The following is a 143,985-nucleotide window of genomic DNA, read 5'->3' on the forward strand; positions in this document are numbered from 1 at the left end:
TTCTAGTTGTACCATATACATCGTTTTATCAATGTCACCATTGAGAAACGTTGTCTTTACATTCATCTGATGTAGCTCTAAGTTAAAATGAGCTACTAGTGTCATTATGGTTCTAAAAGAGTCTTTCGATGATACCGGAGAGAAAGTCTCTTTATAGTCTATGCCTTCTTTTTTAGTGAAGCCTTTAGCGACTAGACGAGCTTTATATCTCTCGACATTACCCTTAGAATCCCTTTTGGTTTTAAATATCCATTTACAACCAATTGGTTTCACACCTTTAGGTAATTCTACGAGATCCCAAACGTCATTGTCTTTCAAAAACTTCATCTCTTCTTTCATGGCATCGATCCACTTTTCAGAGTTCAGACTTTGCATGGCTTGAAGAAAATTGATTGGGTCATTTTCTGTCAAACTAATGCCATCCTCATGGATCTCCTTAATGGTACTTCTTGAGGTTGTTGAGCTTGCTGTATGGGTTGGGGTTGAGGAGGATTCTCATCATTTTTTTGTACTGTAGTAGTATCTAGAGCAACAACAGTATTCTCATTATTCTTTTGTACTGTAACTGGATCTACAGTAGAATTCTCATTTTGCTCTTGTACTATAACTATATCTTGAACAACAATAGCCACAAGGACCTGATCATTGTCAGTTACAGAATCCGCATCAAAAGCAATATTCCTAATATTTTCTTCCCCCCAGACTCAACATCCTCAAGAAATCTTGCATTTTCCATTTCAAAAATAGACTTGATGCAGGATTGTAAAACTTGTACCCCCATGAACGCTCAGCGTAACCAACCAAGTAGCAACTAATTGTCCTTGAGTCCAATTTTCTTTCATGCGGCCTATAAGGTCGCGCCTTAGCTGGACATCCCCAAATATACAAATGCTTTATACTGGGCCTTTTCTCAGTCCAAATTTTATATGGGATTTTGTTAACTGCTTTGCTTGGCACCCTATTAAGGATGTACACTGCGGTCTTTAAGGCTTCTCCCCAGAGTGATTCAGGCAAGGAAGAATGACTAATCATACTTCTCACCATGTCCTTAAGAATTCGGTTCCTTTGCTCTGCAACACCATTCATGCTAGATTTGCTTGGCATGGTGTATTACGAAACAATAGCACACTTCTCTAGAAAAAAGAGAAAAAGGCACGGGACGTTGCTCACCTGAACCATCATATCTTTCGTAATATTCACCACCACGATCAGATTTGACAGCTTTAATTTTCTTTCCAAGTTGAAGTTCAATTTCAGCTTTGAAAGACTTGAAAACATCCAAGTCTTGGCTGGGACTTTTTATGAATTAAATATAGATACCCGTAACGAGAGTAATCATCTATAAACGTAATAAAGTACCGTTGTCCATTCCAAGAGACAGTAGGAAATAGGCCACATATATCGGTATGTATCAGTTCTAAGACATCTTTAGCTCTCTCGACACCTAATTTCCTTTCGTTTGTCCTTTTCTCCTTTATGCATTCAATGCAGACTTCAAAGTTCGCCAATTTTAGAGGTCCAATAATTCCATCCGACACGAGCCTCTGAATTCTTTATTTAGAGATGTGGCCTAGGCGTTTGTGCTATAATGATACCGAATTCTCATTTAGTTTTCGTTTTGTACCCGTTTGCAGTATTTCATTATTATAGGAATTTAAGTCAAGCCTATATAGATTATCCACCAAATGACCAGAGCAAATATTATTCGAATTATAAAAGAGACTGACTTTATTGTCTTCGAACGAACAAAAATAACCTGATTTGTCCAAACGAAAAACAGAAACCAAATTCCGTCTAAATGACGGTATATAAAATGTCTCTAATAAATCCAAGTAAAATTCACTCGTGGAATATAAACTAAAGGTTTCTATAGCTTCGACTGCAACTATATTGCCGTCTGCCACATAAATGTATCTTTCAGTATCACTTGGTGGTCGGCTCCACAGGCAACCCTGCATAGTAACACTTACATGAGTAGTAGCAGCAGAATCTACCCACCAAGTATCAACAGGTGCATAACTTAAACTAGCCTCAGAACAAACGAAAGTAAGAATTATACCCTTCTTTACACGCCAAGTGGCATATTTGGTACAATCCTTCTTCATGTGTCCCACCTTCTTACAGAAAAAACAGGTTGAAACTTGATCCTGTTTCTTAGCCTTTTTCTGCTGAGAAGGCACATCCGCAGTAGTATCACGTTTTCTTTTATACTGAGAAGATGAAGCCATCTGAGCACTTTCAGTCTTATCTTGCTGTAGTCTCTCTTCTTCTTGCACACAGTGAGATATAAGCTCATTTAAGGACCAAGTGTCCTTCAGAGTGTTATAACTCACTTTGAATTGCCCAAAGTGTGCAGGAAGGGAAATCAAAATGAAATGCACGAGTAAATCTCCAGACAACTCTAACTTTAGTGCTTTCAATTTTGAAGCAAGATGAGACATTTCCATAATATACTTTCTTATGTTCCCTTTACCTTTATACCTCATGGAGACAAGTTTGCTCAAAAGGCTACTTGCCTCCGTCTTTTCATTCTTAGTAAAGAATTTTTCAACATCTATCAGAAACTGTTTGGCATATTTATCCTCAGTAATTGAGCTCCGAAACGCCTTAAGAATTGAGCGTTTCATGATCATAATGCTCATTCGATTGGATCTCTCCCACTTCTCTATTTTAACCTCATTGAGATTTTCTAGAGTGAAAGTGGGTTTCTCCTCTCGAAAAGCTATATCCAGATCTATACAACCGAGGACAATCTCCACGGTATCTTTTCAAACTTTAAAGTTTGGACCATTCAGCATAGGAATACTGTTAATTTGTGCAGAAACATTGGTAGTTGAAGCTATAGTTTCTGGATTAGAACAAAAGAACATGCAGTAAGCATTAGTTAAATAATGGAAAAAAATCCATATTGAGATATCTAGAACAACATTAATTTTCAATATTTGGATGGAAAAATTAACTGTAAGTGATACTCTCATTGCAGTAATCAAATATTGTTAAAATTCTTGTCACGCATTAAGCCTTTTTTTGGACCGACTTAATGCACACATGGAAACTTAAACTTCGCAACCTATTTATTACTGCATATATTTCATATTAATTGGCCAAATAATAACCTTTCTTTGGACCGATTATTGACCGCATAATTAATAGAAAATAAACAAAAATGTGCAATGCTTATTATTTGGCTAAACAATAAACTTTTTTTGGACCGATTATTGTCCGCATAAATAATAAGCATTACTTTATTCTTAATTGGTTATCCAAATATGTATATGCCATCAATTTATGTATGTAATTCGGTTAAATATAGACCTTTCTTTGGGCTGACCAATATTCACATAAATTACATATTACCATATTTCTAATGTTTTAAATAAATCAATTTTCACAAAAAAGACTACTTTAACAGTATAATGTTCAATCAATTTATTCCAAAATCAAATTTTTATAAAATTAATGAATATAATAATCCTTATATCTCAAGAAGATAATCAATCAATTTTATAATGGCGGACACAATTAAAATGAGACAATTCTAATTCATACTATATATATATATCAATTGTGATGCTTGACGTGACAAGATCAAAATTCATATGTATTTACTTGAGAAACTCGTAATATATATAAAATTCACAGTATTGCGTCAATTTATGCAACAGTACAAGTATATGATGCACACACATAAAACACGTTCCTTTATATGCAATATCATAAAATAAGGAACACAAAAATACATTCATCCATATATTGATTTAGTAAAATAAAATTGAAATATTTTTGACGACTAAATCATGGATGACTCTGATACTACTTGTTAATACTATTTATTGGAATAAATTATTTTAATAATTCAGATCATTCATATTGAGTCATTAAAAATATATTATAATGCGAAAACATATTTTTATTAGTAGAAATTAGACGAAAGGATTGTTTCAGTCTTGTGGATCTTTCGATCTTTTTCAACTAAAGCCTTCTATATTTCTAGGCGGCTGAATTACAACTATTCTGATGGAGAAAGAGTTGCTGAGGCGGCTTTGGTATGTTGGGGACTGAAATTCTGAAAGCACTATTTATATTTGAGCATGACACCCATTAAATCCTAAAACCCAAATAAAATAGTATCTAAAGTTCAAAAGATAATATATCTAAAATTTAAAAGATAATTATCTAAAGAACAAAAAATAACATCTGGTTTTATTCTTATTTAATTTCAAATTAAAAGTAATATGACTTATTCAATTTAACATTTATTATGAGATCACCATTATATAAATAATTTAATTTGAAATAGCATAATTTGTGATTATAATTATATATATATTGTTTACAAACAAATTAAAAAATTAAAATAATTTTCTAACAGTTTTAGGTTTAATTTATCATTTTTTGTCTCATAAGTTGGATTAGAGAAGTTAGGTACCAACATGAAAATTAATTAAAATAAACCATTTTAAATAGGAAAACGCATGAAGAATTGCAGCAGCTCACTCGAACAGCAGCGTTCTAGAAAAAGGGCTGGTATTTTACCGCAGGTAACACCCGGTTTCCTTGTAGGGCCACAAGCAGATTAATTTTTTTAAGTAATGATAGGAGTTATAGCACGTGTGTAATTTTCCTTTCACGCTTTTTGTCACTTTCTGTTATTGCTGTTAGATAGTTAGTTAGTTGAGAAACTCTTAGAAGGTGCTGGAAGCTTCCCCTGCAGCTTTTCTGTTCTCACCTCTCTATATAAGCAACCATTCTCATCACTGTACACAAGCTTTGCTTTTCAATCTGAGTTCAATCAATGAAATTCCCTTTCTTCTCTTTATTCTCTCTGTCAATACCTTCTCCCCTTTAACTCTTCTTTCATCCAAATTACCCTCTATAGTCTGGTACCTTTCATGGTATCAGAGTATATGGTGCCATAGCTTCCGCAAAGACTAAGTCTCAAGAACAAGAAAACCCTAGCTTCTTACGATGGCTCAGGGATTCATTGCAACACCGATCTCAATGAAGCTGGATGAGGACAACTTTTTGCAGTGGAAAGATCAAGCACTCTCAACAATTGAAGGGAATGATATGTTGAATCATGTCACAGGAAGAGGAATTCCTTGACAGTATGTAGTTGAAGACGGTGAAACTGATGCAGTGTTGAATCCACAGTATCAACAGTGAAAAAAGCAAGATGCGTTGCTAAAGTCTTGGCTCTTAGCCTCAATGAGCAAGCCGTTCACTACGCGAATGGTTGGATGTACCTACACTCATCAAGTGTGGAAGAGGTTGGAGGATCACTTCGCCTCTCAGATCAAGGCAAAGGTGATGCAGCTGAAATACAAGCTCAGTACTCTTCAGATCGGAGCATCCGTGACAAAGTATGTACTTTCAATTAAAGGAACTATTGATGCATTGGTTTCTGTAAGAGAGGTAATCAATGAGAGCGATCATGTAAATGCGATCTTGCATGGTCTTACTGAAGATTATTCCTCAGTGTACACCTCTGTGTTAGCAAGAGCTCAAAGCATAACAGTGGCTGAATTGGAAGCCTTGTTGCTCGCACATGAGAGTATGCTCTCCAGGTTTAGAAAGCCTGAAGCATTTGTACAAGCTAATCTTGCTCAATTCGCTAGAGAAAGTTTTAGAGGTGGCTTTCGAGGAAGAGGAGGAAGAATGTCTCGAGGAGGCAGAAGTGCTTTCAATGGAGGAAGGTTTACTCAAGACTCCTCACTGCAAGAACAACCAAATGAAGGACAATTCCATAGAGGCCAGTTCAATCGAGGAGGTAGATTGCAGAATCCAAGAGGCTATATGAATGAGAGACCTCAATGTCAGGTTTGTAACAAAGTAGGTCATACAGCAAGAACTTGCTGGTATAGGTACAGTGAAGACACCTATGAAGGAGAGTATGAAAATGGAAATGGAGGATACAACAATGAAGGATATAGCAGTGGACACAACCAGGCATATAGCAACAGAGACTATAGCCATAGAAATCAAAACAGGTTAGGATACAGCAGTGGAAATAGAAGCAATCAGGCCTCTTAGCATATTTCTCAGCCTCATGCCAACTGTTGTAATGTAATGGCAACACCTGCCACAATTCAGGACCTGAACTGGTATCCTGATTCTGGAGCTACTCATCATATGACTCACAATGAGCAGAACATGTTAGAAAACGAAGAGTACTGTGGCAATAAGCAAGTCATTGTTGGCAATGGAACAGGTTTGCACATTTCTTTTGTTGGTAACTCGTGTATTAAATCTGATTTGAGCTCTAGAAAGTTATATCTTACAAAACTGTTGTGTGTGCCTGAAATTACCAAAAACCTTATGAGTGTATATCAGTTTTGCTGTGACAACCAAGTTTTTTTTGAATTTCATGATGATAGGTGCTGCATAAAAACCAAAGACACTCAAGAGATAGTGCTTCAGGGCATTGTTCACAAAGGCCTCTATAAGTTCACAACTCTTCAAAGCTTTCCAGAAGCTTTCACTGCATCCGTAGGAAATAAAGATAACTTGCTGGTTTGGCATGCTAGATTAAGACATCCCAACCGTAGTGTTATGTCAAGGGTGTTAAAATCTTGTCATATTTCACTTCCTGTAACCAAAATTGCTTGTTCAGCCTGCTGTATTGGCAAATCTCATCATTTACCTTTTTTCCTTTCACAAACTGTATACAATTATCCATTAGAATTTGTACACTCTGATATTTGGGGGCCAGCTCCTATTGCTGACAATAATGGACATTGGTATTTTGTAAACTTCATTGATGCCTTTTCAAAATTTACATGGCTTTACCTAATTAAATCTAGAGCTCAATTAAAATCAGTATTTAATCACTTCCAACAAACTGCTGAGTTACAATTGAACACTAAACTAAAGATGCTGCAAAGTGACAATGCTGCTGAGTATGTGAGCTTATCAAAGCTGTTGCAGGAAAAAGGAATTATTTTCAGGTTTTCCTGCCCTCATGTTCACCAGCAGAATGGAGCTGCTGAAAGGAAACATCGTCATGTGGTTGAAATGGGACTTACCTTACTTGCCAATGCGTCTATGCCTACCAAATTCTGGGGAGAAGCTTTTACTACTGCTGCAAAGTTGATAAACATGCTGCCAACACCAGTCCTAAATGGAATGTCTCCCATTGAGAAATTGTTTAACAAAAAGCCCTCATATGAACAACTTCGAGTCTTCGGCTGTTTGTGTTTTCCTCATCAGAGAGCTTACAACAAGCATAAGCTGGACTTCAGATCCTCCCCCTGCACCTTTATTGGGTATGGAACCTCTCACAAAGGCTATAAATGTCTCAGCCAAGATGGAAGAGTCATCATCACCCCTCATGTGGTGTTCTTTGAAGACCAATTCCCCTATAGACAAGCAACAAATCCTGCTCACAATGGACATGTCTCAGATAGACAAGATACCTCACCTAGTGTGCCAACCATTCCAAGACTCCTTCCAAGCTCAACTGAAATCATACACAATCGTCCTCAGCAATCAAGCCTTAGGGAGCAAGCTTCAAGCCTACAGCCCTCTAACAGCAATACCAACGACCAGCAATCAGCAACACTCCAGCAACCAGCAGTCACACCCTCAATCAGTGCTACTCTTATAACCTAAATGCCAACAGCAGCCTCTTCAATTTCAGTTTCAATTCCCATTAATGACATTGAAACTGTGCTACCAACCTCTGAAGAATCAGCACCTCTTTATCAAACTGCAGCAGTCAACTCTCACCCAATGATCACCAGGAGTAAAGCTGGTATAGTCAAGCCAAAGATCTTCCTTGCAAGTGTTGAACCAAGATCAGTAACACAAGCTCTCAAATCTTCAGAGTGGAAGGCAGCTATGGATGTTGAGTATGATGCTCTAATAAAAAACAAAACATGGGAGTTGGTGAGTCTTCCACCTAACAAAAGCAATTGGCAGCAGGTGGGTTTTCAGATTAAAGTATAATGCAGATGAAACTTTACAGAAACATAAGGCAAGGTTAGTTGCTCAAGGGTATGCTCAGAAGCCTGGTTCAGATTTTACAGAAACTTATAGTCCTGTAGTGAAGCCTGTGTCCATTAGGCTCATATTATCCATTGCTGTATCAAAGTCCTGGGCAATTAGGAAGCTAGATGTCAACAATGCTTTTCTTCATGGTGACTTGACAGAGGAAGTTTACATGAAATAGCCCCCAGGTTATGAACAAGGAGATCCATTGTTGGTGTGCAAACTCACCAAAGCGCTCTATGGACTAAAGCAAGCCCCAAGAGAGTGGTACCATAAGATGGCTGGTGGTTTAAGAGAGATTGGCTTTGTTGCCACCAAATCTGACATCTCAGTCTTCATTAAGGAATTCAGTGGACTAAAGACCTATGTGCTTGTGTACGTTGATGATATCATAGTCACTGGAGAATCCCCAGAAATTGTGAGGGATGTCATAGCAAAGTTGAATGCCAAGTTTGCCTTGAAAGACATGGGAGATCTCCATTACTTTCTTGGAATCCAAGTGAATAAAACGTGTGATGGGGGGCTAGTGCTTACTCAACAAAAGTACATTGGTGAGGTCCTAAAGAAGGCTGGCATGGTGGGCTGTGCACCGTGTCACACTCCTTTGCCTTCCACAACAAAGATCACAGCCCTTGGAGGATCAAGCTTTTGTGATCCACAGCTGTACAGGTCAATCATTGGCAGCCTGCAATACCTGACCATAACAAGGCCTGAGATATGTTACAGTGTTAACAAGTTGTCACAGTTTGTGCAAGCTCCCCTAGAGTCTCATTGGAGGCTGGTCAAACGCGTGCTAAGGTATCTCAATGGAACAGCCAGCTATGGCTTGCATCTGAAACAGGAGAGTTCCATGGGAATAACTGCATACAGTGACTCAGACTGGGCTGGAGATCCAGATGATAGGAAATCCACCAGTGGCTATTGTATATTTCTTGGAGCCAACCTAATCTCTTGGGCGTCAAAGAAGCAAACAGTAGTGGCCAGGTCAAGCACTGAAGCTGAATATAGAAGTATGGCAGAGGCAGTAGCAGAGCTGTCCTGGATAAAGACTATGATGAGTGAGCTGTAGCATCCTTCACCTGAGGCGCCAATGCTGTATTGTGACAATTTGAGTGCTGTTTTACTTGCTGCCAATCCCATCCTTCACTCGAAGTCCAAGCATTTTGAAATAGATCTGCACTTCGTTCGAAACTATGTCAACACAAAGACAATTCGAGTTAGCCACATCCCAGGCTCAGTTCAAATAGCAGATATCCTTACAAAAGCAGTCCCTTTTGAGAGTTTCCTTCATTTTCGAGGCAGGCTGAGTGTTTGTGATCAGCAACAAATCACCAGTCAGAATGACAACAACCAGAGATGATGAAGAAAGGAGCTGAAGTGTTAACTGATATTCAGTATTCAACAAAAGCAGATAACTAGAGATGATGATAGGAGTTATAGCACGTGTGTAATTTTTCTTTCACGCTTTTTGTCACTTTCTGTTATTGCTGTTAGATAGTTAGTTAGTTGAGAAACTCTTAAAAGGTGCTGGAAGCTTCTCCTACAACTTCTCTGTTCTCACCTCTCTATATAAGCAACCATTCTCATCACTATACACAAGCTTTGCTTTTCAATCTGAGTTCAATCAATGAATTTCCTTTCTTCTCTCTGTTCTCTCTGTCAATACCTTCTCCCCTTTAACTCTTCTTTCATCCAAATTACCCTCTATGGTCAGGTACCTTTTAAGTAACAATTTTAAATTTGAATTTCTTAAAATAAAAAAAAATTATCATTGGGAAACCTCGAACATGACATTTTTATTTGGTTTTTAATATATTTTTTGCAGTGAAATTTATTAGTCTCGAACATGTTTTTATCGTAAAAAAAAGATATTACCAGTTCATAATCTTTATAAATTAAGAATACATATATAATATGTGTTTTCGAATTCGGTATAAAAGATTTTTGTCTCTCATTTACAGAAGTTAAAATCTTTTGTATTTGTAATAAGTTTAGTGGATGACTTAGTTTATGAAAAAAATGCTTTTATGTTTTTTGTTCTTGTTTTGTAAGAAAAAATGTATGTTCTTTTATCATGAGCAAGAAGTGATCATTTTCTTTTGGTTTATATGTTTTTTCGTTTTATTTCGCTTTCTTTATATATGTCTTGTAGTTCTTCCAACTTAGTCAATGAAAAAAGGGTTACGAAACACTGTTTACATGGCATAAGAAATTAGGGTGGGTTTGATTTGCGTTTTTATTTTTTATTTTTATTTTTAATATTTTTTGTTTTTTAAATTTTATGAAAAAGTGAAAATAATAAAAATAATAAAATTTTATTTTTTTTAGTTTTTATTTTTATTTTTTTCATAAAATTTAAAATACAAAAAATACTAAAAATGAATAAAAAAAAATATAAATCAATGGCACCCTAAAGTTTCTTCAAAACCTTCTTAACTTGAAACTTGAAAGCTTCATTCGATGTATATTGCGTGTCGGTTGTATAATTGACAATGCAAAAGTCAGCCATTTTTTTATATAAATTATAATGCCTTCAGATAAAATTAGTCGGCCCCCAAAAATATTGAACACTTCTCATTATTGTTCCTACTTTAATTAATACTTATTCAAATTATACATATAATTAGAACTATCATATGTTTTATTTTAGGCTTAATTATTTTAAAAGTATTTATAATTTTACGAAAACTTTAGTTTGGTTTTTATGTAGTTTAAAAAATTATAATTAACTCCTTATATTAGATAAAAACTTTCAATTAGGTTTTTTTTTAAATATTTTTGTTAAAATATTATTTTTTATATTTGATATAGGATGAATTATAATTTTTTTAAAAGCAATTTTTTTAAAATCATTATATTTTTTACTTTTTTTTCGTGAAAAATAACAATTAGCTTAGTAAGTATTTAATTGTAACTTTTATCTAGTATAGAGAACTAATTATAAATTTTTAAACTGTAATAACTTAACTAAATAAAAATTTGGTACAACTATAAAAATTAACAGTTAACCTTTATTTTATAGTAACATGTTCTTTTGGCATTCATTTAAATTTGAAAACATAATTTTGGATGAAACCAAAATAATAGTGGATAACAACTTACTTGTTTAATAAACTTTTCATGATATTTAAAAATACATTCTAATTAAAAAACTAAAAAAATTACTTTAGTTTTGCAAGAAATATGTATTATTAGTATAAAAATTTAACTCAAATCCAATTGTATTGTATATATATACTGTTACATACCTAAAAGTAATTGATTAATATTAATTCATTATATATCATAAAAATCTTACAAATATTACTGATAATGTAAAACTAATTAATTGTTTGTGCATAGTAATTAGGGTTTAGTTAAATCCTACGAACACATGTAAAAGTTATTAGTTGAAAAATTTTTAAAAAAATATTTAAAATTTAATTTTCAATGTATTTATTGATAATTATTGAAATAAAAAAATTACAAATTTTTAATAGTCCTAACATGTACCTTAAATACATATACTATTAAAATCCTAATAATTAATTAAACGAATTAACCTGTCATTAGACTTTGCAATTTACACGTACCTAAAAGTAAAAACAGCAAATAAATGAATTAATAGCAATAATTAAGGGCACGTGAAGGTTATAGCTTTGGTCATAAACCAACAACTAAAGATTTTTCATTAATATCATATCCTATGACGAAGAGAACTTTTGGGTTTTGGCTTTATGATGAGTGGCTTTAATTTGTCCTTCGAACCAATTTTTAGTTATTCTTTAATTATGAATATTAAATGAATGAATGAATTAGTTCTGCGCATTATTGATCAATATTAAATTATTAATCAATCTATATATTTAATAAAAAACAATTGTTTAATTTTGATATAATAATATATAATATAAGATTTTTTATACATATATTTAATCAGATTTATATTTTTAAATAATTTTTTAAATAATAAATTTAAAAATTAATTATTTCTGTTAATATACTAATATTTAATTAATTATTTGTATAAAACTATGATGCACGGACACTGACATAGACACGGGACACGACACGAGACACGTCGACACGCACATTTTAAAATCTTATAAGACACGGGACATGCATACATATAAAATATAAAGTATTTTTTTAGATAAATCGTAATGATATTTTAATATTTTATTGATATTAAAATATAAATTAATTTTTTAATAATTTTTAATGTCTTATTTTAATTATATCAAGTATTTAAAATATCTTTTTATTTTAATAAATAATAATATATACTATATCTAAATTTATTTCAAGAATATATGTTAAGAATAAGAGTGGACACGCTAACACGTGATGGTATTTAGGTGTGTTCAAGTGTGTCTGGAGAAGAAATTTTTATTTTTTATTAAGACACGATTGGACACAGCAGACACGCGTGTTGGACGAGTGTCGGTGAGTATCGTGTCCGAAATATGTCCGACACGCGGACACGACAATTCAGTGAAATGTCCATACTTCATAGGTATAAAACAATTTTATAGTGACAGTAGTACATGAAAATTAAATTTTAAAAATAATCCTGAATAAAATAGTAGAATAGTCAACGAATTCAAACTTATTAGGTGTGGCTGAGTTTGAATGTTTGCTAGGATATCACGTTGATATATTTTTCAATGAAGCCTTATGTATATTATTATTATTGGTAGTAGAGTAATAAAATATTGATTATTGTTAATTTAATTATATAAACATATGTGTGACTTAATTAAGTAGTTTGATACAATGATATCAGGTTTCTCTTGTTTAGATCCATTGAAATCCGAAACACATCATTGATCATTAGTACTTAATTTTAGTATCAATTATATTAGCAGCGAAGACAAATAAAGTAGATATTTTAGGTTTGATTATTAGTGTTTGATTATCACGTTTGATTATTAAATAAGTTACTAATTTATTTAATTTGTGTCATGAAACTATATATTCATTCTAAAAATTGAAGTTAACAGAAGAATGTAATATTAATAATTATATTTCTTACATTCTTTTCTTTTGAGTTATTTATTTATTTATTTTATGCTATTTTTTATTTTTAGAGTTCATCAAAGATTAAATTCTTAATGATTTTTCGAACACATAATTCTGATACCATGTCATAAAATAACTTAATTATTTCAAAAACTTACAAAAATCAAGTAAACTCAAAAGAGATTCTTGTTTGAAAGAAAATATTAGAAATATAACTATTAATATTACTTTTTTTTATTAACTTAAATTTTTGAAATGAATAATTTTATGACAATTTAACTATGAATATAATTAATTTGCTTTTTTTTTTCAATTGATTTAATTTAATATTTATATATATCGCACTCTCTCCCGAGTTTTAAGTGAGACTAACTTTTAATTTTTACCACCTAAACCAAGAAAATCAAACCTACTAATTACATACATACTATATTGTGAACTTTTATTAGGTTTGAATTACAAAAAGGTACAAGTTGATTAATATAATAAGGTCAAGGTAATAAATGAGCTTGTGTATATTTGTTGTTGTTTATTAATAGTTGTTATTATAAAATTATTTATTTAAATTGGATAGAGATATATGAATAATATATCACACATACATCTAATCTTTTTTAAATTCACATAAATTTTTAGATATTTTTTATTTATCTTATATTTAAAATTTTTTAACAATCAAGAAGAATAGAATTTTAAATCTTTTTATTATTGAAATGTTAATACTTTATCATAAAATTCAACTAAGAAATTAATTTTTTTCACTCAATGTCAACCAATTTTTTAAATTATTTTTTATTCCAAATTATAAATCTCAAATTTTAAATTTTAAGTTTTAAATTCTAAATTCTAAATTTAAAAAAAATAAAATTAAAAAGTTTTATAATAAAAAATAACTAATTTTTTTATCAAAAATAAAAAAAAATTGTTACTTAAATAAAAGTTGGGTCCATGCTGAACTTCAATACGAGGATGAAATAAAAAAAAAAAATACTAAACATTCATAAAAGAGAAAAAGATAAATTTAATGGTAAGAAAGAAAAGTCATGTTTTTCATTTATATTAATTAATATTAACCAATTAAAAATTAATTATCTATATTTCTTCCATTACTTGTTATATAAAAAAAAAACCTTATGGCATCAAATAAGAGACACAAATTGTTATGTGGTTATTATTACTTATTACTATTACAAGACTAACCTAGAGAGAGAGAGAGAGAGAGAGAGAGAGAGAGAGAGAGAGAGAGAGAGAGAGAGAGAGAGAGAGAGAGAGAGAGAGAGAGAGAGATATTCAAAGCCGGCATGGATGACCAGACCACCGACCGGCCCAAAAATACCAAAAGAATATTTAGAAATTATAATATAAAGTCAACATTTCCAATTTGGCCAACACTCTTTCTTCAACCTTCTATTCTTCTTCTATATATACACATTCATAAATCTCTAATCTCTAATAATATTATTCATAATCACTTTCTCAATTCTTCCAATTAGCTTCTTTTAATTTCCTTCTCATCATCAAATGGGAAATGTAGTGATTTCTTCACCATGCTTTCAACCTAATATTAGTACTACTAGTTGTTGCAACACAAAACCGTCACAACAAGTCAAGCTTATATTTTGGGAAGGAACATCAAGATCCATAAACAATGATAACAAGAACAAGAACAAGAAGAAACATATGGTGGCTGGTGAGATCATGTTTGAATTTCCAGATAAAGTTGTTTGCCATGCAGATTCATTCTTCATTGGACACCCAATTCCAATTTTATCCTTTGATGATCAACTTCTACCTGGCCAAACCTACTTTGTTCTCCCCATTGATCTCTTCTCTTCTCAAACTCTCTCAGCTTCTACCCTTGCAGCCCTAAATTCTTCATCGTCGTCGCCGTCGTCGTCATGCCCTAAAATCAATAATAATAGGTCTCCCATAAAATTTGGGGCATGCCCTTTTGAGTATATTAAGGGTGATAATGGAAGGGCTTTGATTAAGGTGATGCCGGAATTTATAACAAGTCTCATCATCAATAATCAACAACAAAAAGAAGAAGAAGAGAATCATAATAATAATAACGGATCTTTTCTTTGTAGTACTCCTGAATTGCAAAAGCACTATGAACAGCTTGTGATGAGGTCTAAGGAGCAGGTTTGGTCTCCTAAGCTTGAAACAATTTCTGAGTACAAGATTAGGTTTTCACCATGCAGATTCATTGGTTTAGAATGGAAGGAAAAAGAAGACAAACACCAAGAAATTTTCAGTAGATAGTTGTTAATTAATTAATTACCTTTTTTTTTCCTTTAAATTTTGATGTATACCATATACTAACAATTTGTACAATATATAATATATATTGGATAGTTCTGTGGCTCTATTTACTTTTCTATTCTTTTAATTTTTTAAACATACTTTTGTGGAAATTATGATGATGTGATGAAAATTAATTAGTTGTCTGTTGACTACTTCTTGGTGTACAAGAAGAAACTTCAAAATTGTAGTTATTTTAATTTCCAATTTTGGATCATGTTTAATTAAGTATTAGCCTCAATTAAATAGTCTAACTATAGTAGTATATATTAGATTTATTTATTAATAGTCATAGTAGTTATATATGCAAGTGTATGTAAAAGTGTAAAAAACTACATTATCTCTCTCTCTCTTTTTCTTTTATCTGATTATTTTTCTCTCCAACTTGTGATCATATACAATTATATTCTTCAATTCTTTAAAAATTTCCAGTTATCTTCAATTATTATTGTAGTTAATTCCATTTGTATTCTATACATTATTATATCAATCAATGCAAACTGAAGAATTTTTGCTGCTGCAAATATCTTCTGTTTAAAATGAAGAAGTTAAAAAATTTTAGACTCTCTATCTATTAGCTTGGTTAATTGAAGAAGAGATTTAGAGTAACAGTTGAATTGACTCTGTGTGATCTTAATTTTACAAGTTCAAATTAAATAGTAAAAATAATCACTAATGTAATTATCAAATTAAGCTGTATAAATTACATTCTTTAAATGTAGTTTTTTTTTTTTTTTGAATTCTACATTAACATAAAATGTTTGTGCATCATGCTATTTCTTTTAGCTTAGTTAATTGATTACTAGATAGCTAATATCATGTCAATTTTTCTCTCTTCTTTGATTGATGATTATATTAATTATTGGTACTAAATAACTAATTTATTATCATATGTATTTAAAAATAATTTTATCTAGGTTTCTTAATTATTATTATTATATAAGAAATTGATACCATTAATCGCCTTATAGATTTACTACTAACAGATAATAAAAGGGAATTAGAAGCTCCTCAGGCATGTTACTCATTCCATGCACTTTATATCTCTCAGATCTAATCTGACTTGACTGTTGGAGTGTCTTTGCAGGTACCAATTCAGCTCCCACCACTCCAATCAGACGATCCGACAACCGCCTCGACTCGTAAGTTCCCGATCCATTTCACTACCAATACCAGAAGCTTCTAGTACAATCCACATTTACAGTTTCATACTCTAACACATCAATAATACACAGTATATGATGCATGGTTGAATGATATGACTAGCTCTTGTTAGGGAATTATTGAATAAAATCAGTTTCCCTATCTGTTACTTTTGTTAGTAGAATCTATTTTCTGTTTTCTTGTTATGGTAGTTAGAATCTGTTAGCCCTTTTCCTTAGTTAGTTGCTGTATGTAACTTTAATTTCTCTTGTATTTCAAGTTATATATATTCTATATTCTATGTTATCTTCTCTTTATTAGGGGTGTACATGGGCCGGGCCACATCGAGTTTGGCTTAATCCAGACTCGACTCGAAATATAGACCGAGTCTAATTTTTGGACCCTAACCCGATCCTAGACCCGATGAAACCTACGCACCTTCGGGTCGGGTAAAAATCGGGTGAAAACCGGGTCTTTAGCATGTAAAAATCACGTAATCTCCAACCTTTATTTCACAATTCACATAGTAAAATTCACTTAAAAAAATATAACAAAAACCAACCATTCTCTAAAATTATAGCGTAACCATAATCAATACTAATATTGTCTAATACCAAATATTTAAACCAATACAAATAACACAATATTATGCATTTGTCTAAAGTCTTATGCATTTTAAAGATAAAACATTAACTTATAATCTTATAAATGACTAATAACACAAAATATTAAGGTTTACAATATTTAAATTCTATATAAGAATAGCCATCATCCATTACTAATAACACAAAATATTAATTGTGTATGATGATCGGGCCACCGGGCCGAGTTCGGGTGACCCGAGCTATGGCCCGGACCCGACTCGAAATAATGACTGGGTCCATCTTTGAGACCCTTACCCGACCATAGACCCGATGAAATCACACTAAATTAGCCCCTGAAGTGTTTGGGGCCGAGCCGGGTCTTCGGTCCGGACCGAGCCATGTACACCCCTACTCTTTATAAACAAGAAACTCTATCTCTACTCTCTAGCTAGTTCTTAGTTCACACAACTGCATGCCATAACTGTAATATATAGTTTCATTCCTTTGCATAATGTTGAGTTTAATGGAAAATATATGCTTCAAGTTATTATTCTTTTGCATGCTATCACTTCTGCAATTTGAAACATTTATGTTATGTGGTAATAAAAAATCAGCTACACCAACCAATGAGTTACTGAATAAAAATACATATTTAGTATTTTATATAATTTGTTATTATATTAATATAAAAAATTTGATTAATTGTCTATATATTATAATTTATTATGATAAAATTAATTATTTTGGTGACTGATTATTTAAATAAAAATAAATATAAATCAATATATTATGGTGATTGATATTTAATGTGTGTATATAATATTTTTTATTAGATCTAAATTTTTTCTACATACTGTTATTGTCAAATTTGATTTATGTATGCCATATATGAAAAGAGTAGTGCTTAACTTAATATGTCAAATTTGTCAAAATATTGCATCTGACCTAATATTTTCAAGATAAATATTCATATATATGAAAAGAGTGCTTAACTTAATTAATTACCAACAATTATTGGTGTATACAATGTGCTGCTTGAAAGGCTTATTAATGGCTGCATCATTTTTTTTTTTATCAATTATCTTACATATGTAAAATTATGTATTTCATATCTTATAAAAAAAATTATTAACCATAAACAAGATTAGTTATTCATCTATTGAATGATTGATTGTTTTATTATGGCAGATTTAATTATTTTAGCGACTAATTATTTAATTAAAAAATATATAAATCAATATATATAAATATATTAAAATATATAATAACTAATTTAGTAATTAATTTTTAATATGCATAAAGCATTTTTTGCTGCCTAATATGAGTTATGTATACTGATTAAGCTACTTAGCTTCTTTTCTACCATACAAGTTTATTTTTCTTGACCCTTCTATAATTATTAATACAAATTTATTCGGTCAGATAATTCATAGTTTTCCTCTATTAATTTTATTTATTTAAATTAAATAAATAATCAACTAATTAGTGGTTGAAAATTTTATTTTCTGTAATGTTTGTTCTTTTTTATTATTTATTAGAGTTAATGAGCCATAATTTTATTCATTCATAAGTCATAACTAAATTCCAGATGAATGCAAATCTTAGAAGAGTCATACAATAAGTTAAAGAACATTAATGAGTCAGAAAAAAGTTTTTCTTTTTTTTGGTCTTAGTGAGTCAGAAAAAGCTGAATACATTATTGAATGAAATTGAGTCTAAGATCCCATCACTTTGGGCTATATTAGATTACACTGTTGAAAGTATTTTTGCATGGCCCATTTGGGTATCTGTTAAAAGCAGTTACCCAATTAGCACTTTGTTCAGTCCCTAAAATAGTTAAAATTATTTATAAGGCCATGAAGAATAATTCTTTCTTTTTATTTTATACCCTAAGTTACTTGTCCCAAAATATTGAACCTTTCACATCACGCATGCTTTTGATGATATGATCATATGAAAATGATTGATTAATTTGTAGGTACTGTTACTAAGGCAAATGGATCAGTTTGATATTGGACTTTATATTTGTGTATTCTTAAGGGGGCCCAATAACCATAAAAATTGTATTATTGTTTTTTTTTTTTTTTTGAAGAATTAATTACTTTTAATTGTTTCAAGAAATTTTATATTTTTTTTTCTTATTAGATGGGATTTGAAGTTGGAATTAAGAAAATGACAAGAATTAGTAACAAAAAATACTTTTTATTAAAGTGGAATTAACTTAATTTGAATAGAATTCAATAATTTCAACAATCTTATCTAATATACATTGTTTCTTATAGTTTTTTAAAAATTTATTGACAAATTAATATTAGTAACATAATTTGTATTAAAAGGAGGATGTAATATTTATAAAAAAATGAATGGAAAAAAAAACAACTTTGTGTTTGGATTGGGGACACAAAATAGTATAATAATAAAGGGTTGTGTGGACTTTAGCATTGATAGTGAGGGAACACAACACAGCACAAGGATATAGTAGCTGCTAGGGTTTGTGTAGGGGACTGTACCTTACTGAATCTGCTGAGTCACTGATCCAACCAAGCAAGCAAACCCAACCTATGCTTTTTTTTTTTTTTGTTAGAGGGACCACTCTATATAACATTAGAATCTCTAAATGCTACTTAGCTAGCTACTATATATTATAGTATAGTGTTTAGGGTTTATTTTGTTTGCTCGTTGTATCCCTCGACTCGACAGACTAATGATTAATCTGTCGTGAATCTGAGCTATATTTAAGTGTTTGTCACTGGCCAATGGGTTACTGTATACATAACGCAAAATTCAAATCTTCAATACTTATTTAAGTGGACGAATGAAATAATCACTCGGCTAACTAAGTTGGTTGTATTTAGGGGTATTTTTTTTTTAGGGGTATTTAATTAATGCATTGCATGTAATCATGTATTACCCCCCCTACTACTCTTCTCACGCCATTTACATGACTCTATTCATTCTAAGATGGGCCCAATTTGGGCCCAACCACATGCCTTGCCCCTAACAAACAAAACTTCATCTTCAAATTCTCTCCATGTAACATGGAAATTTGTTTAATCTTGGACATACCAACAAATTATTATTCACCCTATCTTAAAATCAATTTTGTTTTTCCCCCTTGATAGATAGTTAATTTAATTAATGGGCATGGACATTATTGGACAACAACAAGAAGTAGGCCACCACAAAAATAAAAATCATAGAGAATAATAATGGTAAAACAAAGCAACATCATGTTGAATTGCATTTCACACCCCATAATTTTTGTTTGTTTTATCTAATTATGGGCATTGGCATATACTATTATGTTATATTATTATGTGCCAAGTTACTTAATATGAGTGGTCTAAGTCAAGTTAGGGTTTTGTCACCTTGTGAACTAAGCTAGTCTCCTTAGCCTCAAACAAACATGCATGCATGTGCCATATCTTGCTGAAAAAATTTCAAGTGTAGTACTGGTGTTTTAGTTATTTTTAACCGTTGATCTTAATTATAAAAAATATATATAATATATATAATTAAGATCAACGGTTAAAAATTACTGATATACCGGTATGACGGTACACTTGAAAATCTTCCAATCTTACTAGGTAGTGCTATAAAATGACACTATTTTGCAAGTTTAGGCTACATGATAAAGTTCATGCTATATTGGTTTCTTATATGTATACAAATAATTAATTAAAAATGCCCTAAGAGTGTTTTTTTTTTTAAGAAAATGATTTTTTATATAAACAAAAATTATATTCTTATTAAAGTTTTTTTTTTCACTCTCCGTTGACTTCATAGTCAACTCCTCAATTAATCTCACTTGTTGGTGATTAATTAAGTCTCTTCTTTTTTTATTAAAGGTTACATGTGATTTTTACTCTTCTTTAATTTTAAAAATTAATTATGGGAAACCTAGGATGAGACCTTAATTCGGAAGTGAATTAACTTGTTACAAAGTGGTAAAATATAAAAGATTATTTAGTATAATATACTAGTACAAGCTAATAGTAATATAGTCTAGTATAGTATAAGGAATTAAATATACAGAATACAGTAGTGTATATATTTATTGATGCATGGAATGAGGAAAGGTGAGGATTTTAAGGGGAATGTAATAACAATGGAGATGGTAGAATGAGAGGCAGATCCCAAAAGTTAAAACAGTATTAAATATAAATAGACATAGCTAGGTAGACAGATCTGGAAGGGTCCGTGACCAAAACTCAGAAAATTGCATGCATTCCATACATTATTATTAATTATTATTAATAATTTAATATTATCATGTAACCAGAACTTCAGAAGAGCCCCAAGACACGTGTACACACCCTGAAGTTTATACCCTACCCCCTCCTACTATTGTTATGGAAAAATTATTAGCAAATGTTTAAAAAATATTAATATTTTAGTAATTTTAATTATATATTTTATAAAAAAAATTAATGATTAAGATTATTGAAATATTAATATCTTAAAATATTTGATAATTTTTTATGTTATTTCAACTATTCACATAAATACAATTAAACAATAGTAATAATAATAATAACTTATGAATAATTACATACAATCAAATCAAATATATTGTAAATATTTTATCAACAATAGTTTAAAATTTGCAAAACCTTCTGTTTTAGTTGAATGATGCTGATAAAAATTTTGGAGGTAGGTTTATGTTTTTGAAATTACAAATATCTCATTTTAGTTTTGATAAACTAAAAAATTTGGAATGTACTTAATCAGAAATATTATTTTTAATTTTTTATAAAATTCTAAACAAATACAAAAATAAAAATAAAAACTAAATATATTTTATATTTTCATTTTTTAATTTTAATTTTTTAATTTTATATAATTATATCTATAAAAAATATTTAAAATATTTATTTTATTTTATTAAATATTTAAAAAATAAAAATTCACATAAAATTATTTTTATATAAAATTAATAATATTAAAAATTATTAAATAATTTAATAAATTTAATTAAATTATTATTTATTAATTTTTAATTATCAATATTACATGAAAATAATTATAGGTGAGTTTTGAAAGGCTAACCTTACTAAATTAGTTTGAGGAATAAATTACTATTTGTACTTACAAAAGATACTGACACTAACAAATATACTTATATAAGAATAAAACAATAATTATAATTACGGAAGATAATTTTTGTGTGCTAAAAATATCCGACTGTTAATTACGTAATTAGTTTATTAAAATACTTTTAACATACATAAACTATTTTCTATAATTATAATTATCGTTTTATTTTTATATAGGTACATTTGTATCTTTTATGGATAAAAATAGTAATTTATTATTAGTTTGGAAAATAAAAGTTTGAAGAAGATGAGTTGAGAAGTGGAAGTAATAGAAGGAAAGAAAACAAAGACACGCGCCGCCCGGTTGTCTGAAAAGTGGGACCCAGCGAAGAGAAAAAGGACAAAATAAGAAGGAACCGCGTGATTCAGAGAATGGGGAACAGAATAAAACCCCAATCCAAACATTAGTAACAGTAATAGTAACATTTTAGTGTTTAACAATAAAGAGAAAGAGAAAAAGAAAAAGAAAAAGAAAAAATAGAAAAGAAGAAGGTAGTACCTTGATAACATAACATAAGAGTGAAGAAGAGCATTCATTTATTTGATTTGATTTGATTGATTGATTGATTTGATGTTCATGTTGTTGTTGCTGTTGGGTCCCTCTTTGAAGGGCTCGAGGCATAATTATTAACCACCTTGTCATGTGCGCCTTCCCTCTTCTCTAATCTATTTGTGACACTTTCCAAACTGTTGCAACATCCAAATTAAATTATCTTTAAAATTAAGCACTTATTGCTATGCTACTTTCACACCCTACTGCTACTACTACTATCTTGTAGAGTTTAGGTGGCTTCCACTATCACTTTTTTTCCCAACACTTTCTACTAATTTACTGCCATTATTACCATGATCTCATGTAATTCTCCTTATAGCATTTGTTGAGAATGCACTCCCAAAAATGGAGGGATTTGGTAAATTTCATTTTATTTTAATTATATGTGTTTTCATATTTTATTTTCTTAAAGTGATATATATTATTGAAAAATTTTAAAGTATTCTAGAAATATTATGATATATTTAGTTTGTATTTTTATTTTTTATTTTTTATATTTTTATTTTAAATTTTATAAAAAAGAACAAATAGTAAAAATAATAACATTTTATTTTTTATTTTTTATAAAATTTTAAAAATAAAAAAATAAAAAAAATAAAAAATACAAATATAAATCAAATAATTTTTAATATTTTGATATTTAATTATATAAAAGATATTTTAAGGTGGAAACTCAAGTGAAGTCGATTTCACGTGAAGTTAATACCTGAGAGCCGTTAGATGATTTGACTGATTTGACTAAATTTTCATCCAACGACTCTCACGTATTAACTTCACGTGAAATTGACTTCACCTGAGTTTTTACCGTAAAATAATTAGAATTTTCATTTTCTTTGGAATAGTTGAAACATTTTCTATATTATTTGGACACCTCTAATTTTTTGTTAGGGTATGGGGAATTCAATACTCTTTTGTAGTTGAGTTGATTAGGGGGTCAGGCTTGTCTCCACTTTCTCACTCCGTTTACTTTTTTACCCTTTTCTTTTTGCTCTTTGCCCCCTCGGTAAAGCCACCCTCTTATGCTTTCTTTTGTCTTTTTTCTCTTCTCTTATTTCAACTTTCATCCTTACACTCATGTTTCTCAATTATTACTATATGTTTAAACTATTTAATAATTACTAATGTGAAACTAGCCAAAAGAAGTTTAGTCCTAAAATTATTATTATTATGAATTCAAATAATTATAAAAAAATTAAAGAAAAATAAAATTCATACTAAAAACTACTATTTTTAAATAATAGTGTCACAAAAAACAGGAATTTACATTAAATGTAAAATTATTCATATAATTCTATTTAAAAAATTAAGTATTTGAGAAATTTGTTTATGCAATTGGGTAAAGCTAAATTTTCTTTATCAAATCACAAAATATAATCAAGAACTTACATGGTAGAATCTCAACTTAATTAGGGTGAAGTTTAATCTAAAATAAAAATGTAAGTGCAATTAACTCCATATAAAGTTGATAGTTGAAAATCGTTAGATAATATCTTAGACAAATCTGTTAAATTAATTGAGAAATGTTATTTGTACACAAAAAATCAGCTACTAAAATCAGCCACCAATGTATTTGTGTATAAATACATGTGTGATTTAATTTATTTTTAATGTGTATTTATATTTCAGCATGTATTTTATACTAGTAGTTGATTTTGGTGGCTGATTTTGGTGTACACATAACATAATCATAAATAATTTAACGATTCTCAACTATCAACTTCACATGAAATTAACTGCACCTGAATTTCTATCTTAGTCTAAATAAATCTCAACCTATCATTAGAAACTAGCTAAGCTAGCTAGAGTGGATGGGCAAGACTCCTTTTTTCACATGAGTAGGCAAAAAGCATGATTTAAAATTTGATATTAAATAATCACACTGAATCATATGTGAAAGATAGATATATTAGATTGATTGTGATTTCATATTTATTGTAACAAATGAAGCAACCTCAAAATAAACCTAACCTAGCTAGGCACACGCAAACGATTGTGATGCATCATGCATGGTATTCCATTCCTATATATATTGCACCCTAACATGGAGGCACGCACTTGAAGGAAATGCCCTCTATCTTTGCCAATAATAAAAAATAATAGGTTGGTCCTTAAACATTTTTTTATTGAGTAGAAACTTTATAGTTTAGTTTTTTTAAGAAAATTAAATGGGTTGCATATTTTTTTAAAGGTTTAATTACTCTGTTGGTTACTATAGTTTCGCAAAATTTTTAATTAGGTCCGTAAACTTTTTTTTTCTTTTAATTAGGTTCCTGCACCAACTTTTTTTTTTCAATTAGGTCCCTCTGAGTAGTAATCGACTTAATTTTATAAGGACTCAACTAAAAAAAAATTGGTACAGGGACCTAAATAAAAAGAACAAAAAGTGTAGAGACCCAATTAAAAAAAAAATTAGTGCAAGGACTCAATTAAAAAGAAAAAAAGTATAAGGACCTAATTGAAAATTTCGTAAAACTATAAGGACCAACAGAGTAATTAAACATTTTTTAAAATTTATTATTTTATTATTTTTTAAATAATAATTTATTTTCAAACGAGTATTTTTTTTTTTTTAACTCAAAGTGCATTAGCATTTTGTGTAATAATAATAATGTGCAAATAATTAAATATAAGCATGAACTATTGGTATTTTTGTATTCCTATTTAGTTTACAGAAAGAATAGATTCTTAATCTAAGCTTTTGTTAAAAATGCACGTTTTGAGAAATCAAATGCGTCCAAACACTGCTAAAATAAAATGTACAAAGCATCTTACTATAAAAATAATAGTCGAATAAAACATCGTGTCAACTCTCATTGAAACACAATCATATAACAAATAATAATAATAATAATAATAATAATAATAATAATAATAATAATAATAATAATAATAGATAAATAAATAAACCAAGATAGTATCATGTATGTCATACTCATCTACTCGTTAGAACTTAGAAAGGATTGATTTTTTTCCTTTCTACTTTCTAGTGTGAATTGTTTTTTCTTTTTCTTTGATGGTTTCTGATTTAATTGAGTTACAGTTAAAAGGTATAAGTGAAAAGAATTCAGCTTCAATTGGGCCTCTTTACTCCTGCTGTTACATTTACAAACTGAATTTATGGGCCAAGGCCCATCTGGCACCTCTCTTCAATTTTCCTCATTAATGTTTTTATATAATTAGGAAGAGTAATTCACTCTTTTAATTATCTTTTTAATATTTAAGTGAGTAATATATATATATATATAATATCAAAAAGATTAAAAAATATATTTTTATTTGAAAATTAAAAAGATAAATTCTCATTCATCACTCCCAATCCCTCTTTTTTCTTATAAAATTATAAAAAAAATACAGGATCACAGAAGCTCATGAAATAGATTAATTTTATAAGAGTTAAAATTCTTGATTTAGTTTGTACATGCATACTCAATGTACTTAAAAATCTAATGTGTATGTATATATATATATATATATATTAATTTTTCAATAATTATGTTAACCACTTTTATAATGATGTGTTAAAATTACTAAAATAAATTAAAAAAATATAAAAATTATATGCATTTAATATCATCAGAAATTTTAAAAAAAAAATCTATGTATTTTTACTTAAAAAAAAACTAATCATAAAATAATCATAAATTTAAGGGTAAAAAACCCAAATAAACCAAGCTGAAAAGTTTATTACCCAAATCAGCCAAAACAAAAATTATTTCAGCAATCCACCAATGGTCATTTATATATAATTCGAATCAATATGATTCGAACTACAAATAAATGTAATTCGAAACAACTTGTTTCGAATTACGTTTGAATGAATATGCATGTAATTCGAATCAAGTAGATTCGAATTAGAGAAGGGTAAATCGAATTGACTCGATTCGAATTAGTAGGCTCATGTGACTCTATGGAGTTCGAATCATATTGATTCGAATTATTCAATGTTGGTGACACTAGGTAGTTCGAATTAAGTTGATTCGAATTACTAGTGAGTTGCCTATATAATGCTACGTTAGTTGGATATATATCAATTTTTTTTTTTCACATTCTTACTTGGATAGTTGGATATATATCTTATAGTTGATACAAAAGATATTTACTGTATAATTTTATTTTTCTAAATATATATATATATTTTGATGATTACACAATTTTAGAAATATTTAAAAAGTATTATTAAAATTAAAATTATATTTTTTATTATTTGACAATAAAATTAAAAATTAAAAATTAGGGATTAAAATTAAAAATTAAAATATTTATGAGCTATCAAGTCGAATTCCATACAATACTCTTCTGCCCATTCTTGATAGCTCATGAATATTTTTTAATAAATTTATTTAAATTATACCACAAAAAAATATTTTATTCTATGCAAAATAAATTATTTTTATTTTTTTGTAGTATAATTTAAATAAATTATTTTTATTTTTTTGTGGTATAATTTAAATAAATTTATTAAAAAATATTCATGAGCTATCAAGAATGGGCAGAAGAGTATTGTATGGAATTCGAATTGATAGCTCATAAATATTTTAATTTTATTGTCAAATAATAAAAAATATAATTTTAATTTTAATAATACTTTTTAAATATTTCTAAAATTGTGTAATCATCAAAATATATATATATATATATAATATTTTTAGAAAAATAAAATTATACAGTAAATATCTTTTGTATCAACTATAAGATATATATCCAACTATCCAAGTAAGAATGTGAAAAAAAAAATTGATATATATCAACTAACGTAGCATTATATAGACAACTCACTAGTAATTCGAATCAACTTAATTCGAACTATCTAGTGTCACCAACATTGAATAATTCGAATCAATATGATTCGAATTCCATAGAGTCACATGAGCCTACTAATTCGAATCGAGTCAATTCGATTTACCCTTCTCTAATTCGAATCTACTTGATTCGAATTACATGCATATTCATTCAAACGTAATTCGAAACAAGTTGTTTCGAATTACATGTATTTGTAATTTGATTCGAATTATATATAAATGGCCATTGGTGGATTGCTGAAATAATTTTTGTTTTGGCTGATTTGGGTAATAAACTTTTCAGCTTGGTTTATTTGGGTTTTTTACCCTAAATTTAAAATAGGAAGGGTAATAATTCATTTCCCAATCACATATACACCTTTCCCCTGAATTGTTGTCATATACTATCTTCCTTTCTAATCTAAGAAATCTTCACTATCTTAAGACATCTAATCAAAATTAGATTACATTATTTCACGCGTACCCATCACATCAATTTTTATTCTGTATACATCATTATGAGGACTTATTTTAATGAGGACTTTTTATCAATCGATGTGGATTTTCAATTATTTTAAAAAAAAAAATTTCCAAAACAATCAAAGAGAGAGTGGTAGTAGTGTTTGTTTTCAAGTTGGATTTGATATGAAATAATGAATTGATACTAGTACATTCTCAAGTCCATACCATCCAAACACAAGTTGCATTAAAAAAAATAAATTAAAAAAATAAAAGTTTCTTGTTTTCTTTACTTTGAGATTTGCTATATCCATGATATACTCACTTTTCTACAACTTCACATGCATCACTACATCAAAGTCATACGTTCTTATTAAGAATCTCCTTGAGCTTATAACCATATATATATCTAAATTATATGGCCCGTTTATTATTAGTAGCAAATGACAATGAGATTTATTAGAAGATAAAATCAAACATTTCACACAATTCTAATCTATGATATTATTTATTACTTCATTCTATGTTTAAAGTTTGCACCATTAAATTGTATAAATTTTGTGTCCGAAATATTTAATCCTAAATGTGAGAAGAATGTATTAATTCCTATGAAATCTTTCTTGATTATTGTTTAATGCTAACCTTTTCTTTTTTTCTTTCTTTTCAAATATTTTTTTCGTCAAAGATCTGAGTTCTATTTACAAATTTATTATTAATTAATAAATTGTTATATGTATAAGATAGGATTCGAATCATGATACTTGTTTAAATGAATGAGTTAATTATTCGACTAACCCATTAATATTTTTTTAGATGCTAATTACGCATGAAACAAATTGTTAAGTATGATAACCAATTTTTAAATGACACATGGAATATCTTATTACTTAAATTATCATCAATTACAAACAAAAAATATTAAGTATACATTAAAAATTATTTAACTACTAAATCAATTATAATATATTTGTATATTATATATATTTATATATAAATATATTATTTAAATTATTTTTAATATATATTTTATATTTTAATGTGTATTCTATATAAATAATCGATTTGATGGTTGATTTTTTATAAGCACGTAGTTAGTATGATTGATTAACATAATACAACACATGTGATATATCATGTGGCAATCTACCACTGATTTTAATTTGCAAAAATCTTCTAAATTAAAAATTGTAAAAAAAAAAAAAAAAGGAAGAAAGAGGTTGGTGAAGGTTACTTTTATTAGGAGGAAGGGGAAAAAAAATAAAAGGGTATTGATGTGCAAGTTTGGTCGAAAAATTGGTATGTAGAAAGTGGCCACTCATGAGTGAAGAAACTAAAACTCTCTGATTTGCATGTTTGTGTGTTCACTGTGCATGATCCTTTGAATTCATTCTGTGTGTGTCTGTCACCCTTTGTTCCCTCGAATCACTTGCACTTCCTTCTGCCACTGCCATATTTTAGTTTTCTAACAACACACACTGACCCTTTTGTTCCTTTCCCCTTTTCTCTTTATAATTATTACATTATCTACATTATTGTTTCCTCTTTCATAGGGCACAAAAAATAAAGCAGAGTACAAATTCAAAATTTATGGGTTTCCTTTCTTTGAAAAAAAATTAATGGTTTCTATTGGGTCGAGAGATTTATTGATAAATAGTTAACAAAATTGAGAAAGAAATTTCTTCCCTTTTTATGCTCTATTTTTTTGTTTAAGTACAATTTTGATCTCTATAATTTTAGTCGAAAATTAAAATTGTTCTTAAAATTTTTCCGGTTCGAAATCGGTTCCAATATTTAACTTTATTTTAAAATAATTATTTTTTAATTGTTGGACAAAATTATCCTTATTTTTTTTCAAAAATACATCTTCTCCTAAAAAATAAGAGTTTTTTCATTCTCATCTGTTTCCTCAAGACAACATACATCATCAACCGAGCAGCTCGTCACCACTTCTGGGATTTGTTGCAGTTCTCGTTGTAACTCATTACCCCTATTTTGACGTTATCGAACTCTTTGATCGCACCTCCGTTCCTACTACTCTGCCACCAAGTCTTGCCTCTGTTTCTGTCGAGCTGCTGCTGTTTGTTAAAACAAATCTCCACAACCACAAAGTTTGCCTAAATAGTTATGGATGTCCATCTCTTCCGAACATAAGCTTGGACTTGTGCTTTTGGAAAACAAAGAAAGCAAGTGTGAAGGTGATGGCAGGGTGTGAGAGGAGTGTTACGCTGCTTTTGTCCGATCTCCCGGCGCAACTATGCTTCTTGTCATTATTGTTGTACTGCTTTGCCGTGGTCGTCGAGCTACTTCTCCCCCTCATTGAGGTGTTGGTCGCCGTGCTATGCTAGTTCTTGCCATTGTCATTAAAATTCTGGTAGGTGAACTAAGTCCTCTATTTTTATTGTGTTTTTGCTATGTTGCATTGATTTGTTAATTTGCTTGATTAATTTGTTAATTTTTTTATTTAATGCCAAATATAATTTTATATGTACAGAGTTCTTTCAGACATACATCTCTATGACATACTGAATAAGTTTCAAAAGAGACGTAGTCATATGGCTATTTTGTTAGAACTAGAGGATATCTGAAAAATATAAAGGGTGATAAAGGAGCTCGAGAGGGAAGAAAGTTTTCTGTGGTGATGAGAAGTAGAAAAGTGTGATAAGAAGAAGAGAGAGTAATAAATATAAGAGTATTTTTATCCGATGGACGATTTTAAAATATTTTTCTTAAACAAAGAAAGCTCAACACAATAAGGTGGAGTAACAAATAGACATAGACATAGATGCTACAGAAAGAAAAACAAAGAACACAACAACATCAGCTCTCAACAACTCATTGTCATCTTTAACATTGCCATCAACAACAAAGTGAATCGACACTGTACCACTCCTTATAGCTCAAAAATGATTTGTTGATAAGTTCGTCAACACCTGACTCTTTATTCTTAAAAACCCCTCATTTCTTTCCTGCCAGAAATTTTAAGTTACCACCAAGAACCCCAACAACAACTTTTAAAATTTTCTACAGATGTAGGTAAGTTGTTCGAGCCTTTTATTTCCTCCACCTGCTCTATTTTATTGAAGTCTCTCGTAAAATAATGTCTTTGATTTATATTATGGGGATTCGACTATGTTTTTATGTTGGTTGTCAAATACCTAACACAACCCTCCTCCTTTATCCGGGTTTGGGAATGGCTATGTACCGCAAGTGTAACATAGGCGAAAAAGATGGTTGAATCGCGTCTCAGGTGGTTTGGACATGTGAGAAGAACACCGATAGAACACCCAGTCAGGAGGGTGGATAAAATAGAAGATGGACAAAGGGTGAAAGGCAGAGGAAGGCCTAAGAAGACCATCCATGAGGTGGTCAAACAAGATTTACATATAAAAGGTCTCTCTATAGATATGATACATGACAGAGCACAATGGCGTCGTTTGATTCATATAGCCGACCCCACCTAGTGGAACAAGGCTTTGTTGTTGTTGTCTCGTAAAACAACATAAAACATGACACAGGCCTGCAATATAACTTAACTCCACCCACATTGCCAACTTCTCTCTCCGCACATGCATACTATATACCAAGCAAAATACACACTTGAAATAGGTTTCAGCAACACTCCATTAATACACAACCGTCTTTGTAATAATTCTGACTCTGAAGATCATCTAATTCCACATTAACAGTAAACTCCGAGAAACACATATAGATTATATATACTCCCATCTCACTATAACATTTTTCTAAATACGTGGTACATCTATTTTCGGCGCCACTTCCTTCTTTAGTTTCAATCAAACCTAACATGTTTAATTTAAATATTTTTATAGTTCTTTCACTATACTCAACTTTTCATCTCCTCTTAATCCCATAATATACCAACAACTGACAATCATTTAAAATTATTTTTACACACCTTATTATGATTTTAAGTTTAGGTCTGCATCTCCTTGCTTTTTTTTTGTTTGGCCATCCTACGTTTTTGCACAATTTCTTCATTCTGAGCTTGTAAAATTGCCATAATATCGTCATCTTCGTCGTACAGAACCACGCCAGACTTTACTATCAAATTTCATATTTTCTTATTTTCCTATATCTCATCATTTTCATCCACACCCCGATCATCAATCCCTCGCAAGTTCTCTGCTTCAATACCTGAGCATGCATCCTCCATATCAGTTATGGTATCATTACCAACTTGCTCATCATGCCCTGCTGCTTTCAACAAGTCAACCACATCTTCTTCTCCTTCAACCCCCGCCACTTCACTGTTGTTCCTATCACGTTGGACATATTGAAGTACCTGCGCACCATGGTTTTTAAACTAAATTCAATGTTATAGTCGATTTTAAACGCAAAATTAGGGATGGCAATTCTCCCCGGCGGGGCGGGTATCCGCGGGGATTTACCCGCCGGGGAGCAGGTTTGGGGAGTGTTTTTTCCCCGTGGGGGCGGGTACGGGTACCTGTGTAGTAAACGGGGCGGGTAGGGGAGCAGGTTTGGGGAGTGTTTTTTCCCCGTGGGGGCGGGTACGGGTACGGGTACCTGTGTAGTAAACGGGGCGGGGGCATGGGAGAGGTACCCGCCCCGTGGGTACCCGTTTAATATCCGTAAGTTTAAAATTACAAAAATACCCTTATATATATATAGAGAGAGAGAGAGTGAGAGAGAGAGAGAGAGAGAGATACATACACGTCGAAACCCTACCCCCAACCCCAAATCACACTTTCTGCGCCGCTCTTCTCACTTTTCTCTCTATCGCCTCTCCCTCACTCAATCTTCTCCAGCACTTGTCACCTCCTCCTTTAGTACTTCTTCCAGTCTTCCTTCTTACTTTGTCGCCGGCCTCCTCCTTCTGGTCCTTCACGTCCTCATAGCTTCACGCCGCCTTTTCTTCTGCTTCGCGATGCCTCTGTCTCTGTTTTGCAACGCCTCTGCCTCTGCCTCTGCTTCACAACGAAGCCTCAGATCTGCGTCGTCGTTGATGGCAACTCTACTTCAGCAACACCTCTGCTCCATGCCACTTCTGTTCCACAAGGACTCTGCATCGCCTCTGCTCAACAACGCCGACAACGACTCTTCAATAAGATGGATGTTTTGATTTTCTATTAACTGAGATTTGAGAATATATATGTTTTGATTTTTATTTGATGAAATTGCTATGAAATTGAGATTAAATTTTGAATTCTGTCGATGTGAAATTGGATTTAGGTTTAAGGTTTGATTCTGTTAATTGATAAATTTGGGTATTGAGTTAGAGTTTTTTGCTATGAAACTAAATTTAGGGTTTGAATTCATACTGTAAAATTGAAATATTAGATTATAATACTGAGTTATTGATATATATTGTTTACTGAATTTTTGTTCATTTTTATTTCTGATTCAGTATTCACTGGATTTTTGTTCACTGGATTTTTGTTTTTTTTTTCCTTATTCGTTTCTTCCAAACCCGTGGATATCCGTGGGTATCCGAACATCCGGAGGGTACGGGGTCCCCGTTACCCGTCACGGGGACGGGGCGGGGACGGGGAGGGTTTTTGGAGGCGGGGGACAGGGGGCGGGGGGCATGTCCCCGCCCGGCCGCCCCCATGGGGACCCGTTGCCATCCCTACGCAAAATAATCTTAGGTACGATTTTAATTTTCGACCATAACTATAGAGACTAAAATCATACTTAATTATAGTGACCTTTTATATATATATATATATAAAAGAATGGTAATCTTGTTAGGAGTTTTATCATTTTAGAGATAAGAGACAAAATAGTAATCTTGTCATGTTCAGCTTTTATTGCTTTATTCTAAAAAGATTTGGCTAATTAATTAAGAGTCTATTTAAACAAGTTTGTAAGATTGTTTATACACTTTTTGATGAATAAAATTCTTAGTTGTTTTATGCACGTTTTTCTATATGTAATAAATCGAAGCGAGTGATTTGGTTTACTTGTTGCATAAAAAAATTGAATGATCCATTTTAAAGTAATTCTTGGTATAACTCTTTCAATTTTACTCTTTGATCTAGATTGTTAAGTATAGGTTCTTCGAAAGTCTAATAAAAAAAAAACTCTTTCAGTGACCTAGATTACTAAAGACAAATTCCTCAGAGTTCTAATAGGAAAAATATTTGTATATCCTTTTAATTTTTGTCGTCTCTTTTGTGTTATTCGTTCTTTTTTTATCACTGTGTCTTTTCTATTCATCAGAACTGTACATTAGCTCGCTAAAAAACTGCTGATGTCTTCTTCTTCTTCTCTAACTTTGACTATGTTTCTTTCTTTTTTTCACTCTTGCCTGAAAAATTCTCTCTCCCTCTCCTCTATTTTCTCTCAACGATAGCACTAAAATGTGGTGACAGTGATGCTAGATGTGGTGATGAAGAAAAAATAATGACAATATGAGATATGATAGAAAAAATATAATATTGTGCATGTGATGTTTGATAGCAAAAGAAGAAATGAGGATAAATTTGAGATTAAGGATATTTTAAATATAAATCAAACCTCTTAACCTCATGGATGATTTTAATGTAAAAAAGAATTAGAGATGATTTTAATTTTGACTCAAACTATAAAAACCAAAACAAGAATTTTTTCTATTTATAAATAAATTTGACATTTTTATATTTCACTTTTTATTTTTTTAACTGATTTAGATGTTATTATGAATTAAAAATAAAATTTTAAACAAATTAACTAATATTTAATTGAATTAGTTACTTAGTTGGTCTCAATTTATATTTTAAAAAAAAAAACTTATTTAAAAAGATCAATTATGTTATTAGGATACAAAAATTAGTTACCAATATAAAATATATATATATATTAAAAATAAATTAAATTACATATATATTTATACAAAAATATATTAATAACTATTTTTAATGATTGATTTTAACGTATAAATAATATTTTAATAAAAAAATATATTAGATTATAAACATGTGCCTCTGTTTATTTTGAACCAAATTTTTTTTTATGAAATATAATTTTTTATGGTAAAAAGTCAACAATAGTGGAGTTTCTTTTTTGTTTTTTAATGTGTAAGGAATACTTTTACGTTCTTAAATATAATTTAATATAGTCACCAAAACAAAAATATAATTTAATATGTACGTAAAAATATTCACAACAACACGTCAAAAACTAAAATTACAACTACTTATTTAATTTATTTTTTTCTTTAACGTTTAGCCTTATAAATAAAAATTGGTGTAGAAACTACCAATTAACTTTCATACTAAGAATAAATTAAGGGTCACGGAGCTCAAGAAGTTGGAAGAATAACTTAATTAGTACTAAATTTTCATCAACACTAATGACGAAGATAGCCTAATTTTGAATTTACTAAATGACCCATGTTAAAAATATAAAAAAATGATGAAAATATATAAAACTCAAAATTTTAACAATAATAATAATCTTAACATAATTCTTAAAACAAGTATTTAAAGGAATTTTTAATTAAAAAAATTCCATATATACAAAAATTAATTATTAGAATAATTAAATTATTTATAATAAAATAATTAATTTATAATAGATAAATAATCAAAGTTATTTACAATATTATAATACACTTGTTCGGTTCTTTCTAACATATAATTACTTTAATTTTAATAAAACCTAATTTTACGGAATGTGGCGTGTTGTGTGAGAATTGTTGGGAGTATGAGGGGCCCTATCTCCTTATTATTTTATTAGTTAAATCTTAATCAGCATTAGCATTTGCATGTTCCAATAATTGATGCATCTTCTCTATCTGCCATCCGTGCAACCCAAAAGCCCTCTTTTTCTTCACTTTAATAATCTCTTTTTGTTTAAATCAATCATCTTTGATTCTTTCTTTAACGCGGTTCTAGCTGTCTTGCGCTTAGTTACTAGTTTCTCGTGTAAATAAGCATAAGAGTTTGAATATCGTTTTATTTATGCATGTAGTAATAATTTATTAATCAATAATAAATTTTTAAATAAAATTTAAATTTATGATCGATTAATCTTTAATCTGTCAAAATAGTCGATACGGTAAAAAAAAAAAAGTTTTTTATACATTTTTTTTTCTTTTTCATTATAACAAAAATCACAATCCTTAATTAATTAATTTATATAGGGTTTTTTAACAAGTTGATAAGATGTTCAAATATAGAGAATTAAAGATTATATTAAAAATTTGTAAATTTCAAGGTTTCAATATTTCTATTCTATATATATATATATATTAAAAATAAAAAATAAAACTTAAGACATTTGTTAATAAGATTCTTATTTTGTTTTTTAAACACCTTTTTTATATGTATTACATACAAATAATATAGGATAAACAATTTAATATCTTAAAAAGTAATTGATTTTAATTTTCTAAGAGAATTATAAAATATTTCTCTTAATTTTACTTTTATGATAATTAATTTATTTTGCTTTTCTTGAGTTTAAACTATAGATAATAAATTGAATATTTTAGTAACATTACAAACACTTAACACCAAAACATACATAATATTAAAAGAATTTTAAGTGTATCGAAAATACTAGTGTTTTAGTTATTTTAACCGTTGATTTAAATTATAACAAATATATATAATATATATTAATTAAAATTAATAGTTAAAACAACTGAAACACCAATGTTTTCAGTACACTTAAAATTTTTTCATAATATTAACGAAAAAATATTAATAAAATTGGGATAGACAACTTCTCCACTTTTGTTATTATCTTAATTATCATCATTTGCTATGACAAAGAGAAGCCCACAAATTTCGCTATATATACTCATTATTTAAAGACCCATCTCTTTACATAGAAAAAAAAACAACTACTAAAAATTAAATCACGTTCACATGATCATGCATATCTAAGTATCTAAGATTTAAGTTTGTCGTGTTGTTCTATTTTTAATAAATATATATACTAAGACATAAAATATTTGTCATATAAGATATAACACAATGGCACATCAAGTTGTCTCAAATTGGATGGTCAAAACAAAACTCTTGTGATGAACCATACAACGTTTGAAACGTGGAGTAGAACTCATGAGTGGCCAAGAAAGTTTGGGCATGCACGCCAAGGAATTCATGAATAATATAAAATATTTCTTTTAATAATAAAATATAAAATCAGTATAGAAAATTACTTTTTAATTAAATAATATTTACTGATTTTTTTTTATCTTACTCTTTGAAAATTTAGAATTTTAAAAGAATTAACTGATATTAATTTTAAAAATTGACTTTTAAATTAAAGGATAAAGTATATTTTTTTATTTCTAAAGTTTGAAAAAATTTTAAAAATATTCTTAAATTTTATTTTATTTTAATTTTGTCCAAAAAATTTTTGATTTGCATCAAATATATTCTTGACGGCTAATTTTTCAAAAAATTTAAGACCGACTTAACAAAAATTTCATAAGAACAACCTTCAATACAAGTAAATCAAACATAATTTTTATGTATTATTGTTAGATTGATCTTAAATTTTTTGAAATTTAGCCGTCGAATGTATATTTGATGCAAATAAAAAACTTTTAGAACAAAATTAAAACAAAATAAAACTTAAGGACATTTTTAAAATTTTTGCCAAACTTTAGAACAAAAAATATACCTTATTCTAAATTAAACTAAAATATTAATTAGGAGTATGTAATTTTTATTAAACTAAAATCTTAGCGACCATCAAAATCGGTTGCTAAATCAGTTATTATACTGATAATTTTTTGTAGTGTTATCTCGTTCCGCCAAAATTCACCAGTTATATAATTTGAGTTTAGTGGATTTTTTTTTTTTGGCGAATTTAATATATCAACCTAACCCATAATATTTTCACGAGATTGATAGTTTGATATGAAAACTCGTTTTGCCAAATGTACCTATACATTTATCACACAATTGTTCTATAGTACATTAAGAGCACGAGAGAATGTCATCTATTTATTAGTACATGTATCATGTGTTTAGCCATTTTCATGTTAATTATCCTATGCTATTATGAATGCCAAAATGCATTATTTGGATTAGGTGCATTATTCATTTTATAATTAGGGCAAAAAAATGGGGAGGGGAGGGGACACAATATATATGGAGATGGTGATATCTCATATCTTCAACTTTTATTTGTACCTTAGCTTGTGATAGTAATTATAAGAGTATATATCAATAGAAACAAACGTACAAAATAGTTTCCATCTTCCGAAGTTTTTGCACAATAATGTCCACATGATTTATTCATTCTACTGCAACAAATTATATACATCAACAATCAACTCTTTTCTTAGAAGATATAATAAAATCAGTTAAGAAAAAGTTACACATATAATAAACGTATAGAAACTACATATTTTATAAATTAGTATAAACTTGTTATTGGTCCCCCTTTTTTTTTTTTTTTTATCATCTCCCAAATCTTATTCCTAATTTACTCTTTCTTAATTTCTTATTCATTCACTCTCTTGTATTTCTTTTCGTCTAGTTCTTCTCAAAGTTCGGATTCCCTTAAAAAAATTGGCCATTCTTTAAAAAAAAAGCATTTTATTTTATATTTTTAACCACTGTTTATATATTTTATTTTGTATTCCTTAATTATTACTAGAATAGTTAAGTAATATGATATATAATAAGTATATCCTTTTTAAAAATATTATTTTTACACTAAAATCAGCTACTAAAATTAGTCAATAATATATTTGTGTATAAATACATGTGTAGTTTAATTTATTTTAAATGTGTATTTATATTTCAATATATATTTTATACTAATAACTTGATTCTAGTGACTAATTTTAATATACACGTAGTATGATTGTATCTTTTTTATTTGTCTATGGTGAATATCTTTTTTAGGAGAGTAACGAGGTGCTAAAAGATTCAACTCTAAAGGTTTTAGTCCTAAAATTCTAATATTATATTATAAAATTATTTATTTTAAAAATTTAAACTAATTGATAAAATTACATAAACAATTATATATATCACATTTTTTTATACAAAAATATTTTTTAGATTTAAAAACGTAAATTGTACATGGACTTTTTTTTTTTCCTTTGACTGAAAAATTATCAATTTGATAACAACATATATACTATGTGCCATTTAAGGAAAAATGTTGGATAGATGTTGTTCGGTTGGTAACATTTCATAAAAACTTTCAAGAAAGAAAATATTCATCAAATATGTGGCCATATTCATAATCATAACATGGAAAACAATATTTTTCAATGAGACGTATACAAACACGGTTCAGCGGTTTCTTTCCGGTTCTATTATGAGCGGTTTTTGGTGTTGAACCGAACTGTTTACAGCACCGGTTTTCGGTTGGATCAGTTCAACCGGCCGGTCCAATCCAATTTTAGAACCATGCAAACACCGTAAAATATTGTGAATGGCATGACATTATAGAAATTGAAGAAGCTAATAGGAAGTAGGGGTGTTCAAATCCAAACCGATTCAAATTAAACCGCTCATCCAATCTAATCCAAACTGAAAACCGATTAAAACCGCACTAATTCGGATTTGATTGGATTTTATTTTTTGTAAACCGCTGGATCGGATCGGATTTCGAATCTACTTTTCATAACCGATCCAATCCAATCCAAACCGCACAATGTGCTATAATATTATTATTTTATTATTATATTTACAATTATACTTATAATATGTTCAATTTTTTATACATTTTTATATTATTCATGTATTATTATTATTTAATAAATATTTTATGTTCAAAATATTATTTATTTATTTATTTCAACTAACCTATAATTTTATTTCTATTGTTATGTTATCATTGGCTTTTTAATATATTGTAGACTTGTTATGTCATTATTGATTATTTAAAATTTGATGTTGAGACTTGTTATATGTATTTAATTTTTTTAATTTATAAAACCGCAAATCCAATCCAATCCAAACCGCTTGAAATTGGATCGAATCGGATCGGATTTTTAAAAAAAAAAAAACATCCAATCCAAACCGTACCGCAAGTAAAATTAGTGTTCGGATCGGATGAATTTTCAACTCAAAACCGATTCAAACCGCACCGCGAACACCCCTAATAGGAAGAGTATCAATGATTAGAAAAAGAAGAATTAAAGAAAGGAATGAATTTGTTTATGAGTGCTGATGATGATGATTGATTCCACAGTGTGCCTCTCATAGGTATAAAGAGAAGGAAGCATGAGATGTACATGTTTATGGCAGTTTATGACTATGTATACTATATATATAATATATACTAGGTAGTGTTATTTTCATGTTGCACGTACTTCCATTATTGCACCGAAATTGGAATAGGAACAAGGAAGTATGTATATATAAAATTTTTTTTATTTGTATGCTAAAAGTATCATTATATATTGATAAAAATAACTACTAGGTCCTTACATCCAATACTAAAGTCTGTATTTATGAAATTAATTTGGATTAGTTACTTAAATGATTAAGTTATTTTATTCGTTTAAATAAATATTAAAAATTTGAATTTTGTCTTGTATTTGTAATTCTCTATTAGCATGTAATAATTCTTAAATAAAACTTTAATTTATAATGGATTAATTCTTGACTTATCAAACTAGAAAATACTATAAAAACATAAAAATTATATATATATGAATTAAAAAAATTAACATAATTCGCTCCTAGAAAATTCATTAAAATTAAGATTAAATTCTCCCTAATAAATTCATAAAATTAAAAGTCAATTTGTTAACTATTTTTTAAACTTTCGTATTCTAGAAAATTCTTTCTAGAATCTATCTGTTAATATATTACTATTAAATTTTCCGTAATATCAAAAGTTTGGACATGTATAGAGATTAAAGAGTATCAATGGAACGTCTAATTAAAAATATGAATAAGATGGAAGGTAAATATAGGACGAAAGATAAAGAACAAATTTAAAAAAAAAAAACATACATGAGCTGGTTAACAAAATTATGTATAAACTATCTAAGTATAAACATTATATATAATAGAATTTGGTAATGTTTGATCTATGTAGCTAATTCCACTTAAAAGGATAAAATTTTATTGTTATTGTTTACTCTAAATTCTCTATGGTGTCAAAATTTGTAACACATTTTATAAAAGAGTTTAATTTTAATGTACTGACAATGTAAATATTTTATATAGTCGTGTAATCATATCCGTTTTTTTAACGACAATTCACGCGGTCAATATAAAAGGTAGTTATTTTTACTAATATAATGTTATATAATTAGATACACATATAAAATTATTTTATACTAATAGTGCATCAAAATTAAATTCTTTACAAAATAGGCTATTTTTTTTTTTAAATAGAATAACATTGTGTATGATACACTCTAATGACAAGGTGGTGTATTTTTTTTTATTATAGATGTTATTTTTTCATCAAAATTGAGGAGTTGTAACATTGCTAAAGAAATCTAAGGACAGATTTCATAAGACTTAAATTTTAAAATTATGTAAAACACAAAACGAAATTTGTGTAACATAAAACTGATTCTCTAATTTCTATTCAACTAAATCTGAAATTTTTAATTTGTTTGAATTATTTTCCATACAACTGTATTAGAGGCCACGGCCTAATAACGATGCAAAATACAACCATCTTTTCAATATTAAAATTAAAAGCAGCACAAAAAAACGTTAATTTTTTTTATATGGAAAAAAAGTTGGTATTTTTTTTAGAAATGAAATTATTTGGTATAATTACAGATGGATAGATTTTGTAGGTGAGAAGTCAACACGTGTGGACGTGTTGCAATACGTGGAGACGTGCTGGACATGTGGTAGCATTTTGGCCAACACGTGGGGAGTGTGTTGGACACGTGGCAGCATTCTGATCAACACGTAAGGGGCGTGTTGAAACACGTGGGGCGTGTTGAATGAGTTTCACATTACTGTAATACACTTTAAATATCAATATTTAACTAAAACACCATCTCCATTTTCATATTAAAAATAATTTCAGACAAAAATACCCCTTTTTTTAAAAAATTTAACAGAAAATGATGGAAAATGAGAAGAAATGGGTCGAAGATGGAGGAAGAGATAGGTATGAGTAATGTTGTGGAGGATTTGAGTGGGATCACATTCTTTTATGTTTGGTTTTGTTTGATTCATTGATTTCATAATTAGAGGGAGACTGTTGAAGAGTCAACGGTGCGTAATTGGACGGTGATGCGACATATTGTTGATGAATTATGATGTGACTCACACTCACATAATCACACACCCCCTTCTTTCGCTCCCTGTCTTCCCCCCTTTAATACTTGTCCCTACAATTTCTTACACCATTTTTATTTTTTTAATTTTATTTATTTTTAATTAGTTTCAATAAATATTTAAATTGGATACATAAGTTAAACTATTAGTTTATCTCCCATATGTCAAGTCATATAATTATGGAGTTTCACTCCCTTTTTTGTGTTTTTCATTCCGATAAGTTCCCTTTATGCGTAATGATGATATTTAAATCCTGTGATTAGATGGTTTTATGTTAATTTTATGTTATTGCATTTACTAAATAATGCATGTAAGCATGATATAATTTTTTTTTCTTTGACACTATGTCCTATTTTTGCAAGTTAAAAATTAATTCGCTGTGCATTTAATTTTTATTAAAGTTTTATTGTTGAATAATAAATATTTTATATACAACGTGAGATTTAAAACTCTCGATAATACGTACTTTAAATATTTGTAATAAAATAATTCAAGTATTATTTAATAATTATTAGTTTATATTTTAAATATTAAATAATTTAATTAATTTAATATATTTTTATTTTTATTTATTTAATTATTAAATTAAACTTTATATTAGTGGTCAATTTTTAAATTAAGGTATAGATAAATTAAATTAAATTAAATAAAAAATTTTTTATTACATCAAAAAATTAGATAAAATATAGAATAATTTTTTTTTATTCAATTTCAATCTATTTTTTTATTTTAATTTTTTTTGTTTATCCCTTATTTCGTATTACTCAAATTCTAATGCTTATTTAACCTGATAAATAAATTGACTATTTGACTAATCTGGCACGTTATGACTTACACAGCCAGATAATGTTATAACTTATGCAAAATGTTAAGCACGTTAAATAAAAAATAATAGCTAATTAGTAAACAATTATTTGTTACATAAATATCTCAAAATTAAATTTCTATTGACATTACGGCATAAAGTACCGTTAAATAATTGCTTTAAGATACGGGTTTATTGCCTTAAAATTCTATTTATTATATTAAAAATATATAATGTTATAAACTATAAATTATTCTTTTATTTACATATATAATAATATTATTATTTTTATCTATTCATCATGCTAGCTAGGTTATGCTATCCTCCGTTATAGTCTTCCCTATATAGAAGCTTTATTATACATGTTTTACGTCGGTTTATTGCAAAACCTAAGTATTGCAAAAATAAATTTATGTGAAAAATGGTATAGTAATTATGTTGAATTATTATTTATTTATTTTACATGCTTGATGTGGCTAAACAAATGTGTGCATTGTGGTGTGGTTGGGACCTCTCTTGTGTTCCAAATTGAAGTAAGTTGAAATTTTTTATGAACACCAATAATTAGTTAAGTCTCCATTTCCCTAATATCCCAAAAAAGGTTGAACATTAAAATAAAGGGAATGCATGTGTTTGCATTGATAGTTGTTTGATTCTTTTTAGTTATAAGGGACCATTTCAAGAATGAAAGCAGATTGAAGGATAGAAACGTTTGCCTAACAATTATTAAAGCCTGTTTTTGTTATTCTTTTATTTGTTTTAGTTGACTAGAGACCTTGTATTTGGATACTATTTTTTTTTTTATGAAAGAAATAATACATAGACAATTATGTGGCTCAATTTTCTAGTTACGAAAATTTCATTTGTGTTGTGCATAATTATGGATTTCTGGGGTGCTATATTAATTTGTAGGAAGCTTTTACTCAGTTTTAGTGAAGAATTCGGACCATGTGAATACTTTGTATGGAAAAGGTGATGATCAAATCGGAGGATCCGATTTGTATTTTTAATTTTTTATTTTTGAAAATAAAAATTAGAGGGTCCGATTTTAACATTAATTTTTTTTTAATTTTCTAAACCACAAATCGGACCGTCCGATTTGTGATTGTTTGTTTAAAAAAATAAAACAATACAAAGAAATCGAAGACATCGATTTGTGTAATTCATAGCAACATAAAACACTTCTTTTCTCACACATCCTGTGATACATGTCTCTCTCACACACGAAAAAAAATTTGCACCAATTATGTCGTTTAGCTATAGATATTGTGATACCTAGTTATGATTTTCCAAAAATAATTAAGATTTTTTTAATTATATATTATATATTTTTGTGCCTTAAAATGGTGAAAACAATATAACATTGGAAAAAAAACTTGTTTATTTGAGTAAACGCTTTATATAGTTAGTCTCTAAAAAAATTTTAAATTGGATATTTTATTTTTTTAATAAATTTATATTCTCTAAAATTTTTCAAGAATTATTATGGTTTTTTGGGAAGGTAAACAGGATTTCGAGAATTATTCTTGTTCTTGCCTGATTACTCTGAGATATAGCTCGTCCCCTGACAAGGTCGGTGAACTTCCAGAGTAGATCAAAATATACGTCGGCGATGGATGAACGGCGAGGGTGGGTACCTGCAAAGGCACTCCGACTCTCAAATTAATATAAAATGGATAGTAGATCTTATTTTTGGAAAGATATATCATACCTTTGTCAGCTTTCCTTGTCTGCTTTATATTAGTGAAAAATGGTCAGTCGTTTCCCTTAGGTTGTAACGCCCAAGAGGAGGATTAATTGCAAATCCGACGTTATTGATTAATGGTTGTTTATGGTCATTATGAAATCGTCGGTTATGATCGGATTTCAGACGTTACCGAGCTATAACTTGTAACCGATGCTTACTGGTCATATCACAGCCCCCAAGCTTGACCTGACTTTAAAGAGATAGGTTGAGCTTTTATTGATAGGTGAGTTATAGCTCGGTGCCCTGTGCCCCCAGATCAGCATATCTCTTTCAAAGTTACCTCTAGTAACTGAAAAGACTGGTCACTGCAATTATTATCCACGTCTCGATACGTGTAGAATTTTAATGATTATTGCTTCTAGATAGGTGCAAGTTCCAAGATTTGATTTTAACCGTTGAAAGTGTGCTTCATTTAATTGTTTTTTATATTCATCATAAATTGAAGAAGTTAAGCAACAAAACAGTTTTACATTTTTCTTTCTGCAATACATTGGAGGTGTTTATTCTGGATCTTTTAAACACTTTGAGTACTAGAGGTTAGTGATATTTTCCTTTCTGTTAAATTATCTTTTCTTCTATTCTTCTAAGTCTATTGAAAACAATGAGTGAGAAAAAAAGTGAAATCGTTACCTAAGATTGAAGATGACGAATCATACGACTGGGTTGATGAGGATGTCAAAATAAGGGCTTCGTTGTTTGCGGATAGGGATAGTGTTAATATGTCAAGGAATTCCATATCGGCATATGATGTATTTCCAAACAAAGGATATCATCTGGGAGGATGTTATTCTCGCCAGGGGTTGTGCTTCAATCCACTTGCTGAAGTAATCAATAGCAACTACCAAATACTTCAATTGCCCCGGCGCAGTGGAAAACGGGCCGAGGATGTCAATCCCCCACTGGTTAAATGGCCAACTTACTGCAGACTGGTGAAGATGCTCGCCTGGAATGTTAATGATCGGTGCATGATTTTGACATTGATCACAAGTTCTGACCTTCTTTCTGCTATCCTCCCACAGACTAGGCCATTAAAAGCCGGCTCGAAGTATTTTCTGTGCTAGGCTCCTTGCCCCCGAGTGTATCCCGCATATTCCTTCATGCGCCTCGGCTAACACAAGATCGGCCTCATTCCGGTCCAAACATTTCAGAAGTGGTCGGGAGTATCCCCGCCTATATAGAACGTTATTCATTAATGTGAAGAAAGAAGCTTGTCGTCGGAATCTTTTCTTATCTGAGATCTCTTTCGGAAGAGAGCCTTCCTTTAGGTACTGTATGTAAGGTAATTGCCAACTTGTCTCATTAAAAGAGTTTAATGTGTTAATGATATATATGCTCGGCTTGTCTAAAGTCGACTGCAGTAATGTTGCTGCGTGTGATTGTGTAGTGGCTAATTTTGATAGAATGTCAGCCCTATGATTTTTGTCTCTTGGAATGTGGCAAATTTCTATTTTTTGAAAACCATTTACCAATTGCTGAACAATTTCTAAATATTTCAATAAAACTTGGTCTTTAGTTTGAAAGACTTGGTTCACTTGTTGGACTATTAACAAAGAATCACAATAGACCTTTAAGTTGGTAATATGCAAATCAACAGCTAACCTGAGCCCAGCGACTAGGGCTTCGTATTCGGCCTGGTTATTGCTGGCTTTAAAGGAGAAACGGAGAGAATGCTCGAGTATAATGCCGTCCGGGCTTTCTAACAATATTCCTGCCCCCGACCCTTGGGAGTTTGAAGCTCCATCCACAAACAAGGTCCAATCTGAGCTTTCGTCGTCCAGACATGGCTGGGTGAGCTCCGCCACAAAATCTGCTAAGTATTGGGATTTGACGGATCCTCTTGGTTGGTATTGAATATCAAATTCTGATAGTTCAATGGCCCATTTGATAAGTCTGCCTGCTAATTCTGGTTTTGAGAGGACTTGTCGGAGAGGCTGCTCGGTTCTGACGATGATAGTGTGGCCCTGGAAGTAAGGTCGAAGTCGTCTCGACGAGAAGACCAAGGCCAATGCGAGCTTTTCCAATCTAGGGTATCGAAGCTCGGCGCCTTGCAGTGACTTGCTCACAAAATAGATCGGCTGTTGACCTATCTCTGTTTCTGTTACAAGGACAGAACTGATTGCTACATCAGTAATAGACAAGTATATGTATAATGGCTCATTGATCTTTGGTTTTTGTAAAACAGGTGGTTTTGAAAGGAATTGTTTTAGATTTTGAAATGCAGTTTCGCAACTTTCATTCCATTCAAAACGTTTTGTGTTCTTCTTTAAACATTGGAAAAAGTTAAAAGATTTTAATGCTAAACAGGGTAGAAATCTTGATAAAGCCGCGAGCCGTCCCGTTAGTCTCTGAACCTCTTTTATTGTTCTTGGACTTTTCATATCAAGTATTGCCTGACATTTTTCGGGATTTGCTTCTATTCCTCGGCTGGTGAGGATGAATCCGAGGAATTTTCCTCCACGAACCCCAAAAGCGCACTTTTCGGGATTTAGTCTCATATTATATCGTCGGATCTGCCCAAAAATTTTGGCTAGGTCGTTGATATGAGAGCTGCCGACCATAGTTTTGGCGACCATATCGTCCACATAAACTTCGATGTTCCGACCTATTTGGTTCTCGAAGATCTTATTCATTAATCGCTGATATGTCGCACCTGCATTCTTTAGACCAAAAGGCATAACATTATAGCAATAATTACCATATTTAGTTATGAAGGCAGTTTTCTCTTGGTCAGATGGATGCATTAGGATCTGGTTATAGCCAGAATATGCGTCCATAAAACTTAATGAACCATAACCGCAAGAATTGTCAACTAAAGTGTCAATGCAAGGTAAAGGATAAACATCTTTAGGGCATGCTTTATTTAAGTCAGTGAAATCGACGCACATGCGCCACTTACTGTTACTCTTTTTTACCATAACAACGTTGGCGAGCCATGTTGTGAATCTGAGTTCTCGGATGAAGTTAGAAGTAATGAGCTTTTTGACCTCCGCAAGGGATGCAAGGCATTTTTCGGCGCCGAGATTTCTTTTCTTTTGTGAGATTGGCTGAGCTTCTGGATTAATTGCCAATTTGTGCGTAATGACGGATGGATATATTCCAGGCATATCGGCAGGAGTCCAAGCAAATAAGTCGGCATTCTCACGTAAGAACCGTATGAGGGAGTCTATTTCCTCAGTATTGATCGTTGTTCCTACAAAAGTGAATTTCATGGGATCTTCAGTTAGGGGGACCTTCATTAAGTCTTCATTTGGCATAGGCCGATCTTCAAAGTCGGCTCGTGGATCTATTTCTGTCAATCTCGGCTGGTCTGGTTGTATGGAGTTGACCTGCGCCATGTGGTTCTTTTTGATGGGCTTCAAGCTTATGTTGTAGCATTGCCGAGCTTCATGAAGGTCGCCGTATATGGTGGCCACTGTATTACGCTGTACAGGAAACTTAACACAAAGGTGAACTATAGACACAATTGCTGCAAATCTATTTAAAAATGGTCTACCTAAATTAAGATTATACGGACTAAAGCAGTCGACAACAAGATATTGAATGTCTTGTGTCTTAAATAATGGTTGCTCACCGAGTGTGGTTTGTAACCACACGGAACCCAAAACAGGGACTCGCTCCCCTGAAAATCCGACCAAGTCTCCATGATATGGTTGCAAAATGTTGCTGCTTAGTTTCATCTTTTCAAAGGTGGTATAAAATAACACATCGGCACTACTTCCAGGATCTAGAAGCACTTTGCGAACTATTAGGTCCCCCAACTGAACAGAAATTACCACTGGATCGTCATAATTAGCATCTGTACGATTAAAGTCGGTTGAACGGAAAGTCACTTCTGGGACGTCCTGAATCGGCTGAGGAGCTTTAGGGGCATCTGTTACTGCCAACATGGCCCTATAGGCTCTTTTTCGAGCCGAGCTTGTATTTCCACCTCCAGCATATCCTCCTGAAATACAATTTATAATTCCTCTGGGTTGGGCTAGTGCTTTATCTTTCTCCTTTGATGATGGGTTGCTGCTGATGGGTCGGAAGCCGAGGTTATTTTCTTTTGCATATGCCCTGCAATAAATTTGTCGAGGTGACCTTGTCTTGCAAGGCGTTCGAGGAGATCCTTAGCGATCACACATTCATCGGTGGTGTGACCGTGTTTCTGATGAAAGGTGCAATATTTGGATTTATTGGCAGTTTTGGACTCTGGGTAAGTGCCAGCTTTACGAGGAGGCTTGATTAACTTGGAGTTGAGTATTTCTTTGATAATGTCATCCCTCTTCGTGTTGAACTGTGTGTATGACTCGTAACGCGGAACGGGCTTGAAAGGTTTCTTGCTATCCCGGGGTTTGTCATCGTCTTTGATACTAGCTGACTTCTCTGCCTTTCGGGCTTGTCGAAGCTCTTCGACATCTATCTGTCCCTTGGCTTTTTCACGAAATTCTGCTAGGGTTTTCGGTTTAGTCACAGCAATGGTCTCCTGGAATTTGCCAGGACGAAGGCCGCTTTTAATAGCGTGGAGGTGGACTTCAGGATGAAGATCGAGGATTCTCATGGCGACCTTTGTAAAACGAGTAATATAATCCTTCAGGCTCTCTTGTGGGCCTTGTTTAATGGTCGTCAGGTAGTCGGAATCATGCAAGTATATTGCTGATGCTGCAAAGTGATCTTCGAATTGCTTGGCCAATTCCTGGAAATGCGATATTGAATCTGCAGGCAAAGAGCAAAACCAGTCAAGTGCAGGACCATCTAAAAAGGATGAAAAACAACGACATAAAATAGGGTCGGATGCACCGTTAACGATCATAATAGATCGGAATTTTTTAATATGCTGCTTCGGGTCTCCTAGCCCATCATATGGGGTTAGGGTCGTTGGCAGGGTGAACTGTCTGGGGAGTTGAAAATTCATTATGTCGGCCGTGAATGGGCCAGCAGAGTTGTCGTACTCTTCTCCCTCAGCTTCTGGTTGGGCATCTTCTTCCTCACGCTGAGGTGTTTCAGAAACATGGGTCGGCATCGATTGACGCTCATGATTTTCCTCTCGGTTATGATGATCATTGTTGTGCTCTAGCCGAGCGTTAACTAATTGCGCAAGTTGATTTTGCATTCTTCGATTTTCCTTCGCCATTTGTTGATTTGCTTGTTGATGCTCGGTCACCATCCGCAGGAGCTCGGATGGGGTAGGAAGAGGAGCATCAGCCATGAATGTATTTTTAGGGTGTTTTGGGACCTTTGTGAATGATATTTCAAAGTTGGTCGGCCCTCCTTCTAGCGCCAAATGTTCTTGCCTGATTACTCCGAGATATAGCTCGTCCCCTGACAAGGTCGGTGAACTTCCAGAGTAGATCAAAATATACGTCGGCGATGGATGAACGGCGAGGGTGGGTACCTACAAAGGCACTCCGACGCTCAAATTAGTATAAAATGGATAGTAGATCTTATTTTTGGAAAGATATATCATACCTTTGTCAGCTTTCCTTGTCTGCTTTATATTAGTGAAAAATTGTCGGTCGTTTCCCTTAGGTTGTAACACGTAAGAGGAGGATTAATTGCAAATCCGACGTTATTGATTAATGGTTGTTTATGGTCATTATAAAATCGTCGATTATGATCGAATTTCAGACGTTACCGAGCTATAACTTGTAACCGATGCTTACTGGTCATATCAATTCTATTCAAACATATTGGTTTTTTTTGTTATTTTAAAAGAGATTAACTTATCTTATAGATAGATTGAATTATCTTATAATAAAATTGTTAGAGATTTATTTACTAATATATATTAAAAATTCGATTACAGACGACAGAAAATTAATTTGCTGACGTGAGTGATTGTAAAAATTTTTAGAATAATAAAAATTTATTAAGAACTAAAATGTTCAATTTAAAAATCAATGAAACTTGTTTAAATAGGTGGGTGAATCAATGGATCGCTCGACTAAATTATATTGATTTGTTATAAAAAAAAAATCATATATTATCTTTAAAAATTACAATTTTTTTTTTGTTTCAACCAAAGTATAACAAAAAGAATCTATTTAGATAAAGACGTTTAAAATATTTTTTTAAAATATTTTTTAGTAATTAAAGTTTAACACATATAATCAATTAAATTGTGTTATTTTTGTCAAAATTAGGTTAAATAAATTAATTTGACCGAAAAATTAATTTAACACACACACACACACATATATATATATATATATATATATATATATATATTCGTTATTTTTTATAATAAGGGTATTATAGTTATTTTCTATATTTGATTCACCATCTTTTCGATCAAATTAATTTATCTAACCCAATTTTGATAAAAATAACACGATTTAATCGATTATATATACTAAATTTTAATTACTATAAAACATCTTTAAAAAAAGACGTTTTAAACATCTTTATCTAAGTGGCTCTTTAACAAAAAATAAAGCAATAAAAAAAGATAGAAATTTAAGAAAAATTTTGTGTTAACAAGTGTCACTAAACACTAATTAACTCCTTTCAAAAGGTGATTAGGTTTGATTAGGCTAAGAGGTAGGAGCTACTTGCTATAAGGTTTAGCCACATGACTAGATAGATAGATATTATACCTACCATTATTGTTAAGCTATATATAGTAGCCAATTTTTTAGCAGCTTCCCATGATATATATAGATAGTCCAATCAAATTATTAACGTGGTAGGTTTTGAAGTTTTGTTAATTGAATTGAATTGAATTGAGTTGACCTTCCCTCAAGAATTCAATCTCTCTTTATGTATCATGTTCTTGTGGTGCCACCACTCAAAGGAATTTGAGTCACTCAAGAAAATTATTTACATTTAACTTTTCGTGCAAGTTTCATTTTGGTTAATTTTTTTTTTGGTGACTACATTTTGGTTAAATTTAATCTTGAAAATTAACAATTAATTTTAGTAAAAGAAACATTATTTTTGTTTTTAGAATTTAACTAATAAGTATCTTTCCAAGTCCTATTTTATCGTAAAATATTTTATATATATGTGTGTGTGCGTGCGTACGTGTGATCAACAAAAAATAAAAATTATTATATGAATAAAACAATTACAAATTATAATTTTAAACAAAAATAGATACTCTCATCAAGTATCATTTATATTGTCTAATTGTTTAAATATTGATTAAATTAAACCCATGCTTTAATTTTTAGATAATATGACAGCCATGTACATACATAAGTCTAGCCGTGATTGAAAATTCAAAAAATAATAATTTTGTTTAAAGCATATGAGATTAATTACTGCCAGCATATTATATCATCATCAACACTAATGTTCGATGCCATAGAGTCAACATTATATTGTGAGGAAATTAATTAAAGTCAGATTGCACAGTGTGAGACGTGTGAGAGCATAATAATTATTTAATTATTATTCAGTTACTAAATAGGAAATTGCCAATTTGGTAGGGTTGGGAGTTGGAATAGGAAGAAAAACTGAAAAAGAATGAATCATACATTATATAATGATGGAAAATCAGATGTACTCGACTTCACGTGAAGTTGATACTTGAGAGTCGTTAAATGATTTGTCTAATTTGACTAAATTTTTATTTAACGGCTCTCAAATATCAATTTTACGTGAAGTCGACTTTATCTGAATTTTTACCATATATAATATATATTCCTAACTACCGCTATTGTATGTCTTGTTTTTTTTTTAAACGAAGAAATTAATGTTTTGTTGACGTTAAATTTTAATTGATGACTTAGAGTTTAATTAATAAAGAGTTAACTTTTTCAATTAATATAAATATTTTTTTAATTTTAAATATTAAATTTTAAATCCTAACTCTAACTTTAAACTATAAATCCATCAAAATATGAGAATTATAAAAATAATTTTAACCCTAAAAAATTAACTAACAGTAATTGTCATGAATTTTTTTAAAAAGTTTAACCCGATAATAAAAAAATATATTAATAATTATATATTTAATACATTCTCTTAAATATTATTTTTTTAGATTTACGTAAAATTTACATAGATATTTTTTAATTTATCTTATACTGAATTTTCTTTTTTTTTTTTGGAATTTAACATTGATTGAATTTTAGACCTTACATTATAGAAGTTTTAATATTATGTGTCTATGTCATAAAATAATTTTTTTCAAAAGTTTAAATTAATAAAAAAAATACATGAACGATATATATCTAATATCAATTAATTATATTGATAATGTTAAGAGAAAAAAAACTAAAATGTATCTTATTTAACATTTAATTAATAAATATTAAATAAGATAATTTTTTTGAAAAGTAAACACTAAATACAAAAGAAAGAGATGGAAGGGCAACTGAAAATGAAATTAAAGCATGATTTTAGAATGGGAACAAGTTATATTTATAATGTGCATGTATCTAAACCATAAAGAGTGCATATTTAAAAACAGCTGCTTTAGTTGTAATGCTTTTTTTGCCTTTTTAATTTGCTTGGACAGGAGCTAACAACAGGTGATCATGCTTCAAACCAAAAAGAATTTTGGTCGGTGGAAATTAAAGCAAACCTACACTCAATTAAAACATTTTTTTTTGTTGTCTATTCTATGTTTTAATCTGACATGTCAATAATTAATTCATTACAAATTAGAATTTTATTTAATAGTGTGTTAACTAATGAATTATTACATGTACAAAACTAGATTCGAACTCTCAATATTTATTTTAGTAAATAATTAAGCGAGTCGTTGAACACTCGACCAACCCAAATTAATTGAATAAAAACATTTTTATTATTATAATATGATGCACTTTTACCCGTTCGTTTTAAACAAAATCCAAGTACTGCATTTTAATATATAAACCACTCTTTGAAGGAGGCTGCTTCGTTAAAATGCATCGGAATCATATGTCACTTCAAAAAGAAAAGTTTGAGAGTAATTATTAGCTTTTATACACAGTTTAATTTACAATTATAAATAGTATAAATATTTTTTAATTAATTTCATTATACATTATTATATTTAGATAATATATAATATATGTATATATTATAAAGGTAAATTGTTGTTTTATATGCATTTTTCATGAAATAAGTAATAAATATTTTGCTATATTCTTATTGTAAAAATGTTCTTATTTAATTTACACAACATTATGTGAACCATGAGCAGAAAGTAGGGGTTTATTTGATATGAAAAATATGTTTTATTTTTAGTTTTCTTATGAAAGTAGAAATAAGAGAAAACAAAATAAATAAAAAAATTCTAAAAACAAAAAAATATATATATAAATAGAAATTATTTTTTGCAAAGTCCTAAACTCTTGTGATTCAAGTTCTGTTGGCATCTAATAATTTACATATCATGAATGTTCTGGTGATGAGAATTGATGTTTGATTTATTATTTGACCAAATTGATTGAGATGGATAACAGGTTAAAATCCGATGGACAATTACAAGATGATAGAGTTTATGAGAAATTAAAGGAAGCCACAGAGGGCATCTAGCATCCACATATAATAATAATAAAATAATAATAAAAAAAAAAAAAGAAAACTTGCACTAGCTAACTACTTGCATTGGGTTCATGAAAGTTAAAAATAAAATTTAAAATAATAATAATAATAATAATAATAATAATAATAATAATAATAATAATAATAATAATAAAAAATTGGAGCTTCTTTTTTCACTGTAACTAGTGCAAGATGTGTAGTGATGTAGATACATATATATCACCTTTGCAAATAGTGTTTAAGAGGTAACATAAATATTACTAATTAAAGGCTTTTTTATTTTATAGAGCCAAGGAAAGAAACAAGGGTGGCTTTAAAGTTTTAAAACAGAGTTATGTAAGAGTATGTATGGAGCTAATTTTTTTTTGTTATGGAAGTAGAAGTGGTGATATACCTTAACATTGTAATTTTTGGTATTTTTTAAAATTGTGGAAGTCCGATTTCTGTACCTAAATTTTTTTTTTTTACCACAAATCGGACGGTCCGATTTCTGTACCTCTACAAATCGGACGGTCCGATTTGTGTACCTCTAGAAATTGGACAGTCCGATTTCTGTACCTCTAATAAATCGAACGGTCCGATTTCTGCTTCTCTAATTAAACGATCCCACATTTGAGTATAACACCCCAACAATCTACATTTTAAAAAAACATCACTACCACTCTAATATTAAAAATAAAAAATTCTATGTATGGTAGTGAATGTTACTTTTCAAAAAAAAAGGTGTGTGAGAGAGAGTTACTAATTGATGCTTTGACAAAAAGAGGCTACTTTCAAACACACGCTTACAACTTACAATTACAAGACGTGCTCTTGTGCTTAATTTTTTTGGATGATATTTGGTATAATGTATGATTATGAGGTAGTTGTGTATTTTATTGTGATATTGAAAGTTAGCAGAAATTGGTTTTTATAATTTATAGACAGCAGCAAGAAGATAATAAAAATAGCAGAAAAAAAAGAAAATAGAGGAAACGATTAGAAATATAATAAGGGTGATTTGATATCGGAAATGTTTGGTAACCAAAGAAAATCAGCCAAAAATAGTCATAACTTGTCTTATTTATCATTTATTAATTATTGCGATAATTAATTCAACAATTAATGAATATTAAATAAGACAAATTCTGGCTGTTTTTTTTTTTTTTTGTCTATCTAGCATTATCCATTTAATATATGGTGAGAGCGATTTGAAAGAAAGATAACAAAATTTGAGACTTTATGATTGCTAAGGTTCAATTTTTTTTTTATTTTCCACACAAATGACTGCATTATGCATCAAATCACCTTCACCACACTTTTAGTTGTCCTTTTTTTTTTTGGTTATTTTTTTTGTTTTTTGCTGCTGTTTATAAATTGCGGGGGAGTGATTATTATTAGTCTCTAATATTACAGTAAAATACATAAATACATTATAATCAGCATTATACCAATTGGTAGTCAATATTTAAAAAAAAAAACGTGCTTTATGAGAGGAAATTATTATACATTCAAATTACAATTTATTTATACTACACCACTTTATTTATGATATTAAAAAAAATTCGGTGCACGGGTGGTCTTGTCTCTATTTAACAAGAGAGGGAAAAATTTAATAAATAAATAAATAAATAAAAAGATTGATAAAGAAAAAGAGTGAAAGATGAGAGAATGAATTGATGAATGAACCTTGAGACTTGAGAGAAGTGATTGATGTGAAGAGTGGGGAGAGGAAATTAAGCTTGTGGCCCCCAAAGCCCAACCATTGTGCTAAAGGGGGCCATCAACACCCATTTCTCACAGAAAAATTCTAACATATTATTATCTAGAATGTTTTTGAAATATTAATATTATAATAATTTTAACTATTAATTTTAATTAGTATATATTAAATATATTTTTTATATTTTTATAATTAAAATTAACAATTAAAACTATTAAAATATCGATATTTTAAAAATATTTAAAATTATTCTTATATTAGTATATCAAGTTTTTATTACCTTTAATTTGTCTAATAATATAGATATTTTTTTAATAATATCAAATTTTTTAGTTGTCTTTCAATGTTTCTATTTATAACTCTATTAATCAATTATAGATGTTATTTCAATAACCTTTAAAATTAAATTTGTTCAAACACTATAAATACTTTTTATAAATAGTCATTTTTAATCGGTATATTTTGGTATGAAAAAATAAGGATAATTTACACTCATAAATAATTTCAGTTTTAAAATTATACCAATATCTTATTTTAATTTTCGCTACATGCATGTCCTGAATGATTCTATGTAAACCGAAACAATTAAACTCAATTTATATTTCTTTAATGTAAATCGAATCAATTGACGTCAATTTAGAATGATACATGGTAAATCAAACGAATTGGATTCGATTTAATATAGAAATAATTCTTATTTAATATAAATCGATACAGCTAGATTCGATTTACTAAATATTCGTAGCTTTCTTAGTAAATCAAATCTAATTGACTCAATTTATTACTACAAAACATAACTATGTATATGTAGTGTTGAACAACACTATTAAATTCTACTTACCTATATTTATGAAAAAAGTAATATATATGTATATGCACACTTTAAGATACTTAAAAATTATAGTAAATGATTTCTTTAATTTTTAACTATTTTTATGAAGAACAAAGCATTTATCTAAAATTTAAAAATTTTTAATTAGTCTTTAATAATTTAAGTAATTAATCTAAATAGCTGCTGACACTTAACATATCACTAATTTATAAGAGTCACTTAAATAAATTATTTAAATAATTAAAAATTGATTAAAAATTTTTTAATTATAAAAAAATTATCCTTTAAATAAATAATCAGAACAAAAAATGACATTTGCTCTAAAAAATTATAATCCACATGCCTTTTTTGCTTTCTTCTCTCTTTCACGTGCCCTATTTAACAATGCTTCCAATATTGCCTTTTTCTTTTGTTGTTCTAAATAATAAATAATAATGATAATGTCCCCTTTAATATTGGCCCATTCTTAATCATCTTTTGTCACTAAAAAGCATGATAATCAAACTCCAAACTCACCTCACCACTAAAAAAAGCCTAATGTGAAGGGGAACCCTTCTCACGTTCGGATCATACACTTCTTTCTTTCCTTTTTCATTTTTTTATTCGCCTTTATTATTACACTTTTTTTTTTCAAGTTTTCATTTATTTGTCCTAATCACACTCCAAGTTAAATTTGCGTGTGATTAACTACTTCCATCATGCAACTTATAAGACTTAAGGTAGTGATTATTTTAAGATATTAAAAGTAAAATTCGAAAACTGAGATTCAATATTTTATTTAGTAGTTAGGGATTAGAATTAAAATATTAGTATTCATCTTTAAAATTTTAGTTTTAATATTTTTAAAAAATAAAAATATAAAAAACGGTAATTTTTGGAGATAAAAGCTAAAATTTTAATAATATTTTATTTTTAAAATGTATTCATTCAAAATACATTAAAATTATTAATATACACTTTACACCAAACACAATATTAAAATTTAGGACAATTTACTATAATAAATAAAATGCAAACCAAATTTACCAGAATGCACAAAATGAAAAATGGATACCAAAATGTATTTTTTACCTAATCTATATAAACCGCGACAGAAGTCCTGTGATTTATACACGTAATCCGCTATAGGGATGTTGCGGTTTATGTGTGTGCGTGAAATGTGCATAAACCGCTAGAGGGGTGTAGCGGTTTATGCATTACTATAATCACGCGCGAGACCCTTCCAGCGTATTTATAGTAATGCATAAATCGCTACACCCCTCTAGCGATTTATACACATTTCACGCACACACGTAAACTGTGACACTCCTGTCACGGTTTATGTTCACTTCTTCTTGCACGTAATCCACGACACACTGACACTCATATAGCGAATTACGTATATTTTGTAAACTGCGAAATTCCTGTCACATTTTACATAGATTACACAAAAAATACATTTTAGTATCCATTTTTCATTTTATACATTAAATTTAGTTTACATTTTATTTATTATAGTAAATTGTCCTAAAATTTATTTTATTCTTAGTTTTTTAGTGAATGCCTCTCAATCTCTTCTAAATATTATCTAAGTGTCAAATTAAATTATTAATATCTATCACGCGCGTCAATTAAAACTAATTAATTAAGTCATTGATGGAATATAATTTTCCCTTTGGAAGCTATTATAAATTTGATCTCATCAGTGCCATCAAAATCATGTAAGTTCATTGATGTTGAAGACATATTCATCATATCGCATATTAATTCTGAGTAAATTAAATTTGCTTCAAGTTTATGATGAGTTATCCGTACAAAAAAGTTGTACTCTCTTTTTGTCTATCTATATAGAGATATAGATACAACAATTATGTATACACCCATGCATATTTTTTGGTCTCTTTCTGTCTTTATTATTCTTTTTTTTTTTTTATTTGTTGCTGCCCTGCTTCTTCTTGTTATGCAATTTCAATTTTTTTTTTCATAAACAAAATATTGAGTATATAATTCTATGGTAATTATATTATTCAATTATTAAAATGAAGAATTGAAAACTAGGGTACTATTTTCACTCTCATTATTATTTTCACCATCGATTCTCTTTCACGGTTTTGATAATAATTTGTAAAATTTGTCTTTTTCGATATATCATCATTGATATTATTCTTCCACATTCTCTTTAGTTTGTAAAATTTTCCCTTTACGGTATCATCATTGTTGTCACCCTTTATTTGTCGAAAAAATAAATACAGGGAATAAATTTTTAATAAAAATTTTTAATGAAAATTATTTTTGTAATTTCTATGTTTTTGAAATTTGGAATTTAATATTAACATTTAGAATTTAAAATTCTAAATATAAAATTATTTATAATTTTAGTATACAAATAACATTAAAACTCATATTAATTAGGTATTGTCAGTTAATAATTGGTATAGCTGAATTAAAAGTATTACTTGAATTACATCGCTTTTTGAAGATGTTTCAAAACCATAAATGTGTATCACATTATCTGAGTGGTTTAATTTCAGCATTATGCATAGTGGTATTCGCAGTGCTGTTTGGATCGATTTAAAGTTAAAAATTCATTCAATTCGAACACTAATTTTATTTGCAGTGTGGTTTGAATTAGATGCTTAAAAAAAAAAAAATTCGATCCGATCCGATTCAATTTCAAGCGGTTTAGATTGGATTGGATTTGTGATTTTATAAATTAAAAAAATTAAATACATATAACAAGTCTCAACATCAAATTTTAAATAATCAACAATGACATAACAAATCTCAACAATATATTAAAAAGCCAACAATAACATAACAATAGAAATAAAATTATAGGTTAATTAAAATAAATAAATAAATAATATTTTAAACATAAAATATTTATTAAATAATAATAATACATGAATAATATAAAAATGTATAAACAATTGAACATGTTATAAGTATAATTGTAAATATAATAATAAAATAATAATATTATAACACATTGTGCGGTTTGGATTGGATTGGATCGGTTATGAAAAGTAGATCCGAATTTCGATCCGATCTAACGGTTTGCAAAAAATAGAATCAATCAAATCTGAATTAGTGCGATTTTAATCAATTTTCGATTTAAATTGGATTGGATAAACGATTTAATTTGGATCGGTTTGAATTTAAATACCCCTAATTATGCATAATCCTTATTAGTTCTTAACCTTCTTAGAGCGACACATTGAAATGCATATACAATAATATAATATAATCATGTAAGATTTCAGTTACGATATGTATAATATATATATATATTATTCAAACATTAAAAAAAGCCCATATTTTTATTTTAGTACAAGTAATTAAAAATGTTAGTTTGATGTCTTCATTTAAATTCCATGAAAAAAGACAAGACTTGTAAACATAGAATTGCATATAGGTTTGAGTAAAAGAAGTAATCACCAAATCATTCACAAACGTTATTGCCAAATTGACTATTATAAATTCACGTGTTTTTTTTTTGTTTAATTATTTTTGTTATAGAGGGCTAGAGGTGGTGACTCAACTCGAAGTCATCGTCGCACCAATCACTTTCTTCACATGCGCAAGGAAGAAATTAAATTAAATTAAATAATAAAATACCATATCTTATGCATTTTATTAGTTCGCTACTTGGATTTATACCCTCTCTTTTTTTCATAAAACTTTTATATTGATATATGCTTAAGGATATTATATATATTGCATAAATACTTGGATTTATAGCCCCTTCTTCCTCCGCCAGAGTTGCTGCTCCCGTCGACGACCTCTCTCTCGGTTTCAATGCGGGACCCCCTACCACCGCCGGACCCACCGCCGCCGCACCTCAAGGAATGTGGCCTTCCAGGTCCCTCAACTACGGCCTCGCACCTCCCGACATGCCTCCGGGAATGGTTGGACTCCGCGACGTCTTCGTCGTCGCTCCGGCCTCCTCCTTCCACCACCACCACCACCACCACAACGATGCCGTCTTGTCCTCCTCCGATCTTCACCATCTCAGCAACAATTCCTCCAACAATCCCGCAACTGCACTCGGCGTTGGAGTTGGAGTCGGTGTCATCCCTCTCCTCACTGCAACGCCGTGTCTCGATCAGGACAATATTCTCACCGGAAGAGCCAGAACCGCCGCCTCCGGAGGTACTACCGGAGGCGGAATTCAATTCTGGCAGGAACAACAACCGCATCATCATCAGTACCTGAAGAAGCAGGGTTTTATAGACCACAATATCGGAGCCAATTTGGTTCCCGGTGGAGGCAGCGGAAGCGGCAGCGGCGATGGCGGTGCTTCCAACAGCGGCGGTGGAACAACCACGTGTCAAGATTGCGGGAACCAAGCGAAGAAGGATTGTGCACATAGGAGGTGCAGAACTTGCTGCAAGAGTAGGGGTTTTGATTGCCCTACTCACGTGAAGAGCACGTGGGTTCCAGCTGCGCGCCGGAGGGAGCGCCAGCTCATCACTGGCACGACTCCGTCGACGGCCGCTGCGGTTGCCGGTTCCAGCGGTTCAACTTCCGGCGCCAAGAAACCTCGGTTGATTTCTTCACAGACAACAACAAATTCTCACACTTCAACTTCCAACACCACTCCTCCTAGAAGCTTCGACACTTATTCTAGCCATCAAGGTTTCTCTTCTTCCTTCCTTCGCTTTTTAATTTCATGGCGGGATTTTTAACCCAACTATGTTAGATATTAGGGATCTAATACCATGAATTTGGAACACCAAACTATGCATAACTTCATGCAATGATAACCTACTTTTTATTGCGGTGTTTACTGCCACGAAAACATTACGAAGTTGATACTGTGAAGTATGAACCATTAATGGTTGACATGTTTGACCGAATCGTCTTCGTGGAAGTAACTACTTTTTGTTATACCTTTGTTGTTATGGTGATGGTGAGATCGTACCAGTGCTAATAATGTTAAAGCATTAGGGTCAAGTTAGTATTAGTACTTTTATTTGTATGTTTATGATGAACGGAAATTTGAGGTTGGAGTATGGTTTGGAATTGCAGATGCGAGTTTCAAGGAGAAATTGCCTGGTCAAATAAGAGCACCAGCAGTGTTCAAGTGTGTGAGAGTCACGTCAGTGGACGATGAACAAGATGAGTATGCATATCAAGCCGTTGTGAAGATCGGTGGCCGTGTCTTCAAAGGCTTTCTCTATGATCAAGGCCATCAGAATCATAGTAATAGAGATAGCAATAATAGTAACAATAATGTGTATCCTAATCTTTCTGAGCTCCATTTAGGTGGTGGCGGCGGCGGTGGCAGCGGCGGTGGTGGTAGAAATGGGGTTTCATCATCCTCCCCAATGCTTGATCCTTCTGATGTTTATGCAGCTTCAGGTGGTGGTGGTGGTGGTGGTGTTGGGGGGTTACTGGGAGGTTCAACCTATGGTAATCCAATAAATTGATTATATATATTATGAACTTTGTTGTGTCTTTCTTTTTTGTTTTCATTTCTAAGTGCAAAATATTAGTATATGGCACTTAAAAAAAAGGGCTTAATTTAACTTTATTTTATTGTAGTCTCTAATTCAATTCTCTTTCTTCTTTTTGCTTATTAGATATTATTCTCAAGAAAGAGTTTGGGGATTGGGTGGTATTATTATTAGTCTGATCTATTGATTTTTCTTTCTTTCTTTGTAGGCTTTGTATTTTTTTTAATCTCCCTTTTTTCTTTCCACCTATGTCACTCTTTCTTGCATCATCATCTTCTTCCACTTTTAGTTATTTTGGTTTCTATTCTTTCTCTCTTCACCCTTTTAATTTGTCATTTCATGAGATGATCTATGTCTTAAAAGATATATGGTTGATGTACCAAATTAACCTGAAAGTAGGAACCAAAAAAAAGAAAAGGAGCATTGATGATTAATCTTGTTTTAACTAGTCTCTACTACTAGTTATTCAATCTTAAATTATCATTATTATCATTATTTTACTCCTTTCTGAAACTAATTAATAGGGCCTTTGTTTTTTTTACTTTACTATATTTATTATTTGCTTTTGTTTTTCTTAGTTTTGTCATAGGTGAAATCTACAGTGTGTAATACCCATAAACATATAGTATTATCTACAATGTTAAATAAATGCATGTGACAATGATGAAGTCTTAAATCATAGTATTTTATGCTTATTGTTTATTTCTTCTTCCAGCAGAATGCACTAATTAATATCTTTACCATGTTCATTGTTCTCTTCTCTATATATTATTCTAATAATATATTATTATATTGTGACCTTAGCAATAATATATAGCATATAGTATTGAATTATTTAAAAAGTTTATAGAGTTCTACTACTATTTGATGTAGGGGTTTTAGTTTTACTAATAGTTGGGTAGTGCTTTAGACTTAGAGCATGAGAAGTAGTTGTAACGTCACCATCATATATGGCTGTCGTTTTCGGGGTCTATAGTTTATAGGGTCTTCACATCTATCTCTGATCCGTAAGCAACCTGCAAAAGTTTCTGCATTCATCAAGACACCGTGTACCCTTAACTTGTTTCTTTATTTGATTCACACATTTTTACTCTTCATCTTCATCTCTATTTAAATCTTCTAATGTGTACTATCTAACATTACATTGATGAAGATATCTTTTGGTATTAAGTGATATTACATGTATTCAAGATTAGTGTTATATTTTATATTAATACAACTAAGAGTGTCTAGTTTTTCTTTTCAAGTATGTGATTACGATACTATTTTAAGAGGTTTTTAGGGTGTGTTTGATTTGCATGTTCATTTTTTTATTTTTATTTTTATTTTGTTTTTTAGTATTTTGTGAAAAAAAAATAGAAGAAAAAATGAAAACAAGTGGTGAAAATAGAAAATGAGAATTTTTTTTTTTTGTTTTAACAGTTCTTTTTCCAGTACAAAATTCTAAAACCAGAAAATGAAAACGCAAAATAAATAAGTTTTTGAATAGTTTTCTAAGCTGTGATGTCCTTTGCCTCTTTCTAGTGTCAACTATTTCTTCATTATTTAAAAAGGGTTTGTGTGTATTATTTCTAGACATATAACCATTCATCTTGCTTGTGAGGGCCACGTTTTGATTTTTTTTTTTCTTTTCTCTGATTCATGCCTCTTTTGCTGCATTAGTTTTGTGTTTCATGATGCTTTGCTTTAACCAGCAATGTGTGTGCTGCTTTCTTTTAGAAATATGGCCATAATACCACATTTAAAATAATACCACTACTTTTTTGTAAACTATATATATTATTATCAGTTATCATGTGTTTTTGTGTATGTTGATTATCATGGATGTTGCTTGGTATTGGTATACGGGTTCATTATTTCATCTTATCATCAGGATCATGTATTGGTGGATTGGCTAATCAGCCTTTTGATATTGTTTATTTCCGAGGAAGCTGCAGATTATGCGTGTCACTTATTAATTTTTGGCTAGATTCTTGGTTGCCATTTCTGACCATAATACTTAAACAAATATTGATGGGATATTGGTCTCAATCCATTGCATGTTTTTTGTCATCTTTTCCTGCACATGCCAACCCCATTCCTTTGTCTGAACATCCCTTTTTATTTTAAAAATATACTTTTGTTGCAATTGTGTAATTAATTGCTATACGGTTTTGTCTATTTCTGCTTCCTTTTGCTTGTCTTGTATTTGGTATACATACAAGTAACCATTGCTTTGGATTACTTGTGCATGTTATTTTTTAGTATGTTATTGTTTGGATTAGTATTGTCTCAAAGAAATCTCCGTGTAAAGAGTCTCACGGTAAACAAGATACATGACAGGACTTAATGGTATTGTTTGATCCATGTAGTCGATTCCAACAAGCGGGTTAAGACTTTGTTATTGTTGTTAGTAACTGTCTCAAGACAGAATCAAAATGTTTGTCCTAAGACAAAATTAGTTAGGAAAATGTTTATATCTTATTTCTATCTCTCTTGTTTGAATACTCTTTCTAAGAGGTTGATTTAGAAAAATGTTAGAAGTTGTGTCTTTATCCTTTGTTACTATATTTTAGCCTTTTTTTCCGGGGGAATTTGTCAGAATTGTTGTCTCATATAATTAGTGTTGAACTGTCCCACACTACCTATCATGTCAACCATAAAGTAGTCTTTATTACAATACATGTACATTGTTTGGATTATCAATTATCATGTTTCTTTAGTACAGGTAAATATTAGTAGTGTTGCATAGGAAAATTGAATGGTGTTGTTTTGTGCTATAGATCATATAATATTTTTATCATGGAGATAACTGATAATGTGTGTGGGACAGAGGTTATTTTGGGTGCATATGATAAAAAATAAACTGTGATTGTTTCAACTCCTTCGTTTGTTTTATTCTACAATTTGTGAAATGATTGGATCGTATGCTTGTGTATGCATTGAGGCCCTTCATTTGTACTTTCGTGTTTTTTGTTGTTTGATGGAAGAACAATATATTACAAGCAACACATGGTTGGTTTAATAATGGTGGTGGTGCTTGTCTCACTGGTGGGTACACTCCATTTTTGAGAGTTGATTAATTGATTTCAATTAATTAATTTACACGTGAATTTCATGTCATTAATTAATTTGCTTTGGTGTTAGCATTTTGCAAGTATGTTGTTGGTTATTATAATTTCTGGTTCAAATTGTTTTACTTTTTCTATTTGAAAATTCAGATGTATTTTCTTGTGTATGCATGCAAATTTCTGCCGTGGATTCCATTTTTCCATTGCATTCTTTGAAACTGCTTTTCCTATTAATGTTTAGGAATGTTTATAGTGATTGTATCAAAGCTTCTAGAGCAAGAGCTCTGGAGATTGATATTTATTGCTGAGTGAGATTATTATTTACATATATACAAAGTCTCTGATTAGGGCACTCAGCAGAATTCTAAGAACTAATATGAACACTTAGTAATGGTCATAGACAAAGGTTTGGTACTAGTTTATGAAACTTAAATCAGTTATTTATTGAGATCAAGCTTACCTTTAAACTCTGAATTATTGAAGATATTTTAAGGTCTTGCCTTCCCTGGGTTTTATAGGTTGCCTATTGTGCATAAATAAAACTAGTTAAGTTGGCAATGTGTTACACCATCCACTTTTTTTTTTTTTTTGGTTTTTCACGGTATCCACAGTCCGGCCAAAGATTAATTCGCTGCGAATGTGAGAGGTGTTGTCGCCGGCCAATGTTTTACTATTTATTTGTTGATTTAGTGCAATAGTGTCTTAGAGATGTTATATTCAGGTATTAAAGTTTTCTGTTAAAAAAAAACTGATCTTGGTCACTGAAGTTATGTAGTAATGTCAATTACTAGCTGCAAATCTAAACTAACAAACCGAAATATAAAATGATACAGAACTAATAAAATTTGAAGCACCAAGTTTTTCAAACAAACTCCTTAACATGTTTATACATGATTAAATGTAGTTCAGATCTGTTACAAACACAAGTTAAATTTTGTTCAGATTCGCAACTGATTAGTTCTTAATTTGTTCTTAATTTGTCGGCTGAGAAATACCCATGAAAACCCTCCTACCCTTTAATTATGTCGTTTTCCACATTATAAAACAATCAATATTCAATGGACTATACAAATAAAATCATAAGGTAGCAACATTTTCCAATGGGTAATATCATTCCAAATCTGTACCCTTGTAAGAGAATTCATCATTGACATGATATCTATTTTGAACAAAATTTGCTTGGCATTTCAGCAGTATCAACCATCTTAATGAATGTCTTGTGAGCATTATTAGGTCCATTGTCCACAAAAAATAAAAAATAACAGGTTTGTTTCAACATCAAAATCAAAAGTTTTCACCATTTTCCAAAGCTATATATTTATATTCCTCAAATGGCCATGTGCTATCATATCCGGGCATAGTGTCATTTCCTCCATATAAGGTACCCTAGAAAATTATATAATAATAGAGGTAGATAGTTACCTAAAAACAATATAGCTATTTCCCTAGCTAATTTTTTTTATGTCCCTCAAATTCCATTACCAAATGTTCACATGGCATCAATCTCCATGCCACTAACTTGTACAAAGAAGAAAAACAAGTGGAAGAGTTTGAATTTCGTTAATGGGAGACAAACTTTCTTTTTGAAGAAGTCATCATATAAACATGGCATATGATGTTTTATTTTTTGGAGAAAATTAAAATATAGTTACAATATTGGAAAGAATAATAAAAGAAGGTTATAGACTTGTAGGGGAATGGGTCTTGTACTGTCAAGAACCAATAATTAGTTAATGAAAGTGGTAGGGTAGGAATATAGGGATGTGAATTAAATAAATTTTTTTGGGAATGTATATAATGATAGAGGGCACAATACAAGAATGTTTGGTTATTACATGATTGACAATGCTACTAGCTAGCAACATTTTTACAATTTTTTGTTAAAAAAAATCATGTTATGTGTGCACAAATAATTATTTGTATGAAATATATATTAATAAAAATAACTTAAATAACATATATATTTATACATAAATATATAATATAATAGTTCATTAATGACTGATTTTTATTTGTCCATGATAAATTTTTTTTTAAAAATATTCAATCACTATAAAGTTGTTAATATAGAAACATTTTTATTTTAAAGGATCGTAATATATAAATACTTTTTTATTTTTTATATTGTATATGCTTAAAAAGTTTGAATTAAGAATCTTTGCTATAATGAGTTGATTAGTGTGAAAAATTAAAAACTTTTTTAAACAAATAAAAAAATTGCACACAATTATGTCACTAAATATATTGGAGGCACTTATAGATGCTTTTGTTTGAAATAGAAAGTAGTAATACCTTATTCATGCAAAACTACTATTTCCACAAACAAAAATATTGATAGACATAGAAATTAGAATCATAGCCTGTGTGGAACCAACTTCCAAATTTTATAAAGTTGTATGGGTGTTTAGGTGATCAAAATAGTGAAAGATATTGCATTCATATTTAACTTCTTCACTTTTTTTTTTCCCTACTATAAATGTTATTTTACTTTTTCTGTAGCTATGCCATGTTTTATTCGATAGGATTATTTGTTCCTCCATCTTTAAAGCATATATGTATTTGTATTTAAGATTATTTTCTTCTAAGATTTTATGTACCTTTTATGTTCGTTGACTTGATCATCGGAGTTTCTCTTATATTCGTCGGTCGACAAGTTCGGGAAAAGAACTCTCCAATTGTTAGGTTTTTGTAGCCTAATGTTTGGTAACACATTCTAGTTAGGTTCTCTATTTTAAAATCCTTTAGGTTAAATGCAAAATAAACCATAGCAGAGTCAATGGTGAAGTTCTCAAATCTATGATTTAATAAATGCACTGAAGTTCAAGGTTAAGAGAAATATTTATATTCAATAACTCTTTGAATTTTCATAATTATTTGAGTTTGATACTTATATTATTTCCTTGATTCAATTTGTGCATAATTTTGTTAATTTTGTTGCAACTCATCACTTGTGATATGCCATTTTTTTTATGGGTTTTCATGATTTTCTCACGACATCTTCCAACTTAGTAGGTTAAGGACTAATCTGTCACAGATTTAAGTTTGATGTAAATGTTATCAGCCAATAATTTGATGCATACATTATGCCTTTGACATCCAAAACACTCACCTTCTCAACCCAATTCTTTCTCTACAATTACAAAAAAAAAAAAAAAAAAAAAAAAATTCAACAACCGTACTTGATGACATTATTCAAGTTTAGAATCATTACTCTAATTTCATCTTGATGGCAATATTAAAGGGTCATATGAGTTTTTTTTTTTTTTTTTGTGTGTTTTTTGCTTTTCTTTGTTTAATTTTTGTCTAGTTGTTACTTTTTAAGCACTTTGTGTTATGAATCTTCACTCCTTTGTGGTTAAGAGCTTCAAGTCTTCAACGGAATATCGAAAAATGTTAACATTATTATCTAGGACTTAGGGTTTAAAGGACCATATTAAATATACATTAAGATTAGCTACTAAAATTAGTCATCAATGTTGAATAAACACTAAAAACAAAATACACATTATAAATATTACATATATATATATATATATATATATATATATATATATACACACACAAATACGTTGTAGCTGATTTTTAGTATATGTATAGCATTTTGGGGTTTAAAAAATATAATGTTATTGTTTATCAATCTCCTAATCTTTAAAATCATTATTGGGGACGTGCATGTTATCATGAAACAAGCTTTTTGCACCATCTATCAACACCTCCAAATTAATTTTTTTTAATAGTATTTTTGTGCAAAAAAGCGAATAATCACAATTACACGTAATTCTTTTTAAACTCTATACGTTAATTAACATTAGAGGGAAACTAAGAATTGTTAGAATACGGAATCTCTACTTGCGTGACTCGAACAAAAGACTTTCTTATAGAACACAAATGGAAAAGAATGAATTGAAAATGAATAATATAATATTCATTATCATTATTGGTGCGGAAAGTCTTAATAATTATGTCCATTAGATCAATTAATTAAACAATAATCTTTATAATAACAATATGCATGCACAATGATAATATTTTACATATATATAATTAATTAAGCAAAGAACATTCGATGGAGGACCCTTATTCCAGCATCTTGATTTAATTTGCTTTATAAATAAATGTATATATAAGACTTGGTTGTCTCAATCTTTGAGGGAGGAGAATCAAAATTAGCTTTTGCCGAACATGCATGTGCACTAAATTTATATACACTACTACTCGAGTGTTATACAAATCTTGTGCTTTCATTAGAATCCTTCTAAAGTTTAATTTCTTTATGTCAAGTTAGTTTATTGATTGACCTTTTATGTTAAATTGTACCCATATTCCATTGCTAGTAGGTCCAACTATCTTCACAATGCTCAAAGTGTATTGTATAAGCCAAATATTAAGATTTATTATTGTATTTGGTGGTCAAATATTAGAACTAAAATTTCAATCTATAGACATAAAATTCCAGTCCCTTCAATACTTCTAGAAAGTGGAGAACTGAAATTTTTTAGGATAGAGACGAAAACTTTAATGATTTTTTTTTTAAAACTCTTATTTAACTTTTCAAATTTTAAATTTATCTTTCAATCTCCATATTTATCTTAAACTAAGCATACTACTAAGTTATAACCCTGTATAGTATATTTTACACCAAACACATTACAGAGATTTAATTTAGTCTCTGTCTTTTAGTTTCAGTCTCTAAATCTTAGTATCTCATTCTCAGTCTTAATCTCTATTCCAAACGTAGTCTTTAGTTCTCTATAACTCTAACGGTGTGTGTCGACTTGATATACAAGACAAAAAAAATGCAAGCAACATATCACTTTGTACATATAATTCTCACTAAAAGTTATGAGAATTTTTATTTGAAATTTTTTTACCGGCCGTTTTTTGTATTCGTTTCTCTTTTTTGTTCATTGTTGTAAAAGAATCTTACATGTTAGCATTTCTTGTAAGAATGCACAAGATACCTTTTCAACAATTAAAGATGTATCCAGAAATTGAAATATTTTCAAGTTAAATATTTTATAGCATATCCATGTCTTAATACGTTCAAATAACGTTAATTGTTTTTTTTTTTTTATCGTTAATAACATTAATTGTTTTCGTCAATCAATTTTCTTCCCTTTTTATTTTGGGCCTAGTTTTTTATTTTTGGATTAGCTAATAAAAATTTAATTAAATACCCAAAACCGAATGGAAAAAATCTTTAAAGTGGGTTAGAAAGGTTACTAGATTTGTTTCAGACTTTTATTTGGTGTGTAAGAGTGGTGCATGAAATGGGCTTGAATTGGGCTACAGCTAGTTCATAAATTTGGGCCAGGTAATATTTTGTGGGTTCTGTTTGTGTAAGTCGGTACTTTGTAAAAAAAAGAATAATTCTTTCTCATCTTTGACAGAAATTATTTTTTTTTATGGAAGTTACGGTGGTGTATTGGCTAAATATTAAAAATGTAGGTGTATTTTTCAATGCTGGGATTCAGTTTTAACACGGTGGAGGGCGTGTTGACAGTGCCTTAGAAGTGTGTCAGGCAATGGAAGTGGGTTGGAAAGACGCCTGGCACAGCCCTGTCAACACGCAGGGGGCGTGTTGCCTTTGAATCTGGCCAGTCAAGCAGAGTCTTCACTCCTTTCCAAAGAGCATGGAGCAACATGGAGGGGTGGCGTGTTGCAGGTGGTCTGCACGCAGGGGACAACCCCCACTCCGGTAATCAGTTCAAAGCCCCTCTATAAATTAAGCTTCCGAACCATTTCTCATGCATGAACACTTCATATGTTCATTGTGAGAGAAGAAGTTGAGAGAGTGAAGATAAGTGTTTTTGTGTTGTTGTTGAATGCTTCACAATTTGATCGTGGTAGAAGAAGTTGAGAGGCTGAAAAAGAGTGTTAGAGTTAGGGTTGTTTGAAAAAAAAATTATTAATTTGTAGTATTTAAAAATGGTACGTAATTATTCAACACTTGAAGAACATATCACCAATTATTTGGATCATCCCGTTTATATAAGTTCATAAAATTTATTATTTTATGTATTTGAATTAATTTTTTTTAATTTATTTTGTTGTTAGTAATAAAATATGAAAATATATTATTATTATTTTAGTGCCATTTTTTTAGTACTATTTACGAATAATATTTAGTTGTCTAATATTATAATTATACATGTTTTGTTTTATATAAATGTAAATATTATTTAAATTTTTTTTTCGAATATAAATGTTATGGAAAGAAAATAATTTCTGGTTATATATGTGTTCGTCTATTTTTTAATATAAATATTATTATTATATTGGTTTTTAATATATTTTCAAAAATAAATATTATCTGTACTAATTATATTTATGTATAATATTTAAATAAGTAAATATTTTTTAAAAGTCTCTCTCTCAATTGCTAAAATTTTTAAAACGCACTCACTAATTTTTTTAAATACGCACCTAGTGCTCTTAATGGATGAATAGAAATAATAATATTTTATATTTACGTAAATTATAATTATAAATATTTTTTAATATTTTTTATTTATTTAAATTAATATTTAATGAATAAATATGTTTTTGTTGAACCAGCCAAACAGGAATTTGATAGTTCGTAAATTGGATCCGCCAATGACTTGGAATCCGATGGTTGAAAATTACTTACGCTCAACGGGATTCTATCACGTTTTTAGAATTGGGTTGATAAGAGGATTTTACCCCTTATTAGCTGCTTTGGTGGAAAGATGTGGGCCAAAAACTCATTCGTTTGTATTGCCAGTGGGTGAGGTTACTATGACACTGGAAGATGTCGCTCATATATTTGGCTTACCCATTGATGGAGAACCTATGAGTGAATGGACAGATAGTAGTAGCGACTTCGTACAGAGCCAGAGCATCGCGATATCGGTCACCAACCGACTCTCAGTAGTTCTTAGAAATCTTATATTAAGTTGGGTTGGGTTCGGACTATTAGAGACGCAGAGCCATTGGATACCGAAGAGTCTATTAAAAGATATGTCAGATGCCAGCAGGGTCAGTCCAGCCGGCAGTCTCAGCATAGCCAGCATGGTCAGTCCAGTCAGCACTCTCAGCCCATACTATACATTCCGCCCAGACAGGAATGGATTGACTTTCCGTCAGTTCCATGGCAGATTCCCGTAGACGGTCATGGAGATCAGCAAATACAACAATGGGTCAACGCTGGTTTGGGTGGTTGTCCAGATCTTACTAGTATTCCTTCACCAGCAGAGGTAGATGATCCACATTGGGCATCAGTAGATATGGCCGCTGGTATGCGGGGTCCTGCTTCTGATCCTACCTCAGAGCGGGTGTCTTGTGATAGTGGGTTTATCGAGATGCATGCGGTCTTTGAGGTTGTTGCCGAGTTTAACCCCGGTGCATCTGCACCTACAGAGGCAGGTGGGTCGGCTTCTCCGACTATCGATGACTCCGTTCGGGGTCATTCGTATGACCTACGGATGGAACGAAATCCACCTGATAGGTATACTCCGTCGCGGTTCGGTCAGGGCATCATGGGTAAGGGACTGAATTGGTTGGGTCGAAAGAAGTGAATGTAACTGTTTGTTAATCTTTTTTTAGAATTTAGTATTGTTTTAGAAGTAACTGAATGTAACTCTTAGTTAATCTGTTGTATGTTTACCTAATCGAAATTCAAAATATGGTCTCAGAATTAAGTGAATATAATTCTTTGTTAATCTTTTGTATGTTTACCTCACAAAGGGATTAGATGGTAACATTACCCTAACAATACAAACACGACGAACGAGAAAAATATTAATGGATAAAGCCAAATTTAAAAATACAAACACGACAAACTAGAAAAATATTAATGGATAAAAGACCCCTAAACATACAAACACAAAGGCCATATTAGTTCTACGAACCACCATCGTCACCAGCACCACTCGGTCCAACACGCTGAGGACATCGACTCTGACTATGACCCTGTCTACCACAGAAACGGCATATCCGAGGACCACGCATATCCCGTGAGTCCATTTCATTCAAGTATCGGGTCAACTTGGGACGGCCTTTCGATGTTCTCTTCAAGGCGGGATTAGCGACCAATGTGGGTCCCTGATAAGAAGGCCATGTCTCCGCATCGCCTAATGGTACAAACTCAAATCTATAGACCTTACGAACCTTTGTCATTCTATACACATCATGCACATACAACTGCCAATCGAGTCGCTGGTTTGCATAGCAAGCAATAACATGTCGACATGGTAGTCGTTCCACCTGAAAGTGTCCACAGTCACACGTTCGCCGCGCAAGATCAACTACTAACTCCTTTCCATTAGGCATTTCACGAACCTCAAACACCTCGTTCCGTCTATCAAACCGGTGCACAACTATATTCCCAGCACGTTGCATGTTTGCTTCTATCCGCTGTTGTGCAAATACAGAGTAATTAAATCCAGCACGCTTGCGTTCGTGAGTCTCGGCACTCTTCCGCGTAAAAAATTCGTTTAACCGATAATACGTTGCTCGGACGAGCGCGAACACAGAAAGGTTTCGGGCACCCTTCAAAACTGAATTAATGCACTCCACAAGGTTCGTCGTCATATGGCCCCATCGATGACCCTCATCAAATGCCAATACCCAGTGTCTAAGTCCAATGGCATCGCACCACCGGGCATATGCCTCGCCTCGCTCTTCCAACCTCTTGAAATTGATGTTGTACTCCTCCACTGTCCTTGAATACCCTATGTTGACAACAAGTTTTTGCAAGTACGGTACTTTGAATGCCCTTAAGAAGTTGCTACCGATATACCTTATACAAAACATCCACCATGCTCTCGGAGGTTGCCAATCACCACCGGAATGATTAACTGCTGCCCGGATTGACTCATGTCGATCTGAGATCATACCGACACCGTCTTTTCTAACAACATGCCTTCGTAGATTCCTTAGAAAGGAGTGCCACGCATCAACTGTCTCGTCCTCCACCAGGGCAAAGGCGATAGGCACAATGTTCTGGTTCCCATCTTGTGCAACAGCAACTAGAAGTGTACCTTTATATTTTCCGTACAGATGTGTGCCGTCAACTTAAGCTAGAGGCTTGCAATGCTTGAACGCCCTAATGCATGGATTGAAACTCCAAAATACGCGGTGAAGTATTTTGACACCATCCGCCTCCTTAGTCCCGTTGTACAGTGGTCGTGTTTCTATTTGGACTACTGAGCCAGGCATCTTCTGAGTCATGACCGAGAGCCACCATGGCAAAAGCTTGATAATAATCCTCCCAACCACCGAAAACTTTGGCTATGGACTTCTGCTTTGCCAACCAAACCTTTCGGTAACTGATGGTGTAGTTAAACCTTGACTGGACTTCTGCAATTATAGATTTGACCTTGATGGACGGGTCACTCTCAACCAATGGCATTATAGCCTCCGCAACTGTGTCAGAGTCTAACTTGGAATGATCATGTGAAATCGTTTCCATGGTGCATGTGTGCCTGCCATTGTATCTTCGTATCTCCCAAGAACCTTTTTTCCTTATCAAACTAGCTCGGATAAGCCAATCGCACCCATGCCCATACATCTTGCATTTTGCATAGAACGTCAATGGTTCAAATTCGTAAACATTGTAGTCGACTCCTCTAGAGATAGTGTAACTTCTGATTGCTGCGACCACAGACTTTCTAGAACTATACTCCATTCCTATCCTGAACTCTCCGTCCTCAGGATCAGCAACACCTATAAAAGGCAGAAATCATCATTCATTGATCCATCCGAAATATAAATTTACAAAAACATATTATTCACTCATCACGTACCTATATTTGCATATTCCAGAAATTCCGGTGCATTCATCGCGTCAAGATCCAAATTACGCATAAAAGGTGGGACGTTCATCGGTTGACTGACTGCGGGGTGAACCACCACATTCTCCACTTCTGCTTCGACTCCCACATTACCATCCTCGTCTTCATCGCCAGCTTTATAAGTGGCTTCGAAGTCCTCTTCACTGTCATTGTTCATTCCTTCGTACACTGCAGCTCTATCATCCTCTATATCTAAATCATTTTGAATCTCATCTGCCTCTACGTCTTCAAACTCAACATACAGCTCAATCTGTGGCTGTCGCAATTGAGTTTGCCGGTGAATCTGGAACATATTCTGCATACTCTCCTCGTCAGTGATCAGCATGATATCAAATTGTATTAGACCACCAAAAACTATAACTGGATTCCGGTACAATATACTGCTCACTCTCCTCAATATACTGTTCTCCATGCTTTAACAGATACCGTTTTGAAACTCCATAAACGACATAGTACATGGAACCACAAACGAAAACAGATTCTGATACACAAACCTCACTCCTTCATGAGTATTTTGTATAATCTCACCATTGCGATACACTATCACGTTTGCGGTACCCTCCATTACACTAGCAACACACTCAAAGAACACTCTTCTTCGCAATGAAAATGGTACCAGACTTTGCCTTATATAGATGAAGTACTCAGCACGCCCACTCCCGTGTTGCGATCACCAACCAACCAGCCTTCGACACGTGTAACACGCCCCCCATGCTGACTCAGCACGCCCCCATGTGTTGCAATCTCGTGCAATCAGACTTCGCCACGTGGCATTCACGTCCACCCCATGTGCTTACTCAGCACGCCCCCCATGTGTAACACCCAATGTTCTGAAAACCGGACCGGACCGGCCGGTCCAACCGGTCCAACCGCGAACCGGCAATACAAACGGTCCGGTCAAGTACGTAAAACCGCTGAAACAAAAATCGGTGAGAAACCGGTGAACCGGACGAGAACTGGCCGGTTGGACCGGACCGGTAACCGGCCGGTTTTAAGGAAACGGCGTCGTTTGCAACTTTGGCCTACTGATTACTGAACTGAACCACTTCACTTCTCAATTCTCACTCCTCTCAGCCTATGCTCTGCTTGTCCGAATCATTCACTCTCCCTTATCCAACCCTAGCTACTCTTTTCGACCCACTGCCGCCTCTCCGTCGAGTCACTGCCGCGTCCGTCCGTCGAGCTCTGCCGCCGTCCGTTCGTGTAGCCACTGCCCCCAAGTCTCCAACTTTCCTGCTCTCTTCTTCCGCGAGCTCGCCCCATCCCCTACTCTTTGCATCTTCTTGCCGTTGGCTTCATCTTCTTGTCGTCGTCTGGTCGGCATCGTCCATCAATCAAGGGTCTGTTGGCGTCTTCTTCGAAGGTCAATGAATGTCTTGCTTGCTTGTTCTTTAATTGTTTAGCTGTTGTTCGTTTTTTTTCTACCTTTTTATGCTCTGTTTTTGTGATTAGCTCTGGTTTTATGTGTTGCGATTTTATTGATTAATGAATATTTTGTGATTAGCTCAGGTTCTCTACTGATTATTGGTTCTTTACTGATGTGATTAAACACCCTGGAAGTTAGATTACCTCCAGAAACGGTGCCAAGAATTGGGAATCCGCAATGTTATTTTTTATTTAGGATTTAGGATTCAATCAAAAATTGGCTTTGTTTACATTTGTTATAGCTGGCTTAGTTAGTTAGCACACTGTGCCAAGAATTTTGCTCTTTGTGCGTATATCTGAGTTCAAGCACCTTTGGTTACTTTGTGCAACTTGAGTTACGACGTGCTGTTGTATTAGTTGGGTTCAAGAATTTTATTTTATTTTAAAGCAATTTGTTTGTATTGTGCCAATGAAGTTCATTATTTCTGCTGAATTTTTTGTTCTTGTGTTTGTATTCTGCTGATGGCTTTGTTTTGTAGATGTTGGTTTTGCTGGGTAAAGGTTTACTGTATTCTGCTAATGGTTTTGTTTTGTAGATGCTGTATTCTGCTAATGACTTTTAGTGTTTTGTATGCTCCTAATTATTTTTGTTCTGGTGTTTTGTATTCTGCTAATTGCTGGGTGAAGGTCTAGGGTTTTGTGATTGTTGCTGAATGCTGTAGGCTTAATTCAGATATGGTCTTGTTGATGATTTTTTTTTATTTTTCATTGTGCCGTGGCTGTTTTTAATTTCGTATCTGTTTTATTAATTTCAATTATGGATAATAGTATTAATTAAGAAGCAATTGCCGATAACAAGTTCTTGCTGATTTTGATGATTGATAAATCATGATGTTGGGATTTAATATTTAGATATGTTTTTTTACTATTTAACAGTTGAATTTGTATTTTGATAAGATCATATGGATTTGGTTGATGATATTTTATATAGTGTTTTAAATTTCGAAGATATTTTAAGATTATATTAGACTATAATTATATTTTAGGATGTTTATTTATAATCTTTTCATTATTTTATTCTAAAGCGGTTTTTCCGGTTGAACCACCGGTTGGACCGGTTAGACTAATAAACCAGTAAACCAGTAATTAGAGCGGTTTGATGATCGGTCCGGTTCTCAGAACCTTGGTAACACCATAGTTATCAAAACCGGTAAACTGGACCGAATACCGGTCCGGTCCAACCTTCGGACCACTCAAGGCATTGAACTGGTCAGACTCGATATGAACCGATAAAAACCGATCGAATCTGGTAAAAACCGGACCGAACCGAACCGGTCGGGTCTGAAGGAGAGCCTACGACGCACTAGCGTTGTTGAAGAACACCATACTCCATATGCTCTCCAATGCTGCCATGTGTCAAACCTTGTGATTTTTTGAAAAATTTTCCAAAATGACTAACCTAAGGTTCGAACCCCTTCGTTCAAAGATGTGAGGAGGAAGGTTGTACCAACAAGCTGACACAATTCTTAATAATATAATATACATATTATAATACATATACCAAGTTTTAATTTTATTTATATTCAATTTATTTTAATTTTAAAACCACTCAATTTTAAATCAATTATATTTTATTTAACTATAAATTTTATTAAATATATACAAATTAAAAATATAAACCAAAAAATTTTATTAATCATAATTTATTTTTTCTTTTCATGATTATATGATATCTATTAATATTATTTTTTCAATAAATACCTTTAGTATATAATAATAGGTAAAGACTCACATGCAGTTGTCTTCATATGAAATTGATAGTTAAAAATCCTTAGATTATATTTAGTCAAACTTGTCAAATTATCTAACGATTCGTAAATATCAACTTGAGTTTTTACCTATAATAATATAATAATAAAATAAATATATATACCGTGTTAACCGGTTCGACCAATGACCCACCGGTTGAACCAATGACCCAGTAACCTAACCGGTTCGATCACAGGGTTGGTTCTGATAACTATGTGTAACACGCCCCAACATGTTAAAAATATCTTCTGACACCACCAATCTGCAAATACACACACTGCAGGGCCGTCAAAATGGGCTAAACCCATCGGGGCAGCCCGTTTACCCGTTTAAATGGGCAGGCTTTGCCTCTAAAATTAAGCCAATTTAAATTTCGGGCTAAATGGGCTGATCTCGATTAACCCGAAAAAAATGACGGGTTGAATGGGCTAGCCCGCAGGCTAAACGGGTGGCCCGTTTAAAATTTTTTTACATTTTTTTAAAAAAAGTAGCACTTTTAGCCCATATTTATTCCGATCCGACCCGAAAACCGACCCATCAACTAAAAATAATTATTTTTTTAATGGTTTTTGACCTAAAATTAGTATTTTTTGTCAAAATATTTTTTAAAAAATAAAATAAAATGATAAACGGGCTGGCCCGTTTAACCCACGGACTGACCATAAACGATCCGGATTAGAAAAATCTGGCCCGCGAATAAAACGGACTTAAACGGACCAACCTGTTTAACCCACAAGTTTAACGGGCCAGGTCTAAATGGGCCGGGCTAGCCCGTTTGACACCAATTTTAATCCCTTAACCAAATTATTTTGCCCATCTTCGAATCTTTTGATCCTTTTCTTTTCTAAGCAAAAAAACCTTCATAACCTTCAGCTTCTGCTCATTTCCCCCAATTCGGATCTCTCTCTTCTCTCTCTCTCAATCGCTCACTATGTCTGCTCTTCTCACCAACGATCTTAACGATCTTTCCCTCAAGCCCCAGGTATTGTTCTTTTTTCTTTTCTTGTTCTTATTATTGTCAATTATTCAGTTCAATTCAATTCCCAAAAGTTAGGTTTTAGGGCATGTTCAGATTTTTCTTGAATTAATTTCAACACCGTAATGATTGGGGAAAAAACCACACAAATCCACAATCAATTTAGCTAAAACACAACGCCATTAAACATCAAGAACCAAAAGAAATCCCGAATTCAAGATTTTTCTGGAATTAATTTTGAATTCGGGATTTCTTTTGGTTCTTGATGTTTAATGGCGTTGTGTTTTAGCCAAATTGATTGTGGATTTGTGTGGTTTTTTCCCCAATCATTACGGTGTTGAATTGAATGGAACGGAATGGAATAGAATGTTCCTGTTGGTGATGTTGCTGGGTTTGTGTTGTTGTTGATTCAGATTCAGAGTGAAACAGGAAGTGAATGTGAAGGGGAGATTCGTGGGGTGGAAGGAGGTGGCGGGAACCATGTTCATCGTGAAGGTCTGTGCGCCATTTGCTTGGACAAGATTCTGCTTCAGGATACTGCTCTTGTAAAAGGTTGCGAGCATGCATACTGGTTTGTCTATGCTATTTCTCCCTCTTTTGATGCAGTTTATTATATTTTTATGTCCATTTCACTTGAACTATGGTTTTTGCTTGCTGTTGTTTGGTTTGTATGACTATTTGGACCTTATGACTGAAGGGAATTCACATTTTTCCTTCCCCTTCAAGAAATGATTAAAAGTGATGGACATGTAAATGGACTAAACACAAATATGATTTATGATTGGGTAATATGGCTTTGTTCGAGTGGGATAAGATTTTGTTGTTGTTGTTGTTGTTGTCTTGTACTTTTTTTAATTCATGGGCTTGATTATGTTTTGTACTTTGTAGCGTGACGTGCATCCTTCGCTGGGCTACTTACAGAGAGAGAGTTACCTGCCCTCAGTGTAAACATCCATTCGACTTCCTCTTTGTCCATCGCTCGCTTGATGGCAGGTATTTCTGCAAGGCTTTGTTTCTTTCTACCTTTTTCAACATTTGAAGTGAAATAATTGTACTATTATATTTGTTTGCTTGGACTTCTTATCATTAGGTGTAGTCTCAGTTGTCTAGTAGAAAAATGTAGAAGATAGTCTTAGCTGACGATTATGGTACATATGACACTTCTAATATAGAATGTGAAAAAGATGGATTAGATATCTCTGATGTTATTTTGGAGATAAATGAGCTATTGATGCATAGTTGTTGAAGATGGAAATTCTTTTTTCTGTTTGAGATTTCACTTCCTCAGTTTTCAGGTTACTTGATTGCTGAGTAAACGCGCAGTGAAAGCTAGAAATACAATGATGTTCTTGATCTTCAGCAATCGGCTCTCTTATTGAAAATGAATTGTACAAAATTGTCTATCAATGCTGTCTTGCAGTTTCCTTTTTCCCATTGCTTTCACACATACTAATTGAATGTGATCGCTGAAGTTATGTTTATTTATGTGCTCTACCTTTTGAGGATGAAAGCCAATATTGTTTTCTACTACTAATTTTTTTGTCCCTTTTAACAGCATCCAGGACTACATGTTCGAGGAGAGTGTTTGCCTACTACTTAGGGCTGCATGGTTTCAACCTCTGAAGGTCGAAAATCACGTGGAGCATGAAGATGCCTACGATCCTATTGAAGATTTTTATCAATATCGATATGATTATGAGTATGATGACGAGGATGATGATGATCTAGATGAAGTTTACTATGGTAGCTCATCAAGTCTTCGCATTGGTAACCGGAGATGGGGAGACAATGGTTATGTCAGATCTGGGCGGCTCGAAGCAAGGCCAGTCCCGCGATCAAACTTCCAGGATCTAGGAGGCGCAAGTTCATCATCTCGCCAGCCAAAAAAGAAAGAGGCAGCTGAAAAAGTCGCAACAGGTAGACGGGCTAAGAGGGCATTGAAGCGGGAGGCTGCTGATAAGGCTGCAGCGGCAAAGCATCAGCAGCATCTAGTGAGGTTGGGCAGGAAGTAGTGCAATACTTATGCTGAAGTCATACCAAATCAAGCCGTGCCTTGAGCACTCCCCTTTGCTTAAGAAAAAAAAAAAAGTATTTTTTACTTAAATTTTTTTTTTTAAATCTTGTACAGTGTTTATTCATTGAACTAGTGTACTATAATATGGGGGGTAAAAATGATAGACAATAATGTGGCTTGGTATGTTGTTAGTAGTTCCGTGGGTTTAGGTGGAGATGGAACTCCTCATACACTCTCTTAGGATTGAACAATTTAGGTTTATAATCAATTGACTTACCCTAAATGCAAATTTTAAAAGTTGTACATAATTCTTTGTCACGATTCATGACTCTATTTAGGGTTATTCATTTTAAAAGTTACAGATTTGGTATTAATAGAAATTTCAAAATCTCAAATGGCTGACTTACAGATAGAATAGAAAGTTGTGCTGAAGCTTCCAAAGGAATTGCATGCTTAGCTGGTGAGTGGTCTCCCATCATTATCACTGTGTAGAGAGATATTTGACCTACGAATTGTGATGTAAAATCATCGAGAAATTATTTGACTTATGGGCCGTATATGCTATCTTGTAATAATATCAAACTATAACAATATCTTGTTAGTGTCTGTAGGTGATATGTTTTCATTTACTATGTACATTCACTAGAAAACTAGCTTAGAAAAAGTTCCTATGGCAAGAATCTAGAAAAGATGTTTTCATTTACTATGTACATTCACTAGAAAACTAGCTTAGAAAAAGTTCCTATGGCAAGAATCTAGAAAAGAAAAAAATTCATTTCAACCGATATGTCCTTAGGCATGATCATACATAACATAGAAATCACACTCAAAAAAAGGTTAACAATTAGGTAAAAAAGGTTAACAATTAGGTAGAATAGTAGCGAAATTATTTGCAAAAGATGGAAAATCTCTTTCACTTGAATTTTTGGTGACATATGGTTTTTCTACAAAAAGCTATGTAAACTAAGTCGATGCCTAAATTCAGTAAATTGGCTTGAATCTAATCTTAAGTGATAAGCATACACACAAGAGATAATTACTTTCACACAAGCAACTTTTTGTGTGAAATCTTCATAAGTTTGTTTTATAATAATTTTCCTTCACGATTCTCTTTACTTTTCATTTCTCCCTTATTTTTTCAATTTTTTATTTTATGTATTTGCTATAAAATGACCTATCTTCTCATTAAAAAGAAAAAAAAAAAACTTTTGATGCTTTAATCTATAACTTTTTTGGACTAATTCCTTAAATTTCAATATGAGTCAAATTATTGTTATTGGCACATTTTTCTTTCACAACCATAAACCTTTTCATTGGGAAAATTAATTTGTGTGATTATAAGAAAAAGTTGATATGTAGCATTGGATTCAAGTCCACAAGAAGTGGCTTCCATTCAACATGAGAAGAGAAATCCTAACCTTTGACCACTAATTCTTCCTATATCTTTCTTTACTCTTAGTAGTAGCCTATGATAAAACATCATTCACAAACATGCATAACAGAATAAAATGGAACAAGAAAAGAAGAGAAAAAATAAGGAAAACTTGGGATACATCATTGTCAAATGACTCATCAAACAGCACATGCATGCAATGCAAGATATTGATAAGACATTACAAACTTCATTTCTCTTATACTCCATAGTGTGTGTGATTTATTGTGATTTCCCTTAATTCCCATTTCAAAGTGGAACACAACTGTTATCATCTTATTCCTTCCTCAGTTTGTGGTTAGTTTATTAAAGCTACATGTAACCTAACAATAATGTATAGCCTCCCTTTTTGACTTTTTGGTCCTCAATAGGTTGCAATCACCTTGTAATGTGGCCGATTTTCCATCTTTTGCAAATAATTTCGCTGCAATTTCTGCTATTCTAGCTAATTGTTAACCTTTTTTTGAGTGTGATTTCTATGTTATGTATGATCGTGCCTAAGGACATACCGGTTGAAATAGATTTTTTTTTTCTGTATTCATGCCATAGGAACTTTTTCTAAGCTAGTTTTCTAGTGAATGTACATAGTAAATGAAAACATATCACCTACAAACACTAATAAGATATTGTTATAGTTTGATATTGTTACAAGATTTTACATCACAATTGGTAGGTCAAATATCTCTGTACATAGCACTAAGCATGCAATTCCTTTGGAAGCTTCAGCACAACTTTCTATCTGTAAGTCCAAATATCATTTTCAGCCATTTGAGATTTTGAAATTTCTATTAATACCAAATCTGTAACTTTGAAAGCAGAACACATAATGAATAACCCTTAATAGAGTCATGAATCATGACAAACAACTTTTAAAAATTTAGAGTAAGTCAATTGATTACAAACCTAAATTGTTCAATCCTAAGAGAGTGTATGAAGAGTTCCATCTCCACCTAAACCCACGGAACTACTAACAACATACCAAAGCCACATTATTGTCTACCATTTTTACCCCCCATATTACAGTACACTAGTTCAATGAATAAACACTGTACAAGATTGGAAAAAAAAAGTAAAAAATACCCTTTTTTTTTAAGGAAAGGAGAGTACTCGAGGCCTGGCTTGAGTTGGTATGACTTCAGCATAAGTATTGCATTACTTCCTGCCCAACCTCCCCTAGATGCTGCTGATGCTTTGCCGCTGCAGCCTTATCAGCAGCCTCCCGCTTCAATGCCCTCTTAGCCCCTCTACCTGTTGCGACTTTTTCAGCTGCCTCTTTCTTTTTTGGCTGGCGAGATGATGAACTTGCGGGACTGGCCTTGCTTCGAGCCGCCCAGATCTGACATAACCATTGTCTCCCCATCTCCGGTTACCAATGCGAAGACTTGATGAGCTACCATAGTAAACTTCATCTAGATCATCATCATCCTCGTCTTCATACTCATAATCATATTGATATTGATAAAAATCTTCAATAGGATCTTAGGCATCTTCATGCTCCACGTGATTTTCGACCTTCAGAGGTTGAAACCATGCAGCCAATTAGTAGTAGAAAACAATATTGGCTTTCATCCTCAAAAGGTAGAGCACATACATAAACATCACATTCAATTAGTATCTGTGAAAGCATTGATAGACAATTTTGTACAATTCATTTTCAATAAGATAGCCGATTGCAGAAGATCAATCAAGCAACCTGAAAACTGAGGAAGTGAATTCTCAAACAGAAAAAAGAATTTCCATCTTCAACAACTATGCATCTCCAAAATAACATCAGAGATATCTAATCAATCTTTTTCACATTCTATATTCGTCAGCTAAGACTATTCTCTACATTTTTCTACTAGACAACTGAGACTACACCTAATGATAAGAAGTCCAAGCAAACAAATATAATAGTACAAGGGAGTCACTCAGATAAAGACGCGTAAAACGTCTTTTTTTTTTAAAGATGTTTTTTAATAATTAAAATTTAACATACTTTTGCATTTATATTTTGTGTAAGTAATATTTTCTGATTTATTAGTTATATTCATCAATATGTGTCTTCTTTTCTACGATTATCAACTTTCAAGGTATATTTTTCTATTTTGAACTCTTTTACTTTTAAGTTCTATAGCATGTCTTACATTCTATATTCATAGAATTATTACACACAACACATGATAACTTTTATTTTATGTCTTATATTCTATATTCATAGAATTATTTTTATACCTCTTAAACACTTACTGACTTGAGCGTCGGAGTGTCTTTTGCAGGTATCCACCCCCTTGTTCTCTCATTGCCGACGTATAACTCATATTGACGAGAAGCTTGAAGACATTCATCGACGGACGAGCTATACGCCGGTCAAACTCAGCAAGAACAAAAGTAATTAAAAAAAAAATTGATTAAAGAATATAAAAAAGAGCAAAACAAAAGGAAAATGATTATCCATACTCCTAATAGGTAGAGAGAAAGCTTGATGTTTGTGTTAAAACTTAAAAGCTTTCATTTGAAAGAGTGGGGGATGAGTGATAATGAAGATGGTGGCTAGTGGGACCTTCCCAGTATGAGTAACTATCAGTGGAGCAACTTAAGCACTCCACAAATGGAAGCTGCATTGTCAAGCAAAGCAACACCACCCTCTATTCCCCCCACTCAACACCAAAACTAAAAATTAAAAAATAAAAACAATTTTTTTATACCAATTTTTGTGTCAACACTCATTTTTAATTTTTTAATTTTTTATATACCAATTTTTCTATCTTTAAATTTTATAATTTCATCTGATATCTACAGACATTTAAACTTTATGTATAGATATCACTATTCAAAATTGAAAAAAGGACAAAAACATTACATCATCTTTTTCCTCTATTCATATTCATACCTCACTAACAATCATCCTTCATATATATATATATATATATATATAATTTTTTTCTAATATAATTTCTTCCTTCCACCTACTACCACACATAAAGGCCTTAAAACTCCTCAACTTTTCTCCATTTTCACCTAAAGAAAAGGAAAAAAGGCCATTTCCATTGAACATTAACTTTCTCCTTCACTCTTTATTCATGCTTCTGCCTCAATTCATGGATTGATCTCATAAATACTCTTCAACCAACAAGATAATAGAATAAGGTTAACTAAACCTCTATCACCATTCATTCCATTAGGTAAGGGGAAAAAAAAACACTCTCTTCATGTTCTTTTCATGCTTGCTGCATAATTCTTTGTTTTCTTTTCTTTGATCATCTCTTCATCCAAAAGGGTATTGGAAATTAGACAACTTTTTTTTTTCTGTGTTAATCAGTGATGATTGATGAACTAAATATACATAACTCTGTTTCTGTTCTGTTTCTGTTCTGTTTTTCTTCTAACTATGAATACCTTTATGGTTGATTAGAATGGATTCATTCAATTAAGGTCATCAAAGTAGCAGCTTCAGGTACAATGAACATGGCGAATCATGCGGCCGACGATGATAACGAAGAAGAAGATGAGGCTGGTGAGTTCTCTGGGGTTTTAGAGATCTTTGTTCACCATGCAAGAAACATTCACAACATATGCATCTATGATAACCAAGATGTGTATGCAAAATTCTCTTTCACATACAACCCTGATGAGACTTTATCCACAAGAATCATCAATGGAGGTGGAAAGAATCCAACATTCAATGAGAATCTAAGGATGAAGATCTCCAATGTTGATGATGCAGTTCTAAAGTGTGAGATTTGGATGTTTAGTAGAGCAAGGAATCACTTGGAGGATCAGCTTCTTGGATTCTCTTTGGTTCCAATTTCTCAAGTTCTTATTGGAAAAGGAAAAGGAAAAGTGACTCAAGATTATAGCCTCTCTTCCACTGATCTTTTCCATTCACCAGCTGGAACAGTTCAATTGACACTCTCCTTAGACACAAACAATTTTAATTTTGATTTGATATCATCCAAATCTGCGAAAACCTCTTCAATTTCTTCAGAAGTGGTGTTGCTTGACAGAAAAGTAACAGAGGTTATGGTTGATCCGGTTGAGTATTCGAGGATTGTGTTTCCTGATATTGGCGTGGCGAAGGAGAATCAAGAAATGGCAACTGAGTACTTCAATTCTTGCTCTTCTAGAGGGCTGCTACTGCCATTCCTTCGCCTCGGTGCAACCAATGACTGTGAAATGAATCCTGTTTCTCCAAATGAGAGTATTCATCAGAACTCAGGTTTCTTAAGCTCCACAACTACAAGCCTAAGTGATGATAGAGATAGAAACTCGTCCGTAGATTCGATTCAGAAAAAGAATAATTCTTGCAATGTTTCAATCAGTGTTATAGAAGGCAGTGTTAGTAACTCTCCAGATACACCAACTTCCAAGAAAGAAGGCGAATCCATGGACGAAAAAGAAAGCAAAGGAGAGTACTCAAGGCCTGGCTTGAGTTGGTATGACTTCAGCATAAGTATTGCATTACTTCCTGCCCAACCTCCCCTAGATGCTGCTGATGCTTTGCCGCTGCAGCCTTATCAGCAGCCTCCCGCTTCAATGCCCTCTTAGCCCGTCTACCTGTTGCCACTTTTTCAGCTGCCTCTTTCTTTTTTGGCTGGCGAGATGATGAACTTGCGGGACTGGCCTTGCTTCGAGCCGCCCAGATCTGACATAACCATTGTCTCCCCATCTCCGGTTACCAATGCGAAGACTTGATGAGCTACCATACTAAACTTCATCTAGATCATCATCATCCTCGTCTTCATACTCATAATCATATTGATATTGATAAAAATCTTCAATAGGATCTTAGGCATCTTCATGCTCCACGTGATTTTCGACCTTGAGAGGTTGAAACCATGCAGCCCTAAGTAGTAGGCAAACACTCTCCTCGAACATGCAGTCGTGGATGCTGTTAAAAGGGGGGAAAAAGAAATTAGTAGTAGAAAAACAATATTGGCTTTCATCCTCAGGTAGAGCACGCACGTACATAAACATAACTTCAATTAGTATGTGTGAAAGCAATGGGAGAAAGGAAACTGCAAGACAGCATTGATAGACAATTTTGTACAATTCATTTTCAATAAGCTGAAGATCAAGAACATCATTGTATTTCTAGCTTCAGCAATCAAGCAACCTTAAAACAGAAAAAAGAATTTCCATCTTCAACAACTATGCATCTCCAAAATAACATCAGAGATATCTAATCCATCTTTTTCACATTCTATATTAGAAGTGTCATATGTACCATACTATTTTCTACATTTTTCTACTAGACAACTAATGATAAGAAGTCCAAGCAAACAAATATAATAGTACAATTATTTCACTTCAAATGTTGAAAAAGGTAGAAAGAAACAAGGGGCACTGGACTGTATAGATTGAAGTAGTATAGAGAGAAAATATAATTTTTTTTATAATTAGTTTTTATTATTTTATTATTATTTATAATGTGAGTCTTACTTTTATTAATCTCTCTTTTTTTTTTTGTCTGTCTATAATAAACTTAAATCTTTTAAGCTTTTCTGATGTGCACAAATAATAATTTATAAATATGCCTCATATGGGGTTTTAATAGTAATTATTATTTTTTTACATTTACCACGAGTTCCTTTCGATTTTTCTTCTACGCACTCCATTCAACCCTAAGTCCACATTTTTCTCCATCCTCTGCCACCGTGACTGCGTCTTTCTTCACCGCCGTTGCCGCCTGAAGCTCTGCTCTGTTCAACTGGAGCTATAATTCAGATTTCCTCTCTCAACATTGTGCTTCATTTCTAACTTGATTTTTCGATGTTATGAAAAGAAAAATCATATTTTTACTTGTCAATGTAAAGTTAATAGTGTGATTTGTGTTTGGAAGTTGATTTAGGGTTTGATCAATGAGTTCCTGGATTTGTCAATTGCATAGAATTTTTCAATTAAGAACTTAAAGCAATTAAAAAAATGGTGGAAAGAAGCTGTGATATTTTTCTGTATCTCCTCAGCCCAATACCTCATTGTCTCATTCATTCTCAGTATCTCTCTTCTCTCTTCGCGTCATTCGTCTTCAGCCTCAGAGTGGTGGCGTGGGTCTCAGCGAGTCAGCATCCTCGTCAGCGCTGTGGTGCTCTACTTCCAGAGTTTCAATGGAGCCTCAGACTTAGGTATATATGAATTTGCTTCATTGATTGATTTCATTTTTTTTTGTTCCTTTTATGTTCTTGCTGTATGAATCTGTTTCGTTGAATTCATTCAATTATTTTTTTGTTATACTTATTTTTTGTTAAGGTTTTTTTGTATGAGTTTATTTCATTCATTTCATTCAATTATTTGTTTTGTTATGATTATTTGGTTGTTTGAATTTTTTTGGGTTCTGTTTATGAGGGTTAAAAAATTTTGGTATTTGTTTTTATGATTTTGATTTTAATTTCTGTGGTTATGTTTCTGTTCATGATGTTTTAGTTCAATTTCTGTGTTTATGTCTCTTAAATCTCAGGGGTAAATGATGATGATGAGGCGGAGCAGAACCATCCATTGCATCAATCAAAGAAGAGTTTAAATTCCTTTGTTTATGTTTCTTTAAAGTTATGCCTGGTCCGTTTGTGATGTAACAGAATAATTTTGAACTGGCCTGACTCAATCTTGTGTTTGATTTATATAATAAACATATTCTTAATAATTTTTTGTAGTTCAAAATTTGTTAGCAAAGTTAGCAGTGTACCAAAATGTGTAATTTGGAACTAGATTATTCCTATGGATTTCTTTCCATAGTAGTCGGATCTCTGACAGGGCAGAATATTTATAGGACAGGATAGAAACTCTGACATTTGAGGTTGTGTTCTCTGCCTAAGTGCCTAACTGTTTCAAAAATGATTTCTGCTTGTTTATTCAAGGTTCTTCGTATACTGAACGGTGACATGGTCATGGACACGAGTTTGCAGATGCAGCACCATTACAGCGGTCCTCTGTTAGAAGAGCCACTTGAATCATTCAGTGGGAAGCTATCTCTTGACAAATACATGCCTGCATATTGGAATAGGGACAACAAAGCAAGAAGGACTTCATGTGAATATGACATTTAAAAAGGGGTCAATACTTGATGATCAAAATTGAAAAATGCTTTTTACTGGTTATGCTAAATATGTTTATTTTCTCGCCTATTTTGTAGTTTTGCATTTTTCTAGCTATCTTTCTACAGTGAGATCTAATTTTGCATTTGTGTATAATAGCAGGGTGAAAGTAGGATCGGTAAAAAATATAGAAGCTTTTGAAATTCTTCTCAGTAGCTACATCGCACACTAAAGGCAAGAACAGAACTTTTTGTTGCTAGAGTTTTTATTTTGGCATGTTGAACATACTTTGTGAGGCAAGAAAAGATCCTTTATTGGTTGGTATAGCATAAGCCCATCACTAGCTAGTAGCTGGAATCATTCAGAAGGCTATAGAATAATGTGGATGCATGGCTATGATGTTTGAGTTCTTTTTAATCTTATGATGGTTTCTATTTGAATGCAGGTAAGCACTGAATGTTCTTATGCACAAAAGATTGTTGCATTTGGCTCACGATCCCGTTAATAGGCCTGCAATTGAATTCATGCTTTAGTGGTGTTATTTAGTTTAGAGTAAGGCATTGCATATGAAACAGTTTGGCATATAGTCATTGTTTGACCATGCCGTCTTCTTTTATAAGATTTGATGCTGGTATAGTTTGGATGAAGTATGATGTATCATTGATATTTTCTTTTCCGAATTGCTTTTAAGTAGTTTTTTAATTTTTATACATTAAGTTGTTACCGTTGAATGAATAATCTATTTTAGACTTTTAGTTAATCATATTGCAAGTCTTCAACATTGCTTTATATTGAATCCTTCGTGGAGCCTAAATGATGAAAAATTGATGAAAAAACTTAACCATTCTTTTTATACTTACAATATACAGTTTTGTATGATTTTTTTGTGTTTTGATCTTACATCCTACACCATATCAAGAAAACTTTGGTTAATATTTTACCTCCAATTCAGCCACCGAAGCTTTATGCCATGCTAAATTGCCATTCAAATCAGTTATGCAATTCAAAAGCTTTTCACGAACAATTTCATGACAAGAAAGTTTTATGTCTGTCAAAGATTTGTCTAAACCAAAGCTACTAACCACATGAAGAATATAGCTCAAAAATTTGGAAGATGTCATTAATATATATGCATGAAAGTAATAATTCTTCAGATATCAACCTCAAAGTTGCAAGAAATCCAATATGATTTTGACAAGGAAAAAGAGCAAGTTTCTTGGCCAAAGAAAAAAGTTATCCAAATTTATTGAATTCAACTATACACATAGAATTTGGATTCTCTAAATTTTAAATTTTCACTTTAGAAGGTAAAGTGTGATCTCTCACTCTTAAATGGTTTCTCTCTCATTTTTTCTTGGTCCCACTTATAAAATAAATGGTGAGAGATTACACTTTATCCCCTAAAGTCAAATTCAAAATTTAGAGAATCCAAATCCATACACATAACATCATAAACAACCAATTCAATATAATAAAAAATAAAAATGGAACAAAAAGAATCATCTAGGTTCACTAATAACAAAACTGAACTCTTTAACTCAAATAAAATGAAATTATTCAATAAAATAACAATTGAGACATTCTTTCATCCATTTTCTTAATATATCAGAAGATAGTGATAACTACATTTCTTTTCAAGAATGACACAAAAGTTTATTAGTAGAATGAAACAAAAATATGCTAAAAGGTTTTATGACCACCTGCTCCCAATCTCCATTGGTGAATGAAATTTCACTCTTGATTCTGATGCCTCTATTGTCATGGACTTAACTTAGACTCACCAAATTAGAAGTTTAATAGACCTAAACCACACAAAAGTAAAAACAAGCCAATAAGTCAAAATGAGAGAATACTGAACCAAGCTTAATGCTCATGCATTTAGTTATTCTTCCTAGTTCTTTGAATAGTAAGAAGCATTTGGGACATAATGGTCAGAGGGGATATATTTCAAGAGTAGTGGACTTTCAAATTTCCATGGCAAGGCTCAAAGGAGTTGACCAGAATAGTTTTGCTGTCATATTTGATTGTTCAGATTTAACTATTGAAACAAGGCAGGTAGGTAACCATAGAAATTTACAATTTATTCTAACACAAAGGAGGAAAATCACAATAAACTAATTAACGTCTTCTACAAACAATAGAATCATAATGAAAAAATCAACAAAATTGCAACCCATGAAGCCCCCTTTGATATCCACATAATCAGAAATTGAATGCAAGTACTATGTAAATTCTTATTTTAAACCTTCTTCCAGTAATATAGCATAAAATTTCCAGAATTAAATCTTTGTACACAAAAAATTGTTATCGTACAATCTGCAATTGTGATTTTGTTGAATTTGCTTTTCATATTATAGTAATTACAATCTTGAGTGTAGTTCTACTGAGATCTAACAAGTGATTTCTCAGAAATTTTGAAACATATTATATCCTTTAATTTAATTTTTAAAAAGTTTTAAATTAATATCATCTCAATCGTTGGATTTTTTTTAACATAATTCAATGATCTTAATTACATGGTGCATCAGATGTGCCCAAAATGCTTGAGCTGATTTTAGACTGACCTCATTTTATAGCAAATACATAAAATAAAAAAATTAAAAAAATAAGGGAGAAATGAAAAGTAAAGAGAACCATGAAGGGAAATTATTACAAAACAAACTTATGAAGATTTCACACAAAAAGTTGCTTGTGTGAAAGTAATTATCTTTTAGTGTGTATGTTTATCACTTAAGATTAGATTCAAACCAATTTACTGAATTTAGGCACCGACTTAGTTCACATAGCTTTATGTAGAAAAACCATATGTCACCAAAAATTCAAGTGAAAGAGATTATTAAACCAAATGGGAAAGTTTGGAAAATTTGCATTTAAAAAGGTGGATTCATATGCTGAAAATTGCTTTTGGAAATTGTATTTTTATATATAAACTAATCATATATCATATATTAATTAATGAAAAATGTGGGTGGATATAACATATAATAAAGGGGGTTGAATTTAGTTCTTCTCTTGATGTCATATAATAGGACCCAGGACTACTCTATAGTGTTAGGTTTGCCTAACATGTTTAAGAAAAAATGTTTAGAAATATAAAACCAAAGCAATATCTCCATTGTTTTGACAAATAAATGCCCATAAGACTACAAGAGATTGCACTTTTTGTGTTACAAATAATAATAGAGTAATACTCGACAATCAAATTTTTTTTTCATTTAACATTAAATTTTTTTAAATTATTTTATTTATATTAAATGATAGTTCTAAATAAAAATTTTTTAATTCTAAATCCTAAATTATAAACTTAAACACTAAAGTTAGCTAATAATGACTAACTAAAAATTAATTCCACATAAAAATATGATTGTCAAAATATTGACTTAGTTATTTATTATTTAAAAAATTTTATAAATACATACATATATGTGTTTGTTTATGAGAATAGTAGAACAAAACATTGAAAATAAGATACAAGGGACATAGACATAAAATTTTATATTTTTGTATTCTGTTTGATAATAAATTAGAATAAATTATAAAAATTTAATTTATTCTCATTTTTTTTATTAAAAAAAATTTGACAAGAAAAATGTAATATTTATAAAAAATTAATAAGAATAATAAAAAAAAATAAATCGTATTCTTTTTTAGTGTTTCTGTGTTCTTAGGATGGATACAAAATACACTAATTCAGTATTTGTTGACACACAATCTCTATTCATGTCTCATCGTCAAACACGATTTTATATTATAAACAAACGCAGCCTAAGTAATAATATATAAAACTCTTTTTATAGTTTTGAGTGAATAGGAATTCAAAGGAATTTTAAAAAAAAATTGATTAATGAATATAAAAAAGAGCAAAACAAAAGGAAAATGATTATCCATACTCCTAATAGGTAGAGAGAAAGCTTGATGTTTGTGTTAAAACTTAAAAGCTTTCATTTGAAAGAGTGGGGGATGAGTGATAATGAAGATGGTGGCTAGTGGGACCTTCCCAGTATGAGTAACTATCAGTGGAGCAACTTAAGCACTCCACAAATGGAAGCTGCATTGTCAAGCAAAGCAACACCACCCTCTATTCCCCCCACTCAACACCAAAACTAAAAATTAAAAAATAAAAACAATTTTTATATACCAATTTATATACCAATTTTTCTATCTTTAAATTTTTCTTAATAATATATATACATATTATAATACATATACCAAGTTTTAATTTTATTTATATTCAATTTATTTTAATTTTAAAACCACTCAATTTTAAATCAATTATATTTTATTTAACTATAAATTTTATTAAATATATACAAATTAAAAATATAAACAAAAAAATTTTATTAATCACAATTTATTTTTTCTTTTCATGATTATATGATATCTATTAATATTATTTTTTCAATAAATACTTTTAGTATATAATAATAGGTAAAGACTCACATGCAATTGTCTTCATATAAAGTTGATAGTTAAAAATCCTTAGATTATATTTAGTTAAACTTGTCAAATTATCTAACGATTCTTAAATATCAACTTGAGTTTTTACCTATAATAATATAATAATAAAATAAATATATATACCGGGTTAACCGGTTCGACCAGTGACCCACCGGTTAAACCAGTGACCCAGTGACCCAGTAATCTGACCGGTTCGATCACCGATTCGGTTCTGATAACTATGTGTAACACGTCTCGGCGTGTTAAAAATATCTTCTGACACCACCAATCTGCAAATACACACACTGCAGGGCCGTCAAAATGGGCTAAACCCATCGGGCCAGCCCGTTTACCCGTTTAAATGGGCGGGCTTTGCCTCTAAAATTAAGCACGTTTAAATTTCGGGCTAAACGGGTTGAGCCCGATTAACCCGAAAAAAATGACGGGTTAAACGGGCTAGCCCGCGGGCTAAACGGGTGGCCCGTTTAAATTTTTTTTTTTCATTTTTTTAAAAAAAGTAGCACTTTCAGCCCATATTTCTTTCGATCCGACCCGAAAACCGACCCATCAGCTAAAAATAATAATTTTTTTAATGGTTTTTGACCTAAAATTAGTATTTTTTGTCAAAAATATTTTTAAAAAAATAAAATAAAATGATAAACAGGCTGACCCGTTTAACCTACGGACTAACTATAAACGATCCGAATTAAAAAATCTAACCCACAAATAAAACGGGCTTAAACGGACCAGCCTGTTTAATCCACAGATTTAACAGGCCGGACTAGCCCGTTTGACACCAATTTTAATCCCATAACCAAATTATTTTGCCCATCTTTGAATCTTTTGTTCCTTTTCTTTTCTAAACAAAAAAACCTTCATAACCTTCAGCTTCTGCTCATTTCCCCCAATTCGGATCTCTCTCTTCTCTCTCTCTCTCAATCGCTCACTATGTCTGCTCTTCTCACCAACGATCTTAACGATCTTTCCCTCAAGCCCCAGGTATTGTTCTTTTTTCTTTTCTTGTTCTTATTATTGTCAATTATTCAGTTCAATTCAATTCCCAAAAGTTAGGTTTTAGGGCATGTTCAGATTTTTCTTGAATTAATTTCAACACCGTAATGATTGGGGAAAAAACCACACAAATCCACAATCAATTTAGCTAAAACACAACGCCATTAAACATCAAGAACCAAAAGAAATCCCGAATTCAAGATTTTTCTGGAATTAATTTTGAATTCGGGATTTCTTTTGGTTCTTGATGTTTAATGGCGTTGTGTTTTAGCTAAATTGATTGTGGATTTGTGTGGTTTTTTCCCCAATCATTACGGTGTTGAATTGAATGGAACGGAATGGAATAGAATGTTCCTGTTGGTGATGTTGCTGGGTTTGTGTTGTTGTTGATTCAGATTCAGAGTGAAACAGGAAGTGAATGTGAAGGGGAGATTCGTGGGGTGGAAGGAGGTGGCGGGAACCATGTTCATCGTGAAGGTCTGTGCGCCATTTGCTTGGACAAGATTCTGCTTCAGGATACTGCTCTTGTAAAAGGTTGCGAGCATGCATACTGGTTTGTCTATGCTATTTCTCCCTCTTTTGATGCAGTTTATTATATTTTTATGTCCATTTCACTTGAACTATGGTTTTTGCTTGCTGTTGTTTGGTTTGTATGACTATTTGGACCTTATGACTGAAGGGAATTCACATTTTTCCTTCCCCTTCAAGAAATGATTAAAAGTGATTGACATGTAAATGGACTAAACACAAATATGATTTATGATTGGGTAATATGGCTTTGTTCGAGTGGGATAAGATTTTTTTGTTGTTGTTGTTGTTGTTGTCTTGTACTTTTTTTAATTCATGGGCTTGATTATGTTTTGTACTTTGTAGCGTGACGTGAATCCTTCGCTGGGCTACTTACAGAGAGAGAGTTACCTGCCCTCAGTGTAAACATCCATTCGACTTCCTCTTTGTCCATCGCTCGCTTGATGGCAGGTATTTCTGCAAGGCTTTGTTTCTTTCTACCTTTTTCAACATTTGAAGTGAAATAATTGTACTATTATATTTGTTTGCTTGGACTTCTTATCATTAGGTGTAGTCTCAGTTGTCTAGTAGAAAAATGTAGAAGATAGTCTTAGCTGACGATTATGGTACATATGACACTTCTAATATAGAATGTGAAAAAGATGGATTAGATATCTCTGATGTTATTTTGGTGATAAATGAGCTATTGATGCATAGTTGTTGAAGATGGAAATTCTTTTTTCTGTTTGAGATTTCACTTCCTCAGTTTTCAGGTTACTTGATTGCTGAGTAAACGCGCAGTGAAAGCTAGAAATACAATGATGTTCTTGATCTTCAGCAATCGGCTCTCTTATTGAAAATGAGTTGTACAAAATTGTCTATCAATGCTGTCTTGCAGTTTCCTTTTTCCCATTGCTTTCACACATACTAATTGAATGTGATCGCTGAAGTTATGTTTATTTATGTGCTCTACCTTTTGAGGATGAAAGCCAATATTGTTTTCTACTACTAATTCTTTTGTCCCTTTTAACAGCATCCAGGACTACATGTTCGAGGAGAGTGTTTGCCTACTACTTAGGGCTGCATGGTTTCAACCTCTGAAGGTCGAAAATCACGTGGAGCATGAAGATGCCTACGATCCTATTGAAGATTTTTATCAATATCGATATGATTATGAGTATGATGACGAGGATGATGATGATCTAGATGAAGTTTACTATGGTAGCTCATCAAGTCTTCGCATTGGTAACCGGAGATGGGGAGACAATGGTTATGTCAGATCTGGGCGGCTCGAAGCAAGGCCAGTCCCGCAAGTTCATCATCTCGCCAGCCAAAAAAGAAAGAGGCAGCTGAAAAAGTCGCAACAGGTAGACGGGCTAAGAGGGCATTGAAGCGGGAGGCTGCTGATAAGGCTGCAGCGGCAAAGCATCAGCAGCATCTAGTGAGGTTGGGCAGGAAGTAGTGCAATACTTATGCTGAAGTCATACCAAATCAAGCCGGGCCTTGAGCACTCCCCTTTGCTTAAGAAAAAAAAAAAAAAGTCTTTTTTACTTAAATTTTTTTTTTCCAATCTTGTACAGTGTTTATTCATTGAACTAGTGTACTATAATATGGGGGGTAAAAATGATAGACAATAATGTGGCTTGGTATGTTGTTAGTAGTTCCGTGGGTTTAGGTGGAGATGGAACTCCTCATACACTCTCTTAGGATTGAACAATTTAGGTTTATAATCAATTGACTTACCCTAAATGCAGATTTTAAAAGTTGTACATAATTCTTTATCATGATTCATGACTCTATTTAGGGTTATTCATTTTAAAAGTTACAGATTTGGTATTAATAGAAATTTCAAAATCTCAAATGGCTGACTTACAGATAGAATAGAAAGTTGTGCTGAAGCTTCCAAAGGAATTGCATGTTTAGCTGGTGAGTGGTCTCCCATCATTATCACTGTGTACAGAGATATTTGACCTATCAATTGTGATGTAAAATCATCGAGAAATTATTTGACTTATGGGTCGTATATGCTATCTTGTAACAATATCAAACTATAACAATATTTTGTTAGTGTTTGTAGGTGATATGTTTTCATTTACTATGTACATTCACTAGAAAACTAGCTTAGAAAAAGTTCCTATGGCAAGAATCTAGAAAAGATGTTTTCATTTACTATGTACATTCACTAGAAAACTAGCTTAGAAAAAGTTCCTATGGCAAGAATCTAGAAAAGAAAAAAATTCATTTCAACCGATATGTCCTTAGGCATGATCATACATAACATAGAAATCACACTCAAAAAAAGGTTAACAATTAGGTAAAAAAGGTTAACAATTAGGTAGAATAGTAGCGAAATTATTTGCAAAAGATGGAAAATCTCTTTCACTTGAATTTTTGGTGACATATGGTTTTTTTACAAAAAGCTATGTAAACTAAGTCGGTGCCTAAATTCAGTAAATTGGCTTGAATCTAATCTTAAGTGATAAGCATACACACAAGAGATAATTACTTTCACACAAGCAACTTTTTGTGTAAAATCTTCATAAGTTTGTTTTATAATAATTTTCCTTCACGATTCTCTTTACTTTTCATTTCTCCCTTATTTTTTCAATTTTTTATTTTATGTATTTGCTATAAAATGACCTATCTTCTCATTAAAAAGAAAAAAAAAAAAACTTTTGATGCTTTAATCTATAACTTTTTTGGACTAATTCCTTAAATTTCAATATGAGTCAAATTATTGTTATTGGCACATTTTTCTTTCACAACCATAAACCTTTTCATTGGGAAAATTAATTTGTGTGATTATAAGAAAAAGTTGATATGTAGCATTGGATTCAAGTCCACAAGAAGTGGCTTCCATTCAACATGAGAAGAGAAATCCTAACCTTTGACCACTAATTCTTCCTATATCTTTCTTTACTCTTAGTAGTAGCCTATGATAAAACATCATTCACAAACATGCATAACAGAATAAAATGGAACAAGAAAAGAAGAGAAAAAATAAGGAAAACTTGGGATACATCATTGTCAAATGACTCATCAAACAGCACATGCATGCAATGCAAGATATTGATAAGACATTACAAACTTCATTTCTCTTATACTCCATAGTGTGTGTGATTTATTGTGATTTCCCTTAATTCCCATTTCAAAGTGGAACACAACTGTTATCATCTTATTCCTTCCTCAGTTTGTGGTTAGTTTATTAAAGCTACATGTAACCTAACAATAATGTATAGCCTCCCTTTTTGACTTTTTGGTCCTCAATAGGTTGCAATCACCTTGTAATGTGGCCGATTTTCCATCTTTTGCAAATAATTTCGCTGCAATTTCTGCTATTCTAGCTAATTGTTAACCTTTTTTTGAGTGTGATTTCTATGTTATGTATGATCGTGCCTAAGGACATACCGGTTGAAATAGATTTTTTTTTTCTGTATTCATGCCATAGGAACTTTTTCTAAGCTAGTTTTCTAGTGAATGTACATAGTAAATGAAAACATATCACCTACAAACACTAATAAGATATTGTTATAGTTTGATATTGTTACAAGATTTTACATCACAATTGGTAGGTCAAATATCTCTGTACATAGCACTAAGCATGCAATTCCTTTGGAAGCTTCAGCACAACTTTCTATCTGTAAGTCCAAATATCATTTTCAGCCATTTGAGATTTTGAAATTTCTATTAATACCAAATCTGTAACTTTGAAAGCAGAACACATAATGAATAACCCTTAATAGAGTCATGAATCATGACAAACAACTTTTAAAAATTTAGAGTAAGTCAATTGATTACAAACCTAAATTGTTCAATCCTAAGAGAGTGTATGAAGAGTTCCATCTCCACCTAAACCCACGGAACTACTAACAACATACCAAAGCCACATTATTGTCTACCATTTTTACCCCCCATATTACAGTACACTAGTTCAATGAATAAACACTGTACAAGATTGGAAAAAAAAAGTAAAAAATACCCTTTTTTTTTAAGGAAAGGAGAGTACTCGAGGCCTGGCTTGAGTTGGTATGACTTCAGCATAAGTATTGCATTACTTCCTGCCCAACCTCCCCTAGATGCTGCTGATGCTTTGCCGCTGCAGCCTTATCAGCAGCCTCCCGCTTCAATGCCCTCTTAGCCCCTCTACCTGTTGCGACTTTTTCAGCTGCCTCTTTCTTTTTTGGCTGGCGAGATGATGAACTTGCGGGACTGGCCTTGCTTCGAGCCGCCCAGATCTGACATAACCATTGTCTCCCCATCTCCGGTTACCAATGCGAAGACTTGATGAGCTACCATAGTAAACTTCATCTAGATCATCATCATCCTCGTCTTCATACTCATAATCATATTGATATTGATAAAAATCTTCAATAGGATCTTAGGCATCTTCATGCTCCACGTGATTTTCGACCTTCAGAGGTTGAAACCATGCAGCCAATTAGTAGTAGAAAACAATATTGGCTTTCATCCTCAAAAGGTAGAGCACATACATAAACATCACATTCAATTAGTATCTGTGAAAGCATTGATAGACAATTTTGTACAATTCATTTTCAATAAGATAGCCGATTGCAGAAGATCAATCAAGCAACCTGAAAACTGAGGAAGTGAATTCTCAAACAGAAAAAAGAATTTCCATCTTCAACAACTATGCATCTCCAAAATAACATCAGAGATATCTAATCAATCTTTTTCACATTCTATATTCGTCAGCTAAGACTATTCTCTACATTTTTCTACTAGACAACTGAGACTACACCTAATGATAAGAAGTCCAAGCAAACAAATATAATAGTACAAGGGAGTCACTCAGATAAAGACGCGTAAAACGTCTTTTTTTTTTAAAGATGTTTTTTAATAATTAAAATTTAACATACTTTTGCATTTATATTTTGTGTAAGTAATATTTTCTGATTTATTAGTTATATTCATCAATATGTGTCTTCTTTTCTACGATTATCAACTTTCAAGGTATATTTTTCTATTTTGAACTCTTTTACTTTTAAGTTCTATAGCATGTCTTACATTCTATATTCATAGAATTATTACACACAACACATGATAACTTTTATTTTATGTCTTATATTCTATATTCATAGAATTATTTTTATACCTCTTAAACACTTACTGACTTGAGCGTCGGAGTGTCTTTTGCAGGTATCCACCCCCTTGTTCTCTCATTGCCGACGTATAACTCATATTGACGAGAAGCTTGAAGACATTCATCGACGGACGAGCTATACGCCGGTCAAACTCAGCAAGAACAAAAGTAATTAAAAAAAAAATTGATTAAAGAATATAAAAAAGAGCAAAACAAAAGGAAAATGATTATCCATACTCCTAATAGGTAGAGAGAAAGCTTGATGTTTGTGTTAAAACTTAAAAGCTTTCATTTGAAAGAGTGGGGGATGAGTGATAATGAAGATGGTGGCTAGTGGGACCTTCCCAGTATGAGTAACTATCAGTGGAGCAACTTAAGCACTCCACAAATGGAAGCTGCATTGTCAAGCAAAGCAACACCACCCTCTATTCCCCCCACTCAACACCAAAACTAAAAATTAAAAAATAAAAACAATTTTTTTATACCAATTTTTGTGTCAACACTCATTTTTAATTTTTTAATTTTTTATATACCAATTTTTCTATCTTTAAATTTTATAATTTCATCTGATATCTACAGACATTTAAACTTTACGTATAGATATCACTATTCAAAATTGAAAAAAGGACAAAAACATTACATCATCTTTTTCCTCTATTCATATTCATACCTCACTAACAATCATCCTTCATATATATATATATATATATATATATAATTTTTTTCTAATATAATTTCTTCCTTCCACCTACTACCACACATAAAGGCCTTAAAACTCCTCAACTTTTCTCCATTTTCACCTAAAGAAAAGGAAAAAAGGCCATTTCCATTGAACATTAACTTTCTCCTTCACTCTTTATTCATGCTTCTGCCTCAATTCATGGATTGATCTCATAAATACTCTTCAACCAACAAGATAATAGAATAAGGTTAACTAAACCTCTATCACCATTCATTCCATTAGGTAAGGGGAAAAAAAAACACTCTCTTCATGTTCTTTTCATGCTTGCTGCATAATTCTTTGTTTTCTTTTCTTTGATCATCTCTTCATCCAAAAGGGTATTGGAAATTAGACAACTTTTTTTTTTTCTGTGTTAATCAGTGATGATTGATGAACTAAATATACATAACTCTGTTTCTGTTCTGTTTCTGTTCTGTTTTTCTTCTAACTATGAATACCTTTATGGTTGATTAGAATGGATTCATTCAATTAAGGTCATCAAAGTAGCAGCTTCAGGTACAATGAACATGGCGAATCATGCGGCCGACGATGATAACGAAGAAGAAGATGAGGCTGGTGAGTTCTCTGGGGTTTTAGAGATCTTTGTTCACCATGCAAGAAACATTCACAACATATGCATCTATGATAACCAAGATGTGTATGCAAAATTCTCTTTCACATACAACCCTGATGAGACTTTATCCACAAGAATCATCAATGGAGGTGGAAAGAATCCAACATTCAATGAGAATCTAAGGATGAAGATCTCCAATGTTGATGATGCAGTTCTAAAGTGTGAGATTTGGATGTTTAGTAGAGCAAGGAATCACTTGGAGGATCAGCTTCTTGGATTCTCTTTGGTTCCAATTTCTCAAGTTCTTATTGGAAAAGGAAAAGGAAAAGTGACTCAAGATTATAGCCTCTCTTCCACTGATCTTTTCCATTCACCAGCTGGAACAGTTCAATTGACACTCTCCTTAGACACAAACAATTTTAATTTTGATTTGATATCATCCAAATCTGCGAAAACCTCTTCAATTTCTTCAGAAGTGGTGTTGCTTGACAGAAAAGTAACAGAGGTTATGGTTGATCCGGTTGAGTATTCGAGGATTGTGTTTCCTGATATTGGCGTGGCGAAGGAGAATCAAGAAATGGCAACTGAGTACTTCAATTCTTGCTCTTCTAGAGGGCTGCTACTGCCATTCCTTCGCCTCGGTGCAACCAATGACTGTGAAATGAATCCTGTTTCTCCAAATGAGAGTATTCATCAGAACTCAGGTTTCTTAAGCTCCACAACTACAAGCCTAAGTGATGATAGAGATAGAAACTCGTCCGTAGATTCGATTCAGAAAAAGAATAATTCTTGCAATGTTTCAATCAGTGTTATAGAAGGCAGTGTTAGTAACTCTCCAGATACACCAACTTCCAAGAAAGAAGGCGAATCCATGGACGAAAAAGAAAGCAAAGGAGAGTACTCAAGGCCTGGCTTGAGTTGGTATGACTTCAGCATAAGTATTGCATTACTTCCTGCCCAACCTCCCCTAGATGCTGCTGATGCTTTGCCGCTGCAGCCTTATCAGCAGCCTCCCGCTTCAATGCCCTCTTAGCCCGTCTACCTGTTGCCACTTTTTCAGCTGCCTCTTTCTTTTTTGGCTGGCGAGATGATGAACTTGCGGGACTGGCCTTGCTTCGAGCCGCCCAGATCTGACATAACCATTGTCTCCCCATCTCCGGTTACCAATGCGAAGACTTGATGAGCTACCATACTAAACTTCATCTAGATCATCATCATCCTCGTCTTCATACTCATAATCATATTGATATTGATAAAAATCTTCAATAGGATCTTAGGCATCTTCATGCTCCACGTGATTTTCGACCTTGAGAGGTTGAAACCATGCAGCCCTAAGTAGTAGGCAAACACTCTCCTCGAACATGCAGTCGTGGATGCTGTTAAAAGGGGGGAAAAAGAAATTAGTAGTAGAAAAACAATATTGGCTTTCATCCTCAGGTAGAGCACGCACGTACATAAACATAACTTCAATTAGTATGTGTGAAAGCAATGGGAGAAAGGAAACTGCAAGACAGCATTGATAGACAATTTTGTACAATTCATTTTCAATAAGCTGAAGATCAAGAACATCATTGTATTTCTAGCTTCAGCAATCAAGCAACCTTAAAACAGAAAAAAGAATTTCCATCTTCAACAACTATGCATCTCCAAAATAACATCAGAGATATCTAATCCATCTTTTTCACATTCTATATTAGAAGTGTCATATGTACCATACTATTTTCTACATTTTTCTACTAGACAACTAATGATAAGAAGTCCAAGCAAACAAATATAATAGTACAATTATTTCACTTCAAATGTTGAAAAAGGTAGAAAGAAACAAGGGGCACTGGACTGTATAGATTGAAGTAGTATAGAGAGAAAATATAATTTTTTTATAATTAGTTTTTATTATTTTATTATTATTTATAATGTGAGTCTTACTTTTATTAATCTCTCTTTTTTTTTTTTGTCTGTCTATAATAAACTTAAATCTTTTAAGCTTTTCTGATGTGCACAAATAATAATTTATAAATATGCCTCATATGGGGTTTTAATAGTAATTATTATTTTTTTACATTTACCACGAGTTCCTTTCGATTTTTCTTCTACGCACTCCATTCAACCCTAAGTCCACATTTTTCTCCATCCTCTGCCACCGTGACTGCGTCTTTCTTCACCGCCGTTGCCGCCTGAAGCTCTGCTCTGTTCAACTGGAGCTATAATTCAGATTTCCTCTCTCAACATTGTGCTTCATTTCTAACTTGATTTTTCGATGTTATGAAAAGAAAAATCATATTTTTACTTGTCAATGTAAAGTTAATAGTGTGATTTGTGTTTGGAAGTTGATTTAGGGTTTGATCAATGAGTTCCTGGATTTGTCAATTGCATAGAATTTTTCAATTAAGAACTTAAAGCAATTAAAAAAATGGTGGAAAGAAGCTGTGATATTTTTCTGTATCTCCTCAGCCCAATACCTCATTGTCTCATTCATTCTCAGTATCTCTCTTCTCTCTTCGCGTCATTCGTCTTCAGCCTCAGAGTGGTGGCGTGGGTCTCAGCGAGTCAGCATCCTCGTCAGCGCTGTGGTGCTCTACTTCCAGAGTTTCAATGGAGCCTCAGACTTAGGTATATATGAATTTGCTTCATTGATTGATTTCATTTTTTTTTTGTTCCTTTTATGTTCTTGCTGTATGAATCTGTTTCGTTGAATTCATTCAATTATTTTTTTGTTATACTTATTTTTTGTTAAGGTTTTTTTGTATGAGTTTATTTCATTCATTTCATTCAATTATTTGTTTTGTTATGATTATTTGGTTGTTTGAATTTTTTTGGGTTCTGTTTATGAGGGTTAAAAAATTTTGGTATTTGTTTTTATGATTTTGATTTTAATTTCTGTGGTTATGTTTCTGTTCATGATGTTTTAGTTCAATTTCTGTGTTTATGTCTCTTAAATCTCAGGGGTAAATGATGATGATGAGGCGGAGCAGAACCATCCATTGCATCAATCAAAGAAGAGTTTAAATTCCTTTGTTTATGTTTCTTTAAAGTTATGCCTGGTCCGTTTGTGATGTAACAGAATAATTTTGAACTGGCCTGACTCAATCTTGTGTTTGATTTATATAATAAACATATTCTTAATAATTTTTTGTAGTTCAAAATTTGTTAGCAAAGTTAGCAGTGTACCAAAATGTGTAATTTGGAACTAGATTATTCCTATGGATTTCTTTCCATAGTAGTCGGATCTCTGACAGGGCAGAATATTTATAGGACAGGATAGAAACTCTGACATTTGAGGTTGTGTTCTCTGCCTAAGTGCCTAACTGTTTCAAAAATGATTTCTGCTTGTTTATTCAAGGTTCTTCGTATACTGAACGGTGACATGGTCATGGACACGAGTTTGCAGATGCAGCACCATTACAGCGGTCCTCTGTTAGAAGAGCCACTTGAATCATTCAGTGGGAAGCTATCTCTTGACAAATACATGCCTGCATATTGGAATAGGGACAACAAAGCAAGAAGGACTTCATGTGAATATGACATTTAAAAAGGGGTCAATACTTGATGATCAAAATTGAAAAATGCTTTTTACTGGTTATGCTAAATATGTTTATTTTCTCGCCTATTTTGTAGTTTTGCATTTTTCTAGCTATCTTTCTACAGTGAGATCTAATTTTGCATTTGTGTATAATAGCAGGGTGAAAGTAGGATCGGTAAAAAATATAGAAGCTTTTGAAATTCTTCTCAGTAGCTACATCGCACACTAAAGGCAAGAACAGAACTTTTTGTTGCTAGAGTTTTTATTTTGGCATGTTGAACATACTTTGTGAGGCAAGAAAAGATCCTTTATTGGTTGGTATAGCATAAGCCCATCACTAGCTAGTAGCTGGAATCATTCAGAAGGCTATAGAATAATGTGGATGCATGGCTATGATGTTTGAGTTCTTTTTAATCTTATGATGGTTTCTATTTGAATGCAGGTAAGCACTGAATGTTCTTATGCACAAAAGATTGTTGCATTTGGCTCACGATCCCGTTAATAGGCCTGCAATTGAATTCATGCTTTAGTGGTGTTATTTAGTTTAGAGTAAGGCATTGCATATGAAACAGTTTGGCATATAGTCATTGTTTGACCATGCCGTCTTCTTTTATAAGATTTGATGCTGGTATAGTTTGGATGAAGTATGATGTATCATTGATATTTTCTTTTCCGAATTGCTTTTAAGTAGTTTTTTAATTTTTATACATTAAGTTGTTACCGTTGAATGAATAATCTATTTTAGACTTTTAGTTAATCATATTGCAAGTCTTCAACATTGCTTTATATTGAATCCTTCGTGGAGCCTAAATGATGAAAAATTGATGAAAAAACTTAACCATTCTTTTTATACTTACAATATACAGTTTTGTATGATTTTTTTGTGTTTTGATCTTACATCCTACACCATATCAAGAAAACTTTGGTTAATATTTTACCTCCAATTCAGCCACCGAAGCTTTATGCCATGCTAAATTGCCATTCAAATCAGTTATGCAATTCAAAAGCTTTTCACGAACAATTTCATGACAAGAAAGTTTTATGTCTGTCAAAGATTTGTCTAAACCAAAGCTACTAACCACATGAAGAATATAGCTCAAAAATTTGGAAGATGTCATTAATATATATGCATGAAAGTAATAATTCTTCAGATATCAACCTCAAAGTTGCAAGAAATCCAATATGATTTTGACAAGGAAAAAGAGCAAGTTTCTTGGCCAAAGAAAAAAGTTATCCAAATTTATTGAATTCAACTATACACATAGAATTTGGATTCTCTAAATTTTAAATTTTCACTTTAGAAGGTAAAGTGTGATCTCTCACTCTTAAATGGTTTCTCTCTCATTTTTTCTTGGTCCCACTTATAAAATAAATGGTGAGAGATTACACTTTATCCCCTAAAGTCAAATTCAAAATTTAGAGAATCCAAATCCATACACATAACATCATAAACAACCAATTCAATATAATAAAAAATAAAAATGGAACAAAAAGAATCATCTAGGTTCACTAATAACAAAACTGAACTCTTTAACTCAAATAAAATGAAATTATTCAATAAAATAACAATTGAGACATTCTTTCATCCATTTTCTTAATATATCAGAAGATAGTGATAACTACATTTCTTTTCAAGAATGACACAAAAGTTTATTAGTAGAATGAAACAAAAATATGCTAAAAGGTTTTATGACCACCTGCTCCCAATCTCCATTGGTGAATGAAATTTCACTCTTGATTCTGATGCCTCTATTGTCATGGACTTAACTTAGACTCACCAAATTAGAAGTTTAATAGACCTAAACCACACAAAAGTAAAAACAAGCCAATAAGTCAAAATGAGAGAATACTGAACCAAGCTTAATGCTCATGCATTTAGTTATTCTTCCTAGTTCTTTGAATAGTAAGAAGCATTTGGGACATAATGGTCAGAGGGGATATATTTCAAGAGTAGTGGACTTTCAAATTTCCATGGCAAGGCTCAAAGGAGTTGACCAGAATAGTTTTGCTGTCATATTTGATTGTTCAGATTTAACTATTGAAACAAGGCAGGTAGGTAACCATAGAAATTTACAATTTATTCTAACACAAAGGAGGAAAATCACAATAAACTAATTAACGTCTTCTACAAACAATAGAATCATAATGAAAAAATCAACAAAATTGCAACCCATGAAGCCCCCTTTGATATCCACATAATCAGAAATTGAATGCAAGTACTATGTAAATTCTTATTTTAAACCTTCTTCCAGTAATATAGCATAAAATTTCCAGAATTAAATCTTTGTACACAAAAAATTGTTATCGTACAATCTGCAATTGTGATTTTGTTGAATTTGCTTTTCATATTATAGTAATTACAATCTTGAGTGTAGTTCTACTGAGATCTAACAAGTGATTTCTCAGAAATTTTGAAACATATTATATCCTTTAATTTAATTTTTAAAAAGTTTTAAATTAATATCATCTCAATCGTTGGATTTTTTTTAACATAATTCAATGATCTTAATTACATGGTGCATCAGATGTGCCCAAAATGCTTGAGCTGATTTTAGACTGACCTCATTTTATAGCAAATACATAAAATAAAAAAATTAAAAAAATAAGGGAGAAATGAAAAGTAAAGAGAACCATGAAGGGAAATTATTACAAAACAAACTTATGAAGATTTCACACAAAAAGTTGCTTGTGTGAAAGTAATTATCTTTTAGTGTGTATGTTTATCACTTAAGATTAGATTCAAACCAATTTACTGAATTTAGGCACCGACTTAGTTCACATAGCTTTATGTAGAAAAACCATATGTCACCAAAAATTCAAGTGAAAGAGATTATTAAACCAAATGGGAAAGTTTGGAAAATTTGCATTTAAAAAGGTGGATTCATATGCTGAAAATTGCTTTTGGAAATTGTATTTTTATATATAAACTAATCATATATCATATATTAATTAATGAAAAATGTGGGTGGATATAACATATAATAAAGGGGGTTGAATTTAGTTCTTCTCTTGATGTCATATAATAGGACTCAGGACTACTCTATAGTGTTAGGTTTGCCTAACATGTTTAAGAAAAAATGTTTAGAAATATAAAACCAAAGCAATATCTCCATTGTTTTGACAAATAAATGCCCATAAGACTACAAGAGATTGCACTTTTTGTGTTACAAATAATAATAGAGTAATACTCGACAATCAAATTTTTTTTTCATTTAACATTAAATTTTTTTAAATTATTTTATTTATATTAAATGATAGTTCTAAATAAAAATTTTTTAATTCTAAATCCTAAATTATAAACTTAAACACTAAAGTTAGCTAATAATGACTAACTAAAAATTAATTCCACATAAAAATATGATTGTCAAAATATTGACTTAGTTATTTATTATTTAAAAAATTTTATAAATACATACATATATGTGTTTGTTTATGAGAATAGTAGAACAAAACATTGAAAATAAGATACAAGGGACATAGACATAAAATTTTATATTTTTGTATTCTGTTTGATAATAAATTAGAATAAATTATAAAAATTTAATTTATTCTCATTTTTTTTATTAAAAAAATTTGACAAGAAAAATGTAATATTTATAAAAAATTAATAAGAATAATAAAAAAAATAAATCGTATTCTTTTTTAGTGTTTCTGTGTTCTTAGGATGGATACAAAATACACTAATTCAGTATTTGTTGACACACAATCTCTATTCATGTCTCATCGTCAAACACGATTTTATATTATAAACAAACGCAGCCTAAGTAATAATATATAAAACTCTTTTTATAGTTTTGAGTGAATAGGAATTCAAAGGAATTTTAAAAAAAATTGATTAATGAATATAAAAAAGAGCAAAACAAAAGGAAAATGATTATCCATACTCCTAATAGGTAGAGAGAAAGCTTGATGTTTGTGTTAAAACTTAAAAGCTTTCATTTGAAAGAGTGGGGGATGAGTGATAATGAAGATGGTGGCTAGTGGGACCTTCCCAGTATGAGTAACTATCAGTGGAGCAACTTAAGCACTCCACAAATGGAAGCTGCATTGTCAAGCAAAGCAACACCACCCTCTATTCCCCCCACTCAACACCAAAACTAAAAATTAAAAAATAAAAACAATTTTTATATACCAATTTATATACCAATTTTTCTATCTTTAAATTTTTCTTAATAATATATATACATATTATAATACATATACCAAGTTTTAATTTTATTTATATTCAATTTATTTTAATTTTAAAACCACTCAATTTTAAATCAATTATATTTTATTTAACTATAAATTTTATTAAATATATACAAATTAAAAATATAAACAAAAAATTTTATTAATCACAATTTATTTTTTCTTTTCATGATTATATGATATCTATTAATATTATTTTTTCAATAAATACTTTTAGTATATAATAATAGGTAAAGACTCACATGCAATTGTCTTCATATAAAGTTGATAGTTAAAAATCCTTAGATTATATTTAGTTAAACTTGTCAAATTATCTAACGATTCTTAAATATCAACTTGAGTTTTTACCTATAATAATATAATAATAAAATAAATATATATACCGGGTTAACCGGTTCGACCAGTGACCCACCGGTTAAACCAGTGACCCAGTGACCCAGTAATCTGACCGGTTCGATCACCGATTCGGTTCTGATAACTATGTGTAACACGTCTCGGCGTGTTAAAAATATCTTCTGACACCACCAATCTGCAAATACACACACTGCAGGGCCGTCAAAATGGGCTAAACCCATCGGGCCAGCCCGTTTACCCGTTTAAATGGGCGGGCTTTGCCTCTAAAATTAAGCACGTTTAAATTTCGGGCTAAACGGGTTGAGCCCGATTAACCCGAAAAAAATGACGGGTTAAACGGGCTAGCCCGCGGGCTAAACGGGTGGCCCGTTTAAATTTTTTTTTTCATTTTTTTAAAAAAAGTAGCACTTTCAGCCCATATTTCTTTCGATCCGACCCGAAAACCGACCCATCAGCTAAAAATAATAATTTTTTTAATGGTTTTTGACCTAAAATTAGTATTTTTTGTCAAAAATATTTTTAAAAAAATAAAATAAAATGATAAACAGGCTGACCCGTTTAACCTACGGACTAACTATAAACGATCCGAATTAAAAAAATCTAACCCACAAATAAAACGGGCTTAAACGGACCAGCCTGTTTAATCCACAGATTTAACAGGCCGGACTAGCCCGTTTGACACCAATTTTAATCCCATAACCAAATTATTTTGCCCATCTTTGAATCTTTTGTTCCTTTTCTTTTCTAAACAAAAAAACCTTCATAACCTTCAGCTTCTGCTCATTTCCCCCAATTCGGATCTCTCTCTTCTCTCTCTCTCTCAATCGCTCACTATGTCTGCTCTTCTCACCAACGATCTTAACGATCTTTCCCTCAAGCCCCAGGTATTGTTCTTTTTTCTTTTCTTGTTCTTATTATTGTCAATTATTCAGTTCAATTCAATTCCCAAAAGTTAGGTTTTAGGGCATGTTCAGATTTTTCTTGAATTAATTTCAACACCGTAATGATTGGGGAAAAAACCACACAAATCCACAATCAATTTAGCTAAAACACAACGCCATTAAACATCAAGAACCAAAAGAAATCCCGAATTCAAGATTTTTCTGGAATTAATTTTGAATTCGGGATTTCTTTTGGTTCTTGATGTTTAATGGCGTTGTGTTTTAGCTAAATTGATTGTGGATTTGTGTGGTTTTTTCCCCAATCATTACGGTGTTGAATTGAATGGAACGGAATGGAATAGAATGTTCCTGTTGGTGATGTTGCTGGGTTTGTGTTGTTGTTGATTCAGATTCAGAGTGAAACAGGAAGTGAATGTGAAGGGGAGATTCGTGGGGTGGAAGGAGGTGGCGGGAACCATGTTCATCGTGAAGGTCTGTGCGCCATTTGCTTGGACAAGATTCTGCTTCAGGATACTGCTCTTGTAAAAGGTTGCGAGCATGCATACTGGTTTGTCTATGCTATTTCTCCCTCTTTTGATGCAGTTTATTATATTTTTATGTCCATTTCACTTGAACTATGGTTTTTGCTTGCTGTTGTTTGGTTTGTATGACTATTTGGACCTTATGACTGAAGGGAATTCACATTTTTCCTTCCCCTTCAAGAAATGATTAAAAGTGATTGACATGTAAATGGACTAAACACAAATATGATTTATGATTGGGTAATATGGCTTTGTTCGAGTGGGATAAGATTTTTTTGTTGTTGTTGTTGTTGTTGTCTTGTACTTTTTTTAATTCATGGGCTTGATTATGTTTTGTACTTTGTAGCGTGACGTGAATCCTTCGCTGGGCTACTTACAGAGAGAGAGTTACCTGCCCTCAGTGTAAACATCCATTCGACTTCCTCTTTGTCCATCGCTCGCTTGATGGCAGGTATTTCTGCAAGGCTTTGTTTCTTTCTACCTTTTTCAACATTTGAAGTGAAATAATTGTACTATTATATTTGTTTGCTTGGACTTCTTATCATTAGGTGTAGTCTCAGTTGTCTAGTAGAAAAATGTAGAAGATAGTCTTAGCTGACGATTATGGTACATATGACACTTCTAATATAGAATGTGAAAAAGATGGATTAGATATCTCTGATGTTATTTTGGTGATAAATGAGCTATTGATGCATAGTTGTTGAAGATGGAAATTCTTTTTCTGTTTGAGATTTCACTTCCTCAGTTTTCAGGTTACTTGATTGCTGAGTAAACGCGCAGTGAAAGCTAGAAATACAATGATGTTCTTGATCTTCAGCAATCGGCTCTCTTATTGAAAATGAGTTGTACAAAATTGTCTATCAATGCTGTCTTGCAGTTTCCTTTTTCCCATTGCTTTCACACATACTAATTGAATGTGATCGCTGAAGTTATGTTTATTTATGTGCTCTACCTTTTGAGGATGAAAGCCAATATTGTTTTCTACTACTAATTCTTTTGTCCCTTTTAACAGCATCCAGGACTACATGTTCGAGGAGAGTGTTTGCCTACTACTTAGGGCTGCATGGTTTCAACCTCTGAAGGTCGAAAATCACGTGGAGCATGAAGATGCCTACGATCCTATTGAAGATTTTTATCAATATCGATATGATTATGAGTATGATGACGAGGATGATGATGATCTAGATGAAGTTTACTATGGTAGCTCATCAAGTCTTCGCATTGGTAACCGGAGATGGGGAGACAATGGTTATGTCAGATCTGGGCGGCTCGAAGCAAGGCCAGTCCCGCAAGTTCATCATCTCGCCAGCCAAAAAAGAAAGAGGCAGCTGAAAAAGTCGCAACAGGTAGACGGGCTAAGAGGGCATTGAAGCGGGAGGCTGCTGATAAGGCTGCAGCGGCAAAGCATCAGCAGCATCTAGTGAGGTTGGGCAGGAAGTAGTGCAATACTTATGCTGAAGTCATACCAAATCAAGCCGGGCCTTGAGCACTCCCCTTTGCTTAAGAAAAAAAAAAAAAGTCTTTTTTACTTAAATTTTTTTTTTCCAATCTTGTACAGTGTTTATTCATTGAACTAGTGTACTATAATATGGGGGGTAAAAATGATAGACAATAATGTGGCTTGGTATGTTGTTAGTAGTTCCGTGGGTTTAGGTGGAGATGGAACTCCTCATACACTCTCTTAGGATTGAACAATTTAGGTTTATAATCAATTGACTTACCCTAAATGCAGATTTTAAAAGTTGTACATAATTCTTTATCATGATTCATGACTCTATTTAGGGTTATTCATTTTAAAAGTTACAGATTTGGTATTAATAGAAATTTCAAAATCTCAAATGGCTGACTTACAGATAGAATAGAAAGTTGTGCTGAAGCTTCCAAAGGAATTGCATGTTTAGCTGGTGAGTGGTCTCCCATCATTATCACTGTGTACAGAGATATTTGACCTATCAATTGTGATGTAAAATCATCGAGAAATTATTTGACTTATGGGTCGTATATGCTATCTTGTAACAATATCAAACTATAACAATATTTTGTTAGTGTTTGTAGGTGATATGTTTTCATTTACTATGTACATTCACTAGAAAACTAGCTTAGAAAAAGTTCCTATGGCAAGAATCTAGAAAAGATGTTTTCATTTACTATGTACATTCACTAGAAAACTAGCTTAGAAAAAGTTCCTATGGCAAGAATCTAGAAAAGAAAAAAATTCATTTCAACCGATATGTCCTTAGGCATGATCATACATAACATAGAAATCACACTCAAAAAAAGGTTAACAATTAGGTAAAAAAGGTTAACAATTAGGTAGAATAGTAGCGAAATTATTTGCAAAAGATGGAAAATCTCTTTCACTTGAATTTTTGGTGACATATGGTTTTTTTACAAAAAGCTATGTAAACTAAGTCGGTGCCTAAATTCAGTAAATTGGCTTGAATCTAATCTTAAGTGATAAGCATACACACAAGAGATAATTACTTTCACACAAGCAACTTTTTGTGTAAAATCTTCATAAGTTTGTTTTATAATAATTTTCCTTCACGATTCTCTTTACTTTTCATTTCTCCCTTATTTTTTCAATTTTTTATTTTATGTATTTGCTATAAAATGACCTATCTTCTCATTAAAAAGAAAAAAAAAAAACTTTTGATGCTTTAATCTATAACTTTTTTGGACTAATTCCTTAAATTTCAATATGAGTCAAATTATTGTTATTGGCACATTTTTCTTTCACAACCATAAACCTTTTCATTGGGAAAATTAATTTGTGTGATTATAAGAAAAAGTTGATATGTAGCATTGGATTCAAGTCCACAAGAAGTGGCTTCCATTCAACATGAGAAGAGAAATCCTAACCTTTGACCACTAATTCTTCCTATATCTTTCTTTACTCTTAGTAGTAGCCTATGATAAAACATCATTCACAAACATGCATAACAGAATAAAATGGAACAAGAAAAGAAGAGAAAAAATAAGGAAAACTTGGGATACATCATTGTCAAATGACTCATCAAACAGCACATGCATGCAATGCAAGATATTGATAAGACATTACAAACTTCATTTCTCTTATACTCCATAGTGTGTGTGATTTATTGTGATTTCCCTTAATTCCCATTTCAAAGTGGAACACAACTGTTATCATCTTATTCCTTCCTCAGTTTGTGGTTAGTTTATTAAAGCTACATGTAACCTAACAATAATGTATAGCCTCCCTTTTTGACTTTTTGGTCCTCAATAGGTTGCAATCACCTTGTAATGTGGCCGATTTTCCATCTTTTGCAAATAATTTCGCTGCAATTTCTGCTATTCTAGCTAATTGTTAACCTTTTTTTGAGTGTGATTTCTATGTTATGTATGATCGTGCCTAAGGACATACCGGTTGAAATAGATTTTTTTTTCTGTATTCATGCCATAGGAACTTTTTCTAAGCTAGTTTTCTAGTGAATGTACATAGTAAATGAAAACATATCACCTACAAACACTAATAAGATATTGTTATAGTTTGATATTGTTACAAGATTTTACATCACAATTGGTAGGTCAAATATCTCTGTACATAGCACTAAGCATGCAATTCCTTTGGAAGCTTCAGCACAACTTTCTATCTGTAAGTCCAAATATCATTTTCAGCCATTTGAGATTTTGAAATTTCTATTAATACCAAATCTGTAACTTTGAAAGCAGAACACATAATGAATAACCCTTAATAGAGTCATGAATCATGACAAACAACTTTTAAAAATTTAGAGTAAGTCAATTGATTACAAACCTAAATTGTTCAATCCTAAGAGAGTGTATGAAGAGTTCCATCTCCACCTAAACCCACGGAACTACTAACAACATACCAAAGCCACATTATTGTCTACCATTTTTACCCCCCATATTACAGTACACTAGTTCAATGAATAAACACTGTACAAGATTGGAAAAAAAAAGTAAAAAATACCCTTTTTTTTTAAGGAAAGGAGAGTACTCGAGGCCTGGCTTGAGTTGGTATGACTTCAGCATAAGTATTGCATTACTTCCTGCCCAACCTCCCCTAGATGCTGCTGATGCTTTGCCGCTGCAGCCTTATCAGCAGCCTCCCGCTTCAATGCCCTCTTAGCCCCTCTACCTGTTGCGACTTTTTCAGCTGCCTCTTTCTTTTTTGGCTGGCGAGATGATGAACTTGCGGGACTGGCCTTGCTTCGAGCCGCCCAGATCTGACATAACCATTGTCTCCCCATCTCCGGTTACCAATGCGAAGACTTGATGAGCTACCATAGTAAACTTCATCTAGATCATCATCATCCTCGTCTTCATACTCATAATCATATTGATATTGATAAAAATCTTCAATAGGATCTTAGGCATCTTCATGCTCCACGTGATTTTCGACCTTCAGAGGTTGAAACCATGCAGCCAATTAGTAGTAGAAAACAATATTGGCTTTCATCCTCAAAAGGTAGAGCACATACATAAACATCACATTCAATTAGTATCTGTGAAAGCATTGATAGACAATTTTGTACAATTCATTTTCAATAAGATAGCCGATTGCAGAAGATCAATCAAGCAACCTGAAAACTGAGGAAGTGAATTCTCAAACAGAAAAAAGAATTTCCATCTTCAACAACTATGCATCTCCAAAATAACATCAGAGATATCTAATCAATCTTTTTCACATTCTATATTCGTCAGCTAAGACTATTCTCTACATTTTTCTACTAGACAACTGAGACTACACCTAATGATAAGAAGTCCAAGCAAACAAATATAATAGTACAAGGGAGTCACTCAGATAAAGACGCGTAAAACGTCTTTTTTTTTTAAAGATGTTTTTTAATAATTAAAATTTAACATACTTTTGCATTTATATTTTGTGTAAGTAATATTTTCTGATTTATTAGTTATATTCATCAATATGTGTCTTCTTTTCTACGATTATCAACTTTCAAGGTATATTTTTCTATTTTGAACTCTTTTACTTTTAAGTTCTATAGCATGTCTTACATTCTATATTCATAGAATTATTACACACAACACATGATAACTTTTATTTTATGTCTTATATTCTATATTCATAGAATTATTTTTATACCTCTTAAACACTTACTGACTTGAGCGTCGGAGTGTCTTTTGCAGGTATCCACCCCCTTGTTCTCTCATTGCCGACGTATAACTCATATTGACGAGAAGCTTGAAGACATTCATCGACGGACGAGCTATACGCCGGTCAAACTCAGCAAGAACAAAAGTAATTAAAAAAAAAATTGATTAAAGAATATAAAAAAGAGCAAAACAAAAGGAAAATGATTATCCATACTCCTAATAGGTAGAGAGAAAGCTTGATGTTTGTGTTAAAACTTAAAAGCTTTCATTTGAAAGAGTGGGGGATGAGTGATAATGAAGATGGTGGCTAGTGGGACCTTCCCAGTATGAGTAACTATCAGTGGAGCAACTTAAGCACTCCACAAATGGAAGCTGCATTGTCAAGCAAAGCAACAACACCCTCTATTCCCCCCACTCAACACCAAAACTAAAAATTAAAAAATAAAAACAATTTTTATATACCAATTTTTGTGTCAACACTCATTTTTAATTTTTTAATTTTTTATATACCAATTTTTCTATCTTTAAATTTTATAATTTCATCTGATATCTACAGACATTTAAACTTTACGTATAGATATCACTATTCAAAATTGAAAAAAGGACAAAAACATTACATCATCTTTTTCCTCTATTCATATTCATGCCTCACTAACAATCATCCTTCATATATATATATATATATATATATATATAATTTTTTTCTAATATAATTTCTTCCTTCCACCTACTACCACACATAAAGGCCTTAAAACTCCTCAACTTTTCTCCATTTTCACCTAAAGAAAAGGAAAAAAGGCCATTTCCATTGAACATTAACTTTCTCCTTCACTCTTTATTCATGCTTCTGCCTCAATTCATGGATTGATCTCATAAATACTCTTCAACCAACAAGATAATAGAATAAGGTTAACTAAACCTCTATCACCATTCATTCCATTAGGTAAGGGGAAAAAAAAACACTCTCTTCATGTTCTTTTCATGCTTGCTGCATAATTCTTTGTTTTCTTTGCTTTGATCATCTCTTCATCCAAAAGGGTATTAGAAATTAGACAACTTTCTTTCTTTTTTTTTTTTTTTTTTTGTGTTAATCAGTGATGATTGATGAACTAAATATACATAACTCTGTTTCTGTTCTGTTTTTCTTCTAACTATGAATACCTTTATGGTTGATTAGAATGGATTCATTCAATGAAGGTCATCAAAGTAGCAGCTTCATGTACAATCCGAATTTGAACATGGCGAATCATGCGGCCGACGATGATAACGAAGAAGAAGATGAGGCTGGTGAGTTCTCTGGGGTTTTAGAGATCTTTGTTCACCATGCAAGAAACATTCACAACATATGCATCTATGATAACCAAGATGTGTATGCAAAATTCTCTTTCACATACAACCCTGATGAGACTTTATCCACAAGAATCATCAATGGAGGTGGAAAGAATCCAACATTCAATGAGAATCTAAGGATGAAGATCTCCAATATTGATGATGCAGTTCTAAAGTGTGAGATTTGGATGTTTAGTAGAGCAAGGAATCACTTGGAGGATCAGCTTCTTGGATTCTCTTTGGTTCCAATTTCTCAAGTTCTTATTGGAAAAGGAAAAGGAAAAGTGACTCAAGATTATAGCCTCTCTTCCACTGATCTTTTCCATTCACCAGCTGGAACAGTTCAATTGACACTCTCCTTAGACACAAACAATTCTAATTTTGATTTGATATCATCCGAATCTGCCAAAACCTCTTCAATTTCTTCAGAAGTGGTGTTGCTTGACAGAAAAGTAACAGAGGTTATGGTTGATCCGGTTGAGTATTCGAGGATTGTGTTTCCTGATATTGGCGTGGCGAAGGAGAATCAAGAAATGGCAACTGAGTACTTCAATTCTTGCTCTTCTAGAGGGCTGCTACTGCCATTCCTTCGCCTCGGCGCAACCAATGACTGTGAAATGAATCCTGTTTCTCCAAATGAGAGTATTCATCAGAACTCAGGTTTCTTAAGCTCCACAACTACAAGCCTAAGTGATGATAGAGATAGAAACTCGTCCGTAGATTCGATTCAGAAAAAGAATAATTCTTGCAATGTTTCAATCAGTGTTATAGAAGGCAGTGTTAGTAACTCTCCAGATACACCAACTTCCAAGAAAGAAGGTGAATCCATGGACGAAAAAGAAAGCGAAAAGAGTGATGATAGTGAGAAGAAAGTTGGGAAATTTGGTCAAGTTTTTTCAGCTCCATTAGGGAACATGAACATGAATATGAATTTGGAAGCTGAACAATCTGCAATGCAGAAACAAATAGTGGATATGTATATGAGAAGCATGCAACAATTCACAGAATCCTTAGCAAGAATGAAGCTACCTATGGAAATTGACAAATCTGAAAGAAAAGATCAAGATTGTGGTGATGTGATTCAGAATCATGAAAGCAGCAATAACAACAACATCATATCAGAAATTGATGATGTTAGTAATAATAGTAAGAAGAAAAAAGATGGATCAAGAGTGTTTTATGGTAGCAGGGCATTCTTCTAAAACCATTATTCATTACTCAGAAATTAGTACTAATGTTGTTACTCTTATTCTTATTATCATAACATAAGGTACTCTTCATATTTGTTTATTACATATTTTTAGTTCATAATGTTGTGTCTTTTATGGATTGATTAAATGTTTGTTTGTATTCACTAAACACTTTTCCATGATTATGTTTGTTGTTACCTTGATGCAATCATAAGCTATGTCTGCATATCAATTCATCACTACTATGCCATTCATATTCTCACCATTATTGTGAACTCTAATGAGGATTTAGATTAGGTTAGATAATATTACTACATATTGCATTCTTTGATTTGTTATGTTTAGTTAGTGTTACAAAAATTCAATTTTAAGAGACAGTAGTATGTATATATTATATCTTGTATTGCTTAACTTTAAGTGAAATAAATATAGTTTGTGCTAAAATATTTGTTCACAATTAAATTAGGTATTTTATTGCAGAGGATTTTAAGAGATGAAAATATACTTTAGATATTAGTTTTAGGATAATGTTTTTTAATGTGTGAAAATGTGAAATAATCATGTATAACTGAGGATTTTAGTTAGGTAAACGGAGAAATTGTCTAAAAATTATGAGAAAAAACTGTGTGTATATGATTATGAATTTTAGTTAATATAAGTAGTGAATTTCAGGATTCTAAATTCATGCCATGTATACATGTAGAAGACCATATATTGGTAATCCTCTCACAACAAAAGCAAAAACTTTCCTTGCTTTTTGAAAATTTTAAGGTCTTTACTTTCATGAAAAAAAAGTATAGAAATACAGAAAAAGAAAATAAAAATCATGCTGAGTTTTTTTTATTTTTTTTATTTACTCTATATATTATGTACTTTTTGAATCTGTAGGTGAGTCACCACCACATTTAAAAAGGTTGTATTTGATGGCATTAGGATGTGGTTTGATTCCTTTTGTGGTGGCTTCCATTTCTTGTCCGATCATACCAATATGTAATATTTTATATATCTTTTACGAAAATGTTCTTGAATATTTGTCATTATACTCAATACAATATATAAACCAAGGATACTTTGTTGAGTTATGTGTTTACATATTGTTTGGTTGCTCGTTAGAAAGGTGGATCGAATGGTTGGTGGGTCGAGAGCAATAGGTTGATTGAGGGTGTTTTTGGATCTGGGCGCAAATTTTACGAAGAGGCGTTGTTCCTAGCGTCGGTGGGTTGGCGGGTGAGGCCACCTGCAAGGATACTTCGATGCTAAAGTGGGTATCCATACAATGAGACGGCTAATTAGGGTAAGAGTGACGTATATGTCCCTCTCCATTTATACCTTGTACTTCGAGTGGGTCTTTTGTTCTGGACCCGTCTAGAAGCTTCTGCCAACTATCCAGGTCTCCATCAAGCTAAGGTGTGAGGCGACATGCGGGTCACTTTCGCATGCGGGTCGATGACCCGTCGGATCGACAGTCCGTATGGTTGACCCCCGACCCTTGTTGGGTTGGGCTGGAACACATATTGAACATATTTTAAATACGACATTCATCTCATATTCATCCGATATATTAGACATATTTAAATACCTTCACGTATTAGCGTGTCTAATTTTATTCTTAATCTATATTTCAGAGAAAAATTTACAAATAATATATATTATTTATTAAAACTAAAAATTATCTTAGATATTTTATATAGTCAAATAAAACATTCAAAACACTTAAAAATTTATGGAAGCTTATAAGGAAGCCATCGTGATCAAGGTGCTGGATAAGCATTATGGCTACATGACTCTCATGCATAAGCTTCGGATAGTATGGCGCATCAAAGGAGGGTTTGATTTGTTGGATGTGGGGTTTGGATATTTTTTGGTTAAATTTGATATTGCTGCGGATCGTGAGAAAGTCATTCTTGGTGGCCCGTGGTTGATAGACGGTCACTATGTTGCAGTAAAGCCATGGGATGTGGATTTTAGGCCATGCGAAAAATCCTTTGGATCAACGCTGGTATGGATTCGAGTCTCGGGACTTCCAATTTGGTGCTACCAGGAACAAGCAATGCTGCGAATTGCTTCTGCAATAGGGATTCCGGTGAAAGTAGATTTGGCTACTAAGCTTGCAGAAAGAGGAAAATATGCCCGAGCTTGTGTTCAAATTAATCTTGAGTTGCCTGTAATCAAACATATTATAGTGGAGGGTGTGACTTATGAAGTGGAGTACGAGAGTTTACCGTTGATTTGTGCTACTTGTGCACGATATGGGCATGATAAATCGTTGTGCATGGAGAAGGAGTCCTTGGAAGGAAACGGAAATTCCTTTGGTGATGAAAAAAATAATGAAGCCCCGACACTAGTGCCACACAACAATCATGAGATTCAACAAGAGGCTGAATCAGAAGCTCGTGATTTGGGTGAGAATCCTCGTAATTTGGGTGAGAAATTAGGAGTTGTTAAAGGGAAGGATGTGGTTACGAAATCATTGGCTCCTCACGTGCCTGATGGTCATGTTAATGAGGCATGCATGGATGATGGAGAGGGCTGGCAACAAGTGCTCCGTAAGGAAAAATTCACAATGGGCCAGTCATCAGGTTTGAAGGACCAAGATGGAAAGCAGCACAAGTTTGGTTCGAGAAGGGTTCTAAGACCCAATTTGCATGGTGATGGAGGTAAATCAATTGGCATTAGGATGGGGAAGCGAGAAAAACATGAAATTGCGCCATCTCCATCACGCAGAACTCCTGCACGTCGTGGAATTTCTCTACGGAAGCGTCCTCGGCCTTCCTCCTTGCAGAACTCGCCAGTTGATAAAAATGGTGGCACAATGGAGGAAACCTTAGTAGATGGAAGCATGGCAGGTGCAGTGTCAGGAGGTCCGAAGGTGGCAATTATTGAGGATCAGAGTGTGCCAGTACCGCAGGACAAACCACCTATTGAGGTTGGTGATTCTGTTTAGAGTTTTATGTTCTTATTTATTCTGTCCCTATTATTTATAGATAGTTTAAATATGATTGTTTGGAATATTAGGTGTGCTTCTAATAAGTTAGCCCGTGTGCATTGCAAGAAACTTGTTAGGAAATTTAGACCTGTTTTCTTTATTGTGGTTGAAACTCACTCCCCTTTTCAGCATTTAAAATTATTCTGGGAAAGATTGGGGTATTACTCTGTTGGTATAGTAGAAGCAGAGGGGCATAAGGGAGGTATTTAGTTTCTATCCTCTATGAAGAGTGTTTGTTGTAAGTTCATTGATGCTTTTGATCAGGGTGTTACTGTTGAGGTTCACTTTGATAATTTAATTTGGAGGTGTAGTGGTATTTATGGCAGTCCTCAATTTAATAAAAGGGTTCTACTTTGGGATTATCTTGTTGCACAATCCATGATTTTTCAAGGACCTTGGATTGTTCTTGGTGATTTTAATGAAGTCAAATTTTCTCATGAATCTAAGGGCTGTCAGTTTTCTCATCAAAGAGCAGACATGTTTGCTACTTCATTAGGGGATAGTGGTTTGTTTGATCTGAAGACTATTGGGAGGCAGTTTTCTTGGTACAGGAGGGTGAAAAATTATGTTGACATGGCAAAAAAGCTTGATCGAGTCTGTATAAATAATAGTTGGTTATCTATCTTTCCAGAGGTTTATGCAGAAATTTTAAATAGGCTTCAGTCTGATCATTGCCCTATTCTGGTGCGTTGTAAAGGTCGTCCTCAGCCTAAAGGGAATCGACCTTTCCGATTTGTTGCTGCTTGGGCTACTCATCCTGGGTATAGGGATATTGTGAACCAGTCATGGTGGTCTGGTAATAGAGGAATTCATGGCAAGCTTTCGGAAGTACAGAAGAATTCACTAGAGTTTAACTCGAAGGTATTTGGTAACATTTTTGTTAAGAAATGTGAATTAGAGCAGCAGATTAATTATTTACAAAAGCGTTTGGAAGTGGTGGATAGTATTTATTTGCGTCAGAAAGAGCGACAGCTGCTTGATGATTATAATAATACTCTAGTGCAAGAAGAGCTCCTATGGTTCCAAAAGTCCAGAGAGCAGTGGGTAAGGTTCGGGGATAGGAATACAAGATTCTTTCATATTCAAACTCTTGCGTGAAGGAAGCATAATAAGATTCATGGCCTTTTTCTCAAGGATGGAGTGTGGAAAACTGATCCAGAGGTTCTGAGTCAAGAAGTAGAGTCTTTCTATAAAAGCTTATTCTGTCATTTGGATGATGTTGATTTGGGTTGCCTTGGTGATGTGCCTCTTCCTTCTCTAAATGAGGAAGCTTGCAATAACCTTACGGCACCAGTTACTATGGAGGAAGTCAAAGCAGCGGTTTTTCACATGAACTCTTTTAAAGCTCCGGGTCCTGATGGGTTTCAAGCTTTCTTCTTCAAAGAATATTGGGAGATCATTGGTCTTGATGTTTGGAGACTTTACTAGTTCTCATTCCAAAGGTTGAATCACCGGTATCTATGAAAGATTTCAGGCCGATTAGTCTCTGCAATGTAGTTTACAAGATCATCACGAAGGTCCTTGTTAATAGGCTTCGTCCTCATCTTGCGGAGATTGTTGGCCCACTTCAAGGAGGATTTATTCCGGGACAAGGGACTCCTGACAACATCATTATTGCCCAAGAAGTCCTTCACTTTATGAAGAAGACTAAATCAAAGAAAGGTACACTGGCATTTAAGATTGATCTGGAGAAAGCTTATGACAGAGTTGACTGGAGGTTTTTAGCTCATACCCTTAAAAGCTTTGGTTTTCCTATTCCTACACTTAATTTGATTATGAATTGTGTCACTACTTCTTCCTTATCTATTTTTTGGAATGGGAGTCGTCTGAATGGCTTTACTCCTAGCCGAGGTCTTAGACAAGGAGACCCTATGTCACCCTATCTTTTTGTGTTGTGTATGGAGCGATTGGCATGTTTTATTAGTCATCAGGTTGATTTGGGCTTGTGGAAACCGGTTGCTATTTCTAGAGGAGGACCAAGAATATCCCACTTAATGTTTGCGGATGACTTGTTTCTATTCTGTAAAGCTACAAAGAGACAAGTGCAAAATGTGATGTTGGTTTTAGAGACTTTTTGCAAAACATCTGGGATGAAGATTAATGTGGAGAAGTCTAAAGCGCTTTGCTCCAAGAATGTCTCTGCAATAAGGAAAGAGGTTTTCACTGGGGTATCCTCTATCAGATTTGTCCAGGACTTGGGCAAGTATCTTGGAGTTACCCTTAGCCATTCTAGGGTGACTCGTTCAGCTTTCAATGGTGTCCTGGATAAGATTCGGAGTAGGCTAGCAAGCTGGAAAAGAAGTTTACTCAATCGGGCTGGTAGACTTTGCTTGGTTAATTCTGTTGTCGCTGCTATTCCCATGTACCAGATGCAGGTCTCTATTTTTCCCAAAGGAATCATTAGTAAATTGAGTCTATGATGATGAATTTTCTTTGGAAAGGACAAGTTGATGGAAGAGGATTGAATCTTGTTAGTTGGAAGGTACTGGTTACTCCAAAAAAATATAGAGGTTTAGGGATTAGAGATCCTTATTGTGTAAATATTGCTCTTCTTGGGAAGCTAGTTTGGACTTTCTTCCAGCAGCCAAACAAGCTATGGGTCCAATTGTTGGATGCCAAATACCGATCATCTCTATATGACTGTTTTAGTTATCCTAAGAACAAGGACTCTCCCATTTGGAGGTGTCTTTGCAAGGCTTGGGAAGTGTTGAAGGATGGGTTTGCTTGGTGTATTGGAGATTTGAACCAGAATTTTTGGTTTTCTAGCTGGAGGAAAGAAGGACGGTTATCTAATGAGATCGATTATGTTCACATTTTTTATTCGAATCTCCGAATACAGGATATTTGGTCGGTTGGTAGGTGGCATTTGGATACTCTTTATTCTCCTTTATCTCAAAATCTGAAAGATAATATTCTTTCTTACAATCCAGATGAACAAGCAGGTCCGGAAGTGGGTTGGTATTGGAGTGGGTCTGCTGCCAAAGTCTATAACTCTCGCAATGGTTACTTGTGGTTGTGTAAGCAGCTGTTTGGTTGGGAGGAGCGGGAGAATTGGCTTTGGCTTTGGCGCCAGCTTGTTCCGAAAAAGCATAAATTTTTGGCTTGGTTGTGTCTTAAGGAGGCTATTCCTACTGCAAGTTTTTGCTTTAGAAGAGGGATGTCGTCATCGGATAAGTGTCCAAGATGTCTTTCTAGCCAGGAATCGGTTTTACATTGTATTCGGGATTGTCCCAAAGCTCAGCTTGTCTGGCATAGGTTGGATATTTCTTGTCATCCTTTTGATTTGAAGAACTGGTTCTTGTATCATAGCAGAGAGCATCCGTTCAAGTTCTTTTCGGGACTTTGGTGGATATGGCGAGTAAGGAATAATGACATCTTTAATCCCGATGAAACTTGGCCTCCGGAAAAAGTGATTTGTCTGGCATTAACTTCAGAAAAGGAGCTTAGGAATATATTTGAATTGCAACGTATGTCCCTTCCCTCTACTCTAAATGGTTTTTGGAATCCCCATCCATTGGTACTTTTAAGATTAATTGTGATGCTAGTTATTTTGGTTCGGGTGATAGTGTTGGTTTTGCTTGTGTTATTAGAGATTGTAATGGGAGCTGGCAAAGGGGGTGTTTGGGAATGATTGAGAGTAATAGTATTCTTCAAGGAGAATTGTTTGCTATTTGGAGAGGATATCTCTTAGCTTGGGATGTGGGTCAACGAGATGTTATTTATGAGACGGATTGTGTGGAAGCATTTAATCTTGTTACTCAAGATGGTTTTGGGTTTATTGATCCACTGGTGCTCAAAATAAGAGATATCATGCATTAGAATTGGCGGGTTGACTTTCGTTTGATTATGAGAGATGCAAACACGGTGGCAGATACTATGGCAAAGATGGCGATGAAGTTACAACTTTCGCATGTGGAGCTTCTTTCACCTTGGGAGGAGTTTAAGAGTAGTCTTAAACGAGACTGTCCCTCTATTTAGGCAGTTCCTTGTTTTGTTTGTTTTGTTTTTCTTTGTTTAATTTATTTCAGTCACAAAAAAAAAAAAAACACTTAAAAATTATTTTATGCTTTAATATCAATAAAATATCTAAGATTTCATTACGAATTATCTAAAAAATATTTTATATATTATATATAATGTGTATGTCATGTGTCTTACAAAAACTTGAAATTAGTTTGTTTACGTGTTCTAGCTGTGTTATGTTCATGCTTCATAAATACCAACACTTATTTTATTACTTTTAGAATTTAGAGTGACTTTATTTCTAACACTTAAACTCCTCTTTTTATCTTTTAGGTGTCTAATTATTACTTATTTTTAAATATTATTCAAATAACATCAATTTATTTATTTATTTTCCTTTGAAAACAAAGATAAGAAGTTTTGTGTCATGATCAAAGGCTGAGAAATAAGAGCCAAAATTTGTTATCGTGGGGGAAGATATGCACCAATTTTGTCAACCCAAAATGGAGCACCTTCTGAAAAAAAAAAAGCTCTTAATCATAGAGGGAAAAAGATATCTAACACAAGCAATCCAAAATCCACGTCCATATTGCTGTTAATTGAATCTCTAACAATTATTCATGAATTTTTTTTTCTTTTGAGATTGCTCGTTGATAGGTTTTTCTAAATATATTCTTTTAGAAAATTAATAAATCAAATTATTTTTAATTATTTTTAGGAATATATTCAATTGCTGTATTACTTAAAAGAAAATCCCTCTAATTTGATGTGGCCTATGACATATGCAGTTTGTTAATGTTGGCTATAAAGTTGCTTTATTGACCATAAAAAATGTTACTTTAATAGTTTAATTTATATTGTTACATTACAATGTAGTGAACCCATCGTGACTATATTAAGGGGGAGATTATTATTTCTGATTTTCCATTTGTTCAGGTGCTTCAGATAACTTGTTAGATTTGATTAATTAACACTTACTACTGATTTGAGGCGGATAATTGGGATTACAAAGTCAAAGGAATTGTTATGAGCATATAATTTTTTTTTTTTTTAGTCAGGACCAACCCAATTTTAAGTATCTCAAATGAATTGGACAACCCCAATTCTAGGTACAAGTACACATACCTACACACTCCTCGTATACTTACCAATTTTTTCTCCTCGGATGCAGTCGGTAGGAGTTGAGCCCGAGACCTTTGAGATGGGAAGGGGGCAGATTGCCGTGTGAGTTAAAGCTCATTAGCAGCATATAATTAAACATAACAAAAGAAGGTAGATTTAGGGGCCTACGAGTAGTGGTGTCAATATGTTTGGCCCTATAGGGCTTTGGTCCTACTTTATAGGGTCAGAAGAATAAAAATCCTATAACTAATAGGGTTAAATTTTTAAAAAGCTCTCGGGGCTAAAAGTTCTCGTGGCCTCGTGGGCCAAAAGTCGTAAGGCTAATCCATGGATTACCTAATCCTTCTTTTTTTTTTTTTTAATACATTCTCTCTATCTCAATAATACACATAACACTTATTAAAAGTTATTAGTTTATTCTATCATTTTGTCATTTTTATGCGTAGAAAATAAAAAAAAATTAAAAAATAAATGTTAATAATGTGCATTAATTATATTAAATCCAACTTTTAACTATATACATCAAAAAATCAAACATAGCATTCACTATCTTATCACCCTTCTTTTTACTCTTTAGTATCTACCATCAATAATACTTTGTTCATAAGTCTAAAGGTGAACTTGAGGATACTATGACTACACTACTTGAGTGGCAAAGTCATTCTAACCCTGAAGGTTCAGCTTACCATTTCAATTCAAAAGTGAAACACCATGCGTAAGAACTAGTTCTAAGTTCATAGACATGAGTGAAAAGTTAATCTTATAGACCGAGCAAAATTCAAAGTGACATGGTCTTAAACAGTAATAGTAATGCTAGTTGAAAGCTTAAACATTGCAGAGCAAAATGTATGGCAATCATCAAAATTCTATATAAACCCAAATTAATTATTTAGCTAAAGTGTAGGCTACTTATCAAAACTCTGTAGTCATGAACATGTATGCATATCGATGTCGACATTTATGTTGTCATTCAAAACTAGAAAAGAAGGCCAATGTATAGCTAAGATCATTATAGTGATCAAATAATAAGACTCACAAGGAGCCTCTAAGTACTTGGTAAAAGAAATACACAACTAAGTAAAAACATGATGAAGCAATTTTGTATGGAAAATATAAAAGACTTCAACTTTTCAATGCATTTGATGAAGCAAAAGTTTGAAACTTATCCTAATCTTGATTCCTTAACTAGTTGCTTTAACAAAACCTTTAAAACCATTTGCATAATTGCATCACCTGTGGTGCACCTCAGAACCTAAAAAACCTTGAACTCAATCATTAACAGGTTACTCCCTGAATTTTACAAAAAGTTTTTAAATAAATGAGATAGAAAACTCACCAAACACATGAAATAACCACTCAACAGGAAAACTATTTCAGATTGTATTTCATAACCACGTTTCAATTTAAATTAATTCTTTTTTTCATTAAGTGAAATGTACTGCTTAACAACTTGAATTTGTTGGGCACAATCAACTAATCAAAAAATATAATAAAGTATGAAACATGTATATTATTTTAGGGCTATTTTGATTTTTGTTGGGAGGGTTTAATTAAGCTTGGACTTACAAAATATAATTTTATAATTTTTGGGAATGTGGGCTAGAATTATTTTGGAGGGTTGAAGGCTAACCCTAAAATTTGGGCTAAATTGACACTATTACCTAGGAGGGAGAATATAAATTGAATTATTGTTTAATTTTTATATATTGATAATACAAAATATTTTATATCATTATTTAATTCTATCTGTTCTTTTAAATGAGTATTTAAACTGTCAATATAAAAAAATAAGGTGAATGCTACCATATCCTCTCTAAAATAAAGGATAAATTACCCTGTGATATATAGTATTTATAATTACAATTAAGTTGAATATTAACCATAATAATTAGGTATATGTTCTCTACTTTTCTTTCTCTTTCTTGTGATTATTTAAATTTAGTTTAGCACCACCAGTTTATGGTGGTGGTGGTGGCTGTCACCGCCAGAGAAATCTCTCTGCGGTGAACTCACAAACCCATCAATAAGGTGCATACTATTCAGCTCGTTACACGTGGCAACATTTGTGCTATCGAGGTATGGAGAATCTTTGCTACATAGGCACAACTCCTTTCCAACCTCAGCGTACACCCACTGCGTCTCTTCCACCCTCTTCTTTATGGTGATAACATCCTCGGAGTTCACTATTCGCAAAACTTTTGTCCCATGAAAGTGATTAAATTCTTGTGCATAATTGTCACCTCATCTTACAAATCCTATTGTCTGCAATTGAATTCGATTTGATCTCCTCGACAACAATGTTTTTAATCTCATGAGGATCCGAATCTGCTATCCCTTGAAACTTGTATTTGACATCATCAACAACAATGTCTTTAACTGTGTTTATGACTTGAGGATCTCAAGAATCTTTCCAAATGTCTTTATGACTTCTATCATTACGGACCATAAGCTCTCCTCTACCTTCAAGTGCATCAATTGCATTCGTAAAGATCTCTTTCACTTCATAAAACTCATATGGTAAATCACTTTCAATATATATATATAAGGGTAATTTATCCTTTATTTTAGAGAGAATATGATAGAATTTATCAAAAAATAACTATTTTTGTTTATGTGACATTAGGCTAATTTTTTTTATATTGGAAAATTGGCGTGTATGTCTTCAATATGGAGTGTTTTTTTTTAAAATTGCTATTAAACAAATTAGACAATCAAATTTGTTAAAAAGAAGAGAGGAAAATAAAATTTGAGATCCGATTTGAATGAGGTATACAAATCTAAGGATCAGATTCGTGCATTATAAAAATTTTAAAAGTTTAAATACACAAATCTGATGGTCAGATGAGTTTTAAATAACAAAGAGCAATGCTACATGACTAGCAAATATTATTATTTTTTACTAGAAATAATTTCCACTTATATTTACATATGTTTTACATACAAAAAATATATAATTTGCACTTATATATATAGTTTGTACCTATATTTTTCAGAATTTATACACATAAATTAATAAAATAACAATTTAGTATTTATATTAGCAAATAATGACAAAAAATACTAAAAATTACTGGCCCTAAAAAATTTCTCAACTTAATATACGTGAGTTGTGTATGTATTGTTGAATTTCTAAAGCTTCTATAGACTATTATTTTAAACCACTATATTAGGTATAGACTAAAATTATCTACTAAAATCAGTTACTAATATAAAATATATATTGAAATATAAAATATACAATTAAAATGAGTTAATAACACATGAATTTATATACAAATAATATTTTTGTATCAGCAATACTAGAAAGTCAATATATTTTGTGATTTATAATTATTAATTAGTCATTTTTAATATTTTTATTAGTATAAAATTACATCTAATAATATAAAATTACACATTTTTTTATAATTAAATATTAACTAAATTTTAATAAAAATGTTAATCCCTAAAATTTTCTCTTGTATTTTTAAGGGTCAAGATGAGAGTGCTTCTCTTATTTTTGAGCTCTCTTAACCGGTGCATATAATCTAGTACTCTAAAGCATAAAACTATAATTATAGTGACACTAAAGATAACAAAACCCTATTTAACCAGAGATATATAACAGCTACACTCGCACCTATACCTAGACCCAAAAAATAAAAAATAAAAAATACATAGTAAAGAATTGTCTTAGTCATTTGAAACTACCTGTTTTTGTTTTAAATATTTTACTTTTAGCTAAAATTGTAAGTTTTATTACCAGAACCGTTGGTAATCCTTCGTTAAAATTTGACTAATTTTACTGACGGTTAGAATGTTTGTATAGGACGACTATATAATTAATCCAAAAAATAATTAATTATACCGGTTTAACCGTTGGTAATAATAAATTATTTTTTATTTGTCAACGACAAAATCGTCTGTGATAATCAATAATGTATTTTTTTAATTTTATTATTATTGGCAGTCCAACCGTTAGTAATACCCAATTTATTTTAATATTTTAAACTTGTTTTACTAATTGAAATTCAAAAAATTATAAATACAAATGAAATTATAATTATTTATCACAAAAAAATATTATAAACAAATAAAACTAATACAAAATTTGCAAATGTCACTAATTAACTAAAAAAAACAAATACATCAAAAATAGTTATCGTCGAAGAACATTTGATCGTCGTCATCAACATCGTGCTCGATGTTGGAGGGTCATCATCTGAAAGGAGGGCTACCTAGCTCGTCAACTCAAGGTCTATGGCGGCTGCCGTCACCAATGTTTGATGTGAAGCGAAAGGATGGGAAAGCTGCACATTGCTAGAAAAATTATTCTGTATAGATCGCATAAATGTGCGTGTTAAGCTAGCTAAACTTTTAAGAAATTTCGACAGAATTTTACCTATAATAAAAATATTCTAGATTTTAAATTTTATTTCATCTCAAATTTTCAAATGGTACACATTATTATATCAGAACATTTAGTTAACAAAATTAAACAATATGCAATTACCTTTGTCATTATATTCTTAACCATTCCAATGACTTCATTCCATATATATAAAAAAAATACAGATAAATTTTCCTAGCAAACAAACGACAAGAGCAATATACTTGTATAAAACATTATTTTATCTTTTCTTCTTGGCGACTTTTGATTATAATGTTTAATTTTAATATTTATTTTTTAATTGTGATTATATGTTATGTAGATTGAATTTGATATCTTATATCTATTTTTTAAAAGAATTTCTAAAACATTTTGGAATCATATATGGAGTATATTTTATTTTTCTGTGTGTAATTAATAGTTTAAAAAATCGATTTTGAGTTATTTATGTAATTAAATAAATTTGATTATAATATTTGAAATATATTATAATTATATAAAAATGAAAAATAAAATAAATATCATATATATAGTGACAGATAAAAAACATTTAACAATAAAGACAATAATATATATATATAACATGATAATAAAGTAATATTTATAATAATTTAATATAATAGAAGTAAATTTAATAATATAGTAAAAATAAATAAATATTATTATTATATATTATAAATTTTTTTTTAATATAGTGGAGGCACTTGCCCTCACACCATTCCACACACATATATATAAATTTATTATATATTATTAATTTTACAATAAAAATATGTCATATGTCATTTTTTTATTGTAATTAAAATCCAATTTTTTTTCTAAAATTAAAAAATTTTACCCATTTTTCTACTAATTTTATAACAAAAATATAACACATGTTACTCCTTCATTGCAATTAAAATCAAATCTTTCTCACAAAAATTAAAGAGTTCTTCCCTCTTCTCTACTAATTTTACAACCAAAATGTACCACATATTATTTTTTTTGCAATTGAAATCAAATCTTTCCCTCTAAAATAAAAGAGTTCTCTCCTCCTCCCTCTTCCTTTATCTATAGGGATGTCAAAATGGGCGGGCTTTGCCTCTAAAATTAAGTCCGTTTAAATTTCGAGTTAAACGGGTTTACCCTGATTAACCCGAAAAAAATGACGGGTTAAACGGGCTAGCCTGCGGGCTAATTAAACGGGTGGCCCATATATATATATATATATATTTTTACATTTTTTTCAAAAAAAAGTAGTACTGTTAGCTGATATTTCTCTCGATCCAACCCGAAAATCTGACCCATCAACTAAAAAAAATATTATTTTTAAAAATTTTTTACCTAAAAGTAATATTTTTTGTCAAAATATTTTTCTAAAAATAAAATTAAATGATAAACGGGCTGACTCGTTTAACCCATTGGGCTGACTATAAACGGTCTGGGATAGAAAATTCTGGCCCGCGAATAAAGCGGGCTTAAACGGGTCAGCCCATTTAACCCACAGGTTTAATGGGCTGGGCCTAAATGGATGGGCTAGCCCGTTTGACAGCCCTATTTATCTATCACTCTCATTCTTTCAACCACTCTATCTATTTTATATATCATTATCAATAGGAATGACTAATTACTAATTTGACAATCAAAATGTGCAACATGATATTCTTTAATTGTATTAAAATTAAAATTAAAATTGAAATTAAAATATACATATATTATGTATCATATATTACTATCTAATTTAATAATCAAATGTGTCACATGACACTCTCTTATTAAAATTGAGAGAAAATATTTTTTTCAAAATCAATAAACTCCCTTCCTAAATTTTCTCATCTACCTCTCTCCATTTTTCTATTTCTCTCTACTATTTTTACTCTATATGTAATTTATATTTTATCTTAATAATTTGACAAATCAAAATATGTCATCTGATATTTTTTTACAAATAAAATAAATTTTTTTCTTCTAAAATTAACAAACTCTCACTCTCATTCTTCATTTTTATCTTTCTCTCTCTTTCCTCTTATTCTCTATTTTTGCTATCTTTCTCTTCTACAGAAAACAAAATTAACAAAATAATATAATTTAAATAAAAAATATTATTATTATTATTATTGTTATTATATACATAGGTTTTTAATTTTTTATTTAGTTTTAAATTTTCACCTTTTTAATCTATATTTTCATTTCTCTTCTTTCAAATATTTATTACATATAATTTGGAGAGAATACTAATGTTATAATTAAAAGTCAGAATCAATATTCAATTGTTTTAAAAAAAATTAATTTTGAGTTAATTTTATAATTATTAGTATAATCTTTTATGTTAATATTTATTTATATTTTTATTTACATAGAGAGAAAAATATTATTTTTAAATAGCAAGTATAAAAGTTAATTATTTTTATTTGTGCAATAGACTTAATAGTTAACACCTAATTAAATATAAAAGTATACACGTTAAATTATTTTAAATTTTAGATAACGAATGTTAAAATTAATTATTAATAAAAAATTAGACTTTTTCATATAAAAATAATAACTAAAAATCTTATTACTTTATTTTTTATTTACAGATACCTTGGTCTTCTTAGTCAGAGACTTTTGTCAACTTATGACTTTTTTTTTTGTAAAAGTAGTTTGATTTTATAAATCTTTTGTGCCATGCATAATCTATACTGTCAAAACAAAATGGTTCGTAATTTTAAAAGATTTATATTCTCTTAATGTTATTACGGGTAAAAATATTAGTTACTATCTAATTTAATAACAAAATGTGTCACGTGACACTCTTATTAAATTTAAGAGAACATATTTCTCTCCAAATAAAATTAATAAACCCTTTTCCTAAATTCTCTTATCTACCTCTCTCCTTTTTTTCTATTTCTCTTTATCTTTCCTACTCTATATATAATTTATTATATATTTATATATTATTATCTAATTTAATAACCAAATATGTCACATGACATTCTCTTATTAAAATTGAGAGAAAATATTTTTTTTCAAAATTAATAAACTTCCTTCCTAAATTCTCTCATCTATCTCTCTCCCTTTTTCTATTTCTCTCTACCCTTCCCACTTTATATATAATTTATAATTTATATTTTATATTAGTAATTTGAGAAATCAAAATAAGTCATCCGATATTTTTTTTATTATAATTAAGATAAATTTTTTTCTTTCAAAATTAACAAACTCCCTCTCTCAGTCTTCATCTTTATCTTTCTCTCTCTTTTCTCTCATCCTTAAGTTTTTCTATCTTTTTGTTCTACAAAAAATAAAATTAACAAAATAATATAATTCAAACAAAAAATATTATTATTATTATATACATAATTTTTTAGTTTTAAATTTTTACTACTTATCTTTTTAATCTATATTTTTATTTCTCTTCTTTTAAATATTTATTAAATATTCTTTGGAGAGAATACTAATGTTATGATTAAAAGTTAAAATCAAGATTCAATTGTTTAAAAAAAATTAATTTTGAGTTAATTTTATAACTATCAATATAATTTTTTTATGCTAACATCTAATTATATTTTTATATATAGAGAGAGAAAAAATATTATTTTTAAATAACAAGCATAAAAATTAATTATTTTTATTTGTACAACAGACTTAACATTTAATAAAAAAATATACAAGTTAACTCGTTGATAACGAATATTAAAATTAATTATTAGTAATAAATTAAACTCTTTCACATGAAAATGACAACTAAAAATCTTATTATTTTATTTTTTATCTATAAAGATCTTGATCTTCTTAGTCGACGGAGACTTTTGTTTCCTACGATATTTTTGTAAAAATTATTTAATTTTATAAATTTTTTGTATCATAATCTATAATATTAAGATAAAATTGACATAATTTTAAAATATTTATATTTCTGTAATATAATTACAGACAAAAGTACTAGTTATTTATTTTTTAAATACATAGAGGAGCATACGTTGCGCTTGCCATTGACGAAAAGTCAAAATTGATGAAATAAGGATTCTCTCTTAAATATTTAGTTCAATATCTATCATTAATATTGTAACAAAAGACAGATTCTTCTTAATTTGGAATGCTGTGACTACGCATGGATGCATGCATTCAAAAACATAATATATTTTAGGAAATCAAATGTTAGTTTTCAACAAACATTTAATGACAATAAATGATAAATAAAATAAATATATCTCTAGATGTGAAGAAGAAGCATTGGCTACCATTGGATTGCATCCAACGATCACAAATAACCTTATCAATAAAATAGTCAATATAGCCATTATTACTTTTTGAATATGTGTTTGTTCATTGTTTGTTGACCTTAAAAATAAAAAATAGAGAAAATGATACTTTTCTCTTTTATTAGAGGTTTAAATAATATTTTTTTTCTTTTTGTTTATAAAATATACCTATATTATCTTGTTCTATAATATTAAATTAAAATAACATACAATTTAATTAGTATATTTGACCAAAATATTTGTTAGTAATTATTAAAATTATATATAGAAATTAGTGATAATGATCGGTTGATAATAATAATATAAAATATACATTCATTATTATAATTGTTTTATTTATTTTTAATATTTTATCACATAATATAAAATATTTAACTTGTTACAAAAATATGTAATTTAAACTTTTGTATATATTTTATGATTAACAATAAAATATTTAAAATAAATAACTTTAAATTAATAATCATGAAATATATAAAACATTTAAACTAAATATTTGTGTGATAAATTAAAATATTTTATATCATGTGATAATATATCAAAAATAAATAAAAATTATTTCAATAATAATAAATATATTTTATATTTTATATTATTATTATTATTATTAATAGTATTATTATTATTTGACTCAACTAAATAATTATCATTATATATAAACTATAATGTTTGTCAATAGATATTTTGGTCAAATGGACAATTTTTAATCTTACAAAAAGAGTATACATTTTATAAATAAAAAAGAAAAAAGAGTCATGTAGATATTTCTCAAAAAATGAGAGTGTTATTTTTTTTAAAATTAATATAAAAAATTTAATTTCAACCACTTTCAGTATAAAAAGTTTTACACAAAAATAATCAATTTTATTGTCAACAACTCAACATAATTAAAAGTAATTAATTTTTAATTCTTTACTTAAAATTTTTATTTAAATATATAAATTTAATTAAATAATTATGTAAAACTTTTTACATTATTATTAGTGTATCAAAATTAAACTGGCAAAACAAAATCTCATAAAATTTTATTAATACTAGCGTTGCGACCCATTAATAAATACCTATTGGATCACTTTTTTATATTTTAGGAATTAATATAATTTATTAAATTAAAATGTTAAAAGTATTATTAACTTATACTTTTTAGAAAAATAATAATGTCACTCACAGATGTTAAATTAAATTAGTTTTATAAGAGAGAGAGAGAACAAAAATAGGTGAAAAAAAAATCAAAAAGTAGTTAACAAAATACAAACACCTTTAATTCTCTTTATAATAAATATATATTAGACAGTGTTGTATATCTCACTAACTCACTATATAGAATTCGTATTATATATCATGAATATAATAATATATACAAGAAAAAACCTGATAAGAAAATAATAAATAAAAACACAGTCGTTAATGTATTAATTTATTACTTAATTTGAAGTTTATATTAAATAATACTTATCAATTATTTATAGATATGATTTTATTATTTTAAGAATTTAATTTTGATACACTGTCAGTATATGCGTAAAACTATTTCATACATGTATCCAATCACATAACGTCATATTAGCAAAAATAATTATTTTTTATATTGAACCTCGTGAATGATAATCTAAGAGAACGATTGTGATTGTACAATTGTATAAAAAATTTTAGTCACCAAAAAAAATTTTAGTCACCAAAAAAAAATTGTATAAAAAATTTTATACTGTCAATATATCAAAATTAAACTCTTATTTTAAATGATATATACAATACTTTGTATTCCTATTGGTAAAAGGTCACTCTGAAATATAGCTTGTTATAGAAGAAAAGACATATTGTTCTCTCCACAGATCAGGTATATGCCAGACTCCAAAATATAATAAAAATAAATATATTCTTTGAAATAGTTAATTTAAGAAAAAAAAGTATATTTTTTGTCATTGATATTTTTCAAAAATTTTAAAAATATCCCTAAGTTTTATTTTATTTTAAATTTATCTAAAAATTTTTTAATTTGCATCAAATACATATCTGATAGCTAAATTTTCAAAAAAAGAAAAGGATAATCCAGCAATAATGCATGGCAACTATCTCTGGTTTACTTATTGCTGAATTAGTCTCAAATTTTTTGAAAAATTAGCCGTCAGATGTATATTTGATGTAAATATTTTTTTTTTAAATAAAATTAAAACAAAATAAAACTTAAAAATATTTTTAAAATTTTTAACAAATTTTAGAGACAAAAAATATACTTTATCCATATTTAAAAGTATAATGTTAATATAAATAGTTAAAAATATATTAATGTAATAAAAAATACTTAATTCATCTTAATTTGTTATTAATTAACTATTATAACTGACATTGAAATTTATTTATTATCTATTACTCATATATTTAGTAAGTATTCTATCTTATCTTATATATAATGAAAGTATGTTAATCTTATTTATTATTAACATTTTACATTTAATTTATCATTTATATTCTTAATACTTTTTACTTATCTTTTTTAAATTTTATTTTAGATATTAAATTATTTTTTTTACTTGTTAAATGTATGTGTGTCAATGAAATCCTCCTCCATTTGTTACTATTTGTTTAATTGTTTAATAACAATTTTATAAAAAATACACAAAAGTAAATAAATAGTTAAAATATTCTTACAGAGTAAAAGCTAATAAGATTAAGGGTTAAGTAGGATTTTAGTTTTTAAATAGGCTGAAAATTTTTTTCGTCTTCAACCTTTTTTTTTATACAAAATCGTCCCTAAGACTTAAAACTAAGTTTTAAAATCGTTCTTTTTATTTAAATCTTAAAATTTTAGAACAAATTATTCATAACAAAAAATTTATAAAATAAAAAAAAAGAAAATAAGAGTATTTTTGCTCCTGCGAAGGGGAAAAGGAGGAAGAAAGAGAGGGAAAGAAAGAAACTGTCCACAATTTACCTCTGCATCGGCTTTCGTCGCAAAAAATTTAAAATCAAGTTAAATCATATTAAAGATCATTTTATATGCAAAAAAAAGATTGAGAACGAATAAAATGTTTAGTCTATACTTTAAAAATCAAAATCGTACTTAACCTTTAAGATTAATATGTTCTCCATGAATATAATGAGAATATCCATTATTTTATCGTATTAATATCTTGCTCTTCTTAGGGTTCCCGTATTTTCAAAATCTTGTTAAAAATGTTATTGAAACATGCTTTTCTTTTTAAGCCATATTTAAGAGGTTTGATCCATAGATTTGTTTATTGAAGTGTTATACTCACCTTTAACTCCATAAAAATACTAGTGGAAACTTTTTCAATAATTTAGTACCAAAAAATTGTTTTAACATCGAACAGAATAAAATATTTACTTACGAGACAAGTAAAGTGTAAAAAATAATATTAAATTTTAGTTTATAATACAAATTATTAAAGTTTTTCAAATTCAACCACGATGGTCACTTTATCATTTTATCAAGCGATCTCATATTTTATTTTTATTTTTTAATAATAAAATATTCACTTACAAAACTAGTAAAGTGCATAAAAAATTAAATTTTGTTTCAAAATACAGATGATAAAAATTACAAATTTAATCATGACAATCACTTTTTTTTTATTTTACAAAACAATGTCATATTTTATTTTTATTTTCTAGACAACACTAAGCACTAAAAATAATAAAATATATATTAACAACTCACTTATGAAACAAATAAAGTGCAAAAAAACATTAAATTTTGTTTTATAATACAAATGATAAAAGTTACAAATTTAATCGTGGTCATTGCTTTTTCATCTTACTAAACGATTTCATATTTTTTTTTTCATTCTCTAAATACCATTAAACACCACAAACAATAAAATATTGAACAATGTTAGGGAGACAAATTATTTTATTTAAGTTAACATTCATAATTTTATACATATAACATTTATAATTAAAGTTTGATTCAAATATAGTGGAGTACGAGAAGTACGTACTCTTTCCAATTGCTCTGTTAAGATTCTTGCTGTGCTCTCTCTTTTTTTTTCTTCCAAATCATTTTTTCATTTGAATTTATTCTTTACAATTTTTTTCCCTTCTTCCACTTTTTTTATTCTTTTTATCTTTCTCTCATTCTATCATTATATCCTCATTCTTATCGAATCCAAAAGGAGAGTAAATCCATATCCAAATCCAAAGAGCATGGAAAAAGAAAAGGAATTGGTGTTTGTGATAGAAGAAGATTTTTCTAAGTGACTGGAGGTATGTATAGAGCTTATGGCAAAAAAAATGTGTGTTGAACAAGAACTAATTGCTAATCAGAGGGTGGATGGAGCCAGCCGGTCAATGGCACTCCAAGTCCCATAAGAATGTTATCGTGAAATTATCAAGGTTTGATGAGACCTGAAAGTTCACAACCTTAAAGGGATTGTTCAATCCCACTTTCCTAAGTTGTTTTTCTTTGTGAAACAAAAAATGACAGGTAGAGAAAAAAAGTCACGTTTGTAGCTACTCTAATTGATAAATTATTGATCGGTAGTGCGGATGGACTTGCGTTGGCATGAAATAATGACTTTGTTACTCAGATTTTCAGTTGTTTTGAGTTCTATATTGCTGCCTTGATAAAAGATGTCTCTCTCAATCTTGAATGGAACTTTGTAGGTATTTATTTAGATTGCAATGAGAATATTCGGCTTCCCAATTCCAAGAAATCTCTTTGGTGCTCTCCCAGCTTCAAGGTAAATCGGTTATTGTTGGTGATTTCAATTCCATTATTGATCAATGTGAGAAACTTAGTGATAATCTTAAATCTCATTCTTCTATTTTCGCCTTTAATTACTTTATTGGAGATAACTCGTTGATTGATTTGAAAATGATGGGTAAACCATTTACTTGGAGTAACAGACCTAGGAAAGGTGAACTAATTCAGTAAAGGCTTGAAAGAGTGCTTGATGAATCTTGGTCCCAATTATACTCTCATCCACAGTCTTTAGACGATTAGAGACAGGTTCTGTGATGCCCCTTCTTTTGGACACTAACTACCAATCGGAGAGATCAAAAAGGAGATTAAAGTTTTAATTCCACTGGTGTAGTGAAGAACAAATTCATAACTTCATCAGCGAGGTCTAGAACTCAGATATAGAAGGTCCAATGATGTTCAAATTATTTCAGAAGTTTAAATTGGTTAGACACCGATTGGTTCTCTAGAAAAAGAACAACTCTACTAATTCTAAAAAGGAAATTGTTGAAGTTACTACCCTTTTAGAACAAAAATGGGCATCAGGCATCATGGGAGACACTGGATTACTTGAGCTTGAACAACGGCTTCAAAAAGCATATTTGGACAAGAAACTATATTGGAAAGACAAATTTAGAATTAAATGGTTGAAGGAAGGAGATCAAAATACAAACTTCTTCCATCGAAAATTTAAATCTAGAACCAAAAGAAATAATATATGGTATCTGCAGAGGGATAATGGGGATATGGCAACAACCAATGCTAATATTGCTAAGGTAGCTGAGGACTACTTTAAGAGTATTTTTACATCTTCTAATAAGATGAATCCTGTGCCTTTTTTCATAGACTTCGAATCTAAGGTTACAGCTAACATGAACTGTAGGCTCAAAAGACTTGTTTCAATGGAGGAGATAAAAAGAGCTACTTTTAGTATTCACCCTCAGAGTGCACCAGGAGAGGACGGTATAACGGCTACATTCTGGGAGAAGACGTGTTCTGGGCTGTGAGGAGTTTTTTTGTTGGAGGTAGACTTTTGAAAAGTTTTAACCACATCAATATCTGTTTAGTGCCAAAGGTCCCAGATATGAGCGATATGACTCAGATAAGGCCCATCAGTTTATCCTCTATTGTTTGCAAAATCATTTTGAAGGTACTGGTCCACAGACTCTAAAGGTGTATGAACAACGTAATTAGCCCTACACAAAATGTATTTTTGAAAGGTGGACTTATTTCTGATAACATTCTTATAGCACACGAATGCATGCACTACTTTAAACAAAAGAAGCTAAGCTTGAAATACAAAATGACACTCAAACTTGATATGAGTAAAGCTTATGACAGAGTGGAGTGGCATTTTCTATGGTTTATTGTAAAGAAGTTGGACTTTGAATCGAAATTCATTGATTGGATTCGAGAATTGTTGATAACTGTTTCTTACTCTATTATTGTGGAAGGTCAACCCTATGATTTTTTAAACCAAATAGAGACATCTGTCAAGGTGATCATCTATCTCCTTTTCTTTTCTTATTATATGCAGAAGGACTTTTCTTCTTGCTACACAAAGCAGAGCAAAATAGTCTCATTTGAGAGATTCAGATAAACAGAAGATGCCGAACTATAAATCACTTGCTATTCGCTGATGATTCCATTCTATTCGGTAAAACCTCGAAAAATAGTTGTGCCTCTATTCTATAATTATTGGAATCTTATGAGAGTTTCAGTGGGTAAAGAGTTAATCTTATTAAATCGGCTTTGTTCTTCAGTAATAACACTGTAGAACTGATTAGAATCTCCCTAACAGCCCAGCTGAATATTTCTCACATAGGGGCACAGGATAAATATTTGGATTTACCTTCCCTTGTCAACCGCTCGAAGAAAGCCACTTTCAACTCAATCAAAGATAAAGTTCTCAAAAGAACAAAAAGATGGAAAATGTGCTTGTTATCTAATGGAGAAAGATATGTATTACTCCGAACATTTGGTGAAGCCATACCAATATACATATTGTCATGTTTTAAACTGTCAGACAGCTTGCTAAATGAATTTATAGTATTCTAACCCAGTTTTGGTGGGGGCAGTATGGTTCTGAAAGGCAAATGGTGTGGATTAGCTGGAATAAGATGACTAGGCCTAAGAAAGAAGGCAGACTTGATTTTAAAGATCTCAGGACTCAAAACCTAGCTCTTTTGGGTAAACAGTGTTGAAAAATTGTGACTTAACCTAACTCTCTTCTTTCTAGAATACTTAAAGATAAATACTTCAGATTTAATTTTATGCTTACAGTAGAAGTAGGAACCTTACCTTCTTGGGGTTAGCAAAGTATTCTTGAAGGGAGGCAAATTGTAGAGAAAGGCATTAGTTGAAAAGTAACTTTTGCTGATGTCCGAATCTTCAGTGAACCATGGCTCCCTCCTCCTTACTCATTCACTGTTCCACCATCTGCGGCACTACTATCAGATAGTTACCATCTATTATGGGTGAAAGACGTATTTTTATCAAATAAACAGTGGAACCAAGTACTAATCTCAAATTTTTTTCCTCCAAAAATTACTCAGTGAATCCTCTCCATAACTCCAGAAGAAGGTGAAGACACAATTCAATGGGTAATGAATAGAGCAAAAAAATTATATGATGTTACATCAGGGGATAAGATTGCTTACCAATTTTACCATACCTCCATTGAATTTTGTCCGAACTTTATGCAACAGAGGCCAGTTTGGAGCCATTTATGGAAGCTGAAAATCTCTCACAAGATTTTACTTTTTGCGTGGAAAACCCTCAATGGTAAGCTTCCTGTTCTGCTTCTCATCCACCAGCGGTTTTCATCCACTATGACAACTTTTCCAATCTGCAAGTCAGCTCCAAAATCACTTATGCACTGTCTATTTTTCTATAGAGACGCTAATCTAGTGTGGAAGAAGAGTCTTTTGGCTTACCTCATTTCATACCATATATGTTCCTTGTTCTTCGATTGGTGGAGGAATTCAGTGTTACAAAGTGAACCTCAAGGAACAAGCCCTCAAAGAGCTCGACTGGTTTTGATTATAGTTTGGAATATTTGGAAAGAGAGGTGTCGGCGAGTCTTCGAGTATGTCTAGGAGCCTCCGAAAAAATGCTAGCAACATCGCTTAAGTTGAACCAAGAGTTATCTATTTTGCCTTATGCATAGTGCCCTAAGATTTCTTCCCTATCTACTTTTCTATGTTATTTTCTTCTTACAATTTTATCTGTTCGTAAATATTTGAAAATTCTCTTTTTTCTATTTTTTTGTCCTGATTTTTGAACATTGTATTTATTTCTCTATTGAATAAAATACTACTATTATCTTTAAAAAAATCATAATTATATATTTATTACATCTAATATTATATACTTATTCTAGCAGTAATTAATAAATACAAACAAAAGAATAAATACAAACAAAAGACAAAAAGGCAAATTAAAACTATCTTTGACGTCCTAAAGTTTGGCCTCAAACATTTTCAAAAATATTCACTTACAAAATGAGTAAAGTACACATTTTTTTATTAATAATATAAATAATAAAAAAATTATAAATTCAACAATGACAATGTCATTTTCTCATTTTACTGAGCAATCTCATAT

The 143,985-nt window shown here is 31.4% G+C and overlaps 9 protein-coding genes, 3 long non-coding RNA genes and 2 pseudogenes across 14 annotated transcripts; 10 read left to right on the plus strand and 4 right to left on the minus strand.

Moving 5' to 3' along the window:
- The first annotated feature begins 5,232 nt into the window (after positions 1-5,232).
- On the plus strand, positions 5,233-6,033 carry LOC140180453 (uncharacterized). The gene has a single exon (XM_072221623.1). The coding sequence runs from the start codon at positions 5,233-5,235 to the stop codon at positions 6,031-6,033; it is 801 nt and encodes a 266-aa protein (XP_072077724.1).
- Positions 6,034-8,266: 2,233 nt separating this feature from the next.
- Positions 8,267-9,058, plus strand: LOC112762642 (uncharacterized mitochondrial protein AtMg00810-like). The gene has a single exon (XM_025808509.1). The coding sequence runs from the start codon at positions 8,267-8,269 to the stop codon at positions 9,056-9,058; it is 792 nt and encodes a 263-aa protein (XP_025664294.1).
- Positions 9,059-14,412: 5,354 nt separating this feature from the next.
- On the plus strand, positions 14,413-15,361 carry LOC112767143 (uncharacterized). Its single transcript, XM_025813023.3, has one exon. It carries the CDS (start codon positions 14,512-14,514, stop codon positions 15,253-15,255), a length of 744 nt encoding a protein of 247 aa, XP_025668808.1. The 5' UTR covers positions 14,413-14,511; the 3' UTR covers positions 15,256-15,361.
- Positions 15,362-60,173: 44,812 nt separating this feature from the next.
- On the plus strand, positions 60,174-62,289 carry LOC112765220 (protein LATERAL ROOT PRIMORDIUM 1). The gene is made up of 2 exons (XM_025811136.3): positions 60,174-61,267; positions 61,661-62,289. The coding sequence occupies exons 1-2, from the start codon at positions 60,478-60,480 to the stop codon at positions 62,059-62,061; spliced, it is 1,191 nt and encodes a 396-aa protein (XP_025666921.1). The 5' UTR covers positions 60,174-60,477; the 3' UTR covers positions 62,062-62,289.
- Positions 62,290-73,001: 10,712 nt separating this feature from the next.
- LOC112762645 (uncharacterized) lies at positions 73,002-75,365 on the minus strand. The gene is made up of 3 exons (XM_025808511.1): positions 74,906-75,365; positions 74,307-74,825; positions 73,002-74,140 (listed from the first exon to the last, which is right to left on the minus strand). Exons 1-3 carry the CDS (start codon positions 75,363-75,365, stop codon positions 73,002-73,004), a joined length of 2,118 nt encoding a protein of 705 aa, XP_025664296.1.
- A 3,545-nt stretch (positions 75,366-78,910) lies between these two features.
- Positions 78,911-81,425, plus strand: LOC112764989 (uncharacterized). The gene is made up of 4 exons (XM_025810848.3): positions 78,911-79,109; positions 79,517-79,674; positions 79,992-80,096; positions 80,659-81,425. The coding sequence occupies exons 1-4, from the start codon at positions 79,059-79,061 to the stop codon at positions 81,113-81,115; spliced, it is 771 nt and encodes a 256-aa protein (XP_025666633.1). The 5' UTR covers positions 78,911-79,058; the 3' UTR covers positions 81,116-81,425.
- Positions 81,426-83,380: 1,955 nt separating this feature from the next.
- Positions 83,381-84,437, minus strand: LOC140181032 (uncharacterized). The gene is made up of 2 exons (XR_011875536.1): positions 84,243-84,437; positions 83,381-84,061 (listed from the first exon to the last, which is right to left on the minus strand). It is a non-coding gene; the product is annotated as an uncharacterized lncRNA (long non-coding RNA).
- A 1,039-nt stretch (positions 84,438-85,476) lies between these two features.
- On the plus strand, positions 85,477-90,322 carry LOC112762646 (uncharacterized). 2 transcript variants are annotated; one of them, XR_011875535.1, is made up of 4 exons: positions 88,135-88,653; positions 89,383-89,577; positions 89,722-89,793; positions 90,005-90,322. XR_011875535.1 is itself a non-coding variant. In XM_072223330.1 (3 exons), exon 2 carries the CDS (start codon positions 85,991-85,993, stop codon positions 87,074-87,076), a length of 1,086 nt encoding a protein of 361 aa, XP_072079431.1. In that variant the 5' UTR covers positions 85,477-85,713; positions 85,944-85,990; the 3' UTR covers positions 87,077-88,653; positions 88,986-89,168. The 2 variants fall into 2 exon arrangements, 1 of the variants encoding a protein (XP_072079431.1); XM_072223330.1 differs by lacking the exons at positions 89,383-89,577; positions 89,722-89,793; positions 90,005-90,322 and adding exons at positions 85,477-85,713; positions 88,986-89,168 and having other exon boundaries at positions 85,944-88,653.
- Positions 90,323-94,814: 4,492 nt separating this feature from the next.
- Positions 94,815-97,194, plus strand: LOC112764990 (uncharacterized; annotated as a pseudogene).
- Positions 97,195-99,244: 2,050 nt separating this feature from the next.
- LOC140181033 (uncharacterized) lies at positions 99,245-100,301 on the minus strand. The gene is made up of 2 exons (XR_011875537.1): positions 100,107-100,301; positions 99,245-99,925 (listed from the first exon to the last, which is right to left on the minus strand). It is a non-coding gene; the product is annotated as an uncharacterized lncRNA (long non-coding RNA).
- A 1,041-nt stretch (positions 100,302-101,342) lies between these two features.
- On the plus strand, positions 101,343-106,190 carry LOC112764992 (uncharacterized). 2 transcript variants are annotated; one of them, XR_003183426.3, is made up of 4 exons: positions 104,002-104,520; positions 105,251-105,445; positions 105,590-105,661; positions 105,873-106,190. XR_003183426.3 is itself a non-coding variant. In XM_072223331.1 (3 exons), exon 2 carries the CDS (start codon positions 101,858-101,860, stop codon positions 102,941-102,943), a length of 1,086 nt encoding a protein of 361 aa, XP_072079432.1. In that variant the 5' UTR covers positions 101,343-101,579; positions 101,811-101,857; the 3' UTR covers positions 102,944-104,520; positions 104,854-105,036. The 2 variants fall into 2 exon arrangements, 1 of the variants encoding a protein (XP_072079432.1); XM_072223331.1 differs by lacking the exons at positions 105,251-105,445; positions 105,590-105,661; positions 105,873-106,190 and adding exons at positions 101,343-101,579; positions 104,854-105,036 and having other exon boundaries at positions 101,811-104,520.
- A 4,492-nt stretch (positions 106,191-110,682) lies between these two features.
- LOC112764991 (uncharacterized) lies at positions 110,683-113,237 on the plus strand (annotated as a pseudogene).
- Positions 113,238-115,104: 1,867 nt separating this feature from the next.
- LOC140181034 (uncharacterized) lies at positions 115,105-116,161 on the minus strand. Its single transcript, XR_011875538.1, has 2 exons — positions 115,967-116,161; positions 115,105-115,785 (listed from the first exon to the last, which is right to left on the minus strand). It is a non-coding gene; the product is annotated as an uncharacterized lncRNA (long non-coding RNA).
- Positions 116,162-117,161: 1,000 nt separating this feature from the next.
- Positions 117,162-119,249, plus strand: LOC112764988 (uncharacterized). Its single transcript, XM_025810847.3, has 2 exons — positions 117,162-117,441; positions 117,676-119,249. Exon 2 carries the CDS (start codon positions 117,677-117,679, stop codon positions 119,027-119,029), a length of 1,353 nt encoding a protein of 450 aa, XP_025666632.1. The 5' UTR covers positions 117,162-117,441; position 117,676; the 3' UTR covers positions 119,030-119,249.
- The last annotated feature ends 24,736 nt before the right edge of the window (positions 119,250-143,985 follow it).

The sequence above is a fragment of the Arachis hypogaea genome, chromosome 17 (assembly GCF_003086295.3).
Source record: "Arachis hypogaea cultivar Tifrunner chromosome 17, arahy.Tifrunner.gnm2.J5K5, whole genome shotgun sequence".
Taxonomy (NCBI): Eukaryota; Viridiplantae; Streptophyta; class Magnoliopsida; order Fabales; family Fabaceae; genus Arachis; species Arachis hypogaea.

Coding starts and splice junctions, on each gene's coding strand:
- LOC112764988 (XM_025810847.3), top strand. CDS start 117,677: ATGGATTCATTCAATGAAGGTCATCAAAGTAGCAGCTTCATGTACAAT.
- LOC112764992 (XM_072223331.1), top strand. CDS start 101,858: ATGAACATGGCGAATCATGCGGCCGACGATGATAACGAAGAAGAAGAT.
- LOC112767143 (XM_025813023.3), top strand. CDS start 14,512: ATGGGAAATGTAGTGATTTCTTCACCATGCTTTCAACCTAATATTAGT.
- LOC140180453 (XM_072221623.1), top strand. CDS start 5,233: ATGGTTGGATGTACCTACACTCATCAAGTGTGGAAGAGGTTGGAGGAT.
- LOC112762642 (XM_025808509.1), top strand. CDS start 8,267: ATGGCTGGTGGTTTAAGAGAGATTGGCTTTGTTGCCACCAAATCTGAC.
- LOC112762646 (XM_072223330.1), top strand. CDS start 85,991: ATGAACATGGCGAATCATGCGGCCGACGATGATAACGAAGAAGAAGAT.
- LOC112765220 (XM_025811136.3), top strand. CDS start 60,478: ATGTGGCCTTCCAGGTCCCTCAACTACGGCCTCGCACCTCCCGACATG. Junction 61,268..61,660: donor CACTTATTCTAGCCATCAAG/GTTTCTCTTCTT, acceptor TTGGAATTGCAG/ATGCGAGTTTCAAGGAGAAA.
- LOC112764989 (XM_025810848.3), top strand. CDS start 79,059: ATGTCTGCTCTTCTCACCAACGATCTTAACGATCTTTCCCTCAAGCCC. Junction 79,675..79,991: donor GGTTGCGAGCATGCATACTG/GTTTGTCTATGC, acceptor TGTACTTTGTAG/CGTGACGTGCATCCTTCGCT. Junction 80,097..80,658: donor CATCGCTCGCTTGATGGCAG/GTATTTCTGCAA, acceptor CCCTTTTAACAG/CATCCAGGACTACATGTTCG.
- LOC112762645 (XM_025808511.1), bottom strand. CDS start 75,365: ATGGAGAACAGTATATTGAGGAGAGTGAGCAGTATATTGTACCGGAAT. Junction 74,826..74,905: donor TCTGGAATATGCAAATATAG/GTACGTGATGAG, acceptor TGCCTTTTATAG/GTGTTGCTGATCCTGAGGAC. Junction 74,141..74,306: donor CTCAGAAGATGCCTGGCTCA/GTAGTCCAAATA, acceptor GAAAATATAAAG/GTACACTTCTAGTTGCTGTT.